At 36.4% G+C, this 132,462-nt stretch overlaps 3 protein-coding genes across 4 annotated transcripts; 1 reads left to right on the plus strand and 2 right to left on the minus strand.

Annotated features, from left to right (window-relative positions):
* Positions 1-1,152: 1,152 nt before the first annotated feature.
* Positions 1,153-88,604, minus strand: SNX29 (sorting nexin 29). Its single transcript, XM_054391275.1, has 21 exons — positions 88,344-88,604; positions 84,323-84,400; positions 83,668-83,720; positions 82,770-82,894; positions 80,823-81,003; positions 79,836-79,906; positions 78,758-79,006; positions 76,379-76,748; positions 75,605-75,723; positions 72,605-72,683; positions 72,042-72,124; positions 64,818-64,881; positions 63,481-63,609; positions 59,481-59,563; positions 55,245-55,351; positions 46,431-46,547; positions 46,153-46,208; positions 45,155-45,236; positions 34,514-34,654; positions 25,029-25,168; positions 1,153-1,320 (listed from the first exon to the last, which is right to left on the minus strand). Exons 1-21 carry the CDS (start codon positions 88,602-88,604, stop codon positions 1,191-1,193), a joined length of 2,718 nt encoding a protein of 905 aa, XP_054247250.1. The 3' UTR covers positions 1,153-1,190.
* Positions 88,605-90,296: 1,692 nt separating this feature from the next.
* TNFRSF17 (TNF receptor superfamily member 17) lies at positions 90,297-91,905 on the minus strand. Its single transcript, XM_054391276.1, has 3 exons — positions 91,791-91,905; positions 91,323-91,454; positions 90,297-90,553 (listed from the first exon to the last, which is right to left on the minus strand). The coding sequence occupies exons 1-3, from the start codon at positions 91,903-91,905 to the stop codon at positions 90,297-90,299; spliced, it is 504 nt and encodes a 167-aa protein (XP_054247251.1).
* A 12,196-nt stretch (positions 91,906-104,101) lies between these two features.
* GSPT1 (G1 to S phase transition 1) lies at positions 104,102-127,687 on the plus strand. Of its 2 annotated transcripts, none has more exons than XM_054390815.1 (15): positions 104,102-104,513; positions 115,134-115,181; positions 115,575-115,616; positions 116,354-116,581; positions 117,516-117,549; positions 119,079-119,156; positions 120,423-120,603; positions 120,964-121,118; positions 122,432-122,572; positions 123,315-123,408; positions 123,738-123,818; positions 125,572-125,745; positions 126,186-126,275; positions 126,627-126,795; positions 127,459-127,687. In XM_054390815.1, exons 1-15 carry the CDS (start codon positions 104,102-104,104, stop codon positions 127,509-127,511), a joined length of 1,980 nt encoding a protein of 659 aa, XP_054246790.1. In that variant the 3' UTR covers positions 127,512-127,687. The 2 variants fall into 2 exon arrangements, with proteins under 2 accessions (XP_054246790.1, XP_054246791.1); XM_054390816.1 differs by having other exon boundaries at positions 104,364-104,402.
* The last annotated feature ends 4,775 nt before the right edge of the window (positions 127,688-132,462 follow it).

Raw genomic sequence — 132,462 nt, forward strand, 5'->3', positions numbered from 1 at the left:
GAGAGATGTTCTTACACAAAGGAAAAACAGAATACAATTGATTGAAAATGCGAATGTACGCTGCTTAAACTTAATGAAGAGAAGAAGATAGCTAACATATAATTAACTGCCTACGGCAGTGCAGCTAATGGGTACTGAACTGGATTCCAGTTAATCCATGTCAGGACTTCCATCACTTGTAATAATTCTTGTCAATTTTTTTAGTTGCTCTTACACTAGTAGTACAATTGCAAACTACTTTTCAATAAGAGGTGATGGGTAACAGGCACTTTCATTACAGGCAATTTTTAAGTATCACCACGTGAAGAGTTTTACAAAATCAGAGGAAGAATTCCACATTGCCCTTTTAACGATGGACTGTTCTGTAATATCAGCAACAAATTAATAACAAAATGTGACCCAAGACTTGAAAACACTATTTTGCACCACGCTAATTTTGTGTATCCTTCTGGTGGTTTGTAGAAATCAATACTATTGCACCCAGTCTTAGAGCAAGACTGAAATGTCACTAAAAAGTTACTACATTCTCTGATTTTTAATAATCACTTCCCACAGATGAAAACTATTAAGAACATCTAACTAGAAATGTACAAAAGATATTTTTCCCACCTGTAATGTTTTTGTCTTGTCATTTACTTCGTCAAGTTTTTTAAAAACCTTTATGAGTGTCGGAGATTTACAATTAAAAAAACCCGGTCTTTCTATTTACAAAAGGTAATAAATTAGTGAGGTTCTTTTAAGCACATCCTTCTGACATATTAAGTAGTGAAAATCTTAACTATTCTTCTAAGGAAAAAAAAAATAATTGTCTTGACATGATACCCACATCTCTCTGAAACAGAAAAATGTACATGTAGAAAGAAACACAGTACAAACACAGAATTCATAGTAACAGAGAAAGTTCAGAATAACAAAAGAGACTATGTGCAATGCAGCTTTACAAAACAAAGAAAATGCCTCTCAGTTTGCTGAGCTCTCATGAAGAGCCCTCGTATTCTTTTGAGAAAGTGATTACTGCCTTCCAAAGTAGTTAATCAGGATATGACCCTTAGTAATAAATGTCTCCTTTCAGGATTTAAGTTGATGCAGCTGTAGTCTCTTCAGGAGCTTAAATTATAAATATAGGCTAGGAAGGAATCACAGAACAACTTAAAGTATGTGGTGCCAGTATTCACAATTCTGAAAGAGGGTCAAAGATCACCACTCTGAGGTTCCAGGTTTCGTGGCTCCCTTTGATGACTGCGAGATAGCCTGGGGAAGCGTGTAGCCACTCTTGAGCGGTTGCTTTTGCTCATTGCTTCTCCAGAAGGTGGAATATCACTAGGAAGACAAAAAATAAATACAGCAGCAGCTAGTTTACATTATACATAAATTATTCTGTAATTATTCCAAACATGAAAAAAGCAGATGTTATGAGAGCCTGGCACATGACTGCAAAGTACAGCACACATCTTCAGCAACACAGAACTTCATTCTTTCTACTGGTGTCTCAAGTGAATCACAAAATGGGCTCTTTCAAAAATGAGAAGTAGTAGAACTTTTGATACTTTCTGGAAGATTGAAGATTACAGGATAAAAGCACATCTCTATGAGTTGCAGTTCAGAAATGGTGGGAAAACCATTTTGAAGTGATAAAAATACAGGCAAAATAGACAAGACCTTGGATGATGGTCTACTCTACTTAACAATCCTCTACTTGTGGATGGATGTATCATTACATGATGACGTACACTGGTAATACATCCCTCTTGGGAATTCTTCAATCTCTTCTGACCCACAACAGTCTAGTCTTATATGAATGAGCCTTTTGGAAAAGACTTTGGAATAAGTACATTAAGTTCAAAAACAAGCAGTAACAAAAAATTCCAGCTTACCTAGGTGATATTCAGAGGCTATAGACTCCTCGGAACACTACAGTATAAAGGGACAGCATTGTACTTGTGCCATTCTTTTAGAGACTCCACATGGGTTTTAATTATACTGCTTACATACAGATCAATTAATAAAACAAAATTCTGCATTTTGCAACTCAGCTAAGCAATATAATTACACAGTGTACACAGACAAGCTTAATTTTAAAAGTTTTTTTAAAACCTGACTTAAAATACCTATCTTTAGAGCGTGTTAACAAGTCCATAAGGGAGGAATTCCTCACCTACACTTCTCAGATATATTTTAAGACAATGGCTGACTTTACGTTGTTCCTGTTTTCATGCAGAACGACCTTCCTCACAGGTCAGTCAGCCCTGCAAAAGCCATAGCACACTCAGGTTTAACTCCAGCGTTTTGAGCAGCCACATGGGAGAGACCTTAGCAAAGCAAAGGCCTTTAACGAGTTCTGGGACTGAGTGGAAAATGCACTTGCAAGAAGTAGAGCACTTGTTATGGCAGCTGCATCACTAGTAGCCATCAGCTTTGCACCTACAATGCACACATTGGCCATTACTCACTATTTTTTTTTTAATGCAGTAGAGAAAAAAATGCATTCAGTTCAGATGCTAAACATTAACAAAATAAATTTATGGGGTTTAATGACAATGTACTGTCTATGTTTCTGCACAGGTCAGTCTGACATAACCCTAGTTAAAACAACGAAGGATTCACCACACTCCTATTATTTTTCTTGTCACTAGAATAAAACCTCTAAAAATTAATTTAGCATACATTATTAATTCTTGGTAGCCAAGGGTAATTGGACTTCCACCTCTGGTCCTGTGATTTCTAATTTTGAAGCACAGCAATGCTATCTAAGTTGCTGTAGAGAATTCTGATCATGTGAATCCAATTTCAGCTGTGCTCATTAGCATGCATTTCTTTTAGCAACATGAATATTATTACTCATTATTTTTACACCATTTATAAAATTGCAGCTAAGCAGTTGATACTCTAATGCTTGTAAAATACAGCAGAGAGGGTTCAGATTTTGTCTTAAAATAGGTATTTTTCAGAGCATGTAAATACAAAAGCATCTAAATATCAAATATACAATGGAATAAATTTTCACCCCACTGGGCTTTTCTCAATCTAAAATAGGATAATTTACCAGCATGATGGCTTCTCCTGATAGTACTTTAGCTTTACCAGACCGACAGACAACTACTTCAGGGCTATGTGGTAGTTTACATTGCAGAAGAAAGCACAGTGTTATGTGCAATTACTGTAATTTGGTGATTGCTTTATTGAAAGTACATTTTAATACACAAGCTCCTCCTGCTGGCATTTCCACAAAATGACATTAGTGTCACCCCAGTGGGAAGTCACTTACTTCTCCCTCCTGGAGGAAAACTGCCACTCAAAGAAAAAAAAGTGGGAAAGGTGCAAAATTAATTCCCGTAAAATGAAGAGATATGAATCAACATCATTCTGCCCTCACAGGCAAGGCTGAAGTAGTAAGATCCTCTTAGGATAATGACATGAACACCAATGTCTGTGAATGAAGGAAAAAGTTGCAAGCAATTCTGTTAAATTAAATGATGGTACTCCAGAACAAGATGTATCAGATAACCTGATGAGACAGAACTTGTCTTAAATAACTTAGTTGATTTTTATAATGACAACTGAAATTCTAAGAAAAATCATTATGCTATGTAAGTTTACAGAAAACAGTTTTTATCTCAGAAATTAGCTCTTCATGCATCCAGTATGGAAAAGAAAACTAGAGCTTAAATTGAATTTATCAACTTCCACACAAACAGATGCTGGATAGCAAAAAAAGCTTAGCATATTTTTTAAGTTATACATTTAATATCCTAAGCCCCTTTCTATCCTCTCTCCTCCAAAACCTGGTAAGAAAACTTACCATCTTCATTGTCTCTTTCAGCTCTCACTTTTTAGTCTACGATTAAAATGCTGACTTTCAAATAACACCCAGAAAGTTTAACTACTAAATCGGGGACTAAAATTACCATCCACCTCCAAATGCATGGTAATCAAATAGGAAGAGAAGATTAATCTTCCATGTCTTCTGTCTCCTTTTACTAGATTGAATAGTTTAGTTCTGGTCTTGAGGTCAAATCATACTTCAGAGTATGTGGCATTAAACAAGACACCTATCGGCAGTTTGACAGGTCAGATATTCCATGAACTCTTGGGCAGAGGCATGAAGACTTAAAAATTACTCTGTCAGTATTTCTGGCAAATGCACATGAAAATGAAATTGAGACACGTGCTCTGAACCTATTTTTTCCAATCTGAGTTTGGGATCAAGGAGGGTGGAATAAGCATACCTACACACAATGCTTGCAAATCCCCACATTCACCTCATTCAGACAGTCTCCAGGCCAGGTTTCTGGGACTGAGTTAGGGTTCTCCTACAGGTGATGGTTTTATTCAGATTAAAACACAAATTTAAAATATGTAAATCTAACCCAGGAAGTAGTTATTCTAGAATTACTTTTACAGAACTATCCCAAGTCCCTGTGGTAAGCACTTACTGTTCAAGTCCACATCTGTCTGAGATACATCTGTTCAGCTTTAATAAAATATTCTTTGTTCATCCTATTACCTTCTTAGCCACTCGAGTCTTAACAGGGTTTAATTTTCTAGGCTGAGTCTGGCAGGCAGCCAGTTGCTTGCCAGGCATTAGCCTGTTCAGCAGTGGAATGTCCAAGTATTAAAAAGCTCAAGCTCTTTTCTACATTCTAGGTTTGTCCCATTTGGAAGAAAATAGCAACCTGGTGAGGCAATCAATTCCTTCTTCCCACCAGGTCATTGTTTAGCTTTTAAGCATTCCTGATTGATCTGCCCAGCATTTGTTTGGATACCAATTCAGTTCCATCGATTTTGTCTTGGTGTCAAGTTCTGCCTGAGGTGCATCTGTAGAAAACAGCTTAAAATAACTGGTCTTTTAAATCAGCTTCTAGTTTATTCATACCTTTCATTTCTTGCTGTGTATCAAAATGCAAACTGCATTTTGTGTGTTTTTCCTTACACACATATGAACTGCAGTATTCTCTTAGCTGATGCTGTGAACATTTACATGAAGATATTTATTTCCCATCTCACTGTCTACCCTTCAGGATAGAATTAGAGAGGGAAATTACTCAGGAAAAAGTGTTAGAAATTGGAAATACTTTCATAACAGCTAGAGATCAGAGAGCTGAAGTAATAAGCACATCTTGGGAGCGTACCAAAGCTCAGGATCAGGTACTTCATATATCATATGTAAATATATCTTTGGAGTTACTCATTATTCTAGTTTTGCTTGAGTTGTATTAAACATAGTTCAAGAAGAATGGCATTAGCTGTCAGATAAATCTGGGGACACTTTTTTTGCCAGTTTCTTCAATTAATATTTTTGTCATGATAATAATCTAATTTATGGATATAACCTCAATATTTAATGTGGCAAACAAACTTCAGGCAGTCAGCTTTCTCAAAAAGTTAGTATTAAACAATGCCTATATTATACTGAGATCCTTATTAGACAAATGAGAACTAATTCTGACTTGCCAATCTGCCAATTACAATAAGCTAAAACACCTCTTCAGTCGCATTACTAAGAAAGGCTCTGACTTCATCAAATCATTTTATATACTCTAGTAACTCCTGCTTTGCTGTGGTCTGGGTAAAATCTTTGTTTCCAGTTGTCAAAGTGTAAAAAGAATTGAAGCCACATTCCTGCCATCACTCCCAATTTTGTAGAAATGAAATATAATTATTAATGAGAAATTGTAACCTCCATATATTAATATAATTTATATAATATAATTAATATAATATAGTTGGGATGTTTAAATCATCAGCTATTAACAGAAGAGATAGAAAGATATGGGAAGATAATCCCTCCCTTTGACACTGAAAATCCTGAAGACACTATTAGAGCAAACTTGTCAGGTTAAAAACTGAGTAATCGTTTCTTATCAAGGTCAGATCTGATTTGATCCAAGAATTGACAAGCATTAATTCTAATATTCTATCCAACTGTTTAATTAATACACAGCTCCTAATTCCACATACATACTCCTGCATCGTAACACAGTAGTCATAATGACGTATTCAATCTCTTCTTGCTGTGAAATAATTACACATAATCATGCTTCCATTTGTTATAATTTGAATGATCCTGACTTGAATATTCTCATGCTACAAAACAGTTCCCATGCCAGCACGAAGATTTTCTCCACAAACTTCATCTGCATTGATATTTGAGTTTTTCTGTAAACTGTGACACTGTACATAATTCAGGATGATCAGGTCTCTTTTTTATTCCATTAACCTTACTTTGAAGTTGGCAGAACAAGATGGTTACTGTACTGTAAACATTTATTAACCATTAAAAATATCCTGTAAAACAAATAATAGCTGTGATAAATTTTGGATGAGATACACTCACCATACCCCGTAAAAATACCTTCCATTAGTTTACATCTGAGCAACAATTATACTTGGAGTCTTGTTCCTTGTATAGTGACACCTGCACTTAGGCACAGTTACTTTCCATCTCTGGTGGTGCCCCAGCTAGGGTAACATCATGCACAAATACTCACATAGTGTACAACAAGTAATCACACAGACGACCCCTTCAGGTCTAGCTAGAAAGCCAGAAACCACTAACCACATATAAGAAAAAGTTCACCATAATACACAATTTCTTTGTAATTGATATAATTGTACTTCAATGATTAGTTGAGAGGCAGTAACTTTGGTTATTCCATCCATTCCCATCTAGAAATCACCAACATTCTATTCTGTTGGTGGTTAGGTGAATTTATCTAAGTAGTACGATCTACCACTTCTCAGTGATAGGTAATTTAACGAACAAATGGTTTAGAAGCAGAACATGTTCCAAGGTTGTTTATATAATAACAAAATGTAGGATTTGCTTTCAGAAGAACAGTGTTGGGTGAATACCTGGATTTATTTTTTCCTGCCAGTACTGTAATTATTATCTTTAAGGAAAGCAAAGACAGATCAAGGATACATTTTTATTGAAAATATTGAGATAACTAAACCCAGAAGATGTGCATCAGGATTCACAAAGCATCATATATGTGAAAATAAAAGGAATAAAACTCCTGTTTGACAAGTAGCAATTCCAATGTGCTGAGACAGCAGTGCATTACAGTGACTAGCCAGGCACCTCCTCCTCCATATTCACAAGCTGTTTGCATGCAACAATGACATGGAATGGAGACAACCTTAATTACCAAATTAGCTTTTAAACACACCATAATCAATAGGACTAGTGGTGGAATTAATAGAAGTAGTTCACAGCAAGCCTGTTCTCAGACACCAGCATATGAGAAGCCAGTGAAAGGAGTTCCGTATTTACACCTGTGGGCTACCCACCTCTAGTTTCCACAAAACAAAACCCGCAAAAAGTCAACTACCTTTTATGCCAAGTGGCACCAAAAAAAAAAAAAAAAAATTACCATCTCATCTAGTTTGCCTAATTTTGTCAACATCACAGGGAAGCAAAATCTGAAATCTTAAAACATTTCTTCCTTCCTGTTCATCTCTATCATTTACCTGACACTGAGCTCACCAAGATACTTACACTAATTTCTGTTAAACGCTTGAATATTCCTGCTTTACTTCACCATGTCTCACTGTTAACCCTCAACACTACATAATTCAGCTTCATGGGTAATGCCACACAATTACCAGTCTCCTATTCCAGACACCTGCTACCCATGTTTCCAGTTGCTCAGGGAGCAAACAGCTGTTGGTGTTTTAGTTCTGAGCTGTGGTAATGGCCTGGGTTTATCTAGTCAGCTGCTGTTTCTCTGTTGAAAAGCTTTGTCTCCTCCATGCTCCCTGACTCGTCTTTGCTCCAAGTTCAGACAGGGAAGAATATTTGCCCACAAGCACTAGCATTTATGCTTCAGTGCAGTTTAAACAGTTTCCATAGGAATAATGCAACTTAGCTGTCTTTGCTTTGAGTTTCACAAGTATGCCCATCATAAAAACCAACCTGCACAAATAATTACCGTTATTAAAGAATAAAACTCTTCTTCTAAAATTACCATAAATGTAAATGGAATGATAAAGAAAAGTTGTGATCAAAATATGTTGTTTTGATCTTCCAAGCAAGTGCTTGAGTTTTAATTGCTCCATCAAGTTAAGAGGTATCAGCTGCTTCTCTCAAGTGTCTTAATTTCTCGTGAAGATTACAGCATAATATTAACATATGCAACAAGGCAGGAGAGAGCTGCCATGACTGTTCTCAGGGACGGATCCTGATCTGAACGGATGTCATGTTAACAGTAACAGCTATGAATGTGAAACATAAAAACTACTCATAGAATCCTACAAAATCATAACTCTTTTCTGGAAAATACGTTGGCAATAATAAAAGTGAAGAACAGTGCTTTATAGCAATCACTCTGGGGTTTGTGGGTTGTTGTTTTTTGTTTGTTTGTTTGTTTTTAAATACCAAGGGTACTTTACTGCACTCCAACCATAACCTAGATACCAAGAGTGATCCATGAAGGAAAACCTCAAAAATACAGGCCTTAATCTCAGTTCGTGGGAATCTGCAGATTGTTCTTAATGTTAAGCTATTATTTTCAGTTTCCCTAAGCTAAAACCAACTCACACAGAAAACAGTGCACCTGGAAACATAATCATAGAGAGTAAGCTGAGGCTTGGCACAGTGGAATTAAACCCGTACTCTCCAAATAAACAGAAGTAATCAAGATGGGAAAATATGTAAATAAAGTACAGAACTGAGTACTGTCAACAAATAACAAGGGAAATATTGACTTTGTTCTTGGTAATGAAGATGAGGACAAATGTTTACATTTAATCCAACACAGAAATTGAAGCTAATCACAGAAGGTATGACACTGCCCAGTAAATGACTACAGGAGCCAGCTTGGGCTGCAACATTCTTGATGGATTAGACAGAACCTAAACAAGCATCAGCCTGTCCAGCAAAAGGAAGATTACAGTAACTGGCAAACAAAATCACATTTTCTGTTTAGTTAGATTTCAATTATTTTCTCTGTAAGAAAGAAAATAACAATGATAAATATAGCCTTATCCTTTTTTTAATTACAATGCCAAACTAGGCAAACAGGAAGCAAAATTTGCTATTGATGCCAACAGGAGTTAAATGCACAGTACACTGCTGGCCATGAGCTCCTGGAGTTCGGGGTCAGTACTCCAGGTACCATCAGATTCAGAATATTTACCATGTTGATTATCTTGGTCCCTCTCTAATGCAGATGCAACTTTGCCAATGAGTTCAAAATAAAAATAAATACAATTTGCAATAAGCTTGCCCCTTGACAGAATATTAACAAAAAGCCAGTCCAGGACAACAGTGATCACCTGTAACTCTCACATTGCTGCCAGCCATTTAAGCGCGACTCCAGCACTGGAGGTGCATGCCTGGCAAATGGACAGTAGCAACTTACGAGCTGCTGAATGTTGTCAGTTCTCAGCTGCATAGAGAAGCTGGTAAACAGCTGCTGGTACACAAAGTATCTGCTTCAGCAGAGTTTTATCCCAGAAGAAGTTATGGGATTACAGGAAAGGCACTTATATCTTTTTCCTATTAATTCTCCACAAAGTTCCCTCTTTCATCATCTTTTAAAGTTTTGTGGCTGTCAGCCACATGAAAATTTTGGTGTGACTAGACAACCTTTGTAGAGGACATTTTATGGCTCTGAATACATTTCAAACTAAATGATAAGTGAAAAAGCGGCTGAACCACCCTCCCTGGTTCAGAGACACATCAATGAAGTATCTGTAGTTAGAGGTCAATATTACACATGAATGTACACAGTACCAGAAAGCAGTAAAGATGATGAGGAATTTTATCCTTGTTAGGGTAGTCCTGCTTTGCAAACAGCAGGAGAAAAGTCTTAGGAGACACTGTATACAGCATGTGCCTACAGTACCTCCTTGCCCAGAAAGCAAAGGACTATGCTGATGCAATGTGAAGACTATTTATGGCCTACATAGGTGTGCAGGTGGTACATATCAACTCGACTGCACTAACAATGGCTCTACAGTCAGACATGACACTCTCTTAATCTTACACATAGAGCTACCCTGTGCTTAGAAAAAGCCGGCCACTGGATTTTGTTATAGTCTTAAGGATTTACATACACTTGACTCAGCTGTAGCACTAACAGTAAAAATATGATAAAATATTCCATCTGCCTGACAATGCAAGCCAGCCCTGTTTTATTTCCCTTTGGTTACAACTAGCAATTCTCAATAGCTAGAGCTTTGGGATTTATCCCTTTCAGTATGTAGGAGTCTTCTACTGAAAGATTTTTAAAGGAGCCAGATATTCAGAGCTGTTCAGTATGATTTACCCAGAAACTGTTTTAAGACTAGCAAACAAAATCTCTTACAAAGAAATAATTTATGAGTTCTTAAAGGTTAGAATAAAATTTCAGATGCAAGATTTCAGAATAAGAGTGGACACAGAATAGTAAGAAACAGATTCTTTGGCTCATTTTGCAGTTGCTGTTTACAAGGCAGATTCCTAACTACAGGGAATGGCAGTCCCTGCAGACCCTCATGTTACTGGTTCTTCTTACTACATATCATCCATTCTGTGAAACCCTTCAGTGTAATTCTGGTATACTTTTAAAATCTTGAAAATAAACCTTCATACTGCTGTTGATATAATAACACTTTGGGGGACTGTGTAGTTCATATATGAAGATTTGAAGAAAAATTACTCTGGTCTGCTCTTGGAGACAGTAACATCAGCCTTTTCAGAACAAATCTTTCCTGCAGTTTGTCTAAATTGCATTGTTTCAGCAAAAGTAAACTGAAGAAACCTGTTCCATTACAAAGCAGCTCTGCTTTAGGAACTCTGCAGCTATTCTGACTACATAATCACAGACAAGAACAGCCCAATGTTAAACCTAGACTGAAGTATAAACATACAAACTACTTCAGTCATGTTGTCCCTGGGTTAGGGTCATACTGAAAACAGTAAGTGTAACAAGTATGGAGAAGGTATCAGTGCAATCTCTGCATGCTGCAGGTGAACTGGAGCTCTGTGATGAAGCTACCTCTATTATTTCCACATAGACCTCAACAGTTTAGGTCGTTTTGCATTTCTGAACCAGCATTTAGCCTAATTTGAACCTACAGAGAATGTATTTGAAGACCTCTGAAACAGTTTAAAGCACATTCCTAAAAAACTAGCAGCAAACACTTTCTTCACTCATTTGTTAATGATGTGAAATGATATGGCAGGGATACACATACATGTAATTAATTTTTGTTATTAATAGATGAATGCCCATAATTACAACAAGTTATTCTAAAATCCTTCAGCTAACTGTTCATAGATTCTGCTATCACCACAGAAGTGCCAAACATATTAAAAATACTCCACAAAAATAGCAGCTGAAATACAAGAGAATTGAACGGACTATGTTTATAGCTGGCAGACTAACAAAAGCAAGGAACAAAGCTTCTGTAGGATGTTTTGAATTTCAGTGATGGTGTGTAGCTAATTCATGCTGTTTTCACATGAAAAAATTGATGGCTGATGAAATATTTTTTCAATACAAGTTCAAATGAGGAAAAGAAATAACCCACCTCCTTTTGAAAAACCATGCAGTTAGGCATAAACAAACTTGTTATAGTCTGGATTAAAGCCAAGAACATGCACAAGTACAGAGATACCTCCCTTATGAAGATTATTTGCTTCCTATATTTGAATGGATGCATCCATTTATCCATTACTGACAATGCTGCACAGAAAGGGGCACAAATAAGCACTGGAAGACTGCAACATAAGATGTAGAAACAGATTTTTCTAAACCACATTTTCATGAGTATTCCTTATTGTTTCACATGATAAAAGAAAAGAATAAAGCTTATATAGCCTTCTCTCAAGCAAAGCCTCTTTTACTCCTCAAAATCTTTTCCGTGGTGGAAAAGCAATTAAACTTATTTTTTGGGTGTATTCCCAGTGAAATAAGCATTACAAAATAGGTTTTCCTTGCAATACTCCAAATCTATTGAATCTATTAAGAGAAAAATGTTGAAGTCATGTTCTTTCATTAGCAAATTAATTTTTTTAAAACTTGCCATTTTTGTAACTATAGCAAATTCACATATGGGAGTCTATTTACACACGTGTTCTCATTTAAAGTACAGTGTTTTTTAACACTTGCTCTCTTTTTTTTCCTCTCCTAACAGATTTCTCAAGGGCAACTGAACTGAGATATTGACATTTCAGGAGATCTGCAGCAAACATCATAAACTCATGTTTGAGAGCTTAGATTACGTATTTTTGATAATGGATTACTTAAATACACTGTGCCAAAACTGCTTCCAAATGCCATCCTGTGCCAAAATTGTTTGCAAATGTCACAGAGAACCACCCAATATGAAAAGGGCCCTTTCCTTAATCTAGAGTGATTACTTCCGCACAAAGGCCTGATCTAAGGGCTACAGAATACAAACACTGCTTGACTGATGCTTGCTGTGCCCCACTGTGACTCTCATCAGTAAGAAATGAAAGCCTGCAGTGACTTACAGGAACTGGTCCTCGGCTTTCTGCATCAGATACCTTGAAAAAAATACCACTTCCAATTTCACAGAATGTCAGAAAGACAATTTGGTGATAAGACAATAGATGTTTGGGAATTGAAAAGAGAACACAAGTCTATTGCCCTGACTAAAAGGAGATACAGCTAACCTGCGAGGTCATGTCACCCAGACTCTGGTTCCTAAACAATAAATCCACTAAATGATGCTCTCTGGAAAGCGTTGCCTTTGTATATCAAATATACACTTACTGCTAGGTGATTTCTTCCATTCTTCCATACTTTAGAAAGTCTTGGAATAAAGCTGATTTTGTAGATCACCTGCACAGTTAGCAAGGATCTTAACCAAGCTGCCCTTTTAATAGGATTCAAGCTGAAAATGGCAAGTCAAAGCCTTTCTCTTGAACATACACTCTCAATTTAAGTCACTGGTGTTTGTACCTGTAGTCACTCATTAAAAGTTGTGTCTATTACTTGCATGCCTTTTGTAAGTAGAAATTTGAACTTCTCATGGATCTCCAGACTGAGGCTTTTCCAGTATTCTGGCATTCAAACAAAAAAAAAAAAATTAAAAAAAAAAATTTGCAGCATTAGTACTATCACTGTATGCAGAGAAATAATAAATACACCATCAAAAGCGGTCTCCTCTAAGGCATTGTTTTGAAGATCTTGAATGGTAACTAAGGCTTATAGATCCCAGCTCTCACATCCATCTGCACTTGCACACAGACTGCTCTGACTGACCAGATGGCTTCTTACAAAACAACATGTTTATATTTTCCAAAACACTTTCTGGTGGTACACTTATTTTCTGTGAGAGACCTGCAGATGGTTCCCTTCCACTATCTATAAATTCTCCAAAATATATCTCCTGAACTAGCTGTTATGCAATCTTCAGCTACATATGCTGATATTTGACTGTGAATATCTGAAGCTGGCAATTTTCTTAAAATAATCTTCATAAAGAGAAACTTAACAAGCAATTATAGATCAGCTAGTTTAAGTGCAGCTGTAGAATAAATATTACAAAATGTTTTTCAAATTTCAGTAGGCCAAAAACTAATCTTTGAAAGCCATAATTTCATTACAAGGAATTCATGTAGATTTGGCCAAGTGTGGTCTTGTTTAACTTGAATTCTTTCACAAAATTACTGCCACAGAAAACAAAGGACTTAACTTCCTTTACATATCATGTATACTTGTTTATGAATACAGAAAGATCTGAAACGTTCATCATTACTGCTATCTAAAAGTAAGGAAGAAAGAAAAGCCTGTAAGATCTCTTAGCTATTCAAGTAGAAATACATTCTGTGTGCTTGTAAGAAAATTTTTGTCTATTCTGTAGAGATGTCAGTCTCTCTTCAAATGTAAAAATGCCAATTTTACAACTGCTAGTAATCAGACACAGACTAGGAGGTTAATGGAAAGCAGCCCTATGTACACTGGTTTGTATTTTACTGTTTTCATTATTATACTTTGCAACTCTTGATTATCGTTTTGTATGAGACCTAAATCACGCATTTGTTTTTATCCCAGATTTAAGTTTAACACTAGCATTCCATCTGACACATTAACCCACCGCAGAGCCTACTGAACTGAGAAGACACCTCTCTCAAGCTCTCAGTGAGACCTGATTTAACAAAGACAGACTGGTAAATTGAGTTGACAGGCAGAATTTGAGGCAAGTCTGGCTGAGCTGTGCAGGGTGCACAGACTGAGCAGCGCACACAATGAAATGACTGACAGAATGCCACAATGAATCAGAGATACAAATATGGTCAGAATCAACCATAATATTGTATCTGGAAGAGCTGCTGGTTAGCTTACCTTGCCAGGTGTTTCCATTTCCTTTTATTTTTCCATTGAGTTCATATCTTAGGCCTAGAGAATGAGCAGAGTAGCCCTACACAGATAGTATCACAGATGTCTGTATTTTAAGCAGTAGTAAAATAGTCACCTAGACTTCATTTTGTGAGGATGCACATATGCTCCACAAATGCACATTTCCTATTTTATATATCACATCCACTTACAGTATATTGATAGCAATAAACAGAGACAATGGAGTTTTAGAACTGTGCAAGGAAAAGGTTTCTTACGGAGGAAATACAGATATGGATTCTAAGGCTTCAGGATGAGTACCATATATATGTATGCACTGGGGTGAGGAAATTATCTCAGAATCTACTGAATGCTTTCCATGAGCAAAAATTGATTTAAAAGTATGCAGCATTCTACTGTTCTACCTTCCAAAATATATTTTGAGAAAACTACCAGTTTAAGGCACTTTGACTACACCTCTCCAAGTTGAAAACCTCACTTGGGAGTCTCACTGCACAAGTCACTCCAGTTAAAAGAATGACTCCAGTGAACAACTGCCTAGTTTTGCAATATGGACTTTTCTGATTTTATGCACTGTTGTTAACTTATTTTACATTAGAACCTACACACTGGACTGTGCGCCCTAACAACATATTCTGTTCCTATGTGCAATTAATTAAATATATTAACCAGTGCTGATAGAAGGCAAAAAGAGGGTAAAGTGAGTATATTGGTACAAAACAACAGTGCTTACAAGAAACATACATTAGTTCAGCATTTGAATGGCAAGTAAAGCTATCATATGTCTAGCTTGACTTGGTTCTTATATTCACTCAGGAAATCATGGCACATTACAAAGAAAAAGTTTCAAGATGTTTGTCAATGTTGCTGAAAGTAAAAAAAGGTAAATTGATTGCTTGATACCTTACTCCATCATAAAATGCTTTGATGCTATTAAGAATGAGGATGGTACTTTGAAGTACTGCACACTTAATTATATTAGCATTTCTAGTACTCCACTTTTCATAGCTAGGATGCAAAAATTTGTTACAGATTCAAAATTGGCATAAGGAGCTTTAAAGACTATTGAATCTACTGTTTATGAATTAGATATGGACAAAACAGAAGCAGGATGTGTGTGTGTGTGTGTGTGTGTTCACAACTAGGAACCAAATTAGCCAACCAAATACACCTTGGCAAATACTTGCCAGTTAGGGGAATAAGCAATAAGTACCCTGAAAGGAATGAGTTTTTGTTGATGGGCAATGGAAAATTAGTTGATTTGCATTTAGACCTTAAGATACAGAACTCTGCAAAGGGTATTATATATTCTTCCAGAGCAATAGCTAGATGTCTAAAACCTTATTAGCTACCTCTTTCTACTGTGATTGCCACACTTACTTTAAATATCTGTCTTGCTCTACTTTATACTGACTTTCTATCTCAGATATATGTGGGAATGGATGGTAGCTGTATCTTTTATTTCACAATTTATACAATTACAATTTACAGCCTTAAGCAGCAGCATTTTCCATTACCAAGCTAATGTTTGCTGTAAAAATCCCAGCAGAGAAAACGGACAGCTAATTCAGATTTTTATAACTGGACTTCAAAAGAGTGGGGCTCTTTTATCACTGCTGCTACTAGAAATGAGAAAAACCCAACAACTTGACCTTCATGGAAGGACTAAACTTTCCAACCGCAGAAAGAGACCTCTTACCCAATAACGATACAGGCCACAGAAGTAAGACTTTTCAAAGTGATGGAGAGTGATGGAAAGTCTTAATGAGTCACAGTCACTTGAAGAAGTGAGACACAAACAACTCATTTCCTATTCCACAACATTTTTCCTAAGTGTGACTACTCATTTCTGGATATCAATAACTGGTGCTCAAATGCATCAATCTTCCAACTAACTTGTTTTTATTCAAGATAATTTACAATCTCAGCTGTTTTGACTTCATTCTGAAACATAATAAAGATTTGACTTTATTGGCGTAAGTTAACCTGTACTTTTGAGTATTCAGCATTACCATTTCTTGTTATATTACTACTTCTTTGACAGCAATGTAAATTGAAAATAAGAAATGTAAGACAGCGAAACAGGGATGGCAGAAATTAAAACTGCATTTCTGCAAGTCTCTTTTAGTTTAATTTTATGTTACATGCAAAGTAAAGAAGAGAATTACAAATAGGTTCTCCCTATTTTACTCATCCTCAAAACTGAAACTTTCTTTACTGGCTCGAGAACCCACTCTTTGCTACCAATCCCATAAACACCTGCTACAGTACAGAATAGATATAAGGAGTTCACTTTGTAACAAGGAGTGCATACAACTTGCTTGTTACCAAGGAAACAAGGATCACTGCTGTAATGATACAAAATTGTGTGTGTTTTTATGAGAAAATCTTAACCTTTTCTTGCACTGATAGAAGTTAAGCATGTTAGAGACACAAACTTTACAGTTTAGAAAAACCATCTCTTGCTAAACACTTGCTGATTTTATTAGCAAGCAGTAAAACAGCAGGACAAAAAGGAAGAAGTAAATGCTACTAAGAAGGACAACTCTTCTCTCAAGACTGGTCTTTCATTCCTAAGTCTCTTGTTAACTGGGAGGGAAAAGACAAAAAGTGATAATACAATTCCTGGGGCCAAATGAAAAAAAAAAAAATCCACAGATATTTTGATCTGCCCAGTTCCTTAGTTAGGCTGACCAGCATTCCAACTCAACCCAAGTTGCCTAAACTAAGAAAAGTGGTTATGCCTTGTGCAAACTGGGAAACAGGCATAATCAAGAGCAATAAAGGGGATTCAAAGTGACATTAAACGATTTCTGCATGTTATAAAGGTATTAAATTTTAAAATATCAGGTAAATGGATAACTTTGCATTTTCATGGAAGGCAACTTCGTATTTTTAGTAACTCTTAGAGCCACTTTTATTATTTGTGAAAGACAGATGGAAACAGACCTATCAGAAAACACATTGCACTGTTGAAAGCTCATTTTGTACAGCACTGAAGTGTGCTGTAGCATTGAACATGGCTTTGTTCAACAATCTCCATTTGTTTCAGAGCTTCATAAATTATGGTTTTATAAAGGAAACCAATATACACCAGTTAGCTAGCAACACATAAAGTCCTTTTTGACTGTTACTGTCAACATTTTTGCCCCATGCCTCTGAACCGTGTAATGGAGAACTCTTCTTGTACATTTCTACACATATAAGGAAAATGGCAAACCATATCCTCTTCCTCATTTGTTTCACCAAGTTTGGTCACAAAATACCAGTATTGCCTGTTTTAACATTCTTCCTTTCTCAGGCAGCACTAAACAAGAATTTATTCTAAGGAAACCGTAAAAGATCACAAGCCTTCAAACACTTCCAATAGTGACTGGAGAGTATTCAATTCTAATACAGTAAACACAGAATTATTCTCCTCATAAGCACTGTAAAAGTCACTGAATACAAAGAAGCATTAAAAAAAAACTACCTGATGGAGACAGGCTCATAAATACCTATTTGTGAGGCCTGTTAAGCAATTGGTAGCAAGTAACTTTGCAGAGCAAGTCTCACTATCCTTATTGAGATGGTAACTGTGTAAGAATCATACTAATTGGAAGTGAAGTTCCTGGGTTTTTCAATGGCAAGACTCAATAATGAAGAAAGAAATACAATACTTAAAACCCTTGAGCATTATGGACATGCCAGTTTTACTGAGCACCACACCAAGGCAAACAAATGACAAATGCCTTTTTATCAAGGTGTCTTAGTCCTAGAACAACACAACACTGAACAACAAGGTGCTTCCTCAAACTGAGATAGGAAGAATGTGTTTCTGTAATATGTTTGCTATTACCCATAATCTGCAGGAGAAAATGTTTTTTATTGTACTTATACTGAATTCTGAAACACTTCTGGCTCAGTACTGTCTTAAAAATGAAAGACTGAGAACATGGAAGTGAGAGCAAGGAGCTGTGGGCAAGAGCAAGAGAACTGGCTGGCAGGAGTCAGAGACATGCGCAGAAAGTTTCTTGCATCTAAATAAAACCAAGTTACATGGGCACTGCTGGCAAATCTCCCTTAATATGACCAACTGCTGGAAAGAGAAATAGAAACTATAGAAATGCAGCTGAGAGGAATAAGAGAACTAAGAAAATCAAACATTTTCTACTCCTTTCTACTTTTGAGAAAAGGATTAACAACTACAAAAATAGTTTTAATAAACATCAAAGCATATATTCTGACTCCAGATTTTGACTTTGCTTAAATTTTGATCCAAAATGCAAAGGATTGCATTTACTTCATACTCCCTTATTATATGCAACCCATCTTCCCTTAAATATTAAGCATTTTGTATGTCTCTCTCCCTACTTATTCTTGCCCTCTTTATCACTGTTTTTCCTCTTTGTATCCTCTGATACATTTTTTTTCCTTCCTTGTTTTCCTCTAACATTCATAGACCCTCTCAACTCCTCACAGCAGGGAAAACAGAATTCATTACATTTGTAGAATGCTATGTAATACAGATCTTCAATGTCGATATCTGCCAAAACCCATAGACAATGTAACATCATAATATGATTCTTGCAGAAAGAAAAGAGATGAAAGTATGAATTCTCATACGCTTCCAGCAAACAATATTTTGTCCTACTTCTTCACATTTCAGTTAGATCAAAACAGGCACGATACTTTTTTAAGTTTGATGTCAAGCCTCATAGGTTATGAGAGACTAAAAACAAAGCTGTCAGTTACAAAGTGAGGAATGCAGAAACCAAGAATAACAGTGAGACAACTATATGATCATTAAAAACAATCCACTTCAAGTAAGATTTTGATTCTATCATGAGCAAAAATTCCACAGAACAGTACATTTCTGCACTGGAACTTCCTGCATTATCTGAACATGCTAATCAAATTCAGATATATAAGATATTTTTACTTCAACAATCATCAGTGCTTGGCAACACATTCTATTGAAAGCTAAATATTGTGTAATGTCTCTACATAGTTTTGTAAGTAGATCAATCAATTAACATAGCAATAAATTAGTTTCATTAGCATGTTTCAGGCATTAGGAGGTGCTTTACTAATTAAAAGTCACATATTTAGGCAAATGCTATTCCCAGTTTGTTAATGTAAATTATATTCCTCTTTATCAGAGTGCTTACTTACTGTTACAGAATACAACTCATATCTGTTAAAGAGATACTGAAGTCATTCAGTACCAAGTTGCTAACACAAGCTACAATTTCAAAGGATGCAGTTAGGTAAAAATCTGGCCACCAGCCACAATATATTAGCTGGATACTGTCATTTATTCTACTATAAAGCACAAATATGTACACTAATAGCTTTAAGAACTGTCATACAATCACCAGCTCCTGGGTTTAGAAATTAGCGTATTAAAAATTCTTTATTTTGCACTGAAATCACTAAGTGGTATTTCAGGGATAGCTTGCTTCTTTGCTTTTAATCTTACTGTTTATCTCATAATGCACAGTAGAATACTGGCACCACATAGACTGCAAACTGAATGAGACCAAAAGCAGATATAGGGCTTTACATGCTGTTCAGTACTAAAGAAATCTTAAAGGAATATTTCAAAGGCAGTATTTCTTTTTGAGTGGCTGGCTGAGTGGTACTGAAATTTGCCTGTCAGTTGGACCTGTATCTCGCTACTGCACTTCTCATAACTTTACCTTCCAGGAAGCAAGAAGCATTTAGAAAAAGAGGTAGAAATGGAGACATTTTTTACTACCTTTTAACTTGGTGATTCAAAGACAACTGACACAAAAATCCTAAGAACACCACTTTTGCTCTCAAATATGTTGCCAGTAATGTTACCCAGTGAAATGAAGACAACATATTTTTTGAACATTACAATCCTCTAATCACCACAGAGAACTGATGACGACTCTGGTGTTCAAACATATCCCACAGACAACAGTTTCTCAGAACCTGCTCTAGCCTTTTTCTTGACAATTTACTGAGCAGATTCTCTGCTTTCTTTGAAACATATGTTTGAGCAGCTACCACAAGAGAACAAATGTCCAGCTCTGCAGCTCAGCAGAACATATAATTAATCATTATCTAGAAACTGTTGTAAAACGTAGCTGGGGCCTGGAAAATGAGATTAAAAAAACCTCAGCACAGTCATCTGTGAAAATATTCACAAAATTCTGTTTGTATCATTCATGCATATATTTTAATCCAAACATTTGCATTGCCAAAGCTAAAGAGTCAGTAAGTGGCAGTACTCTTATTTGAATATCATTGCATTTTGTTCACACATAACATGTGTTTGACCAGCTGTACAGTTAGCTAACACTTCTTTTATGTAAAACACAATTTAAAGTTGGAGGTTGTGATCTTGGGCAATCATAGATTTACAGAATATTTCAAGCTGGAAGGCACCTCTGGAGAATGCTTAGCCAATCCCATTGGCACAAGGTTGCCCAGGATTGTGTCCTGTCAGGTCTTTAAAATCTCCAAAGACAGAGTGTGGCAAACCCATTAGAATGTTCCATCACCCTTACAGTAAAAAAGGTATTTCCTTTTTTTTTTGCATTTCAGTTCACACCTATTATGAGGCCATTTTATACAGAGACAGCAGAGAGAGAAAAATGGAACATCACAACTTTTTAGTGTTTCATTTCATAACCTTTCACAGGTTCTAGCTTTTTACATACATGAATCATATAACCTATTAAAATGATTTATGCTGAATGACACAATTCTATGATCCTAAGAACTGTGATGCTTTTTCTCAAAGATCTCTCTTATTCTTCAATATGTATTTACAAAGAGCTAATATGTGTGATATTTTTCTGATAGATCAGTATGTGATTAAAACATAAGTGTACATGTTATAACATGTTTTATTTATCTGTAATGTACCAACCTGTATGCAAATCAATGGTAATTTAGTAAGAATTACGAGAGGCCTTCACCAGCTAGCAGATGGGAGCAATCCAATTCAGCAGTGCCAATTCTTGATTTAGGTTTTGCACTGCATGCACCAGAAAATTTAACTTGTGATGTCAATTTATTATTACAAAGAATTTGTTATTTGTCACGTACATAGGCAAATGAGCAGAGACAGAATCTCTTTTTCACATTAAGACAGGAAAATGTATTATAAAGGAAGCTATTTGACCAAACCTGTGACTGAGCTAATGCAGCATTAAAATAAAAATAAATTAAAAAATATATACAAATTGAGATTACAAATGATAAAGACTACAACAGAAAGAATGCAACATTAATCACACTTCACAGCGTAAGGTAACAAAACAAATTACATTTCCATGATTAACCACTTGCATTTCATAAAGTAATGAAGATAAATGCTAGCAAACTGATTCACATTATTTTACTGCAAACTGTTAACTGTATCTGAATTTCAAAAGAAAATTCTTTCTTTCTAACAGTGGCAGGCTATTTCATACAGATCATGCTTTGCCTCATCCAGTCTGTGCCTGATTGTATGAAATCACTGCACTTGACAAGGAGAAATCCACAACAGAACAACGTTTTAGGCAATATTCCTTCCAGCATTTAATATACTGTGGGTTCAGTCTTGAAGAGGTTAATCTTATTTTCTGTTCACCATAATCATATTCTAGGATTTAAACCAGATTTTAAAAGTGATTAACTAAAACTGACCCTGTAATTTCTATCTATGGGATGCCTAATCAGACACAACCTTTATGGGATTTTTCATTTTCACACTGAAGTGTGTCCATTTAATTTTGCACTGAGAAGAAATTCTTTAAGACCAGATAATTTTTTTTTTTGCTACGAAGCAATTGCTTCCTAAATCTAATGCCCCAGATACTTTTTACACATATTAAGATTGCAATTCTTTCTCCTAGACTCCTAGGTATCACTACTCTCTGCAGCACAGTCCCGTGACTAAACTCTTAATGTTTTGTAACTGTTAACTCTTTCATTAAGAAAGATGTAATCAGCAACTATTAACATGTTAATGCTAAAAAAAAAAAAAAAAGTTTAGAATTATTATATATCTATTTGCCATGCTTTATATTAAAGTATTATTAAAATATCAGAAGAACTGCAGGTACAGTACAAAGGTTACAACTGAATAATGTAATAAACACTTTAGAGTCCAGCATGTCCAAGACATTTTGATGAAGCTCAAAACCCAGTAAGGAAGAACAATACTGGAGAAGTTGGCAATAGGAAGTAGAACCGAACTGCATTTTTATTTTAGATGCTTTTTCTTACTCACCAACAGGTCCAGGTCATGACACTCAGAAAACAAAGGACATTGAATTCAAGTGATAGCCTAGCAATGATGATACTTTCTACAATGTGCTCCTTTCATCATTGTCTGAAGGTTCTTTATACTAATTTAATACTGCTGCTCTAGCTGCAGAGGAAGAGTTTGATATCTCAGTAGAAAAATGCATTAAAACCCCACTTTGTCTGCTGCAGGTGAGGTATATATTTATTTTGCTCAACAGCCTACCTTTTCCAGAATCCCACTAATATTCCCATGGAGAACTATCTTCTCTTGCTAAGAGAGACTGCTGATACATTTATTATTTGAGAAAAAGCTCCCAGGGAATAATTCAGAGATACATACACAAACAAAAACTTTTTACCATAGTGTCCAGATATCAAAGCATATTCTTGAGTCCACTACAGTGCGCTGCTTCATGCAATGTGTTCAGAAAGATGAAATTGACAAATGCAAAACCCCTCTTAAAATAGTCTTTTTGCAGCTCATTGCATAACTACACCCAAAGAAGGTCAGCATTGATGCAGTGGTGATCATAGTGGTGTTTACAAAGTGCTGACAAACCGTACTGGCAAAAACAAAACCACTTTGGTTAAAACATGTAACACTGCCTTACAGTTCAAGTAACAAACTGCTACTATGAAAGTTTTTCATCAATTAGTATTTCTAACGAGAGCATCCACAGTGTTACCTGAAAAATCTACTAGCTTGTGGTTGAAGCTGTTGCCCATTTTTGTCACAATTTAATATTAACTGCATTGCAATCTTTATGACCACTTGTACTGCTGAGGTAATGATAATTACAAAGTAAGTCAGTGTAAGCTAAAAACCATAATTTATTAAAATATCTTACACCCCACAAAGCCTGAAATTGAATTTCTTTCATAAGCAAACTACTTGAGGAGTAAAAACTCATTAGCCTTGACTTACAGATGTTACTCTGCATTACTGCTTGTTGGTGTGGAACTCTGGATAATCATTTAAACAAGCCAATGAAAAGATGGGACCTTAAATAGCACACTGTTAAGAATTTATTTTCCTACTCTATGTTTAAAGCAGCAAGTTATGAAATGAAATTGACAAGAAATTATTAGTTCACTACTTCACAGAGCTATACTTAACCATCTTAAAATAAAATATAATTGGACAGGAAGAGCAAAAATTATTTTAGTTGAACATTCAATTGCAAGTGTTATTTTGTATTTGTCCCTATATTCTTTAAAAAACAAAATGAAACCAAATGTGAAGACAAGTTCTTCAAAATGACTTAACAAAAAGCCATGTAATGGGCCCCACAACTGGAAGTACTTGAAATCAATTTAAACTTTAGAGCCCTTAGTCAAATTCTACTAAAGACGTTCTTAGGGAGAAAAAGGTTAAGTCTTTTAAGATGTTTGTCCCTGCAAACATAATTTTACCATTTATAACATCATCATCAAGATGGATTTTTACTTTTTCAGTTCCAGAAAAAATAAGAAAACATAACAGCCACAAAATACATCTTGGCATTCTTCCATTTCTCTATTACATATTCTAACAAATATAGCTTTCTTGAAGTAAAGTTTCAGTTTGAAAATGGGAAACTCTGTATAAGGCCATGCAAATAGTACAGCTAAGTATGAATGCTTCTACTGAAGCTTTAAATTGGTCTTGATTGTGCAAATTAATCCGTTCACAGATTCACAGGCATAGATGCACAATCCCTGTGCAGAGGTTTATGGACAGCAAATTTAATACAATGGCTTACTCTAAACGTGTTCAACACATACATAATTTGTACAGGTGCAGTGTAAAACATTACAGTGAAAAAATATCAGTGAAAGAAGTAAATTAACCTTGAAAATAAAATTTTCATTAATAATACTTCTTAAATAGATCTAAATATCATTTACAATTGGCAAAGAACAGTGTGAACATCAAAATGGGAATATTTTGAGATTCTTAACAGAACACTGTTTTATACTGTTTCTGGACAAGAATTCAACATTACTGAATTACTGAAATCAGAACATGTGTCAGATTATAAAATTCAGCTAGAAGGACTTCCACAGCTTGACTTTTTAATTTGATTAATAAGTACCAGAACAGTGGTCTACCCTAAGCCTATAAATAAACTGAAAACCAAAAATGCAAACCGTGAGCAAACAAAAGCAAAACTAAACTGATAAAGACCAAATTAAATTAATCAAGAACACCTGATGCTTGAAAAGTTTGTGTGGATGCAGATATTGAGGTCACTTAGATATTTTTAAAAGCTTCACAAATTATTTTCTTTTCCAAAGTCACCATTGAAATAAGCAAAAATTACTCCACGTCATATATTCATTTAAATATAACAAAAGCACTTGTACTTTGAAGAGGATCCTTCTATCTAAAAACAAACATTTTGCAGATGCTAGCATTATATTTTAAATAAAATTGTGATTAAAAAAAATTAGTATTTTCTTGACTACTTGACAGATACTTACACAAAAAAGGGCATCAGCTGAATAAGAGTTTCTTTTTTGGGATTGGCTGTGAATTCTGGCACGGTCTGAATAATTTTGTTCATTACATTCCTTAGGTAATTTTGTAGCTGCTTGCGTCGCTCTTCTACAAATTTTGCATCCTAAAAACAGAAAGGAAAAATATAAATGCAAAGAGAATATATTTTCCAATTTTATAAAATAATAAAACATTCTTAATAAGCATAAAATAGAAGGTTTTGATGATCTATGTTTACTAAGTCTATAGAAATATGTTGGCAGTATGGAAAAAAGTCTTGACTCTGCCCTTCTTAGAGATAAAGGAAAAATCACACAACCTAATAAAAAAATTGTTTCACAAAAACATCCACTGACAGGATGCTGAACTCTCTTCTTGGCAGAATGTCTAAGGACCAGAATTACTTTCCTAACAGCAGATCTCCATAAAATACTACAGTCTTAGAAAGGCAGTGTATAACCATGGCACAGAGGAAGTGGCTAACAATTTGTGCAATTCTTTTTGAGATTGAGTCACCAGTCTTCACAGGAGAAAACAGAGACTTATTCCCACAAGTTCTTCACAATTGATAATTTTTGGAACGTTAGGTACACTATCTCCAGAATGGATTAACACTTTTTTATTATGTTAACAAAGTATTGTTTTGTGACGGAGTTTTCATATAGTAATTGCTTTCTTCAAGTATCAAAGTTCCTATAGTATTTTAGATCTCAGGATTTTATACTCTACTGACTCCAACAAATAAAATAACTCTACAAATTCCACCACACTCTGTTAGACTTTTAATTTGCAAGTTCCTCAGCAACCAGCACAACTCCAGGCATCCTGTAATTTATATCTAGCTTAAACTTCTCCCTGCAAGAGATCACAATTACAGTGGACTGCAATATAAAGTCTAAACATTTCACATGAACATAAGGCTCTTAACAATGAAATCAGGTGCTGGCTGGTTTGTGCTACAGCCAGTCTGCTGTATCTCAGAAATGCTGTCATTCTGATCACCTGGTTTAAATGTCAAACTATGTTCTTAAGTCATGGAAGCCAAAAGTATTATTAGACAATTACAGCTCTGAAGGGAAGAATATCATCTTCAAGATGTGTCTATCCAACCTGTATTATTTGTGTAAGAAAAGCAGTTGAAACAAGTTCCTGTTTCTTGCCCAAAAAATGACAACCCACTAAAAAAAGCAGCATGAACAAATTAATTGTATTAAAAGGGTTTAAGCCATGCATACTACACATGAAACTGCCCACTGTAATAGTCTGTAAATTTCTACATTTACTGTTCAGTGAAACAAACTGGAATCAAGTGGATAAAATACAGAGAAGGAATCAAGGCACTGTCATGCCTTGAAATGAAATCTTTCTTTAAACAGGAATTTACTATATAATGGGAATTATTGCTGTGTGTTTCTCTACTAAAATGGATGATGCATTTCCATCATTTCAGTGATACCACAAAGTAAGTAATGCTTTTATACAAAGTCATTTAAAACAGGCATTGCTGAAAACCATCCAGCAGAAGACATCCTAAGGGTGAGCTATGGGCTTGTCAATGCCCTCAATCTAGCACGAAACTGTGTGGATAATTACAACATTTTCATTAGCATTTCTAATCTTTTAAGACTTCATGCACTTCATCTCCTGCAGTTCCACATAGAGTTGCTTGGCTGTTCAGTAAGGAAATGGCAGTTCAGCAGCTGTGCCAATCTTTTCAGGTCACCAAAAGAGCTACAAGCTCAGTCTATGGCTCACAAATACAGGTTTTATTCAAATGTTAATTTTTTTTTAAAAGTGTTAACTTTTCTTTTGAGTAAGAGGGTAGTTTATGTATCACAGCATTATAGCCACTAAGGTTTATAGTAATACTAAGGTTTTGTCTGTGCTTTCTTAAGATTACAACATTGTTGTATAGCATCCTCCAAGCAAGTCCAGAGCACAAGCATACTAACACACATAAAAGTGTGTAGCACCCAGGCCGAATCAGAGCAGACAATCTCATTTTGATAAATTCTTCACTTGTGATAAATCTCAAACTGCGTCTTGTACCTCTCTAAATTTGATAAGACATTTACAGAATCCTGGAACCAAGCATATTCCCTAAAACACCTGGCATTTTCAAGATAGCAATATCATCCATTCAAAAGGCTAAACTTTCTCAAACCTCTCTTTGAGAAAAAGTGTTAAAAATTACTAAATATCAACAGTTTCAAAGAAATTCTGAAAATAAAACTAAAACTGACATCTTTTTAGTGTTGGGTTTAATGCCAATGTTAGAGTCAGAACTCAATTTTTAATGTTATGCTAACAAAATCAGAGTGTCATTTAAATAGTTCATAATTTCAAGACATAAATGCCAACCATGTGACAATTTGTCAACTGGTCAGGAATCAACTATTCATCAAAAAAGTATCAGCAGAGAACTGCAGCCTACAGAGAGACCCCCTGGAGCTTGGCTATTGAACAGGGAAATTTTTTTCTCCCCAGACCAAGTATTATCAGTCTACTCCGTTTTTTTCAGGAGATTATGGAAACCATGGCAACAATTCATGAAATTGAGAAGCAATTTTTCAGTAGCCTATATTACAGTAATAACCATCAAAAATATTAGTTAAATTGTGTTTCAGTTCAGTGCTTCCCCCAACACCGCAGTTTTCTTAACTTACAAGGTTTGCAAAATGCCCTAAAGAGCAATAAAAACAGACTGTAAATCTAAACCAACAACAAACTCCAACCTTTACAAACATGACACCCAGTGCTTACAGTATACAACCTCATATATATATATATATATATATATATATGGGTACCTTGATGCCTTCCCTAAAAAATAAAATAAATTTTCAAAAAACAGAAAACACTGAGCCCATAGCAAAGAGCCAAACTCACAAACAGGTTAACAAAGACCTACGATTTCTCTTCTATCCTCTCAGCAAGTGAAAGAAATTGCTGTCAAAATCCCCTGCAAAGTTCAGTAATGACAGTTTCTGTACTACATTTCAGTAAATATTTTCCATTCCCAGGAAAATCCTTCAAGTAGAATTTATGCCACTTCTCTCTTGTTAGATAGTCTCAGCAAGTCAGGAGAGGGGATGCTAAAAGAATACAGATGGGTGCAGACTGCCACAGAAGTGCTGAGAGGATGGTTACAGAGAGACACAAAATAGCCCAGGTACCACTCTCCTGGCTAAGCTCTCTGTGGACAGATCTGGCTAACATTACAGCAGTCTTGCTTAGTCTGCTGATATGCAGCAACATCTAAGACATCTAAAGGAGATACAACAATTCTGTTTTCTAAAATAAAAACTGAATGAATGAGGAATATCAGTATCAAGTGCCTGTTATTTATAGTGCTTTCATGTAAAGGTACTTCACAAAGGACAATGAGGAAGATCAGCTTTTTCATGCAGGAAGTGTCTTCAGTGTTTCACACGATCTCAAGTACTCAATGTTTAGTTCTCACCACGTTTTACACTGGACATGTTGAGTACAATCAATAGCCAAAAAATCCTGGAGAGCAAGTAAGGTTAGAATTTACCAGTATCACTGACACAGACAGTGGGATCAAGGCACCCTCTGCAAGTTTGTAGACGACACCAAGGTGTGTGGTGTGGTGAACAAGGTGGAGAGAAAGCATGCTGGCCAGAGAAACCTGGACAAGAAGTGGGCCCTCGTGAACCTCATTAGCTTCACTGCGGCCAAGTGCATGGTTCTGCACATGGGATGTGGCAAACCCCAGTATCAAGCACAGGCTGAGGGTTGACAGGATGCAGAGCATTCCTGCGGAGAAGGACGTGGTGATAGTGGTGGATGAAAAGTTGGACATGATCTACCTATGTGCACTCACAGCTCAGAATGCCAACCATATTCTGAGCTGCCTCAAAAGAAGCATTGCAGTAGGTGGAGTGAGGCAATTTTGTCCCTCTGCTCTGGTGAGACCTCACCTGCAGCCCTGTGTCCAACTGGAGTCCCTCAGTACATCAAAGATGTGGACCTGTTGGAATGGGTGATGGCTGGAGCAACTCTGCTATGAAATCTTTTTAGCAGGACCTGTTTTGACAGGCCAAAGGGTAATGGGTTTAAACTAAGAGGAAATATTTAGACTAGATCAAGGAAGAATTTGTTTACAATGAGGGTAGTAAAATACTGGCACAGGCTGCCTAGGGAGGTGGGAGATGCCCCATCCAAGGAAATAGATTGGACTGGAATATGAGTGACCTGATCTAGTTAAAGATGTTTCTGCTCACTGCAGGGGGGTTGGATGAGATGATCTTTAAACACCCCTTCCAACAATATGTTGGGGGGGGAGGGGGAAATCAACTATATTGATAGGTATAGGAAAGGCAGAAAAATGTGAATAAAATTTACATTTCAGAGAAAGGAGATTTTAGGTTTACTTCTGTAATCAGGTGTACCTGCTGAGATCTCTCTGAAAGGGAATTTAATCCAAGTAACCTGGCAATTTAGCACCACCATCACAATAAGAAATAAAGTTAGAAGATTATTTTTATATTTTCCTTTTACACTGGGAGGCTACTAGAATACCTAAATGACGCATGAGTTGTTATAAAACTGCAATATTTTTATCTAGCAGTTGTCCAAGCAGCATGTAAATTACATGACTTTCTTTTTTTTCCCCCTTAATGTCATGATGTAAAGCAACACCATCTGAGCTGTTTCTATGGGCTCTAGCTTCAATATTTTTTATGATAAATTCCTGTTCTTAACTGTAGGATTACAAGACAGCAAAAATAAAAACACCTTGACAGGCAAAATTTTGTTTTGTATAGCCTAAATAGTCTGGATTGCTTCTTCCTAAATTTCAACACCAATTAACATCAAATTTTTTGTAACTTGTAAAGAAAAAGACTCAATTCTCTATTTCCACAAAAATAATTACACTTGGGCACCAAATGAACACTTTCATTCAGTGAGACATTCTGAAAGAGATGGAGAAGTAGGAATTGGCAAACAGTTGCCTTTTAAATTAAACCACCAAAAATGTGATACACTGCTCTTTACTGTGCTGGCTTTAACCTTGATGCTGAGTTTCAAGTAACTCAAGACATTTCATACCACAGAACTTGAAGATGAAGTGTTCACTATAAAGTATTTGTCATATAAAAGCCAACCATTTCCTACTGACTTATTTCTCTTCTCTTAGATAGCAGTATGACAAAAAAATGGAAATGAAGAAGTGAATGCTCTTTTTCAAGTGCTGTATACATAAAACATCAACTGCAGTCTTTCCCAACAGAAAACCCAGAGGGATCAGGATTCAAAAATCTGAAATACTCTGTAGTTGCTCTGTTGTGCAGGTGATAGTGTCACAGTGTCAGAAAAGAGGTGTGCTACAACTAGAAATCTTAATAAGTATGCCAAGTGCAAAATTATTTATTATTTTCAATTTATATTTATTCTTTTCTATGTGTGTGGTACTTAAGTGACCTATTTGCAAAATAGTGTATGAAAATAACTCAATATTACTAGTTAAGTAAAGAGTAGAGATTACAGAATTAAAACATCTATAGTGCATCATCCAAAATTACAGAATTGTTTCTGTTGAAAAAGTGTATTTGCAAAACAGTGTATAAAAATAACTCAATATTACTAGTTAAGTAAAGAGCAGAGATTATAGAATTAAAACATCTATATTGCATCATCCAAAACAGAATTGTTTCTGTTGGAAAAGACCTCTAAGATCATTGAGTCCAACTGCCAACCTACGATCACCGTGGCCATTAAACAATGTCCTTAAGTGCCATGTCCACACATTTCTTAACCAAAGCAATACTTAACTTCAAATTTTTAATATAGAGCTTAAGGATTTATATTTCCAAAGCTTTTCTTTTAATAATGTATTGCAATTCTGAAACATCAGGTCATAATTTTCTACTAATTCTACTTGAAGATATTGGTTATCAAAGCTTAGTACTAAGAAATATTATTTAGCCCACTGCCCCAAAGGGATTAGACAGAAAGTTCGCTTTCTTCTCCACTTTCTAAGTCACAGCTCCTTGTAACAGTACCACTTTGACAAACTACTCTGATAAAAGGATAGTTTCTAGGAGCTACTAAACACCATGAGGTACAAAAGCACATATATCTGTACTTCTGACTTCTAAGCCTCCTTGACCTATGCATGATGACAAGCCTTGCAACCTTTTCACTTGCTGCTTTCTCCAGAGCTCAGAAGAGGGTTTCCTTAAAAAAAAAAAAAAACTTATTCCTCTCATGCTCCTTCTCCTTTCATCCTTTTCCAAGGGGAGTTTAGTATCTCCATCTTTTGGTCTGAAAAGAAACTTTAAAAGGGTACTTGCCTCTGAATAGACAAGTCCTGCTGGCCCAAAATGTAAGGAAATACGATATCAATGGCATAATATGAAATCCTTAAGAGCAAAAATATTACAATTCTAATCTGAATTACTTCAATTTACTTCACATATATAAACACAGCCAGACAACTCTTTACTTGATGAATGGTTAAAAAACAAACATTATAATCATAAAACACAATTTGCAATAAAATCTTTACCCTTTGTATCTTTTAATCCTAAGAAAAGATATCCTGTAAACTGCCTTAAACTCCTCACTACTTCAGCAACAGGCAAACAGACCAGACGCTGATAAAAAATGCAGCTAAGCCAGCAGGAAAAAAAAAAATATCATCTTAGTGCAACAGCAGAATTTCTACTGGCATGTATGGGTGAAAGAGAAAGTCACTGGTGAATTGAGCGTGCAGAATTACAAGACACATTCCAGAAGCCACCTTCATATATGTCCTAAATGCTGTCTTTGACACTGTCATATACGTACATGTCTGTACATGTACACACATACACAAAACAGTTTACAACTTAGCTTGGTCACTGATACATGAGAGGGACACATTTACTTTATTGAACTAACATTAGGGCACAAAAGAAGCTATGGCTAGAGAAATGGCTTACAAACTTCAGTTCCATAGGCTAAAAAATGCTGAATCTCCTAAAAGTAAACTTATTTTAGATTTCTGTATTGTTCCTCCTATGCAGTTAAGAGACACCGCAAAGTCGCTCTCTTCTAATCTCAGAAAGTGCCGTGTATTCTTTCCATATAGGGTATCCAATGTTTTAAAGAAAAGCAAAGGCTATCATGCAGTCAAGTCAGCTCTCAGTGAAAAGCTACCTTATTCAATTTCTATACACTTAGAAAATCACTGAATTCAAATCTTCAGTGGAAGCAAAGAACCACTTCTATTTTGACATAGCCTCTATTGGGACAATACCCTTGCAAGAGGATACTTCATCGGATGTTTACTCAGTTACTAAAACCCATTATTTAAGTGTGAATCTGCCCAGCGTGGAAGTAGCAACTGAGATTCTAAGGATATTGCAATATTTAAAAAGTTAGAAGAGTAAGTCCAGTAAATACTCCTGTGCCATTAGTCTGAAAGCAACATTTTTAAGAAGTGAAGTGCCAACACAGCACCAGCAAAGAATCAGAAGCTAACCACAAGGGCTTATCTTAAATTTGAAGAATTAAGGTAGTATTTTTATGCAAAAGCATAGAGGAATCCCTTTACAATCAATATGAAGATCATATGAAGCTTCTCTTCATGAGCTTCACATGAACTTAGCACACTCTAGGTCATAGAACGAAACCAATCCTTTGGACATCAGGAACCTGAGAGGAAGGCAGCACTCACAAAGACTGTGTTAACGAAGTATGAATTCAAAAGATCCAGAGTACATGAAGGCCAGCAAAAAGGCAAAAATCTATTACATTCAAGAAAACCATACTTTGAAATTTTAAGTTTTGGTACATAGATAGATATAGATATATATCTCTCTCTACATATATCCTGATCTCCCTGATTTCTATTGCAGCAGGAAAACTATGTATGAAAATTGATGGTTCTCCATAATTTTTTCTATATTAATCTCTACTAGTCAAGTTCCCCCTTCAGAGCTCCAATATTTTGCATAGTGAAGTAGTGGATAGTATTTTGTGATTGCAGAGTAGAACACAGTGTCCTGTTGTCTTGGCATTTAGTGCTGGTACCAAAAGAGGTATCAATTACAGTAAAACTCTCTTTCAAACTACTAACATTCACAGTATCACCTTCATTGGCCTCACAGTATCAAACACAGTGTACTGAAGATATGTAATTAATAACAACATTCAAGTCTGCAGCTGGGGTACTGTGTCCTGTTCTGGGCTCCTCAATTCAAGAGTGATAAAGAACTAATGCAGACAGTCCAGAAAAGGGCTATGAAGATTCTGAGGGCAGTGGAACATCTCTCTTATAAGGAAATGCTGAGAAACCTGGGGCTGTTTACCTGGAGATGCAAACAATGAGAGGGTATCTTAAGAATGTTTGTCAATATCTAAAAGGTGCTAGACTCCTTTCAGTGGTGCCCACAGATAGGACATGAGGCAATGGGCACAAACTGGAAGACAGGAAGTTCCATCTGAACAGGTGGAAAAACTTACTTACTTTGAGGGTGACAGTGCTTTGGAACAGGCTGTCCACAGAGCTTGTGGAGTCTCCTCCCCTAGCTATATTCAAAACCCATCAGGACACAATTCTGTGCAGCCTGCTCCAGGTGACGCTGCTGTAGCACAGAGGTTACACTAGATCTCTACAGATTCCTCCTAACCCCTACCATTCTGTGACTCTATAATATGCTGTGGAAATAAGCTTGTGTGATAACTGAGGTAAGCTCACGCAAATCTGCTGTGGAAGTACCACTTTGAAAGCTATTTACAGCAGGCAGCCAGAAGTGTAATCACTGGTTGTTTTCAACTACACAACTGGCTCATGTCTCACTATGGGATCCTTCCAGGAGTGCAATTGAAGGTACCCATTTCTTACTGTAAAGAACAGATACTTTTTCTGAGATCTGATACGACAGAAAGTGATTGTAGGTTGATACACGATTAAGGTAGAATTTTAGCCTAAAGCTAAAGCACTGAAAGAATAAGTGATGCAAATTTTTTAATGAGTTTCTCAACTGATAATTTTCTATGCATCAATTGTGCAACCAAAGCTGTAATTCAATTACTATTTAAAGTAATTAAAGATGAAAGACTATTTAAAAAAAAAAGCTTAAAAGAAGGCTTTTGTAATTTATTAAAGTGACTGATACTCCACCACTTCAAAAAAGAACTAGTTATGTAACAAAGAAGAAAATACATTGTTTCTATTACCAAATTTTCCACTAAAAATTAAATTTAAAATGCATGATCTTCTAATATATGAAAAACAAAACCAGAAAAGCTCTCAGAAGTACTTTCATTTACTCAGATAGTAGACAATGAACAACTACATTATGTCTGCACTTCATGCCAAGCAACCAGACCTACAGGTTTTATTGAGAATTTCCACATATATTTTTATCATCACCTGTCGGGCAGGTGTCAAAAGTATTTATGATAGTCACCTCTCTTTTTGTGTGTGTGGACACTGATAATTTGAGTTAAGTACCTTGTTTCCAATGGCCTTTTTTGGTGGAAAGTTAAAAGTCCTCACTTGTTGGTATTTATTCTGCAATTTATGATGCAAGCTTCTGAACTCCGCATATCTTCGATAAACATTCCATTCATCATCCTTTATCCTAATATAAACCTGCAAAACATAAATATGGAAGGAAATTATTTAAAGACAAACCATTTAACTAATATATCTCTTTCACTCTTTAAAGCTTCATGGCTTAACATCTTCACATTCATGACGCAATGGTACCGTAAGTTCCAGGATCACTTATCCATAGATACATCTCTGACTGTCTACTGTTATACAGATCATTAATGTTATTCTCTCTTCTTCCCTCTCCTACTTTTGTATTAATCAGGACAAACACAGTTTACTCATTTTAACATGGCTCTGGGGCAACATTGCTAGCACTTTTTGTTACCATTGATTCCAGCATATTCTACCACCCAGCACCAAAGGAAAAAATAATTTAATACCACTACAAAACTTATTTCTATGTACTGAACTTGGGTTTTTAACTTTGCAAATCAGCTTTATAGCATCAGAAGTGCAAAGCATTATTTCATGCAAAGCATGAAACTTAATTTACTCTCTAAAAAAATTACAGTGAAAAATAAACCAGAAATGTTATTGTTTGGAAAACAGAGTTCATTCTTTCTGCTTGCACAGGACATTAAGTGTAATTTAACACAGCTGTAGTTTTTGTGATTCTGTTTTTGTTTGCCACTTAATTATTTCATTAGCATATTACCAATTACATGCTAAGTACATTCTCTAGGAAAACTTCATGCAGAAGTGAAATACATTTACAGAAAGATAAGATTTCACTCATTCCTAGGGAATAACCCTTCCTCTACAGAAATGAACTCACCGTTTTAAAAGAACTTTGAAATGGTGCAAATCAGAAACTATAAAGCAAGCATCAAACCCCAAAGACACAGAGTGACCTATTCCATAGCTACTTCTGTAGAATTTGTAGCTCATTCATTCTCATGTGTGTGTGTGTTAATAATCTCAGTAATTTTGCATCACAAATTAAGCTGGAAGAGTACTGATGCCACTGCACTGCCTTGCTTTTCCAACAAAAAAATAGTAATTTAGTAAGTTGTAAGGCAATTATCAGAAGAATGCTTATGCAAAAAAGCAGCACCAGCAACCATTCCACAAGAAATGCACAACAACAACTGTATTTTCGTGAGTACTAGTAAAAAATTAAATTTGGGGTTTGATGTGTCCAGGTCCAACACTGAATTGCAGCTTTTCCTGGTCACAGAAACATTAACATGGTCCTTCTCATGGTCTTTATTAAGAAGACCTCTTCTCTCTACAGACACCTAGTTTCTCATTTTTATAAGAGGGTTCTGTCTTGAATCAAAATACAATACATCATGCAGGTACTATGCAACTTCCGACAAACTATAGTATTTCACTGTAGAAAATACTTATATATACTAATAATATCAGATTCTACTGAATAACATTTCTTGTTACTATTGTACTTTATCTTGTTTCACAATGATGACAAAAACCTAATAATATCACTCCAAAATTATCACATCTAAGAATACAAGAGATTCAGGGTATTATGTGAATTACATGTCTGGTTTGAAGAGACCCCCCAAGATCATCCAGTCCAGTCTTCAATCCAGCACTGAGGGGTCAACACTAGACCATGTCCCTAAGGGCCAGGTACAGATGCTGCTTGAACACCCCCAGGGTTGGTGACTCCACCACTGCCATGGGCAGACCATTCCAATGTTTGTAACCCTTTCAGTGAAAAAAAAATATTTCCTGATATCCAGCCTGAACCTCCCCAGGATAGCTCATAACCATCTCCTCTAGACCCATTGCTTGTCGTCAAGTTGAAGAGGCTGGTTCCCAACATGCGTATGTAAACAAAAATTCAAGTAGTTTTGGTATCAAGAATTCAGATAGGATGACAGTAACAGGCTGCATAAAGGATTCACATTTCTTTTGCATTTTGAAAATAAAGGCAGGATAAAGATAATAAACACCTACGAGACCATCTGTTTTAACAATTCAGTATACCTCTGAAGGAAAATTAAGGGAAACGTGTAATGCAAGTATTTTGCATAATTACAATAAAATTGATTTAACGCAGTAAAACTGATATTAAATAGTCTTTATTGACCCAGCTCTAACCTCTCTCCCTGCCTATTCTCACTTCATCCAGCATATTGTTTGAAATTCTGTATATGCTCCCAAGATTCACATTTCAGCCTCCCTATGAGGGACAGGGACGACAAAAAAAGCTTAAATTATTTTTAACCACATTATTTAATATGGAAATCCTAATTTAACTAAGCATTTATCTTTGCATATGTGGTTTAATGAATCATGCAGTACAGTATTACCTGTTAAGCTCTAACCCACAGTTAACTAATTAAGGAATCCAGTACACTGTAATTTAAATTTTTAAGGACTGAAAAAACATAGCATAATTTCTTAGCTAAAACTGCCAAAGAATTTCTTCCTGTTTCTCTATCTACATAGATATTGATTTTTTTAGACAGTAAGAAATTCATATGCAACATTTGGAGCCCTGTGCATTATTGAATTTATTGGCAATCATAATACAGTATGAAAGGCATATTAAGAGTTCATGATGTAGTACCATTTAAAGCTGTATTATCTCGACAGGGAACACTATTCACACGCCAAGGTATTTCAAGACACTTAATGCAAATTCAGTTGGGAAATCAAGCAAAGTAAATCCTGAATATAAAACTGCTAGGATAAACATATTCTAATCTAGACCTCTAAGACATATAGCTCTCCTCATCAATCCAATACAGACCATATAACAGGAATAACAGAGAACAATTGTGTTTGGTATTATTTCAAAATTTTGTCTACAAACCAGGCTGCCTGAGATGCATAGTCGGAAACTGTCTTAAAAGTCATTAGGATTATTCCCATCACTTCCAATTTATCCACAATTTCATTCATGGTCTTTTAAGAGGAAAGGTTCATTCCCTGATCAATTTAAAATATTCACCACATTCTCTTTCAAATACCCATGTTTTTCCCAACCTAATTAAGAAATTGTCAAAGAAATGAAAATATACAGACCAAAGAAAAACAAGTGATAGAGTGATTGTTTGATTATAGACAAAAATTTGTGCTTTAATAAGAAAAAACAGTCATGCCTGATTAGCATGTTCATCATTAATCTTATTTGGTATAATCTAAAATGTTTACTTCTCTGCAAACAAGGCAGATTTGCAAGTAGCCATTTAAACATTTATATCACTTTAAGAATCACACAATCTCGGTTTCATTATCTTAAGTGTCAGCCACTGGTAATTATAGCAACAAAAGGCATGACTAATGGCATTTGCTGCACACTTCACAGGAAAGTGGAATCCATATGTGTGCAGAAAATAAAAAGACAATCTACAGTTAAGAAATGTGATAAAATAATATTATTGCAATAATCATCTTGCCTCACAGGCACTAAAGAAATTGCAACTAACCACCACCACCTAGAGGTAAAATGTAAATGCAGGATTTTTTTTTTTATTCTGATCTGGATCCTCTTTTTATCCCTGTGAGTATACTAGACAACAGAGTGTTTTCTAATGGTAGGCTGACTGAGCAACATCTGCCTCACAAAAAAGTTTCACCAAAAAGATTGGCATCAAACTGCACAGATCATAAATAGCAGCCATCACAAAGCAAGCAGTAAACAAGAGAAGACAGGATGTTTATAAGAGAAGAGCAGACTTTTGCCAGCATGACCCTGATTTCACAAAGCTGCCTAATATTTGAACTGTCTGCTTAAAGGACTAGTCTTTCTTAACTGTTACTTTGGGTAAAATATCTTTATTTCTTCCTATGTGGCTAGGTCCTGTAATGCTTAATAACTAAGCAATTTGCCACTTACTAACAGCCATCACAAACTTGGTAAAAGAGAAAAATCTCTGAAGCTTCAAAGTGGATAGCTGTAATTGTTCTAATGCTCTTGCTACGTTATGCAATCTAGTCTGAGCTCCTCTCACAGCCCAGATAATTTCATTCAGTAACATCTGATTAATCCTTATGATCTGTTGATTCCTAAGAAGGATATCAACTGGCCATCTAATTAATCTTTCCGCTCAGGTGCAAAATTAATTATACTAGTAATCTGTCAGCACGAACGAATAGCAAGACAGTAGTCAAGAGATGTAAACCTGAAGCAAAACAAAGCTGAACAAGTATGAAGAAAGGCGATGAGATTGAGAAGGTTAGAATGCACTTGCTATGCACAACAGATACATAGTAGTGGAAGGAAAGAGATTTCCTCATCATACCTATTATTTCAATTTGAGGACTAGAATAGTCAACCTCAGCATAGCATTACAAACATGGGCAACTCCTCTTAATCCTATGCCACGACCTCTAAGACTCTCCCATTGTACTCTTACTGCAAAGCATATTGACTTTAACGGTTCAGAAAATTCTCTGGTGAATTATGAATGTATCTCAGTAACTACACTTAAATATGAACAAAAACTATAGTGATACTTATCCAGAAAAGTTGTGCATCTTCTGAAACACTGCTATCCAGGGATCTCCTAAGAAAGGAAATCTTTGTGTCTGGATTTATTTTCCTTCAAATTAATTGGCCCAATTATTTTCTACACTCATGTAAACCACGCAATTTAAGTGAATCTGCTTTAGCAGGTCAGGTGGACAAGATGATCTCCAGAGGTGCCTTCCAACCCCAATCATTCTGTGTAACCATTCAATATTCACAAGCTCTGTGGGGAGATGTCCTTTATCCCCATTATGTTGTGGAGAAAACCACCATCACTCACTTGTTTTGAAACTGCATGCTAAGAGTTTCAATAGATGCTCCAATTTGCATTCTGAAACAGTTAAAGATCTCTTCACGTCTTTCATGATTTGAAAGATTGCTATCAGCCTCTCAGCTGTCTTTGTTGCAGGCTGAGAATTTCTAATATGTACTCTGAATGAAAAAAGCTTCATTTTTCACCCACACTCTTTCCCATTCTGATACACTTCTTTGGAGACGACTTGAACTGCACACAGATAGGACAGAGATTATACACGGCATAATAGTTTGCTGTGTTTTTATCCCTTTCCTGATGATTTCTAACAATTTGGGTTTTAGATCTCCTTAAACCCTTTTAAAATTGTCACACAAACTACTTCGAAATCTTCTGGTATCTAAGCCAGAAGCTATTTATCAGGCAGTTTTCAGCCATTTTGCCCTTGAATTCCTGGTGAACTGCATGTGAAGATTTATCCTCTATTAGTTCAGTAAGATCTTCTACTGGTACTTTCTTAAAACAGATAATCTCCTATTTCTCCACAAGGAATAATCCAGAGAGGGAAACCCCCATAACAACTCCATGGTGAACACAGATTTTAAAATACACATTTTTCTGCTACTGTTTTATGTTCTAAGACCTTCCTCTTTAGCTTGAGTATTTCTGTCACTTTAGCAAGTGGCCTCTTCCTGGCATGTACAAAAGAAACCATTAGATTTCATGGTTTCTGGAAGTTCTAAGAGGCCTGTAACACTATTTTTACTTTTTTCCCTCCAGAATGTGCACAGTCCCCCATTTTTCTTTAGAGATACCTTAAATTCTTTCATTTTTTAAAATGTATCTATTTACTTCTAATAACTTTCCTTATTGTACTGTTAAGCCATCCTTCCCTTGGTTTTCCTTTATCTTTTCTTGAAAGGGGTTATGCATTGCCTCTAAGCAACATCCAGGTTTTGAAGTGTCCATTATGCGTGCAAGCCATCTTAGCTACCCCTTTTAGGTGTTTTTTTAACAGTTTTCTCACTTTTTAACTAATTTCCTTTTTATAGGTAAATATTACAGTAGTGAATTTTTGCTTTCACTGTTCCTTTTACAAGACAATTTACATTAATTTTACTGTATTTAAATTCCTATTCCCATCCCAAATATCTGCTCTTCTTTACATGTAAATCTTCCTTTATTTTTCAGTTTATAAATTCTATAATCTTCAAGTGCCAGTAACTGAGTTCTGCATTTAAAATCATCCTTCATGTGAAAAATCCCTTTATTTTAGAAACATATCTAAATTCTAGTGAATCTAAATCCTTTATTTTTCCAACATTTTTTCCTTCATGGAGCAAAATACTAGATCTCTACCTCTCCAAAGCCTCCATACTCTCCTCCTTTATCCTCTATTAATGGAAATCAAATGGAAATTATCTTCCACACCATTACTTAGTAGCTTATGTAGAAATATGAAGTCTTTCCACCTTTATACTTACCAGGCCAAGTCCCATATCACAGGGCATGGCAAAACTGAACTTCCCTATTCTCAGTACAGATCTTTGTGCTCTGAGGACTACTCACAGTGTAGGAGAAAACAAAAACCTAAATGGCTATTTAATTTTAAAACCCCTGCATCATAACATTTATATCTTTATTGTAGTCACCACTTACTTATTGCAGTTATCTTAAAATCTGTCAGTTTTGTAAAATGGTGAGATACCAGAAAAAAGGGGGGAAAAAAATATTATTCAACTTAACGACTGGCATTTTCACTAAAATTTATACACTAATTACTGTAAGATCCACAGTTGAATGATCTGTATTTATGGCTGTGTTAATTTTTAAGGCAGTATTAGCTCGTTCTAGACCATGAAAACTGATTAATCTGCTGCTCGCAACTACCACCTTGAACCCATTCAAATCGAGTATAAAATTTGGCTGTTTCTAGACCTTGCTTTTAAATTCTTAACATTCATAACCAGTAAATTCTGCCAGTTAAACATTACTGCAAGCATGCAGTGTAACTCTACAAATAGAGAGGTCTGACTGAGATTTTTACATCTAATGACATTCATTATAAAATGTTGCTTGCTTTCAGAGTCCACAACCTTATTTCAGAGCTTGTCCAGAATTCTTAATCCTTAAAGGAACTAATGGATGGTTGAAACTATCAGATGGTTGAAACTATCTGACAAGTATGCTGGAGCTGGAAACTTTTCCTTCTGTATTCACTGAAGAATATAACATCTGGGATTTTTTAAGGATGGAAAATGCACTGATTTTGAACATGACATCTGAAACATTTCAAAATATTAAAATGACACAAAAATAAATGCTTTGAAATGCCCTTCAAAACAGCATTACCCATCTGCATTAAATTAAATAAATTAAAAGGTAAACACTATAACACAAGTCTTGCCTGAGTCTATTCATGTTCTGTCCAAGTCAGGTTCTCCTGATAGACTAATTAACGTCTTTCACTTCTTTTCCTGGTTTAAGAAGTACAAAAGCAACATTTGCATTTATTTTTAAGAGGCATAGCTACTCACATTTATGTCTCCTAATTCATATATTCTTAAGAAGCACAAAAAGATGACAGATACTCTGGACCTGATAGATTCATACTTTTCCAAAATATTTTGGGTGTTTTACTATTCTTTCCAACACCTTTTGGTCATTTCCAAGGCATGTGATATGCACGCAGTAGTTTATTTGCTAGAAGTATGTATTTACGAGCAAAAAGGCACAGAAAAGGGACAAGAACTCTGAAGTGCTTCAACAATTAATATGACATAGCAAGTCTCCACTGTCAAACTGTCTTCCTCTCTCCATCAAGTGAAATGTTGCAGAGATAGACAATTTCAAATCAGCAAAAATTAACAAGTTGGTGCGTAACAGTAGGGGCAAGAAGGACAATCTTTCTAGCTCTCTAATAACAGAAAATGCATAAGAAATCAAGCCATGTCAGAAATACATCTACATGAACTGCATTTGGAAAACAATGGTCAAGGTCCATGCCCTTTTGTAATTCTTCATTTGGCAGCAACATCTTACCTTCAAACTATTACTCATACATCAAATTTTCACAAACGATAAGCATCTTAAGGCTAATTTCTTATTACAGTCGTAAGTATTTAGCACAGCTAAAAATGATGGTTACCCAAACCTTCAAACTCTGCCTGTTCCAACTGGCAAACTTGAGCTTTCTCCAAAGTATGCTTGACAACTTTTCTCTCAGTATTGATCAGCACAACCAGGGGGCAGTTTTTACATACCAAGTTACGGTTACTCAAGTACTGGCAGAGAAATCAGAACTCCAAGAGATGCTGGCAATGATCTCACTAATATCAACATTCTGCAATATTGCTACTTTCCTTTACATTGATATACAAGCAGTTTCTCATGTAGCTGATACAAAGAGTTATACATGCCTTCTAATTTTCTGACATTGGAGAAGTAAATGATAAAGCAGCTAAAATAATGTTTATTATGAATAAGAGGACTCTCAGAAATGAGCTCAGTCATCCTAATTGTCACTCCCACTCCTTGTCTGTTCATTAAATACTGGTAGCCTGGTAAATATCCCTCTTCCACAATTTCAGCAGTGAATCAAATTCCCTGTAATCAGGAGCACATGTTTTGGCAGAAATTTAACAAGATAAATGCACAGTGCTGTAATTGAGGCTATTCTGAAGTTTTCAGAAATCAATGCTTTCCTGGTAGCTATAGAATGCAAAATATATATTCAGTAAGCATTTGAAGTCATATTTGATCAGAGATATGGCAATCACTTCAAGTATTTCATCGTAGTGCTATGCTATGAGTTCAAGTGATATTTCTTTTTTCTACAGACACAATGACAAAAAAAATAGTTATTTACTAAACACGTATTCTTGCTAGTCATATTTCTGTTACTGAGATCAAAACTGTCAGGAATGCCACTGATGTACATCTCAGCAGGTACCAAGATCAAAGTTTAATAAGAATTACAGAAGATTTAGTTCCCTTCCAAACGTAATGTTTACTTGCTTTTAAAAAATATTAAAATATAAAGTTGAATTAACATACAACTCTTCACTAGAGGAATTCTATCGATATTATGCTGTCCTATAATTAAACTAGTCTGACCACAGATGTTCTGTCAATTCTAAATAGACACTTCTAACCTTCCATATTACATGTCTCATAAAAATCTTTCTTCCCATTCAACCAAAGAGAACGCATCTGTAAAGGATAACAACAGAATTAAAATCACTGATAAAAATGCAATATTAGAACCACACACAAATTCTCCATGATTGTTTTTCAAACACATATGTGTTTATGTGCTTTCATTTCTTTCTGGCCATTTAATCACTCAGGACCTCCAAACAGTCAGCACTGAGTTTTTTAAAACAAAATATCCTTCCCATGCAGTAATAATGTTACTACTGAACTTAAGAACCTTTAATAATATACAGTTTTCCTCCCATTCCTTCATCTGTCACAACATCTCTTACTAAAGAGCTGCCTAAAGCTCATCCACAAGCAGTTGCAACAAGTGTTTTGTTTCTACTTCTTGCCAACCAACCAAATGTAGAAGAAAATCTGTGTGCAACAGACAACTTGTAAACACACCTGAGAAGGCCACAGTTTAAGTTTAGTTTTTATTCCCAACTTACATGGAAAATTTTGGCCCATTTTCCTTTACAGGAGGTCTCCTACTGCAACAATTCATGGCCATGATTTGACAGTTAGAAATGATGTTAACTCTTCACATGCAACAGCATCAGAGTAACAGAAATGTGTTGAGGTGGGATATTGATGCACCTAGGAAAGTCTGCATTAGCAGACTGGTGTCTGGGTTTGAGAACCTGTTGCCAGTGACAGCAAAGTGGAGGAATATGCAAGAGCCAGGAAGGCAAAAAAACCCTGCACTTGTCAACAAGTTCTGTTTCCACAAATGCTTATGTTCCTGAATTCATTGATTATTCAATGCTTTTGAACAAATTACTACCTGTTTAGTATTGCTAGCTTTTTCTTCCATTAGTTGAAGTCTTATTTTTCATTGTCTTTTAGTGGCCCAAAGGTGAGTGTTTCCTGCATTTTTCAACTACCTGCCAACATTTCATAAATGATTCAAAATTCTACAAAAATCATTCAGACTGAGAGGTTAAAAAGCTTCAGAAATCTTGTTCAGAGCTCAGCACACATGGCTGAAACAAACATGGAAAATTTTTATCACCACTAATAACTGACAAATAAATATAAACAAGCTGGGACAGCGTATTAAAGAGTGTTTAACGATGACAGTGCCATTCTATCTGTAGAGCATATTATGATTCTGAAAGCAATAATCCAGCAATGAAGGAACAGTGTATGATTTCAACACTTCAACTACAAGGCAGACTAGAAGGCAAATCCCTAAATTCCGACCCAGCTGAAGCAGAACACACTATGAACACTTCCAGTGACACACAGTGAAGTCTTACCGCACCACTCAAAATGTCTTTGACTCAGCTAGTACAGTAAACCACAAGAGTCTCTGTTAAGCAGCATTTCTGGTCACTGATATCCCCCAAACTGAAATAGTATATGTACATGCATATTGAAGTAGACATTAGTGATTTATATTGAATTGTTGTACTCCCTGCCCAACACAGCCATCTTACCAGCATGCTTTTAAAGAATTAAAGTATGGAAAGCCAACTCTCAAAATACACTATTTGGATAATCAACACAGTCCTGTGGATGAATGTATACAAAGTTACAGCTGCTGTTTATGAACTGATCTCTACTGAAATTATACTTCAATCTTTAAATTATCCAAACGTGCCATTTTAGTCAGAAATCTTTGCACAGAATCACTTACCTGATAAACATGGAATGCATTAGCAGCTTTTCCACGCAGAAAGACTGAGGGAATCCAAACGTTAATAAGAGCACGGTTTGATCTGAGAAGAGAGAAAAACTTAAAATAGTCAAATATATTTACTTAATAGAACTGCAATTCAACTACCTCCAGCGATCTAATGATCAAAGTGATCGACAAAACATTTCAAATAGAGCAGCAGAAATACTGGAGTTCTGACAAACTTTTATACTCACTGTATCTAAAAGCGTCCCCTAGAATTAACATAACTGAAAAAGAGCACTAAATCAATAGCCTTTGCAGAGTTTTTTTTTCAGGCTTGGGGTTCTTTTACAGTGTAAATTTGACAACATTTGATTATACACATGAAACAAAAGCTATTCATTTCAACAAACTCAACATTTTGGTCCACATAACTGAGTTCATTATATAACAGAAGAGCACCACACAATTATGGAGAAGCCATTTCCATTCACTCTTTGTAATTCATCTCCAAATTGCTATGATTCAAAGAAATCACCCCCTCAAACACAAAACGCTAGATTCATTAGTCTCACCCATAAAGACAAAGCTCCAAATCACAACAGTCTAGGATCATCTGGGATGATCAGCTTGGTTGGTTGTGGTTTTCATAAGCACTATTTTTATGCATTGATAAGGATTTATTATGAAAAAAATATAAAGTCCATGATATTATGAATAACATCTATCAACCCAGAGCAACAGAAAAGCGTGCTTTGTTGAAATACCAACACCAGTTCACTGAAAGAGCATTCCAAGACAATCTCCATATATCTCAACTTATTACATCCATTATTAAAAACTACACCAGGGCACCGACTGTGTGGTCTTCTGTATTTTTTAACAATGGAAGACCACAGCTGAGAATTCAGTTATTGGAAATAATCTAGGAAAAGCAAATCTCTGAACCTGTTTCCTTATTCTTCTTTCCCATAATAAGAGTATGGAGAGAAAAATATGGGTGTTACAAAACTTACATTTCAAAATCTGACAAACTCTGATCTTCAGATGTTTGACTCAAATCTCCAGGGACCTATATGTACAAAACAGGGCTCTGTGTCAGAGAACGGACATGTTTCGATCTTGTCTGAAGATCTATTTTACATTCAATTCTGCTAAACAGAATCAAACACTATCAAAAATATCAAATAAGGTGTTCTTGACAGCTGTTATTTCTTACACACTAATTCATCCGGAGTAATGGTTTAGAGCTTATTCCAGAGTGGTATTACACATTGAACAAACACACACTTACTGGCCCTCTCAGATCAATTAGTTCTTGCCTCATCTGGGACACAAGAGCTTCTTTAGCCATCAGAGCACGGTGCAGCCTCTCATTGAATTCAATCAGTTCCCCATGCATTTCAGCTACCTGAAAAACAAAGTCAAGAGATAACTGCACTCTAAACTGAGGAAAACAAAAACAAAGAAAAGGCAGGGGGGTAAGGCAGCAGTATTTTATTTCTTACATGCACAGCAATTTATACTTTTTATTCTACTATAACACAGGTAAATGTGGCCTCGAGCATGTCCTTTTGGATGTGCACTCTAGCTGTGTCTGCACTGTCCATTTTGAGTCAAAGTGTTAAGAAACCAGCAGTTGACACAGGATGTTTATGAGAGTAAACAGGGCTGAATGAACAACAAGGATGAAAACTATACCAAATTACAGAGCAAACTATGTTTAAATTGGTTCCCTGCCAAGAGAAGCAAGAAACAATAAAACTGAAATCAAGGTTAAAGATAATATTGAGCTCTTGAATTTTTCTTACACAGAAGTGTAAGCCTACAGTATAAAAGGGAATAACTCCAAAAGGAAAAAAGCTCCCAAGTAGCAAAAGTCTAAATTGTAGCAGTAATGTGTTACCGTCAAGAGAACATGATGGGAAAAACCAGCAGAAAGAGGGAGCAAGGTTAAAAGGAATTTCAAATGTGTATTCACCAAGGCTTTTACCTACTTCTACCAGAACCATCATACAATAAAATTGAATAGAAGTTTTGATTATGACAGATGATCCACCAGTACATAACATATGTCATTCAGAGCCTCGAAGAAACTTGAGCCAAAAAGAGTTTACAGAATTATTCACAAGGGAAAAGAAAGACTCTTCAAAAAACCCCTCTGTCAGAAATTTCCAAGTAAATCCTCCCTATATGGTTCCTGTAAAGAAAAGGAATCCTGCTGAGGGCCACTCTGAGGTGAAGCACCAGATCAACAACAGAGCAAAGAAAGAGACAATTTTAACAGTAGTTAGATGAAAACAGGAGCAGAGACTGGTTGGTCTCCTCCAATGGACATCATAGGGCTACCGCGATGTTGTCTGCTGAACATGTCTTCAGGTTACAGCAGCTGTTGAAATGTCTCCTCGCACAGCCACCCAAAGCTAGGAGAGCAGCAGAGGCAATGGTGTAGAATTATGAAAGCACAGTTGAATAAGACGAGTATCAACCTTCAAGGACAGAACAGGAACTTGGACTACTGCCAAATCTCTTAAGAGTTGATAGTTTTCCTTCTGGAGGCAGTTCGCTACTATCTATGAATTCTATATTTTAGTTTTGTTGAATTACCATTCTGCCTTCTTCCTCTTCTCCAACATAAAGCAGTTTAATCCAATTTGTTTATTTTAGGCCCTACTTTTAATTCATTGCTTTGTTCCAGACAACCTGCATCCTTTACACAAAGCAAATGGAAAAAACAGCTTCGATTTGACAAGGCAGAAGCTGATGTCATGGATTAAAACTCAAAAGAACCCACCTAAAAACAATTAAAATTGAGTTGAACTTGAAGTATTTTTTTCCAATTTCTTTTAACATTAGAGGGAGTCCTTAAAAATCCAATCATTCAGTGTGGCATATGCACAGAAAGTTAAACTAAGCCCAGATACAATGTGTCGAGACTGACCTCTCTCATTAACTCTGAATTTGCAAATTAGTCTGAAATATGCAGCAAATTCCAAGCTAAACCCCAATAACAGTAATGGAACTAACACAATTTTCCTTGTAATAGGACTTTAAGGAATTACAAAAGCCAAATATTTCAGAGAGTGAATAAACAAACAAACAAAAAAAATCTTATATTTGGTTTGCCTGACTAGATTCTATGATAAACACTCTTAGATTAATATTGATGCTTTATCTTAAACATCACAATACAAAAATCTTGCAACGCATTGAGTTAACCTTTAGTTACACTCTTCACGCTCTGAAGTGCAAAGGTTATTATTCAGATAGTTTCAACAATCAAAAGCTTTTTTGTTAGTATTTATAGTGTACTAAAGCAGCTTCAATTTATTGCTTTTGATTTTGCCCTTGCCAAGCATTTGCACTTAATGCCATTAGAAAAACTAAATTCCCAGTCTCTTAATTACTCTTTTCCTGAATCCTTCTGATAAAAGCCCAAACATTGGGACTTCAACTCTATCAACTAATGACACTATGTATTCATATCTCAAAAGTTCATTCACCATCAGTCTGATAAAAAAAGGTTCTTTGATATCAAACATTTAATAGTAATTAGTAAGCTCATTTTGAGAAACCAAAGATATCTAAATCCATATAACTAACATAGCAGGTGCCACTTACCAAGCAGGTTTGCTTCATAAACAACAAACACACCAAACAAAACTGCCAACTTTACTAGATAAAGTAGTAATATAATGTCATCTTCTGGATAAATTCTTTTCCATACTACTGATCCCAATTCATAACCTGTCTGATTCAGGTAAATATTAGCAGTTCACTGTTAATTACAAAAAGCCTAAACTGGGAGGCAGAACTTTTCTTATATTTCACATATAAAAAAATGTAGTATGCTACTAGTTGCAAATGCACAGGAAAAAAAACCCAAAACATAGTACTGAGTTGATTGATTGGTTATCAAAAGCAATAAACAAATTTATAAAACCCCAGTAGTTTACATATTTGAAATTGTGTTTGATTTTTTCAGTGCCTGTCCCTATCAAAAGAACAAAATCCAAACTCTCTGATGCAGTGTCTTGACCGTTTTCTCTCCCTCTAATTTGGATATCTCTGAAATAACTTCTTACTTGCAGACTTGATGAACATGTAAATTCAACAGTTCTCTCAAAACACTGGAAGTAATATGAAGTGTCCCCAGCAAAATTAAACAAAATTTAAAAGCAAATAAACCAGCAAATCACTTCTTACATATTATCAAAAGTACAAATTGGCAAACAAAGTACTCATGAAAATCACTTTTATTAGTAACTAAGAGACTTCAGTACTCCTTGTCAAAGAAAAATGCATTACCATCACAGTAAACCAAAAGAGGCAATCTGAATATTAAGTTCCTCTAATTTTTCCTGCATCAAGGTCTGTTAAAAACAATAGAGGTCTCATTATAATTATATCCTTTCAGTTATATTCTATGTCATCATATCTTCCTTTATTCATTCCACACTGAATCTTAATCAGTAATTTTCCCTACTACAACTTCAATATTCTTCATGGCTGTTTTTCTCCATGACAATATGTTTAAAGCAGAAAATTAAAGCTCAAATGTTCCAAGTTTCACTTGGCCAGATAACCATTCAGATTTGGTTCTGTCTGTATCAGAAATCATGCTCAAAGAGCCCAAATTCTTATCAGAAAGGGGTAGTAGTTAGACTGGATGCAAGTGCACTAACAAAGTAGGTGTCCATAAATGACTGACAGAAGAAGAACCAACAAAAAAGATACAAATTGCACTCTTAATTCAACACTATTTTTCAACTCTGTCCTATGAGACAACATTGAATCTAAGCAAATAAGTGTTATTATTTAATAATAGTATTTGTAGGCAATTTAATATCTAGAAGGAAAAAAATGTTCGTCTTTACATAATCCTGTCAAAGAACACAAAACTTCATCAATTTCCAATAAAATGGGTCATGTAAATCAATAAAATAGCACTCAGTTTTCAACCAAGTTATTCAATATCTGAGAGTTTATTTCTTAAATAAAAGTTTCTTTTTATTCTTGTCTTATGAATGTCATTAACAGCTAAGAGCACACAATATTAATACAGTAAAAGGTTCTGTGTTTACCACTAGTATGTGGAATCACTTGGGAATCAAAAGTAATAAAAGAAAAAAACAAAATTATTTTTAGAAGGAAAGCATGAGAAAAAAAAATTACAAGCAAACAATTCTTTGTAGTCAGAGCTGGGGGGTTTTAAGCAGGTAAGTAAATTGCCCAGTGGCTGTCACAGCCTTTCCACATAGCATGAGTAGCCCTTTATGCAGACATTGCCAAGATTGATTTACCATAAGCAAGAAGGCTTAGGGAGAATTTATCTTGACCTTCCAGTATCTTAAGGGGGCCTACAAGAAAGCTGGAGAGGGACTATGTAGGATCTTGGGTAGTGATAGGACTAGGGGGAATGGAGCAAAACTAGAAGTGGGTAGATTCAGATGGGATGTTAGGAAGAAGTTCTTCACCATGAAGGTGGTGAGACACTGGAAGAGGTTGCCCAGGGAGGTGGTACAATCCCCATCCCTGGAAGTTTTTAAGGCCAGGCTGGATGGGGCTCTGGGCAACCTGATCTAGTGTGAAGTGTCCCTGCCCATGGCAGCAGGGTTGGAACTAGATGATCCTTGAGGTCCCTTCCAGCCCTGACAATTCTATGAAACATTTCCCAGTTCAGGACACAGTGAAGATTCTGATTGCAGTATACCTGTTATGATAAATTGAGAGACAACTCTGAGAAGCTACGGAGACTTTTTGGCACAGTTTTTAGTGATTTACAGTACCTTCCCTACCCAGATCACTTATTATGTGAGAAGAGATTTTTGTATCAAAAGAAAACCAAACAAAACGCCTGTATTTCATTATGAACAAAGCCGTATCCCCACATTTGAAAATCCTTTAGAAATTTTCTTTAATTATCTGGTAGCCTGCAACAAAAAAATTCTTACTAAAAACAAATCTGAGTAAAATTAACTTATAGTTTATCTAAGACTGAAAGGCTCTTTTTTTAACTTCCACTCACTAACAATCACAGCAGCACAAATAATCTTAGAGAAAGTGACACAGCTACTTTTCACATGATACTGTACCATTTCCTTATTCTCTTACAAAACACACAGGGAAAAAATAATGAAAAGCTCAAATATTTAAAGGTTTTTTAAAAAGCCACCTACCCAACTACACTGATACATGCCATAATTTCTTCTTTTGTGTAATTCTTGGCTGAAAAAAAACACTCTCAATAGAGCTTAAAGTCATTTGAGCACTTTGAAGTGTTAAACATTCAGAAGGCTGTTAGAGTAAAAATAATCAGTAGCATGCTCTTGAGGCCTCGGGTTGCAACTGGTCAACAAATTATTCAACAAGAAAGAAAAGAAGGCTTTCTGGAATAGTGAAACCTTGGCTCAACATGAGACAGCAGTGTGTTCAGGTGGCCAGGAAGGCCAACAACATCCTAGCCTATATCAGGAACAGTGTGGCCAGCAGGTGTAGAGAAGGGATTGTGCCTCTGTACTGAGCTTTGTGAGGCTGCACCTCAAGTACTATGTTCATTTTTGGGCTCCCGACTACAAGAACAACATCGAGTTGCTGAAGCATGTCTGGAGAAGGGCAACAAAGCTGGTGAAGGCTCTAGAGTACAAGTCTTAAGAAAAGTGGCTGAGGAAACCGGGATTTTTTTTTAGTTTGGAGAAGAGAAGGCTGAGGAGAGACCTCATTGCTTTCTACAACTACCTGAAAGGAGCTTGTAGTGAGTTGGGGGTCAGTCTCTTTGCCCTAGTATCAGGTGATAGAATAAGAGAAAATGGTCTCAGATTGTACTAGAGGAGGTTTAGGTTGCATATTAGGAAAGAATTATTTACATAAAGAGTGGTCAGGCATTGGAATAGTCTGCCCAAGGAGGTGGTGGAATCATCCCTGAAGGTGTTCAAGAAATGTGGGGACATGGCACTGCAGGACATGGTTTAATGACCATGGTGGTCTTAGATTGATGATTGGACTTGACGATCTTAGAAGTTTTTTCCAACCAAACCAATTCTATGATTCTATAACCAAAATTACCTTTTGTAGATATTGTTTCAAATTTTTTAAACACTTCAACTTCTCAAAAGAGCTGCATAATTTGTCAGCAATTTTAAAAACATTAAATGTAACCTTTTTGACAGATGTCAGATCTCATGAATATCTAATACTTAGAAATCAGCTCTCAGCTCCAATCTACTTGGTGCACTTCTTTTGAACAAAGTGAGTTCATGTGATCAGCATATGCACCTTCCCAGCCACACATACCAAATGCTCAGAGATCAATCTGTCAGGCATAAAAATACCGTACTACACCTACCACATAAAAAGTTAAGTCTGTGAGCTTTAGGAAAATGCACAAGAGTATTTTCAAGTTCACTAAAAGGCAAACTGCAGGTTTCTGCAGAACTTTACTTTAAAAACTGCACAATTCCTTGTTAATTTATGTAGAAAAAGTCCAACTCCTATGAAAATGTTTCTTCTACAGGCTTCTCCAAGAAAGAGGTGGTGTTTTGGGTTCTTTTTAGCTGTTTCATTTGACTCCAATATTCCAACAGGAATGAGTGTTTCTGCAGAACAGTAAAGGATTAATAGACTGTGATACAAGCTTCAGTACATCTCAAGCCAGTTATTCCCACAGAGGAGCCAGTCTCCTCACTCCCTAGTCTGACAGGAATAGTCTATGCCAGGTGAAATGAAAATTCGGTGTCATGTATTGAGTCTTTAACATATCTCTCATACCATTTAGCATATGGTGAGCATTTAACTTGGACAGAATGCAGGTTAAATACACCACTAAAATTAATGTTCAAAAGAGTACAAAATTGTCTAAGGCTGAGACTGCAAAGAAAGTTAAAGTATTGTTCTCTCTGATTAGACATGTTTACTTGTTCATTACTAGTCTACAGTCATAAAGAAAGAGAATGGACTAATTCGAAACAGTATCTTAGAGATAATTTATTCCAAAAAAAAAATCACTAACAGTAGAAGTTTCTCTAAGTTTCTTTACTCCTTCAGAAACCACAGAATCGACCAGGTTGGAAAAGACTTCAGAGATCATCAAGTCCAACCTATCACCTAACACCACCTGACAACTAAACCATGGCTCCGAGTGCAACATCCAATCTTTTTTTGAACACCTCCAGGGACAGTGACTCCACCACCTCCCTGGGTAGCACATCCCACTGGCCAGTTACTCTCTGTGAAGAACGTTCTCCTCACCTCCAGCCTAAACCTCCCCTAATCCGGCTTGAGACTACATCCTCTTGTTCTGTCACTGGTTGCCTGGGAGAAGAGACCAACTCCCACCTGTTTACAACCTCCTTCCAGGTAGTTGTAGAGAACAATAATGTCTCCCCTGAGCCTCCTCTTCTCAATGTTAGTTGCAATGTTTCTTTATCCACATGGTTAAATGAACCCATTCATAGATCCTAACATAAGAAATTTAATAAATACCTTTTTTTTTAATATATAAATTTGGTAAGAAATTGAAATTTTCTTAAATATATAATTATGAAGAAAATTATTTCAATAGAGAAAAAGAGGGGAAAAAATCTCCAGTTAGTCAGCAGACCCATTCTTTTCATTTTCTTGACACCTAGTCATTTCTCCGTAGGGAGACCTCAATTTCCTGAACAGCTTCCAAGGAATTCAAGGGAATCTTTGTCTTCAGCTGAAACAGTCTACTAAGCACAAAACAACAGTTACTAAAACTGCTTAAGTGTGAACATTTTCAGACCCAACTCTAGCTGAATGGAACTGCCAGAACAGCATTCAAGAGTGGCTTTTTGTCCTAGTCCTCAATTTGGAACACAATCTTTGGAATTTGGAAATAAGATTTCATATCTTGTATCTGTGGACAGAAAAAGGAACAATATATCTGGATTGTTACAGGGGCTAGATCCTACTTTGAGCATGCTAAGATGCTGTTACAGACTAGCAAGTGAGATTCAGATCCAACCTTCCTTTTCTGGATGTGACTTATAACAAGGTTCTACAGCGGTTGCTTCAATGCTGTGCCCTCAGTGCTACTCCTAACACAAAATCGGACGTGTTAGAAACAAACTCCTGAATGTGCAGCACAAACTTAGCAGAACTAAGGAGGCTGCTTTCAAAGATGAAGAAAATTTGACCTGAATTTTTAATTAACATATTCTTTTGTAGGTACAGAACAAAGAAAAGTACTCAGAAGAACCCAGCCAAGGGAAGGCATTAGGGAGAAAATTAGTTTCACATGGTCCTGTGAGAAAGGGATAACCAAGTATAAATGTTTTAGAAGAACCATATTAATCTCTTTGATGCATGACCTGCATTTTCAGTCATCTTCAACTTAATCAGTTAATATCAGTATCCAATTTCAGAGTATTTTGGGCAAGAGAAAGACATATAGAATTGTTTTACTTTTTATAAAAATGTTCATTTAATATTTAATAGGAGATATGGATATTGGATATTAAATTTCACTACTTTTGTCTGGAAAATAATTCTATTTAAATTTAGGACGAAACTCTCATCTTTCTTTTTTTTTTCTATTAATGAATTTTACATTAGCCTGAAAGTAAATCTTGCATTAAGAACTTTTTCTAACGTGGTCATGTAACAGAACTAGTAGTTTTGTATTACAGTGGCAATCAGAAAACAGTAAGAAAGCACAGAAACAGCTGCAGATTTCAGTATGTCCTCATTTTAAAGCTCTACTGACAAAACAGCAATGTCTCTAAGCATATACTGTAACTTATACAATACCTTAAAGCTGTTGTCTATGACGCTTTCAATTTCACCATCACCAGTTATAACCTTAAGGAACTTGTTTATTTATTAAAACCTTCAATTTCAAAGTCAAAGCGTAAATGTGTACCCTTGTTAGGAAAATTATTTTTAATTATCAAATATGCTTTGAAGCGGAATGAAGAGATTTGTATTTTAACCACAGAAATAAATCTTCCCATTTTTTCAACACATAAATCAGACTTTCTTGTACACTAATGGGTAAAAAACAGCAACTAAGCAAAGAAACTACTTACGGCTTCAAGCATTATGTTACAACTAGAATTCTGTAAAATTCATGTAGTACAAACTTTACCTCTATCAATTTTCTTTCATAAGAGCTGGCCAGTTCCTCAGTGTTTTCTGCTTGCTTTTGCTCTGAGATAGTAAATTCACCATCAGTGCTCCAAATATTTGGCATAACTGAAAAACAAGATATCTCAAATTAAAATGCTAACTTACATAAACATCTAAGACAAGCTGTCCAGAAGTAATAGCTCTGAAAGAAACAGTTATTACAAGTCAAAATAGGATGTAATATCAAACAGTACTATGAGTACTAAAATACAAATGCTCTAGGGAGCTTTCTTCTAAGCAGTGCTAGACAGGGACTCTCAAACAGAACAAAATGCAAACTAAAAGTGTTTTCTGTACTCTGACTCCAGCTATCTAGTATCTGTAGGTAATAACTGCAATTCCTAGCCAAAGTCCTTGAAAATTAAGCCAATTCTTCTCTCTCAAGCCTTTTTTCTACTTCTCTTCCAAAATATCATTTCATAGCACTTGCACAGACTACTTATATAACATAGAAACTGGAGAAAATAGGACTGAGAACGGACACTCCATACTTCATGTAGTATTTCCTGGTTTTGTGTAAAGCAGAAATAGCTGTAGTTATTTCATCCCTGACAGTTAATTGTCTAATTTATTCCTAGAAACCTCCAATAATGGAGATTTTATGCTTCCCTGCACAATCTATTTAAATTTAAACATTCTTCTCAGAAAGGTTTTCTTGATAGCTAATCAAACTTCCTTCACCTGCCATTTAAGCCCATTACTTCTTTTCTTATCCACAATGAATTAAAACTGCAGTTTATTCTATTCCTGCTCCTAGCTATCATTTATGTATTTGATGATCACTTTAAGGCCTACTCTAAGTCTTCTCCAAGTTCTAATTCAACTTTTCCTCACAGATCATAAATTTCTAAAAACACAGCTTAAGAAATATAAACTAAACAAGCCCTAATAAAAAAGAAGTTTAACAAATACTTTCACCATTTTTCAAAATCTAAATTATATATAGAAGCACTATATGGTAGAGAGAAGACATCATAATTCATCTGACTAAATACTCTTGAGCCTGAGAACTGATTTTTGCTTTGAGGAAAAATATATACATTCAGAAGATTATTATCAAGTGAAGTTTGAAAGCTATTTTAAGAGCTATTTCTCATAAATCTTGCTTGAATACTTCAGCCAAAAACTTCTATGATCAGCATTTTCCTATACATAATAATATTGTACCTAAGCAGGTTTGAAAAACGGTACACATTCAACTCCTGCTGATGGCTGAGAAATCAGGATGCTCATTTATTAAATATTTAAAATACCAATATCAAACTGCTCAGTCCACAGAGTGATCATTCATTTTGAAAGCTGGGATGATATTCTGAACTTGACATGGTTCTGACTACTCACATTTGCTGAGTGGAGTTGTTGTTAGTTTATGTCACTGAGAGGCAAGTATGCTGAGTACCATTTATTAATTTAGGAAACTATTTAAAAGCCATACTCAATAGCATCTGATCTGATTACTGTAACAAACATGTAGGTTCTTCTCTATTTATAGTCATAAAAATAATAGCAGAACTTCAATCTATTTCGACTCTTTCAAAATAGTTTCACAGAAAGTATAAACACATAGTCTTCTAAAGTCTACAATACATTGCAGCCTTTTGATACCATTTGGAAGAAGATTAATCATCACTGAAATTATTCATTATGATAACATAGAGTAGTACCAAAATTAGGTTTGTGCAAGAGTTTATTCTCCCTGTAGAAGACGATTTCCTAACATTACAACAAAAGAGGAGAGCTTGGAGATGTCTAAGTTTAAACAGATCAGAGTTCTGTGTCCCTGTCTATGTGGCAAGGCTAGTTAGAAGCTTTAACCTAGGAGCGTGTAAGCTAATATCTAAGCAACCAACAAGAATTTTGACTTATAATGACAAAAGCAAAGAAAACAGCAGTTTCTTCATCCTGTTTTCTTCACAAAATTGTCACAAACTCAGACCACAGTAATAAATCAAGTCTTGCAAATATACCCTGTAATCCCTTCAAGCTTGTGAGCTAATTAAGAACAAAATCACTTAAGACCAATTATTACGGTCACTTATTAAGTTATACCACAACTGGAATTCAATAATTTGCCTTAAAGTTACACAGTGATATATATATTGAGAAGTACAAATAGCTCTTTCTAATAATGCGTTCATTATGAAGGCTCACATCTGAAAAATATGAATGTTTACAACGAGATACTGCAAGTTATATATATATACACACCATGAGGAATATTGTTTCTATAAATCTGATGAAAGAAAAAAAATTATTTCACTCTCTTTATATGAAGTGTATCTAAACATATTAGCTCTCAGTGATTATTTACATGCTGAGGTACTTTTTTGAGTCAGAGGCTCCAGTACTACTACAAATTTCACATAAATCTCCAGTGGCAAATAAGGAAAAATAAACATTGGTTTTATTAAAAAGACAATGCATGAAGTCAGAATATAAGAAAAATTAACTACGAATAATGCATACAGCTGAAACATTCTGGTCATTCATGATAAACATTACAGAAGATTATAGTGGATTGATTAAATATCCTCTGAGGATAAAGCATGCATGCATTCATTTTTAGAATTGTTGGTACTGTTCCAACACCCTTTTTCATGTATAAAATCTGACCATCCTACTCAGTTTCTATTCTTATCACTCACTAATTTGCATAATTTTAACATGGCAGAATATAGCTAGCCTAGAAATATTTTTTTTTCTTTTCCTATAATTACACTCATCATGGAAACTGTCAGTATCTAATGAAGGATAATTTCTGCTATTATAAGAAGCTTAAGCAATGGTTTTCGTGAATAATTCTTAATATGAATCAGTACACTCCAGCAAAGTCGGAAGTAAAAACATGTGGTCTCACAAAAATCCTTTTAAGGATGAATGAAGTTTTTGAACTACAGATAAGTAGAGTAACTAGCCTTTAAGAGCAGAATTAATGTAGCGTTCGTTCATACAGCCACTTATACAGCCACAATATTGACAATGAAAAAAAAAAGAAAGGCAGACAGATGGTGCCTCCTTGTCTCTCCAAACACCATTTCTAGTCAGTGGAAATACAGGTCCCACTAGAAGATGATTCAGAATCAAGATGCCAATTTATCCTGCCAAGGACACTTCTATCGCCACTGACCACTGAAGAAAAATGGGTAGCACTGGTGATAACGTAACTCATTACCTCTCACTTAAAACATCAGCTCTTCAGAGTCAGAGCAACTCAGAAAAGAAAGTGATATGTCTGGTCTTCAGACAGATACTATTCCAAACTGCCTGCAAACACTGATCTCCAAAACCCTAATGGTATCATGAAGAGATAAGACATTTTCTCTCCTCAAAATAATTATTCTTATGATCCAGTATCACATTAATTCACCTATTATTTTTTTAATTACATATTCATCTGCTATTTTTCTGGAAAGTTCCTTATTGAAGAAAAAAAAAAAAAAAGTCAGACCCACTTCATCTACCAAAAAACACCCTTTAAAGTTAAATGCAAAATCTATATCAGTATTTTTTCCAAAAGGAAAAGATATCAAATATGTTATTTTCACTACTAGGAGAAATTATTCTATCATGGTTAGAAGAGGTGAATAATTGCAATTCTCTCCTACTAACCCCACTTATACAAAAATTATTTCATTTGTTTTGGTGATGACTCAGTAAATAAAGCAAAGACTTCTTGATTGTTACTGCTCAGCAGCAGTTTGACAGTATGCCATCACAAAACGTTCTTTTCGCTTGATATCAATCTGCACCACAAAACTGTTCACACAACAGCAACCATCCCAGTCAGAGATGCATCAGGGACAGTTCTCACAGAAACAGAATTGCCATCTTTTCCGATGGTGGTAATTTTTCAACAAGGGGAAGGCTGATGTCATTCTGGGTAGCAGCATGTGGGAGCACAAACCATGTCCCCAAGAGCACTAGGGTTGTTTTGTGTGGCTGAAGTGCTAGCTATGGACCATAGCTTGCACAGAATTGGGTGGTTGGATATCTACAGGGATCCACTCCAGGATTCCTGTAAACATGTCTGTTCACTGGTTATTGTTTCATTGTCAATTTTCATACAAGTCCAGAAGTTACTTCCACCATGTGGTTACTATATCTATCCCCCCAATAAATTCTGTCTCAGTGGCAGCATACAGCAAAAAAATCCCTGCGCATTGATTTTTTTTCCTTCCCTTCATTTTATCCTTACCTTCCACTGTTTGACCTTCTCTTCTGAGCATCTGAACAGCTCCTACATACTTCTTAAGTTGCACTTTTAGCACCTCATTTTCTCTGTTGATAAAAAGAACAGAATAAATAAATATTACTGCTCCCTCAAAATAGATGAAAGCCCCTTTCAATGGAAATAATATACTATCTGTAGTAAGCTATATCTATATTATGTCATCAAAATTAAAATAAATAAATAAATCACTTGGACATTAAATAACACATCAACAGCAGAGTACCAGGAAAACTAGTTTTCCAGGACCATATAAACACATCAGTGAAACAGCTTGTCTCATAATCAGGAACTTTTCATTAATTGTGCAATTTAGATTTTCTATACCAGGCTACATTGATGACAGAAAAATTATACAGTCTACCTAAATAAACCGGTGATTAATAAAGATGGAATACTAAACAAGGAAATTCAGAATAGCCAGTAAAAAATTAGATAATTAGTTTATAGTTGGGAAGGACTCTATCAAATTGAATTTTAATCAACGTTGACAAGCACAAAAAAAGAGAGGAACCTGCTGGATTGGGTCCAGAGAAAGGTTTACAAAATGGTCAGAGGTCTGTTACACCTCTCCTATGAAGGCAGACTGAGAGAATTTGAGTTTTTCAGCCTGGAGAAGGCTCCAAGGGGCCCTTATTGTGCCCTTTCAGTATTTAAGAAGATGGGGATGGACTTCATTGCAGTACAAGGGATGATGGTTTTAAATTAAAAGAGGGAAGACTTAGACTAGATGTAAGGAAGAAATTTTTTAAAGTGAGAGTGTTGAAACACTAGCCAAGACTGCCCAGAGAGGTGGCAGATGCTCCATGCATAGAAACATTCGAGATCAGGTTGGATGGTCCTGTGAGCAATCTCATCTAGTTAAAGATTTTCGTGATGACTGAAGGGGGTTCGACTAGCTGACCCTTAAAGGTTCCTTCCAACCCAAAACTATACTATGATTCTATGAAATCATATCTGATTATCAGACATGATTTCATGTTAACAGATTACAGCTGTTGAACAGCTTATACACAAAAAGGTAGGCATTTTATTTATGCACACTCCCCATTATATATATACATACACACAAAAATAAATTGCTGTTGTGAGCAATGCCACAATTATATATAAAAGCCCTAAGCATGTTCCTATCTTCATATTTCTATGGGTATCAAATCAGCTTTCTGAATTATTAAGCCTTTACTCTCTCCTTTTGTAGGAAGCTGCTAAATAATTGAGAATTAACTATTGATTACCAATCAAATTTTAACAGTCCTTGATGTTTTCATACATTTTTATAATATTTTTAATTTCCTAAACTACAAAAAAACAAGTCCCTTTTTCCAGAAATGGATGCTGATATTGAGGAAAACAAATAATCAGAAAAACACAGTTTAATTCCATATACTACATTAAACATAAATAATTCATTCATGAAAAAAAACCCAGCAGCTAGACAAAAAGGTTTCTCACCAGAAGTCCAAATGTGTCTGCAAGGAATACAATATCATAACCATTAAAAAAAAAGCCATTCTAATACTTCACAAGGAAGAAAGAGATTGCCACTACTTGAAACTAAAATGACCCACGAATTATTCAAAGAAAACTTAAGTAAGCTAGAATTCTGTCCATGAAGCTAAAGACTCTTTGGAGAGTCTAGAGAACCATCTGAATAAATCAGTTTTGCCGATATCCAAAAGTAATCATTTCAACAATTAAAAAAAAAATTACTGCTCTTACTATTGCAGCAGCAGCACCTACAGTGTACAAAGTGAACCAAGGAAGGAATTCAGAATAAAAATCTAAATTTCAAAATAACTATATGTGAAGTTTCTGTGCTAGAAAATGAGCTGAAATGAATCATTCAAGAGATGCATCCAATGTCCAAAATAACATGATACAAGAATTTGCTGTACCTAAGCAGTTTCCAACACTTTATTCACCATGTGACAAGGTAAACTGACTTTCAGAAGAACAATCAACACAACATATCCAGTCTCCATAGTAATAAATTAAGTAAACTTGTTTAAAATTAACAAGTTAGTCTAAGTGAGCATCTCTTCAGATCTTGTTATTAAAGCTCCTTATCTATTCTTTGAAAAGGTTTATGCATGACAAATATCTGATTCACCCACATGTCACCGCAAATTCTAAAACTGTGGGGGGAGTGAGTCAAAGAAATATGAATACAATTCCTATAACCTGAAATGTGAATATTAAATGATGAAGTATTTGCATTGTCTCAATTGCCCCACATCACACGAATGCCAAACCCACTTATGCTTCTCTCCCTCTCTCCAAATGAGTAGTTCAGTTTGATGTGTCATCAAAAGCAGCGTTAGTAACATTCTGAATACTTTTTTGTTGTTCTTAATTAAGAATGCTTTATATTTATAATTTTCAGATACTAGTTCTGTTATGCAACAAAAAGCTTATAGGAAGCTTGGCTGTGGTAGTCTACAACTGGCACATACAGACAGAAAGCAAACACCTCTCTCTGTGATAAGGCACGGATTACTAATTTTATTTAACACGTGAGACAGGTTTGTTGTTTACTACATGTGTGAATCACCCCTAAGATCTTAGGCAGCATAGGTTACTCTAGAACTCTAGAACTGTTAGAAGAAAAATCACTATAGCAGCAGCATTTACTGTCAAGTCTTTGTTAAGCTAAATCACATTTATACAAATTATTTTCTTTCAGAACAGCTGTAGCATGAAGTCAAGCTAGAGACAAATCACTACTAGGACCAATACCATTTAACACCTTCATTAATGACCTAAATGTGAGACAGAGTGCACCCTCAGCAAGTTCGAGGGCAATACAAAACTGGGGAGCAGCTGATACACCAAATGGGTTTGCTGCCATTCAGAGTGATCTGGACAGGCTGGAGAACTGGACTCAAATGAATTCCCTGAAGTTCAACAAGGGAAAATGCAAAAATCCCATACCTATGGAAGATTAGTGGTTAGCATCATACATACTAGGGGCTGGAAAAGAGCTCTGCAGAGCAGGATTTGGGAATCCTGGTGGATAAGCCGCTGATCAGAAGCCAGCAATGCACTCTCTGCAGCAAAGAAAGGCAAAGCATCTTCCAGCCAGTTAGGAAGTGCACTGCCAATGGGTCACTGCTAGCAACACTGTTCAGAGAGACTGTGGAGCTTCCGTTTACAGAGATATTCAAAATCTGACTGGAAATGGTCCTGAGCAACCTGTTCCATCTGACATGCCTAGAGCTATCGGGAAAGAGTTGTACCACCTCAGAAAATGGTACTGCTGATATTGTTTGGCAACAACTGTTACTTAGGATAAAGCAATTGGTAAAGTAGTCAGCCATGAAAATCTGAAAACAAGACACAAAAAAATACATCAGCTCAAGCAAAACAAAGTCATGATTAAATAATCAGACCAAAGGAAGATATATTGGATAGAAATGTCACTGAAGAAGAAAGATAATCCATTTTTTACTGCTTACTTACATGAGGGTACATATGGAAGAGTACCTGTGTCAGCAGCAGCTGACGCTGACATTACACATAACTGAAAGCGATAAATAAAATATATAAATATTCCTACTCAATTTAACTGACACCAAGACCACTCAGAACAATTTCCATTGAAGTAAGAAATAGCTGGGAGCAGAGGGGTCCTCATACTAATCTCAGTGTGTAACTATGTAAGACATGTACCAGAGGAAATACTGTGGGGTAAAACACACAGACACCAAATTTTACATGTGCACCAAAGCACCCACTACCATCCACTCCAATACAAAAACAACAAATTGACTACATTTGTCAGAAAATCTTTCACTGTTTTTTTCTCATCTGAAATTCAACTGAAGTCCATAGGATTTTCAGTCCTAGATCAATTATGTTTTTATAAAAATTATACTACTTGAAAGTATTTTTCACTTGTATGCAGAACCTTTTATTTCTTTGTTCCCCTGCAGTCACTTTTTATGACACATTCAGCCTTTCTTACCGTGCCAAGGCTTGGACTTTCGTTGCATGTCGCTCTTCCTGTTCTGCTACTTTCCTTCTCCAGTTGTCCACTTCCTGTCTTAGGGCTGCAGAATGCTCCATTTCTCCATCAAGCAGATTTCTCAGAGATCTGGAAGAAGGCATCAGCCTCCATTAGAACACTGCAAACACTACCTGGTAATTAGAGGACACTGTACACATCACAGAGTAGGTTGCCTAAATTATACCATTAATGTTATCCTAAAATTTCATTACTTAACGTAATAAATCGACCTGATTGGATTATACAAAGTTATGAAAAGACACAAGGAAAAATGATCAAACAGAAACAGTTCTAAGTGCTTACTCTTAATCTCTATTACAATACCATCAACATGCCCAAAAGACAATGTATTATGGTATGTACTGTACCACCAAGTAGAATAAATGCAGTGCTTCAGTGCAAATTCATACATCTCAGGAATAACCTATTGCCAATACATTTACTAGCAAGAAGGAAAATGGAAGGAGTCTTGACTCTACTGAGCACTGCCATAAACCTCTGCATAAAACGTTTACTGAGACAGCAAAAGTCAGTACGATACATAATGGTAAAATAGAAAACATCCTGGTCCTTCGGCCAAGTTGAATGGGGCAATAACTTGCAATTATGGGAGCGGGGAGGATAAGAGGCAGAAAAATGGGAGCTGTTGGTGGTCTCAACATTCAAAAAAATAAACCAAATACAACTATTAGAAAAACATAAATTACCAAAATATCCTTACTACAGTATAACAACAGTATGTCTTGAATACATTTGTGTTGTTATTCAACTAAAAATGTACTGCAGGAGACTAATTAAAAAGTAGGCTTGATAGCATTTTACACAAGTGACATCATTTTTACATTGTCATTTTCCCCCAAGTGGGTATAAAGACACTGCCTGACAACAACCACTTTCAGAGTAACATTGTTAGCCAATCCTACATCACTTATGCACTGGAAGGGGAAAAAAGGAAATTTTTTGAATGTTTGTGTAAGGACAAACTTTTGCTCATTTGGAAAGCTATCTTAATAGACCTTAACAATCTTTTATCTATAAGCTCTGATTCTGAAAAAAAATGACAACTAGCAAAAGCTCCCAACACACAGAGTTACAGGTGATTCCAATTCAAAGGAAAAAGTTGACCTGCAAACACTACTTTTCAGTATCGACCATTGAATATTGAAGTATTAAGCTTACCTTTCATAGAAAAATAATATACACACAAGTATAGAAAGATCACACAAAAATTATGCATAGCTTTATACAAGAACAGGTATTTTTATAGTGCCTCTTGACTAGAAAAACAAAACTACCTATTCTGTTCTTCCAGTTCATCTTTTCTATTCATCATGGCCACAATAGCTTGACGAAGTTCATCTAAAGAGAAGGGACAAAAAAGATTAACTCTCTGTGTGTTTTTGCTCATTTCAAATCTAGAAGCCATGTACATAATATCACTTATTCAGCAGACGATGCCAACTCGTCATCAATAAGCCAACTTATCATCAATAAGCCAGTTCTGTTCCACAAATACTCAAACCAGATGTCAGCAAATATTTTGTGCTTTTCCTGAAATCATACAAACAGAACTGGCATAAATTTCTTGAAGGAAGCAAAGACATTGGATGATTTTTTTCTCCTTTACTTTCAGTTCACTGATGTACCCATATCTTTCTTAACATTTTCTAGTAGTTACAGAATTTCTTGCCAGATAAAAAATACTTAACATTGTCCTGTGGACCAGATCAAATCTCTCCAACCCCAGTAATGACCAAAATGTCAAAGCTTACACTGTGTCCACCACAACTCCCTTCTGGCATTAGTAATCTGCTGGTAAACACCCCTGTCAGCAAGGTTCTCCTATTACTTGAAATCTGTCAATCCAATTCCTTCAGACTAGATGTGTTTTTTTGAAAAATTATTCTTCTTTGGCCATGGACAAAGTAGGCAATTATTTTCCTACCCATTCCACATTATAGCTTGTGAATTAATTGACATTAAAAAGAAACATTTCAGTAGATCATTAGAGGGATTTTGCACTCCATTAATTCAGCACAGAAAAAATAACTATTTTTTTCCAGTAACATAGTGTCTTTATTTGAGTTTTCTATACAGCCATCAGGGAAAAAAAAAAAAAAAATCCAAATCTTGTAGAAAAGCCAAAAAGGCAATTCGTGACTATTAAATAATAAAACACTTTAAAAAAAAATGCATATTATCGAGACTTCGGCGTTCTCCCTTGATAATATTAGTCACATTCAAATCCAAAGCTGTGATTACACGGCTACTTTAACCACTCTTCCTAAGGCTGTGCTTTCAGCAAGCTTTCAGCTTTCAGCAAACATTCCAGTTTGCCTTACCCATCACTGCTACCACCTCCCTTATTCTGGCACTGGTGTTTATACACACACACTGTCCTAGCAGCAACTGATCCAGCTCAAAATTGAGTTTGTTTAGGTTTTTCCTTTCTGATGGGCTACTTTTTAGATAAGCAGTTACCAAGTGATCTTACTGTTGAGCTTAATATTGGTGGCACTAGGCACATACCAGAAAGCTGTCAGGGCAGAATAGAACCCCTTCTTGATCAATATGTATGAGGAATAAAAGATGGAATACCATTTTTGGCAAGAGTGACGTTCACACAGCAGTGAAGTTACCAGGTAACCATTAGAATTGATACAGCAACTGTAGAAAAACTTAAGACTGGAAACATTATACATGACAAAATATGCCATGTTCCATGATTTTCATGACCATGTTTCCAGAGATGGTCTACAATAGCTTCTTTGAGTAGTATTTATTTTGGTAAGGAGAAAAAACCCAAACAAGCAAATACCAAACCCTAGAGTATGAGTTTTAAGTATTACATCTAGCTATAAAATATCAAACTTGGTTATCAGGGAACTCAACACAGTATTCTTTTGGTTGTGATGAGACACTGCCACTTCCAATCCCCCAGACTGGAAAGGTGGGGGAATTTGAGGGGTTTTTGTCTGGGTCATTTTGGGGTTTGTTGCTGGGTTTTACAATGGAAAATTAAGGGACTACAAAGACCCTGAAATATAATATGCAGTCTTGTGCAAATGGATCACAATCCAGCAGCCTATTTGTGATGTGAAAAATTATTCTAAGGATGAGGAAAACAAAATAACTCACTAAGTGTTCAAGCCTTACACAAGCGTACAATACAATAAAAAAAAATTCATAGTAAGCTATCAGTGTAACAATGCTCTCTAACAAAATAAACATCTTTAACTATAAAGCCGAATTCAGAATCCTCCTCAAGAAAGCACCAAGCCAATGGCATTTTAAACATTTCAAGAGTGCCATTAAAATTGTAATGTACATTCCGACTCAGTTGCTATTATTTCTTGGCCTCTCAAGAAATTAAAACCATTGCTACTCAGACAAGTTACTGTGCTGCTGGCTCTGACCTTTACGCTGCGGTGACTACCCTACAATAACTGCCTGTATGCACACTCAGGCTGTTTAAACGTCTACTGGTAACTATTAACATTTAAACAGTGCACCTATTATAAATTGTATCAATCTTTCAAATTTTACCAGTCTATTCAAACTGCAACCTTAACTTGCCTAACAGCTTGAATTTTCTTTCCCTTATTCCACCCAGAATCTTCTGCCTGAGTGCTGAAATCCCATCTCCTCTTTCTCCATTCTCCAAAACATAAGCAGAGCATGAAAGCAAGATTCTGTTAAAGACTATGGTTTGCATAAAAAGGAGAAGAAAAAAGCCTTTTGAAAGAAAAGACATTAAAAAGCTTTTTATTTCCACTTGCCTCATTTTTTTTCTGAGAATTAAGCAGAAATTCTAAATTTCATTATGACATACAGGACAAAAGCCAATGCTTAATTTAGGATCACAGAGGCAAACACACTTCATACTCAGTATTTCTTGGTAATTTAGGTCAACTACAGATGGCAGTGGAGATGTGGAAGAAAGCATCAATCCTAGCTAAGAGCCTAGGATTCCAAGAAGGCTTGTATGGCCTGTGCTTACCCTAGCAGCAGTATTGCTTCCCTGCTATGCCTGTTATTTCTTCTTGAAGAGTACTAGTGAGATGTATTTTCTGTCAACTACTCAAACTCTATGAGTTATTATTAACACTTCTTTAACGTCTTCATCCACACTAAATATAAGGAAGTTAAACAGTCACTAGTGTAATTAAATAAACAAGTCACCCAGAAAAATCAGAAAATTTAACTTTGTGATCTTTTGATGTAAGCAACTGAACAGAATTAAAATGCCACCATCCTATTTAATTCAGCTGTAAAAAATTTTAAAAACTACTGATTTCTTACTCTCACTTATGCTTCTTGAAATACGTTAGCAGCATGTCAGGTCAGCTGAACATAAACAAAGTAAATCCAGTATCATCAACTGTAGTAGGTTAACGTCAATCTGCCAGAACTTCTGCAGTTCATGAGCTTTTGTCTGCGTGTTCTGGTTGCCTCTGAGTTCACTATATGATGATAACCTATGTATTAATGCAGACTTGTGCCTCATTCATTTTGTGGGTTAGAAAAAGGAATAAATTTTATTTAAAAAAAAATGATCAGGTGGTAGCAGTAATCATAAATTTGGCATTTTCTGACTTCTGGACTTCACAACCTCAATCTTTCCCCATCTCTTTTTTTCTCTTCTTTTCCTTTTTAAATAAAACAGTGGGAGGATGGCCAAGTATATCCATACCAGAAAACTGTCTGAGACTTTATGTCCTACTTCTGAACTGCTTTGTGCATTCTGTTAAGTAACATTAATGGAAAACGATACACTACTGTTTTTAAGGATCATCATCAAACACCAACATATCTAAAATTGAAGTGATAAATCAGTTTCATAAATGCAGATATCATAAGTTAACTAGTGAAGTCTTTCAAAATATGCAATTTTAAGAGATACTTTTGCAACTAAAACAAAAAAATTAGATTTCCGTTGCAAACCAACAATTCCAAACCAAGTCTGCCTTTATCAGTAAAAAATATAACATAACAATCAAGGAAAGTGCTAATTAGTTTTTTTTTCCATATTAAACCTCACTTCTTAAAAGATCAAAAATTATCTTTGACTGTTGAAATTAATCTGTAGTGCCTAAATACTGATAGAGCAAATATTTGTCTTAAAACATTTTGCATACTACATGCAAAAATCTAGCTTCTATAAAGTTTTTATAAGGTCATATTCAGCGCATGAAATATATAAAGAAGCGCCATGCTTTCAGAAACACCTGTCAATTTTCCAGCAACCTCCAGAAAAGTCATAAGTTTCACAACTCTTCTGCTGTTCAGCCAAAGATTGGCTAAGTATGATTTGCTATCACCTGTTATGTAGAATGAGCTCTAAGTGAAACCATCTCTCAGTACACAAGGTCATGCAGCACTCCTCTGCAATCCTGCAGATAGAATATCAGGGTGGGCTGGGAGCAGTCTACAGGAATGGGTTTTCTATTTTTCCAAGTGCAAATTTACACAGATATTTTCAGAAACAAATAAAACTTCCAGCAGACTAGTTACATCTTAAATCAGAAGTCTGACCTTTAAAGACATGCTCCCTATGCTGCCTGCATGAACATTGGCTATTAAGGCTTTATTTAGTGCTCCATAGCTTGTAAATACTATCCAGTTATGTCACTGCTAATAAGGTAAATTTCAGTAGGGGACAAATTAGACAGTACAGTGTTAGCCTTCTACTGTATAGAAGGGTGTTCACCAAAAAAATGTCCATAAAATACACCGTGTCTTTTCTCTCAGTGAAAACTTCATACACCCTCTTTCCACAGCTGTGCTTTCAGAGAAATCAAGAATATAGTACAAGGCAGTGACCAGTGGCAACCAAGGTCAGAAACTCGAAGACAGAGAAAGTACAAAAACACTTACACAGCTAGCATAAAGTTCTTCAGTCATCACAAAAACTGGGGGCTTTCTCAAGAATATGTGAAAAAAATATGGAATCATGTACAATGCTACAACCCTTGCTAACCTTTGTGGTTAAGCCCAACTTTAAAAACTGAAGAAAATGATAGTGGGAAAACTAAGTTCCGAATTATTTACCACAAGTAGTACTATAATCAAAGAACCTTGTAAAGAAGAAGAAAAGTAGCATGAAAGTTCTAAAGCTTCCTTTTTTCTTCTTTTCCACAGCAAAAATAAAAGGAGGAGACTTGTGCTGGTAGGACAAATTTTTCTGCAGTAAAACTGGAGCAGACATAAAGCTAATGTTGAGTCAGACATGGTAAGATAAATACAACTTTTTTTAAATGGAAAATACCAAAATGGAATAGGCACACAAATATAAAACTTCTGACAAACTTAGATCTTTATAAAACTGGTTATAAGACAACAATCTGTAAAGTAGGGCAATTTTTCAAATTATGTCTAACATACACAGTGAAACTAAGGATTAGGATTTCTCTTCAGTGGCCTTAGTATTTTTTTAAGCTGTATCAGCTGGGACATAAATTCAGGAAAATAATTCAAAAGGGCAGAAATACTATTTTACATCTTCCAACAACAGCTTTCTAGCCTGCATATCAAAAGACCTAAAAATATATTTGAACTATACTAATAAGTATAGTTCAATAGGAAAGCAGGAAAATAATAGATTTAAAACAAAAAAAAAAAATCAAAAATTCAGATCAAGCTTTGTCTTCAGAAATAAGAAGCACAAAAATCCAGTCACTGGAGACCTCACAGCTTTTCTCACTGCACTACTGCATTCCATTTTTCCTGTCTGATGTGTTAGAATTAGTTGCTATGCAACCAAGCTATAAGCCTTACCATTTAATAATTCTTCTGCTAATTGCAATAGAGAAAAAGAGCTTCAGTGTGCGGCTTTGTCATAGCACTGAATTCTTCCTGTATGGAGAATCTATAACCAGTAGCAACAAACCTGACAAAACCATTTTTATTTAATGTATTCAGGACTAGCTATTATAAAGGTATTAACTTATATGTATAGTCAGCTGAATTTTTATTACAATGACAACAAGATTATTTACTAAGCGTTCTACTGGCTTTATAGATGTTTTGACATGCTTCCCCCCACTCCTTCCACCAAAACCTTCTCTGTAGTAGGAAACTAACAATAGCATGTATGCTTCTGTTGATCCTGTGGTTCATTTCATTTACAAATTGTTAGTATCAAGAATTGAAAATCACAAGATTTTCTTTCTCTTGTATAGCTGTCTGCACAGAGGAACTACATGAGCAACTGCAGGAGACCAATTGCGGCCCCTGCTGGTACCTACTACACCTACCAAACGATAAAATCTAGAGTGCAATAAAACCAGAATTATTCCCATTTAAAACACTGTTGCTGAAATATAAAATTAGAGTGTAAGAACAAAAGGATACTATAGTAATAACATGAGCAGAGAATTCCACTGACTAAAGTATCACAATAACTAACAACAGAAAACTCTATCTACACCTTCAATTATGTCACTTAAAAGTCTCAAATTAGTTTCCCACTTCCTAAACTACTTAGTAAGAAAGGGTTTTTCAGCTTTGTAAATCTCAGTCAGCAGGCCCCTGGCAGAGCCTGAAACATTACCCAGGCCTACCTCCTTTAACCTACATTGACACAAATACTGTTTGAACATCACAGTAGAGCATGAGATTAGAATACTTCAAGGGTTCATTCATTTTGATGATTCCATAAATAAATCTTAGAATCTTGGCTGCATGACTTCTAACTTCCCAAAAGGTATAACTTAAATCTGTATATATTTAAATGTATTAAAAGAAAAAAAGACAAACACACACCCCAGACTTTTAGGAACCAGTTCAGTTACAAAACTCTCTGTACAGTGAGAAAAACAAAACCATACTGGTTTATGTGTTTAGACAGCTAGTTGGTTTAAGAATTAAGTCTGTTTTATAAATTTAAGTGAGGTAAAAATATCAAAGATGAATTAAACAAACTGCCTGTGCTTCTGTTAATCTCTTTCCACAGCAAAGACTACTTTATCCTGTGTAATTTAACTCTTAATACCACCGGAAATAAGGCTGTCCTTCACCTTAATCTTAACTGAAGTTTCTGGTTATGAAAGCCCATATTTATATTTGGGGCAGATATCCATATCAAATCCACAGACTGAGTGTATATATAAAGAGATCCAGGCTATACTATACAATAGTATTTTTTCCAGCTAGGCATTATTTAAAGAAAGCAAAAAAAAGTAAGATCACATCAGAACCAACCACCAGTATTTTCAGAGCTTGCAGAGATTTCAAATGAATTCATTATTGTTCATTTTACTACTCAATCCACATCTTGTATAAGGCTGACATTAGTTTCTCTGTAGAAAGACAAGCTCATATCATACCAGCTGCATCAAACCATAACCTGGGATCTGCCAATTTTTGAAATCATTTTAGAGCAGTCATTTCTAATGTGGCCAGCATACTACAAATGAAGTGCTGTATGCCTCTCTAAACAGATCTCACTGCAATAAAAATAGAAATGAAGATTTTCAAAGTTAATTCCATCAATCTAGATATATCAAGGAAGTACTTACTAATTGTCATGGATTCTGGCACAGTGGCTGAAGGCAACATACTGCTTAATGTATTCACTTGAGCTGGAGTACTGACTTCCACTCTAATCATAAAAGTAAAATATCATCAATAAATAGAAAAAAAAAAAAGAACTCAAAATTTAAGAAAAAAAAAAAGCATTCCAGACCAGTATTGTCATCATATTCACCCATATTCAATCAACGTACATTTAATTATGCTTTAATATATTGGTTGTGAATCTCATTTAAGAATATACACAAAAAGATCCAAATCAACAGGCCATGGAAAATACAGAAAGAGGAACATAAAAACCAACATAAAACCTATTTTCAAAAGCAGAAAACTAAGTCTGTTATCCAACATGGCTACAAGACTCCTTCAAGATAATTAGAAATGTTCAATGTAAGAAACTATGCAAAGCACAGACTTTTACATTTCTTTCCAAACATTTACAAAAGTACCCTGACGAGTCTGTTTTCCAGCAGTGAGTAGCTTGTATTGGGTAATAAATTGGCAGCTATAGGGTGAAGCCTTTTTTCTTTTAAGAAAAACGGACACATACCTGTAAGGAAGATCAGATCTTCTTGGAACCAGTTCTACCACATGAACATGCTCATTCACCTCTCCATTCTCCAAGTTATCTAAAGTAGAATGCACAAGCATTAGCTTTCTTCAGTTAACAATACTTTAAAAATAAAATTAAACCATACAAGTTAATTACATTTTTAACTAGAAATACTCATCTTTATTAAAGCTTTTAAACATTTTGTTTCTCCAAGGTTGGCTTCTGCACATTCACCCTGAATGTCAACAGGATTGTCAAGGCCTTTAGGAACACAGACATCAGTTCATAAAAAAAGTAGTACTGCACAATTCCAAAATTATAAATTAGATGTACATTTTACATTGATAACAATGTTGCAAAGCTATGAAGAGACTTCTTACTGAAGTTGGTTTTGCAAGCTCCAGGAGCTGAACCACCACAAAGCAACTGATACTTGTTACAAATCCATTTGTAAACTGCAGGAAAAGACTTTGTGGTCAGTCCCCAGTACATGAAACCTTGGAAAGACTTTTATGCACTCCCAACACAGCACCACAGCTTTCCTCTGGCACCTTAAGCGTATTTACCAAACATCAGGAATCAGACAGATGAGATTTTTTTTTTTTTTTAAAGCATGGATAATGTGGCATCTGTCCACAGATGCGTAACTCTCATGATCGAAATATACACATCACTGTGCCTATCATTAAAGTGGAAAGAAACAAAAATCTCATTTTATGGATATTTTCTGCATTTCATGATGTAAGGATTACAACAAAACAATCCTAAAATCATGAGCTAAAACAGCACAGAATTTAAATTCTAGGAAAAAAAGTCCATAAGAATTAGAGTTATATCAGAAGGACTATGGAGGAGAAAGTTTATTTTTTAAGATGTAGTTTACTGAAGTTCAGTTCCTAAAATGCACACTTCATTTTTGTTTCAAGCAACTGAATTTTGACTCAGGCTTTCTCATCTCTTGGTACACGGAGATATGGTATGCCCTGACACATCCCTGAAGCACTGCAACAGACTAAAACTGAAAACACAGATATTAACATACAATGCTAAAGATTATGCTGCAATCCATTTCAAATACACATCTTGCTAGTCAGCTGTATTAAGACCTATAAACTGAAATATTGGGTTAAACCACATATTTTACAAGAGCTCATTAAACATGTTTTAGCAAAAATACTGTCATAATAATAATGAGCTTTCTAGTTACTGGACTGAACTGCCCTCAGGAAAAGCTAACCCATGTTAACTCTGGTATCATTCATAAAGCAAAAGTGTGACTTCCAAAGTCAAGCAAACAACTGCCTAAGGCAGCTTTCAATCTCATCAAATTATCATTCTGGATGGGGAGATGCTGACCATACCCATGTGTATCACTCTCCCTAACTGACTGACAATTGGGTTGCAATGATGGGCCTTTTAGTGAAGACTGCCTGCACATTCTCGGTTCTGGACTGTTCAGAAGGGCCCCGTGACAGTACGGAAAGCTGAAATCAGACAGCAGAATCTGTGTGGCTGTTTCCTGTAACTGATGAAGACCCTTTCACTTAGCCTAGTGCTGTCCCATTGTGGTTGCATGCTGAACCATAGGGTTTACCAGAAAAAGGGGCAGAAGAACTGAAAATATCCACAAGCTGTGCCAGAAGGGATGTGTGTGGGCCTGTCAATGATCATCTCTAGTAGTCCAAGCACTGTCTTCAAAACAGTGGTGAGAGGAAGCAGAATTAAACAAGGGTGGTTTTTATCTCCTTGATAATAGTAAGCCTCTGTTAAGTTTACTGTTATCATCTCTAGTCCTGTCTCCAGTGCTAAATCTTGTCTTGCTCTCCTGATTTTTGAGTTCAGTTACAAAGCTCCTGATGCCTTGTAACATCCACCTCCCATTATCAGGAGCATTTACTTGCACTCCAATTTTCAATCTGTTGCAGTCAGCAAACACTCAAAAATCTTTGGACTTTTTTCTAAAGGTTGTTGTATCAAGTATTTTATTAAGTCACTCCTTCATAAGCTGAAGAATGTGGAAACATTAGAAAAAAAAACATTTGGAAAAAAAAAACAAAAGAAAGTACATTTTAACTATTGGCATTTCTTAAGAGGTACACATCTTAAAACACAGCAGAGGGCAGTACAGTGTTATCTTATGATTCACATTATTATTATCACCAAACTTACAGAACTGAATTGCATTTTTTCACAATGGCCTTCAATTAACAGTTAATTGTTATTAAGAGATAACACTTAACTCTTGGCACATACAATGTATATGCAAATGTATGACATATTTTGTAATTAAAACATTATTTGAATGTCACTGAGAAGTTTTTAAGTGGTCACTTAATTGAGAATATTTACGCTACTCTATCTACTCATTGCTTATGAAAGCAATGTTTTATAAACAACTAGCAAAATATTAACTCAGGAAGGCTGGATGGAGCTTTGAGAAACCTGACCATGGCAGGTGTCCCTGACCACAGCAGAAGGGTTGGACTACATGATCTTTGAAGATCCCTTCCCACTCAAATCATTCTATGATTTTATAACTCTATACTACCTGTATCCTTTTCTGAAGAAATATTTCTTAGCCAATCATTCCTCATCCTGTATATAAAAAAACAACAGCTTCTATTCAACTGTATCCAGTACTGTATACTTTCTCTAATCTTTTGGAGATTCACTTGAATTCAAATTGTCACACATACTTCCAGCTTAGTCATATCCAGAAAACAAAAGAGGATAATTTTATTTAATCACTAATCACTAATAAAATACCATGCAAGACCATAGCTTAATCCCAATAACTTTTTTTTTTCTGACATGGATAAATCCTCTTAAACTAAGTATTTACTCAAATGGAGAACTGATTCAGATCTAGAATAAATTTTAATTGAACTTCTCATCTCGGTTGCTTACTATCTCCTATATCCATTATTTCCTATAATCACCCCATGTTACAAATTCTGTTCTGAAGTTTGCTGTAATTCAGTAAATTAAACTACCTACCTGTTTGGGAGTAAGAGCCAATGGCACTGACAGGAAATAGAACATCCGAATCATCATTCAGGACTTGCAGAGGAGTCCAGCTGCATATTTGAGAACTGCATGTGCCTACTGCATGAGGCCTAGATTGAAACCAAACAAACAACACAACCTATTTATACAGTTAATAGTCAAGTTCACAATACTTGTACTTCTTTCAGAGATATCACTGGAAAAAAAAAAAAAAAAAAAAGTCTTCATTTTAATCTGCCTGACAATTTTTTGGTTCAGAAATATGTAAATTCATTAAAGGTTAGACTATTCCAAAGCAGATGAGAGTTCTGTGTCAGAAATTAAGAGGGCATATTGGTATCTAAGATGATTCTTTTTCTCTCAGTTTCTCTCAGTTTTGTCTTGTTTAACTAGCTACTCTGATGATAACAGGCTTACTCTGCTTAAACATGCGAGTTTACCATTAAGTCAAAATAGAGTTCATATCATACTAAGGAAACCAAACATACCAGAATTATGGTCTGGCAATACCATACAACAATTTCAACTGAGAACTTCAAGGAGAGTAAGTACTGAAATACTGAAACACTGGCTATCAGTGGAGCTTATGAACAAAATATCACCACAGTGACCCAAATGGTTTAAACAAATTAAAAAAAGAAAAAGCAAAATAAAGGAGAAAAAAAAAAAATTATTTCAGTTAGTTACATAAATTGGCCAGTACTCATGAAGGAACAGGGGTAGAAGCATGGAAAATTTCCAGCTGGCTTCTGCAACATTACTTACTTTTCAGAAGCTTCAGTTTCACCTTCTGTGCTTTTATTTCTTAATGTTTTTCCATATAGCTCATCCTCATCTGCATCTTCATCATCAATGCTCTTCACATCCAGTTTCTGGTAGTCGTACTCGCCATTCATGAACACTGAATTGCTCTTCCATGAATGGTTACTCTCACTTCCATTCAAATTTTTTCCAAGAGTGCTTTCAGATGAAGGTAACACAAAAACTGAAGATCTGTCTACACTCTCCTCTGAGCTTTCTCCTGTAATCAGGGCCTTTGTGGCATCCCCCAAATTTTGCTCATCATCTTCTTCATCAAATGAGATAATATTTGTCACTCTCTTCTTCTTTTTTCGATCTTTTTTGTATTTCAAATCTAGTAGAAACATAAAGTTTAGAGAAGAGAAGAAACAAAGTTTACAGAAGAGAAATAATATAATAAACTTAGGTTTTTTTTCTTAAGAGTAATCATGTACTAAACAAGACACTTAGATCTACAAGGCATTTCATTATCTTTTCACACACATGAACTTTAAAATCTCTAACTACCATCTTTATTTTATATTCATAAAATTCATAGTCATTCATAATTCAGATTTTGAAAGATATTTTGGAGGTACATTCATAAGAGTATTCAACCAGAACTGAAAAAAAGTTCAACAAACTTATAAAATATAATTTAAAATAAAAGTCAGCCTTCCCATCACTTTCTTCCAGTGTGTATGACTAGTGTACACTGCAGAGGACGTTTACAAAACAGAGCAAACATGAAATGTTTCTGGGGATTAAAAATTTAAAAGAAAAAACTCAGAGAACATACAAAATCCACAACTTGCAATTAAAAAGTGTTTGTTTTGTCCATATTCCAGAAATTGAGCAGTCAGTTTTCAGACAAGAGAAGTTAAAACTTGCTCCCTCCCTCAGCTAGTTAGCTCTTGGTCTGGAAATACACTGAAATCATCTCTGACTACATGGCATCTATGCTATAAATAATTTTAAATTATTATCTATTCTCACTGACTCTGATGTGCACATGAGGCTAAATAATCTTGCAAAGTTGAAGCACTCTAAGAGACAACAAAAATTTACCACAACAACTTACATTGGGATTAAACTACCCTATTTTAATTCAAATCCAGCTGTAAGATATCCATACAAAACATTAACATTTTTTAACAGAAAGAGGATGTTAAAACCTATTCTGGATGCAAATAGAATTTCAGCAAAGAACATAGATTTTAATGAAAACATCTGACATGCTTTAACATTCAATTTATAATGGCATTTGAGCAACCACATTTTTTTGAAGTGGTATTTTATTGTAAGTTGTTCATTACATGTACTGTATATGCATGTACTGAACACATAATGTACATTATGTTGTACTCGTGCAGCATATGGTCAATTATCCTGTTATTTCACCTTGCAAGTCTATTCCACATTAACAAAATTATCCTAAATTCAGTATCACCTACTATTTTAATTTCATTTAGAGTGCTAAACAACAAAAGCTTTACCACGAGATTGTTTTGCAAACCATGTTTTGAGACAAAGTCTATTTTAAATGCCAATAAAAAATAGACTTTACCTCAGCTTCTACTCCTACCTGGTAGCATTCACATGTGGGTTTTTTTTCCTTTTTCTTGTGACCAAAACAATATAAAGCCTGAACTGAAAACTTGCTTCTTAATTGAAAAATACAGAAATCCCAGAATCTTCCTTGAGTTTTGTACCTTTACAAAGCAAAACTCTCAGCTCAGCTTCTGGAAGTGAAGACGATAACATACTCCTTTGCTATTTTTGGAACTGAAAATGTACAATGAACATCACACTTTGCTCAATTAGTTCCAAATTGTAAGAGATTTAAGACTTCTAATCTTTGTTAATAACTAACATCCTACAGACTGGTTGCAACACTAACACATGTAAAAGTAAAAAGAAACATGAAGTAAATTTTCATTTGTGCCTGTTACCTACTTCATGTAAGAATTCAGACTGTAAACACGAGAGTTGCTTGAAGAAGACTATCAGCTAAGATTTTTATCTTACATATAATAGCAGATGTATGGCAGTGTATTCCTGATAAAGTGCCAAAGCACATTAAAAATGAAAAATTATGACAAGGCATAATCTTACGAGACACTGAAATTCAGGTTGCAAACAAAGCACTCTACCAGTAAGATACTTCAGCTTCCCTCTCACAGTGATGCAAGAAAACTAAAATACACATTTGTCAGTCAGTATTCACAACAGTATTTCTAAAAATTTCACACTCGAGGCTTTTTGTTCTGTAATAGTGCATTAAATTTAATTGGAAAAGTTATTCAAATACTCTTGAATATTGTATAAGTTTCTGAATGACAACAACAGCACAAGACTGCTTACCAGCATTTACATTCTTTGAAAGAACAGGAAGCGGGTCAGCATCTTGATCGGGTTTCATTAGAATCGAGACAGGAGATGATGCAGTTATCTCTCTAAGAAGGCTGCTAACACCCTGAGTGGATTCTTTCAACAATGAGGTTACATTTTGCGTCGATTCCTTTAACAAATCAGACACGGTGGGTGTGCATTTGCTCTGTCCATTTAAATCCTTATTATCAATGTTGATGGCAAAAAGAATGGAGTTCAGACCTTCAGATAAAAGAAAGGAGGAAAAAAGACCAAGTATCCACTATATACCTCATAAAAATATTAGAGACAGAAGGATTAACAAAGCTATGACATGTAAGACTTTTCCCAAAAAAATTCCCACAGTTCTTTCTGTAGAAATTCTTATTCTTTCATGTACCATTCATTTTTCAGATGCTATTCAAGCTGATGCAAACAGTTCTGAATTTATCTTGGTGGCTGTGGAGCTATAAGTACTGTGAACTAGTTTATTTATTACCTTTTATTTAAAACCATTTCACACAAGTGAAATATTTGTTGGTTCCTATATTCTCTTAAAAATCCTCCCATAACCCTAGCTTGTAAGAGGAGGCATTTAACTATGTAGCTGAGAAAAGGTAAAGGTAGTGACACAGAACTTCTGCGTTCAAACTCTAGCAAAGCAGATTAGCTGTTATTATTCCTTGCTCTTACTCTCCTTACATGTACTTACTTATACTTTGGGTCTTACTATAAACATCTATCATTGCTGTTTTCTAGTCAGAAATAACCCATTTTGTTTCCTCTGAATTATGCTACTTTTTACAAAAAAAGTTAGCCTTGACTAATAAAGAGTTAGAAAATTTATGTGAAAGATTTCTGATCTGCAGGAAGGCCATAGCCAATGTTGTAACAGTTCATCAATTTATAGCATAAATTGGCATATCTTGAATACTGCACCCTCAATGTGCATCTGACACACATCCCCCACATCAGCAAAGAGTGTTAGAGAAGCTTTCCACAAACAGAAACAGATATGACATTTCAAAATAAAATAGCTTGCCAAGAACAGCATTTAAGAGAAAAGTCTTACCAGCTGCCATTGTAGGGATCATACTAGAGCGTTCTTCGTCCATCATAAAAGACCAGTCTTCATAGAAGACACTATAATTGGAAAGGGAAAAAAAAAAAAAAAAAAAAAAGAGAATACTGATAATCCTGATACTGTGCAAGTACTGCAACAAGTATGAGCATAATTACTGACACACCAATCCAATGATTTTTCAGATTACGTTTTTCCTTCGTTGCTTCATTAATTTGATTTTATATCAAAATGTATCTTCTTGCAAGAACGCTACAGGACTGAAACAGACTAAAAATGAAAAGGAGGCACCAAGAAGCTAATTTCTGGCAACAATTTTATCCAGTGATAAAAAAAAAAAGAAGCCTTTCTGAGGTAGGACTCAGTTAAGTAGGAACTGAGATGCATTTTGCACATCCAAAGTACCTTAGGATTTCACAATGCATAGTCAGTTATTCTCAGTAACTCTGTAACAAGAAGGTTGACAAAGTGTAACAAAAACATTTTCAAGTGATTTTCAGTGGTAGCTACCTATGGTTTGACTGATGGGAACTTTTTCAAATACAGTGTGGGCACCTCCAAAAGGTAACAGGCAATTACCATGGATGAACTGGTAAGATCAATGCTGCAATTCTGTATTTTAATGGAATGAGAGTGGCACCTCAAAATACACTGTCAGAGACTCGGTGTGGAAAACTTGAAAGAATAAGAGAGTGAGTTAAAAAAGAGGAGGGAAATGAAGATGAGGAAACGAAGAAGCACATTTGCTCATGTGCTACAATGAAACCAGTTTCAAGGTCACATGTTGATACAGGCACAAGCCGCTATATCCTAACAGCTGCCAAATTTCCAAAGGGAACAAAATCAAACTATGAGGTTAAGTGGCTTCACTAGCATAGCAACTCATAGGGTGTATTATTATTGCACAAGTTTTAGTTAGGCTTTTTTTATCTCAGTATTTTGTTTGTCAATGCATTACAAAGATATCAGATACAGTACCTGAGTCGAGTCTTATCTGCAAGCAGCATATGAACATATCTTTCCAGGGAATGCTCATTTAATGCACAGCGCAACCAAGCCCGGCCTCTACCAATATCTGTAGTAATTGTCTTCAGAGAGTAAAAGCGCTGCAGTTCATGCTTATTCAGGACTTCTTTCACATAATACCAAAACACAGGCTCTGGAATAATAATCATCATCATCACCATCCCACCTAAAAAGGCTAGACTCATATCTGAATGCATTTATATGTCATTCTATAAAAGAAGTAGATAATTATGTATAACTTTGAACCAAGGTGAATCGTTTACCATCTTCGTATAATTCCCCAGTTAAATGAGTTATTTATTTCCCCAGGACTTTGGCTGTTTAAGCATTGAGAACTTCTCACTTCATTGAAAAAGCCAAGCACACACCTTAAAGGATTCTATTTTACGTTTTTTAATTGAATTCACATTTGTAAGCACATTTAAGATGGCATTTCCTCGAATAGGTTCCTATGTTCAGCTGGGAATATATTATGCAAAGAAAAAAAATTCTTTAGGACTCTGTCTTACTGCTGATTCTGAAATGTTAGAAGCTAGGTCCAAAGGACTTTCAGACATACAAATGACAAATTTATCTTACTATAAAAACCAAAAGTGTCACATTTAAAAGTCAACAAGATCACTTTCCACTAAAATACTTTTCTTGCCCTGTCCCCAAATATTGATAAAGGTTTTTTAGCAGTTCACTCCAATTACTCATTTGGGAGATCGAAAAAATCTACATCAGTAATTGTAAAGGGACAATAAAACACCCAGTATTTTACACATTCCTGTTTCTTGCTGAATAAAGGCATATTTATTACAATTAACCTCTTAGCATTTGCTCAGGCTGAAAAAACAACCAAATACCACATAATTCAGCTGTAAGACTTGAATCAGTGCTCTGTGGCATACTTTGACAATCATTAGTTATTGATGTTGCAGCAAATACATATTGCTTGGAAGTACTTTAATATATAACATTAATAATAATGTCCCTGTGGCTTTGATTTGTTATAAATGGAATTGCTTGAATAACTAGAATGGTTTGAAAACTGTCCATCCAGACAGTCAATAAGATATTAAGAGATTGGGTTTAAGTCAAATGAGGTATTTTTTAGTGAATTCTGAGAAACACAAGGATTACAAAAAAAAAGAAAACTTAACACATCAATCCCTCAAGGAAGACATGCAGGTACACCTGACAGTTTAATGAATGACTGCGCTCAACATTTTTTTTACATTAACAAAAAAGGGAAAATAATTCTATTGTACATGCGACCAGTGCACTATCACCTCAAATATTATGCTGGTGTTTGATCATAATCTCACTGTAGGTAGCATAAAGCAGATGTTAAAAAATGGATAAAAGATTTTCTCAAACACACAGAAAAGAAATACATGAGAGAGAAGACAAATTGATCCTGCCCCTCCTTGCTTATCATTTTTCTAAATCCTTTTTAATGTAGTTAGAATTATTCAGTTGTTAAAGTTTGAGTTTGTAGCCTGAACAGCAGTATTGCAGTGTGGTAAGGAAAAAGATGATACCTGTGATTACATTAGACAGGAAAGAATATCAATCATATCAGACTCATTTGTCTGAAAGTGATAAAAACAAAGGTATTTTGCAACTGCTTTCAGAAAAAAAAAAAAAAAAACAACAGAATTCAGAAGAAAATTACCAGTAATACTATTCATGACAGAACTGTAGGAAGTGCAGATTTCCAAACACCAACATTTCAAGAGAAATTTTGTATGAAAGTTAAACTATATTAAGAAAACAATAACCATTTTCCAGGTATTAAGTATGCTACCAAGAGTCTGCAGCTCAGTGCATTGCTTAACGTTTCTATCAGAAACTCTCTCACTTGCTCACACTGATCAACTGTTCAAAATAGAATAGTTACAATTAATGAATTACCCGTCTCAGTTTTACTGGAGAAACCTGCTGCCTGTTTGATCGCTGCTGCTGTTAATGCCAACCCCCTACTCCTCCTCAGACCATGCTGTAACACAGCTTCAAACTGAGCACACAAACAAGTGACTCTGCAACAGAATTTGAAAAGAAATCATGTGAAAAAACCAATTAACTATGTTTCTATAGAGCAGGTCTATACCAAATCTCTGAGTAGAGAATGTAAAGGTGAACCATTACCTTTTATATAGTGAAACACTCCTTGTATACACTAATCTCATTATTTACAAACAGTATAATCAACAGAATTGGCAATCAATTTGGGCAATCATCTCACCTGCTACAGTGGTTGTTCACTGTGCTTCAGCTCTAGCTTACCTACTTTTCACATCTAATGCAATTACATTTTCATAAATAAAGTTTGTACTACACAAGCAATGAATAGTTTTCTGAAAATATGCTATTATTTCCTAAAGAGGAAGAGCTATTAATACACAACGCTCTCCAGCACACCTATGCTAGGAAATACGTACTTTGTTGGAAAACTTTACTAATAAAGCAGAATATAATTCAAACAATACTCAAGATGATTGTGGAGCATCTGTAATTTTTGTGAAAAAGGCTGATGCTGTTAAAAACAGAAATTACAGCAAAAACATGACCTCCCAGACAAAAAAAAAAGTTATTAGACTTTTCCAATTCATAAAAGGCAAAACAGATGCACAGGAACTGCATTACAAGCTGCTCCTTAAAGGAGATGGGTTTCCCCTTTCTTCCCTTGTTGCTGCTTCTTCCTCTTCTGCACTTCCTGTAGCTTACAGCTGCATGATCTTCCCCTCCTCTCATCAACTCTAGCACTCATCAGATAATCTAAGCATGTTGGAAGTTTCTTAGACTCTCTTACCTGCTATCAGAGTCTGAAGCAATTTCTTTTCTTCCTCCAAATCGTATCTGACACTGCAATAAACAGATTTTAGTATCAATATTCTGAAACACTTAAGTTAGAAAAAAAAATGGAAGCAGCACAAAATAAAGCACTGGCAAACACAACCTGCAATTGAAAAGTGCTTTACAGCATCATGTTCCACTAAAGGACTACTCCTGCAGTTCAAATATATTCTTGCTAGCCAGAACAGTACACCCCAGGTCCTTCAATTAATTCAAAACTCAGTAAAAATTACCATTTTTGAGTTTTAAATATATATGCACAAACACAAACATTGCTGCTATTCAGCTTAGTGCTACAATTACAAAAGAATAATTCATTATAAAACATACCATTGGCTTACTTTTGAGTCATTCTTTTGTTCCCCAAGCTCTCCTAAACTGAATTCAGTCTATGAAATTCTACTCACTGAACCTCATGGTGATGCAAGATAAACACATACATAAATAAATCCTAATAGTTGTTTCCTAGCAGACACAAAAATTCAGGTGATACTGTGTCAAAGACAAAATTTCTTCTTCAGCTGGTAAAGAAGAGAAAAAAGGGCAAAGACTGTACCTGCAATTACTGACAACTCAGAGTGTACCATAGAAATATGTGCCGGATTTCTCACCTGTTTAACTGCATCCAATAGCCGTTCTAGAAGAAACTGCCTCTTAGTGTCATTGCTCTGTGAACCTGAAATTCGAAAAAATTGTATAGTTTTAAAATAAATGTTTTTTTACATTCAGGCCAACATCAGGGCCCTGAAAACTTTCTTTCCATGCCAAACATTCCGATAAAATCTATTAATGTCTCTTCTCTAAGTAAAATGATGCCGTCTGGGCTCTGAGGTTAAGTAGCCTTTCTCTAATATACAGGAATACTGTTTGAAATATCTAGAATGTTATTTTAGTAAGGCTTTGGGTTCATAATATCAAGTATATTGCAGTAATACCAAATATCGTATAATCATAGAATAGCAGGGGTTGGAAGGGACCTCTGAAGATCATTGAGTCCAACCGCTCTGCCAAATTGTGCAGTCAGCACAGTTTGCCCCTAACTCCTTAGCAGAACCACCTGTAAGGCCAAACCTGTAGATTTGCTCTATTATTTCAATACCTATTACTTTTACAGTCTTAAGCTATCCATATACTTGTGAGAATAGGCATAATGCAACATTTCTCTTTGTATTAACGGTTTGAGGCTACTTCAGAACAAATGTCTGTATTTAATCATTTTGCAATCTGAAAAACATCTGTCAAATGAAAATACTAAGTACATGGGTTACATCTTGCCTTTCAAACATGTTAGTTTTTAAATTCACATCTTTTTGGCATCTTTGTTTCTATTTGGTAACATAGAAAGAGTTTGCAAATGGATGCTACTCCATGAACAATATCAAAATTGTGTAACATACAGAAACCTACAGGTGATCATTATGTTGATGTTCTAGAAGACATGTGATACCAAGCAGCCTTATATTTACATGGACGCAGTGCAGTGTAATGTGTATTTTGCCTTTATTTTACTTGTAAATTTGTGCTAATAGAAATTATGACTACAAACAATAATTCCCCTAAGTAGTTCAGATCACTTTCACTATCAACAGGGCTATGAGGCCACATAATGCCTACACCGAGGGCTGGCCAAGGTTTCTGCTCAATGCAGAATTCTTCTGTTGCTGTTTAACACAGAAATTTTGCAGGTAGAAGAAAAAGAATATTCACAAGTCTAAGATTCTTTTAAAAATTAAAAATTAAGTTGTGTGGTTTTCGCAAGCACAGATTACATTTTCCTTTGAAACAAGCCTAGAAAACATAGCACATAGCCATGTTTTTGTTTCCAGTAGCTGCAAGGTAAAATGAATCTCTACCAACTCTGTTTAAGATTTTGCTCTTTTATAGTCTTCATTTTCCAACCTAAGTCTTTACAACAAGAACAAAAAAGCAGCATGTTTTTCAGACAAGCATCAATTCAGTGTAATCAGCTCTAGTTGACTTAAAGACTAACAGTGTACTACCAACTGACAAAAATACTCTTCTACTGATTCACAAGAGTGGTCAAAACTGCAGTTACACATACACAAACACAAACTTAGAATGCATAAAACCAACATTACTCAGAAGAAAAAAAAAAAGGCTATATTTAGATTATTGTCATAAAAACGGAAGTTCATACATGAGTCTAAAAATAATTGTGAAAACACAAGCATAAAGTTGCAAAACCTAAGAAACTTAAGAGACTTCTCCCATCAACATCTACTCAGTTAAAAATTTAAAATAAGCTTACATCCTGCACCTGTCTCTGTGACCCCTGCCAATTTTTGTTGTTCACAGTCATACTTTCCTATTTTTAAAACAAAGTTCTCTTCACACCCTGCCAGAAGTATCTACACCTACAGCAGAAGAAAACTGACTGTGTAAGTAAAGAAAAACAGGATTTTCATCCAGTTCTTTAGAGGTAGAGCTCTCCTCAGGACCACATGTAGAAAACCAAAATTAAATCTCAAGATTTTGAAATCTTGTATGCCAAATTTCAGACTGCAGTTCCTTGTGCTTGCTCTAGCATAGGTTCTGAGTGTACAAGTTCAAGATAAACCAAATACAGATCTAATTTAAATATTACTTTGTACTACACTGTTACGATTCTACTGCCTCATCCTCAATTAGCTGCTTTTTTATATGCTTTTTGAAACAGCTATTAAACAAGTGACAGCACCCCTAATTCTTGACAATCACATAAATCTAGTATTCTTGTAACTTTAAAGTTTAGCCTATTCAACACTGTCCAATAAAATAAGAGTAACTAGTAAGAAGCATTAGTAATAGTAATGCTCAAATCAACAGGATGTTACCTTCACATTCACTAGAATACACTGTAGCTACAAAAACATACATTATAATTATGTAATTACAGCTGTTAGAGAAAGAGGTCCTCCTATCTATATTTTAGGTAAAACCCTTTTAAGTTCTAAAATTAGGCAGTGAAATAAATGTGGATAGTGCTGTTCCAACTGCTACAAAAGTACACGGCTGTATTTCATTATATTAATGTTATGTATCTCCTTTATCTGAAACAAGCATAATGATACACATTCCTCTGACCTTTTCTGTTCCACTCACATTATTCTGGAAAAATACTGTACAATATTGTGTTGTAGTAATGTTTGGAAAGGTGCAAAACTAGTGTGATATTGCTGTCTAATTGAAATGTTTGGAAAATTCATACAGGTCTTGGCAAGGGCTACACATGGGTAGGTTAAGAGGTCGGCCATGCAACTGACTACTAGCCTTAACGCACCCTAGGCATTATTTTCTTCTAAGTAGCTACACATTTATGAGGAGAGACAACATTTATCTCTTCATTGGTTAAAATAAATAAATAAAGGTATTAAAAATAAATACATGATGAGGTTTTATGCCACAAGAGGTGGCACCTTGCCTTTTGAGTTTACAGAAGGAAAAGAGCTGTAAAGATGAGTCTCCCAGCACAAATCTGCACAAGGCTAGTGCCAGCCTGCATTCATCACTGAAAGGCTAATGTTTTCCATATGAAAATGCTGACACTTAAAAACTTCAGAATAGAGATTTTAGTCTATATCGTGTAAAGATCTGAAACATTAGAGAAACATACTTTTTCCATCATCCAAAAGATTTGACTGTTACTTGCATTTTTCACAATGCTAACTAGCAAGGTCCCCCACAACAGTTTCCTCTTCTCATCATCCATAAAAATGTTTTGTTTTCTTCTTACCACAATGGCAAGAACAAAACAGAAAAATACAACTGAAGTGCTTTCATTTTCTGTTTCATTTTCAGAAGTGACTGCTATCCATAAAGCATGCAGCATTTAGTTAGTCAACTCTTCTTTTTTTTTTTCCTACTATCTCTGGCAACAGATCTCACTTGGTACTAAATCAGAGTGGGAGAAAAACACACTATCTAATTTTCAGCGCAGAGCGCTGTCTACAACTTCCATTACTGAAGTTATGTAAGTAGGCCCATAAAAGCATTCACTAAAGCACCTCTTTTTAAAAGAACCCAAATTAATCTCTTTCCAACGTGTTTTAAGACCTAATACATACACTTACACATGGCACAATCTATAAAATTTCTCCCTCCATCCTACCCAATAAATCTCCATGCTGGCCCATTCAACAGGCTAAGTTCCCTGCAGCCCTAAGGTTTATGGGTCCCAATTCTCATGCAAATCTTTTAAATATTTCCCCTCACAAACACCTCGAAACACTCAGTAGTTTGCACACTCACACACGTGAGGGCCAGAAATGAACTCATCCACAAGTGACACATCCTGGACAAGACTGAATTAGCGAAACACTCTAGATACTAGAACGAACCACTCTGTCCATTTGTCATGCTTCTCACCTCTCTCACCAACTATGTGTTAATAAGTTTGTATTTTTTTTTTAATTAGTTTCCCTTGGTCGTTTATTTTCTCGGGAATATTTCCTGTGATTTTGCACAGCTGAGGCAAGGGAGATCCCCTAGACCAGCATGGCTTGTGCTTTGAGCCAGTGTCACGCTCAAGGGAAGTCTTCAGGATTGTAAATAAGGCAAAATCCACTTATGGGGGCCTTTAGGGGCCAAAATGAGGAGCGGGGTGTGGTGATACAGGCAAGGGCTAAGCGCTACCACACACCGCAGGGCAAGAGAGGCCAAAGTATCCTCTGCCACGCCACGACCCCAGCCCAGCCGGGGAGAAGAGGGAGAAAGCCACCTCGGCCCGCGGGGGACGGAGCCACGGCTGGCTAAGCAGGCAGCGGAGCGGCGGGGTCCCCTCGGGCAAGCTTTAGCCCATGCCAGCCCCGACAGTGCCCCAGAGCCCCGGCGGCCCCACCGAGCGCGCTCTGGGAGCGGAAAAGGCCCCGCTCGAGCCCTCCACTCACCACTCATGGCGGCCTCGGGGCTCACACCCTTCGTCCGCCGGACCCGATCCCTCCTCCCGCACAGCCCAAAGCGGAGCCGGCCAGCGACCAGTCTCCGCCCCGGAACTCCACCCCGCCGCCCCGGAAGGTAAACACCGCTCCGTGCCGAGGTGGTGGCAGAGAGCGCTTTTGGTCTGTAGTTGTGTTCAGAGAGAGGCTACGGGACGCTGCCACCTCTCTTCATAGGCACCTGAGGAAAAGGCGCGAAACCGACTATTCCCTCAGGCAGCGCAGCTCCCCGGGCAGGGGGCGCTGTAAGGTGTCGGCCTCAGCCCCGGCTGGAGGTCCTGTGGCAATCCCTGCGCTTCACAGAAAGCCGAACAGTCTGACTCGTGCGAATGGGCAAAAGAACGATGAGAAAATAGAGAGGAAACGGTCTGTACTGTCACCTGCCAAACCTCCTGAAAGGTTCATGCTTCAAAAAAAGGCAGAAAAGTTTTGAAACCTCAAGTATATATTAAAATAAAATAATGAAGTAATTTTCTTAGATTTTGTAGATACTTTTCAAGGCATCATCTTGCTGGTTTATATTTGCACACTATCACTACAGCCCTGCGTAATTGTCACACTGCTGCACGTTGTGTGGAGCAACAGAGCATTGCTTTTATTAAAGAGTTCCTAGATAAAGTAATAATAATAAAATTCAATAGCTCTATAGGCCTGTTTCAGAGGTTTTGGCTATGTGTGGCCAGACCTACACAACTAATTCCTAACTGGCCCAAACTCTGTGGTCAGCCTCCTAAAGCTGCTGTAATAATGATCGTTCATAGATTTTGTGCAATATTTTACTAGTCTCAAAACATTTTCATTCATCATTCATGCAAGAACATGAAATACATTGTTATCTGAAATAAAAATAATTAAAAAAAAAAAAAGTTGTTGCTTTTGTTGCTGCAGCTTTCCAGGAAAGAATAAACTGACCTCTTATTAGGAAAATCCCATTAGTGCTTCCAAAACGTGACAAACATATATTCCTAATTTTAGGCCACGAAGTAGCCTAGCATGACTATATCTAATCAGTAGTCCTTGTACATATAACAAAAGTAGGTTAAAAAAAAAATCAGTAAAACAGAAATAAATTTTTATGGAATACAGTCCTGAAAACCACTTGACACTTAAAGGAAAGTCCGCAGGTATGATGCTCCACATCATCACAACCTCCCTAAGATACTACCTGAACTGGGGGAACTCCATATTCTACAATGGTATTCTTTATTAAAACATTCCTATTCCAAGCATCACAGGGGCTCTTTAAAATTATTTTTTACAAGACTGGAGATACAGTATGGGTCTTTATTTCTGTTTCTTGGAACATTCTATCTGTGCCGTCAAGCACTTTTTTTTAGCACAAGTTTAACATGAAATATTTACTTGCAAATTTGTTTATTGATAGATTCATACATATCTGGCATAAGTAAATACAGTCACTAAATGCAGAAAAATTAGGGACTTCAGAAATTAAAAATTCAAAAAACTAGCTTAAGTACATGAGAATACTGTATAAATACTTGACAAAAGACAGATATAATAAGACAATATTAATGAAAGTTCAATGGAAGACCTGTAAGGATTATGTACTAGCCTTCTCCACTGACTGCAAGTATTAATAGCTATACTACAATAACTATTATTATTCAGTAAAAATACACCTCTCTTATAGTCACCCAGCACCCAGAATATAGTTGAAACTGTCAAAAGATTTTGTAGTAACTAAGACAGTAGATCCTTCTTCCGTAGCTGGCAATGGAAGTGAAGTTTCACAGCCAGTTTGAGGTTTTACCAAGCCACAGTCACTACAAGTGCATTCTTCCACTGAATACATTAATGTTTCACTTCGAAGTGAGTGTCTAATTCCTTCTATAGTCACACTGCTTTCAGTATTAACCTTGAGAATATTATTCAGCTCCACAGAAGAGTCTGTAAATAGACAGAAGTTAATTTAGTACGTGCATCATCCTGTACCAGATATAAAGTTATCAAAGATCCAAATTTCATTATGTTCCAACTATGTTTCTCCCTTTAGTGAAAGTCTTAATATATTGTGAAAGTTTTAAGATGTAGCTACATATGAGAATCTTTTGTCTATGATAATGTATCCCCTATTCTTCAGGATAAGTATTTAAGTTATCTAGTATATATTTTCTAATCATGATTTATTGGGTGAACATTCCACAGATATGTGTATTTGCAAAATGTAAAAATAACCTTTTTCTTTTCACCTTCCCAAAATACATCACATACTTAATATTCTACCTTGTAAGAAGTGTAACTTTATTTAATATTTTATAAGATGGAAAGCTAATATTGAATGTGTATTCTCTACCTGGGTAGAATCCCTTTTGCATTCAGTGAGAAGGTGGTGAAACTTTTATAAGGCTCTTTTGCTATTGAAGGTTCATAAATTACTTCTCAAGCACTAGCAAGTAAGCCAGGTATGAATATGCAACAGAACAATCCTGACATGTTCCAGTACCAACAAAAAGAGATTGCTGCTTCTACAAGTTATCACCTGGATATTTTATTCCCTACTAACTTCAATAACTTCACTGAGACTATTTGAGGAATGAAAAACAATCCAATAAATCAATATCTAGAATATAAATTACATGCAAAATATATACATTTTAAGAGTAGCTAAAATATACAATGATCTAAAATTATTTGATAAAGAATATTACTTATTCACCTGTGTTTTTCAGTTTTTCTTTTAGACGCTTTAGGTGCTTCCACTTAAACAAAACCATTAAGGTGAACAGAGTGAGCATTAAAATTCCTCCTAAGCCCAAGCAAATCCAAAGAACTCCACTTGAACCAGTACCTTACGAAATAAAAGAGATGCATTAAATAAATTGTAAATAATAGCCAATGAAACAGTAAAGATATCCAACACATAAAACTTCTATATCAAAGAAGCAAGTTCTGTTTCTGTTGAGTAACAGCTCAAGTAAAGCTTGAGAGCTTTAAAATTTCACTCTTCCTAACGATCCTACAGGACACACTGCATAGGTCATTAATATTTTTGAGTCCATACATTATTCTGATAAACTCTTTACAAGCTTTAGATTTCTTTAAGTTTCTACATTTACAATTCCATGTAAAATACAACACGAAAATGCCCTACCTAGCCACGAAGTATTGCAGAAATATTACTTACTCTTACCACAGTAGTTTTCACATGAAGGCGGTGGTGTACTAGAACATCGAAGATGACAAGGCTTACAAGAGATCAGCAAATTATCAAAGTATTCATTTTTGGGGCAGTGTGCCATCAGGGTCAGTAATTATGGAACTGGAAAGCCACAGAAATTGTAAAAGAGTGAAGATCATCTGCAAAAGGCTTTTCAGTTCTCAGTTTTAGCAACTCTAAGAAGAGCGACCAATAATGGGTAGACTTCAATCACAGCTCTGCCACATAGTACTATGATAAGTAAAAAGAATTTAACTCTGTCCCTCCCAAAGAATTACGGTTCCTTTTTTGGCAATTCACAATTGTAGAAAAACTGAACAGCTGCACCAAGATATTTTTCAATGTAAATTTTGCCTGAAACAGAAAATAGATATTTATAGAAGATGTTTCTTGAACAGGTGCTGAACGTTACAAACTGTAAAAAAAACAAGAATCTCTCCAAACAGGAGTTCATCATAATTGTTCTTGTCCTTAGAATTTTTTTGTTCATGGTGATGGGCCAGAGTAATTACATTTTCCTGTAATAAGCAAACTATGCAATGCTTACATTTTATTCTTCTTGCCCAGTCCGTGGAGCGTAAGATGAAGAAAATTTAGAGGCAGGAGGTACAATAATAAGAAGATACAACCAGTTTAGTTTTTAGGTTTGACACTTAATCGCTCCTCAACTTCAGACAATTTCCTCATGCCCGTTTCCCAGGATGGACAATAATATTTACAACACACAGAAGATGAAAGAATTACCTTTTTTAATGAATGCTTTTCTGGTTTAAAATGTGGTACTCTTAAAGTACATGTTCACCAATTACTTCATAATTTTATTGTACAAAATACATTCAAGACCTTCAGTTACAATGGAAAGATAAAATCTAGAGACTCAGTCACTGCAATATTACTCCTCAGTTCCAAATTAGCTTTATCTAATCTATTAGGTTTTGATTGGCTTTTTCACTTGGTCCATTTTTTTATTTTTAGCTGCTGTGGTTTTTTTTTTTAAATATCATAATCATAGTAGTAGAAGAAATTAGGAAGATTACATTCCTATGGTGAAAGAAGAGCGATCTGAATATTTTACAATTTTAATTCAAAACATTATGTGCACTTTTCCCCTTATTTTTTGATAATGCAGAGCTATCACTGTACTAAAACTGCAGTACCCAAAATGGAAGAATAGGTGGGCCATAGATTTCATTCTTGTGGTAGAACGTAAATGACACCTCAGCCAGGTGATGGGGCACACTGAGCTGACATAGATTTGTGTGTATACAATGCAGACCAAATGCCAGGGGAAAAAAGCTCCAATAACAGACTGGCACAATGAAAATAACTTACACATCTTAGTTTTATCTTGCCTTTTTCATCTACTAGAATTTAAGTATAAAATTCACCAGTAATATCTAGCAAGCTGCAATAACTGCCTCTACCCAGTATCACCACCGCATATAGATTGGAATTACAGGCTTATTGACAGCTAAATTTCCCCTTGACATAATTAAGTTAATTGTGCCTTTCTGCCTACAGAAAGAGAAAAGAAAAATATTGTATAAGGAATTGTAAATTCCTACCACATTACTATGTATGAGACTTATTTTCCCATGAAATGCACCATGTGGTTATGCACAAACTGTTTTTAGTGGAGCAATCTGTGTTCTAGACTCTAGGAGATGGAACTGTTTGTCATGGCTTCTGCACTGGTTTCTATAGGCCAGGTGCACAGCTGTCAGCTTCCTGTTCTCCTTATTCAAGATTAGTGGATAAACAGGAGTTGACAAAGTCTGATTTAAACGTGACAAAAGGAAATACAAATACAGACTGGGGTGATGCCAGAAATGTCATCAGGAAGTCCGTGCTGGTGCTCAAGTCATAAAACTGGTTCTGACTTGTTTCATACATTCATTCACTAGAGGAAGAAACCTAAGTTATCACTACAATATAATTCCTGTTTCTGATGAAGCACCATGTGGTAGCCTATGTATAGAGTGATTTGAGGTTTTGCTTTTAAGATGTTGTTTAACCTTTACAATCATGGAGAGAACAATCACATTCTCAACTGTGATCTAGAGAAGGCAAGTACCTTCATGGTATCCACAGGTATAAGTGAATTTCAGGACCAACAAGCTTGGTCCAATGCTTTATTTTTTTATTAGTATAATTTCATTGACTTCAGTGAAATGCTGTCTAATTTTACTCAAACAGAATGTTTTCCTGTGCCACAATTTCCCAGGGACAACAAAGAGCAGGATGAAATATACTTCTTTGCTCTCCTAATGTGATTATTAACCACTGACAACTCCTCTCTGAACCTTGTCTGTATCTGGAAGTAATAAAACATCTACTTGTTATTTAGAAGAATAATGTTAACATACTGTCAATTTCTCTAGGATATTGAACTGCTGACTAGGACTTCCAGAAATCAAATAATTTTCACTGATGAAGGCAGTACAGGTGGGTAACCACATAGCACAGACCAGGAGGTGGTACTTCGAAGCTGTACACACACACAAACTCCAGATTTACAAGCTTCTATCATGTCAGCAGAAGACCTACAGTTACCTACCACTTTAGCAGAGCACAGGCACTAAGCATCCTGCCAGAGCGTTTCCTGCCCTGAACCCAAATTTTGACTATTGTTTTTTCTTAAACATATGGAAAAGCCCAAGACTTGCAGAAATCCTTTTCAGTGCCAATTTTAAACATATGTTAAATTGGTATTACCTATGTGACAGAAATTACTCACCTGAAAAAGATAAGGATAATTTCTCTTTCACCATTTATTTTTTTAAAGCTGTTGTGAGTTTCAACACTGAAATAATAAAATGAAAACTCTGAAGAAAGTAATACTGTTATGTCAATTATTAAATACAAAGATTGAAATTCACCTCTCACGAAACAGTAGGTCAAGTTCTATTTACTGCACGTAACTTCAACAACAAAGCTTTGTTCTGACACTGCTGGGGTTTGGGGTTTCTCTGTTCATGCCTGTGCCAGCTTTTTTGCCTGACTGTACTTCAGAAATTCTGCTGGCATAATTGCATAGCACTTATCAAAGGAAAGAGTTTTCTGCTAGGACTATTACATCCCTTCACAAACAATGTCAGCTAGGCAGACAAAAGAATTCTTCTGACTGTGCAGTGGCTTTTACATTGGTCATTCTCTGCTGGCACAGCTCTTTTGGATAACGTATATTTTTTTCTGCCTACTAAAGTAACTGACCTACGCTGTCAGATCTTACAGTACAGGCTTGGCCTGAGTCCTCTCCAATTCTCTAAAGCTATTTAGAGAAAAAATCCAAATAAAAAAGTCCCTTTTAAGTCACATCACAAAAATCCTAAAAACCTGAGAGATCAATATATATGCAACAAATCCACCATTTTTTCTTCCCAAAAGTTACTGCACTTTGAGGAACAGCAGTTGCCCACACAGTTATCTCCTAAAAAAGCATTTAAACTTTCTGAAACGGTTACTTTCAGAAATCTATATTTTGTTAAGTGTATGCTTTAGCTGTATGGCTGGGAGGAGATAAGCTGTTCTAGGAATGGGGTACACACTACTAATAAACAAACAGGAAGGGGTTATTAAAGGATTCGTTGTCTTCATTAACGTTTACCAGCTGCGCAGAACAACGCTCTTTTACACGCTCTTTTAATGTCATTTGGGCACAGTGCAAACTTAAGAACAGTGTGGATTTTGCCTATTTGGTTCAGCACATTTTAATTACACCACTGCTTTGAAAAGAGTGATGCTGCTGTTGCTACATCTGGTGTTTCCCGAAAAGATTAAAGAACAAAACAACCGAAGAGAAAAATGTTCCTTAAAAAACAGTGATTAAAATAACAATAGTATAAACACTGTCAGCTAAATCTCAGACAACTTCTGTATCCCTTACTAAGTTCGAAGTTTACCTAGCTAGCAATCAAGTTATGGAAAAGATTAGGTGCATAACAGAAAAGCAGTGTTAATAGACTATAAGCCCTTTGGGGAAAGAAGATACCTTTTCATTTGTCTGTCATTCCACATACACCAACATAAGTAGTTATGTAACTACCAAGGACAATGCATAAAACAGTTATTGTGCAAGCAAGTTTGGATTAAGCTAATACTGGCTAGAATGCCATTTTTACATTAATGCAATAGTTTTTACAGAACATAAACTTAATTTTTTTCTTCATTTCTTAAGGTAAGCACTTTCATTTTGTGTTGGAAAAATTATCTCTCACGTACCACTATTTTAGTCAAAGTAAACCAAAACTAGTCAGTGGTATAATGCCAACAGGAGAAATGGTTACAACAAAAATAAATGTGCATGAACATCCAAGAATGACAAGAATTGCTCAGCATACACTAAAGCCCAACAAGAATTTTTCATCTGATAGCTTTATCCAAACTTCCTAAACATTCAGTGTTTGTGGCAAGTTTAAGCAACACACAATTACTTTATTTCAAATTCCCAAGAAAAGCATCACAGTGCAAATACATGTTCACTCTCAAGACAGAAGAGAAACCGTAATAGATTTAGCCATACCCGTTCCAGAATAATTCCCCATGCAAATTGCCCTCTTTGGAATAAAAATACTGGCACTGAGTAATTCTGGAGTCATTAGTCCTATTTAGAAATAAGCTCACTACTTCATTCTCGCCATTTTATAAGGAAGTCTTTTCTGCAACATTAGCTACAGAAGAGCAGCTTTAGGAATCCCATGACACTGTTATTCTTCCTTCATAACAATAATGTCATTTTGTTTTAGTCATTACTGAAACCAAAATCTTAAGGGATCTCTAATACAAAACACTCCCTTAACTGGAATTCTGGAGAATTAAAGGGAGAAGAAAACACATGAAAATCCCACATGAAACAGACAGCATGTAAAACTTTTAACATGAAATGTAAGTGTTCTGAAACTCCTCCCACATGTGCAAGGCAGGAGATCTGGCCTAGAGATGTTAGGGAACCCAACAGTCAACATAGCAATTCTGAGCTTCTCCATGTCAGAGTCACTGCAAGAAAGGGTGTGAACAAACAGAATGTTACACAGCATGCAATAACACTCTGTATTGATATTTTCAGTGCCAAATTCAACATTTTCATTATCTCACAAAAACATTCTTTATTGACACAGTCCAGAAAAGTTGTATGATGTACAGCTGAATTGTTTGTTAGTAAAGACTCACCTTGCACATTTATAAGCCTCACTTTAAATGCTAGCCACCTTTTCTGCATTTTTTGACCTCTGTATCAAACTACAAGAAGAACAATGTGATGGCATCCTGAATTCCAAATTCTCTGTTTCTCTTCTTCTAGAACAATACTAGCTTACAGCCAATGGAACAATCTCTCTTGAGAATCTGGCACTTGAAAGTTACCATTGTTGCTCAGTTAACTCAGCATCTCAGCCCCTGAGATTCTCAAATTTGTCACAGGCAGCAAAAATATTCTGTTTTCATTTATCACTTCCAGAGAATCTGCGTACCCTAGGCTTGTAATATTTACTCTCCACATTCAACAGATTTACAGGTGGAACTAAATTTAACAAAAGAGAGGGTTAATTTTCTAATTGAATTAAAATGTTGCTAATCAAGATGAAAGCATAAGAACAGAAGTCTGAAAGAACTGTATGTATCCTTAAAGTGATCCTATTTTTCCTTTCCTTGGATACATGTGCTTTGCTCAGGGCATTCCTTCCACATTAAGCAATCCTGCTATTTAGAATATTTTTAAACTGCCAGAAGGTTTATGAACTATGTACAGATTTTTCACGATATGCACACCTAAACTGCTACATATATTTGTTTTGAATTTTGATAGCAAAATCCCCATACACATAAACCCAGTTTTGATAGCAAAACCACTTCCCTAAACCACCCTCCCCCTGCTATTTATCAGTCTGGAGGCTCATGGTATTAACACTACAGAAGAAATTGTAAGGAGTAAGCTGCAGTGACTGCATTCAGAGAGAGGCACCTTGAACAAAGAACTAGCTAGCACCCAACTTACTTTCTTTCAAACGTGAACAACAGGCCAACAAAGCAATGGATCACACAGCTGAGAAGTCTGAACTTCCAGTAAGAGTCACCTGAAAAAAAGGGATGACACCTGAAAAAAAGGGATGACACCTGAAAAAAAGAGATGACACCTGTAAAAAATAAAACCTCTCAGTATTTATTTCTAAATGAAGCAAGAGAAAGAAAGGTTGTGTATATATACAGAAGTGAGAGACACTTAACTAATAAAATAATGAGCTGAGCACATGAAGTATTTGAGAGGTAAGGAGATGGACACAGAGAATTATAAACTGGACCCATGTACTATTTTGCTATCTAAAGTAAAACCCACTACATTTTATGTCCTTGAGGCCTGCAGTCTGTGCTTTAACTGTTCCAAAATAAAGGCTTTAACTCTAGATTTGAGACCTCAAAAGGAAGTACTTATCACCAACCCACAATGAAACGTATCAGAGTTAAGTTGCTAAACTCCTTTGAGGTTGCCGCTTTGCAAGCTTGGAGTAATTCTACAACTGTGGAGGAGAGCTAATGCTATGGTGTTACATTTGATAAACCAAAGGTGGCTTTTATTTGATTCTCTTCCAATCAAACAACATAGAATACATTCATGTAAGAACACAAATACAGCAATTAATATGAGTGTCCAGCAGAGGGAGAGTAATAGGTCAAAACCAGCATTTGTTAAATAACAGAGCTGGAACAAGCAAATCAATAAGAAGATGTTTCCAGGTCAAGATAACTTAGCTCAGATGATACATGGTCCTGTGCAAATATAGAAGCCTCTTTATAGCTCACTTAAGCTTCCAGGAACATCAGTGAAGCTTAGGACAGACAGCTCTTCAAAAAGCTATCGCGCTAAAACTCTGGTTTTTAGTTCCCTACTACATCTCCACAGACTATCCAGAAAGAAAATTTACCAGTGTTTAAGAATAATAATTTCTAATCTCCTGGCACCTAATCAAACTTAAACTAGTTCAGCATTTTCAGTTCTGTGTCAGGCCTCATTAACATTATGAAAGGTACTTAGAAACGCTTCATAGCCTACCTTCAAAGGAGGTCTATCACTTGTACTTGGGAATGGCCTTAATCATGTTTTCCACAAAAACTTTCTGGACTCATTTAACTCCACCTGTTTCTTCTAAGTAATGCTAAACTTAATTTCTAAAATGTCTTTTGAGATTGTTGTTTCACATAAACCTCAGATAAAAGCCTCGTGCTTCTAGAATGGCACTTTCATAGCTAAGCATAATTTCATGTATTTTTTCTTCTAATAATTTATCTTGTAACTCTCATCTTTTCTTCCTCTTAAGTAAATAACTTGTTCTTTTGGCTTTGTTTTTAAAGGCTCACTCTGACTTCAAAGCCATTGTAAATATCAGACTACTCATTTAAGTGCATAACTAATGTACATATTTGAATACCTTTAAATTTCAGGGCATGGCTCACAGTGCGTCAGTTTAATTTCAGCTTGCTGCCACACCAGAAAGAGAAGTCTTATTCCTTTCCTGCTCCTCCCAATCTCAGCCAAATGTTTTCTTTGCCATTTTGCAGCAGCTCAGGAACTTACCTGATCTCAGGGTAAACTGAGTCGATTAATTCATAACTCAGCACTCTAAATCCACTTCCCTTCCCCCTTAGACTGCTGCTATTTTATAGAGTTAAATAAATTACCCATTGGTGGTGAGCTGTTAACTGCTTAAAGCTCTTAACCTGTTTGAAGCCTTCTAGTGAAATATACCTTTATTTACTGTATCTGTTCACAGAACCAAAACATTGGTATTTCATAGGTATATCAGCTAAGGTGTAAAGTGTTTGTCAGAACCTTGGATAAAAGTACTGAAGTACAGAATACTATTGCTAATACCATATGAATGAAGACCTCCATTTCACTGCTATAGGACTGACTTATCACAGGCTGCAAACTAGTGATGAAGCTACTACCTTGACAGTTTCATACGTGAATAACTTCCTCTCTCTGAAAAAGTCCTGTTCCATTCTTACTTGATATAAGCTCTGGCATTTGTCAAACACCTCTTCAGAGCTGATCCATGTCAGTAACCCAGAACAAAAAAAAAAAAAAAAGTGGATTGTTCTGTAGCTAAATTTAATGAGATAGACTGACTCAGCAAAGGGTCTGACAAGAACTAGAAGGCAGTGCAAGGACAGGTAGAACTGTGACTGTCACAGCCTCCACGTGTTAACCGTGAGGTGGTCCAGCCTCTTCTTTTCTGAGCAGTGTTTTGATAATTCAAGTCATTCATGATGTGATGATGGGTTTATATGGGTGATTCTCAGTAAGAAAAGCTTTTTAGTATCTATTAAATGAAGAGCTAGTATATTTATTCTAAACATTTTGATGAAAAAGAGATTTAAACAATAAAAGATCAAGAGAAATGACAATTTGCATTTCAGTAGATAGTTTGACATTAAATTATCATGATTCCACTTAGGTTTTGTTTTGAGTACCAGCTGTTCATAAGTGGAAAAGCAAACTACTAGCCCTGTTAAAAATGTTGTGTTTGAGTTTACACAATTCCTAGGTGCTAGACAGCCTGCAAAACAGGTTTGTACACTCTGAAAGACATCTGGCATCTTCTGAAATTCCGTGTACTAATTGTTTATATTCTAGCAAGTACCTAGGGAGTAAGTACATGTCAAGGAAGGCAGGAATATTGCATAACAAATAATTCTTTTCCCCTGAAATCAGTGGCAGTATACGCTTCCATACCTTTGATCAAACACATGGCTGGTCCCACTCCCTGCACATGCCACCCCCACCCTGCCCCCCCAAAAAACCCAAAAAATCACAACCCAATACTTTAGGAGCTGGCAAAATGAAGTTCCATTCCAAAACTCTTCAAGAAGTCTTCACAGGAGTGTCAAAGTGTATGTAAGAACTACTGCCTACATGTTCTGTGTACTGGTAACCTTAAGTAAGTCTTAATTGCCCTGAAAATACAGTACCTGGCTCCAGTTAAGCCCTTCCTGACTTGTAGGCTGTGTCAACACTCAAACAAAAAACAAGCTTGCCATGCAGCATTGCAGTAATTATAAACCTGAGCTATTAAATGCTCATAATGACAGTAAAAAATGTGCAATAACAAGCTACTGTGTCAGCAGAATTTGTGAAGCTTGGTTTCCACTGGATTTTTATCATTCAGGAGTAGTAGGAGCCATGAGCTCATTTGTCCCAAATGCTATTACTTTGTTTTCATACTAAATTAAACATATCAATACCTACTGGTTAATAAGTGTCAAGCAAAGGTTAGTATTTAAATTTAAAAATCCAAACAAACAAAAACCCAAACCCAAACAAACCTTTAGGAAGTTCTGTGTACTATATTGAAGTGTTCCTTATGATGCTATCTGTACTAGCTGCTAAGGAAACTTATTTCTTAATCCCATAGCTTTACTTCTAAATGCTTCCCCCATTCCCCTGATGAATAAAGGATCATATCCTATTCCTGCTTCTATCCCAGGTCTCAACAGGACTGTGTATGTCTTTTTTTCCTTCTTAACAGAAGCATGATTGCCACAGACACCTGAGCAACTTGTAGTTTAATCAAATTCTAAATAGTACAACAGTAACACATATGAGAATCTTAATTAATCTCAACTTTGAAAAATAGAGGCCCTGACAATGTGTGTCTGAAAACTGGCAAAGAACTCTGTACTAGAGAACAACCAGAGAGTGACTTTCATGAGGTCTTTAAAACATCAGTCTCTCATGAGGGGAAGCTCTCAGTGGTCTTTCATTGTGAACTACGACTTTTTTTCCAAAATCAGTTATCAGTGGTGTTACTTTTGTAAGTACTACCCACTAGTTTTCCCTGAACGTGATTGGATGGAAACACTTTTTTCCATTAACACATGTGCATTACCTGCAATTTAGAATTTCTTGCTTGTCATGGTGCTGCTGGCGTGCAGCCAGAAATTAGATGCTTCTTGTGCTAGGATTATGTTACATAACTGCCACTTCAGGAATTTGTCTAATTCTCCCACCAAAAATGCACTGGATTTTGTACTGAATTGAGTTCTTTACATTTTCAGCATTCTGCTCAAGAACCTTGTGGCCCATGGCATAGCCAGGTGGACTCTGGTGTATCAAAAAATGGCAGGACAGCTAGGTCCAAAAAGTTGTGATAAAGGGAATTAAATCCTGGGATTGGTACTGGGTTCAGTTCTGTTTAATGTCTTTATTAATTATTTGGATGAGGAAATTGAGGGCACCATCAGCAAGTTTGCAGATGACACTGAACTTAGTGGGAATGTTGATCTGCTCGAGGGTAGGACAGTTCTACAGAGAGAGCTGGACAGGTTAGATTGATGAACTCAGGTCAGCGGAATGAGGTTTAACAAGTCCATGTGCTGGGTCCAGCACTTTGGTCACAACAATCCCAAGCAATGCGACAGGCTTGGGGAGGAGGATCTGAAAAGCAGCCCAGTGGAAAAGGATCTGGGAGTACCAGTGGACAGCTGGTGGAACATGAGCTAGCAGTTTGCCCAGGTGGTCAAGGCCAACAGCATCCTGGCCTCTATCAAAAACAGTGTGTCCAGCAGGAGAAGTCATTGTGCCCCTGTAGTTAACCTTGGTGAGGCCACAGCTTGAGTACTGTGTTCAGTTCTGGATGCCACAGTACAGGAAAGACATCAAGGTCCCGGAGCATGTCCAGAGAAGAGCAATGAGGCTTGTGAGGGGTTTGAAGGATGGGTCATAAAGGAGCAGCTGAGGGAGCTGCAGTTGTTTAGTCTGGTGAAGAGAAGGCTAAGGGGAGATCTTACTGCTCTCTACAACTACCTGAAAGGAGGCTGCAGTGAGACTGGTGTTGGTCTCTTCTCCCAAGTAACTAGTGATAGGATGAGAGGAAATGTGCCAAGGGTGATTTATATTGGACATTAAGAAAAACTTCTTTACTGAGAGAATGGTGAGATGTTGGAAAAGGCTGCACAGGGAGGTAGTGGAATCATCATCCCTGGAGGTGTTCAAAGAAGCCTGTGGATGTAGCAACTTGGATCTAGTTTGGTGGTCATGGTAGCTGGGTTATGGTTGGACATGATGATCTTAAAGGTCTTTTCCAACCTTAATGATTCTATTTGAAGCCCATGTGCTTTCAAAACAACTTCATAACCTGTTCTCCAGTGTTCTAATATAAACAATGCTGCAGATGACTCAGTCCTCGTATGTAAGCAAACTCCCATCTCTCAAGCACTTGTTTTTTCTAGCACTTAACACTGAACAGTCCAAGATTAAATGCTGCCACAGACTAACCCAGTCAAAGCATACTGTAGAATTACCAAAACTGGAACTTTTAAAACATCTTGTAAACTTACAGTGTGGCATGTACAGAAATCGTATCACTCAGGCGAGTGCCCGTGTGCTCACAAATCTTCACTGGGGAGGTTACTGACCTCACGCAGGTGCTGTCACTGTACTGTCACTCAGCATCTACGCTTTCTAGAACTATGTAGGTGCAATTTTGCATAGGTAAAAGCTGAAACGAGCACGTCTTCAACCGCTCCCATATACTGAGTCCTCAAGGGAGGCGGGAAATCCAGCGAAGTGACACCCCGCGTCGGGTCCGCTCTCCTCAGGCCCCGCCGCTCACCCCCGCGGGACGGGGTAGCTTTCCGGCGGCGAGGGGCATAGCCGGCCCCCTTGGAGCAGCCGAGACGCCCGCAACCCGCTTGTGGAACGACGGAGTGGAGACCAGCCACCCGGCGATGACGCCTTTGCAAACTGCACTTCCCAGAGCCCTGCGGGGCAAGACACCAGTGTCGCCTGAGGGAACACTAGACCCTGGCCTGCTGGGACGGGTAGTTCTTGTCCCGCCTGAGGCACTCGCGCCAACTACATGTCCCGTCTCCACCCGGAATCGAAGGCGGAGACGGAAAAAACGGAAGACGAACGCGAAGGCTGTCAGGAATTGTAGTTCCTCAGCGTGCAGAGAGCGCAGGCAACTACACTGCCCAGCTCTCCCGGGGAGGAGGGCCAACGGGGTCGCGCAAGTCATGATGGTCCTGGTAGTTCTGACTCCTGGCCCCGGCCGTGTTGTGGGATGAGGTCCCCGGGATCTAAAAACTACTAAAATGGCGTCAGGGGAAGCTGTGGGGAGGAGGTACGGGAACTTCAGGAGGCCATACTGCGCTCGCGTCGGGGCGGTGGAGTACACGCGGAATCGCCGGAGCGAGTGCTGAGTCGGTGCCGCCGCCGGCTTCCCCCTTACCCCGGACGCTGGGAGACGTTTCGGGACCGCAGAGGCTTGTGGGGCAGCCACAAAATGGAGGCGAACGGGAGCGGCAGCGGGAGCAGCAGCGACTCGGCTCCCGACTGCTGGGATCAGGCAGACATCGAGCCGGGCAGCGGCGCTGGCTCGGGGTCCGCCCCGCCGGCCGCGGAGGCCGAGGCCCAGCAGGAGCTGCTCGGGGCGGCCTTCAGCCGGCAGCTGAACGTCAACGCCAAGCCCTTCGTGCCCAATGTCCACGCCGCCGAGTTCGTGCCGTCCTTCCTGAGGGGGGGCCCGGCGCCCGGCCTGCCGCCACCCTCACCCCCGCCAGGCCTGCCGCCGCCACCACCCCCCGGTAATTGCCGTGCCGGGACAGGGCTAGCCGGCGGGTGGGCGCAGAGGGCGGAGGGATGGGGGCCATGTTGGAAGGGCTCGGGGCTGTGCTGCGGAGGGGCCCAGGAAGAGGGTTGTTGGGCCACCGTGGGGGAGGAAGGGCCGGGCCACGCGGGGCTGGAGCGCAGCGCGGAGAGCCTCCGGCGGGCGGGCGACGGAGCCGGGTGGGCTGGACCGGGAAGCGGCTGGCAGCCCGGGGACCGAATGGGTCAGGCTGATGGGGTGCGGACCGCGCGCTTGGGCGGCAGCGTCTGGGTCAGGGTGGTCCAAGAGTCGACCTGCCCCGGGGGGTGGGAGAGTGACCTGGCCTGGGGCCCTGGGACCTAACGGCAGGAGGGTCTCGTCAGCGTGAGGTGAAGGTAGGCGCATATGGAGGTGCCGCTGAGGGGAAGCCTTGCGCAGGAGACGGATCTGGGGGAAGGGGCGCAAGGTAGCAGAGTCTGGCCGGCGGGGGGAGCGTGGGGCGTTGTAGCGGAGCTGATTGCGGCGTCTGATGCATCCCGGAGAGTTCGTGGGGACTATGGGAGGGGGTCTGCAGGCCGCTGTTGTACACCTGGGCTGGTGGGGGCTCTGCGGGGTGTGCTGTGGGAGGCCAAGCCGCGATACCGGTTTTGTGTGCAAGCAGCATCAGTGTATGGTGTTGTCTGGCTCTGTGTGGGTCTTGTGTACATCTCCCTGGTAGCTTTACTCGCAAAGGGTCGCCCATGACGAGAGGAAACCACGTACCTCTGTTTCCTGAACCAGAAGAGAAGGTGTCGAAGGTTTTGGTGGTAATAAATGTAGTGTTGCTGGGGAGAGCAGCAATGATTCAGTCACCAGTGGTTTGGATGTATCTTAACTGTCTTTTTGAAGATTATCTAGTAGTATGTTTGGGGTTTTTGTTTTTTTTTTTTTTTTCTAATACAACGCTGATAAGTGATTAGTAGGAAAGGGAGGTTTGTCTAGCTGGCTCGGTCAGTGGAATAGCTTGAAATTTACCCTGCTTTTAATTTCAAAGGATCTTTGCGTAAGCAGCCAGTGTTTATACTAGATTAATTTGCATATGGGAAATTAAAGGAGAGCTACTTTAATTTACAGCTCCTAACTGAGGGTCCTTCCAAATGTCAGACATGCTAGCTAACTTTGTGGCAGTATTTTAATGTCAGTCCTACAGCTAAGTTTGAGGCCTGCCTGAATATGATAGTTTTAACACCTTATTCTATAATTCTTTATATCCCTATTACTACAGTATGAAACAGACTAGTATTTCAGATACTGATTCTTGTAATTAAATTTCACTGAAGTGGCTACTTGTAATTGTTTGTCACAATTTCCTGTTGATTGTGGCTTATTATGTATTGCATTATGATTTAATAAATTAATTAGTCCTCTTCTCCGTAGTATCTAAAGTCACCAGATGTTAACAACTAAACCCTGTAACTTTCATATATGAATTTTTACAATTTTCATATCAGAATATTAACTCAGGTTTTTTTGTGTGTTGGAGCAAATATCAGGTATCTTTCTGTACAGCTGTTCGGCACTCTAGATTTTTTTATAAGAAAATGTTGCTCACGTGCTATGCAGGCAGGCAATACATAAGTGCATGAAAATATAATTCCAAGCATCCATGAGCAAACTTGCATTCCATTTAGGATAAATGTATATGTTAAGGTTCACAGGTGTAAAGGTAGAATAGATAGCTTGAGGCTGTGCTGAACATGCAATGCACCTTTGAAAATTCAGTCTAGTGTGTTTTTTTGGTCACTACAATGTGAGTTTTAGGTGTTTGTTGTTGGGTTTTTTTTAACTATATAATCAATACTATAACTGAAAACTTTCTTGGGGATTTTTATGTTACCTTTGGGTTTTCTCCCCAGCTGCTTTTGTAAGGTTTCTTTTAAGACTTCCTGTATTTAATTTTTACATTTTTTTGGTAAGGATTTCAACTAAATTTCTTCACCTGCTCATTATATTTGTTTATTCATGCTCTCCTTTTGCTAATTCTGAGGCCTATGATGAGCTTTGCCTTTCCAGAGACATCTTTATTGGTCATCTGGAATGATCAGGATACCTTTTCTTTCCATTTTAGCTGCTGAGTACATTTCCTACATAGTACTATAATCTGCCCGGCATAACTTTACCTTCCTTGTATGTCATCTTTAAGGTTGAGAATTTTGAGTTTCTGTAATTAACTTGGATGTCTCTAAGATTAAGCAGACAAAAATCTGCAGTTTACAATAAAGCAAACAAAAACCCTAGTTTCTTTTTGAACTGAAATACCATACTCATTACTTACTTTCCCAGGTCTGATGTACTGGGTTACGGAAAGTAATTAACAGTCTTGTCCTTGCAGATGTTCGAGTAAGGTGACAAATACTCTCCTGGCTAGAACAACTAGGTGGAGTTTACTCAGGAAATAAGTCAGAACATGTGATTAGGCAGTGGTGCTGAATAGGTTACTTTTCAGCAACCCAGTTTGCTTTTGCTCCCATATGGAGTTAAGTGTTCATGCCACTCATTTTTCATGACGTTAGTAGAAAAAAAATTCTTACTGTCTCTATTGAGGGCTGTACAAATACTGGTTTGTATTGGGAAGTATCTACATTCATAATTGTGATTCTTAGGAAGAGTCTATAAAGCTGTGTGTCAGTTTGACGACATAAGTGGCCTGAAGTCCTTAGTAATGCTTTTCTTCACAATTCCGTATTAATCAAAGGGCTGTTGTAGGTCAAGAATTATCTCCACTGTATGGCCACATTGTGTGATAATGTTCCATTGTATGCACAATAACTGTGAGGTTAGTAATTTGTATAAAAATCCTATCACTTATGTTTAGAGGACTGAAATAATGCTCACAGAAGCCATTTAGGGAACAAGATGTTAACTTTCTAAAATTAGGAAGTTCCTGAAGCTCCCAAGACCTGCATTCCAAGCAGTTTACTCTAAAACTTCTGATTTATGTATGCTTTCTTTTGATTGTAAATTGTATATTAGGGAGAATATCTGACTAATGTTTGCCACTAAAATAATTTTTATTTGCAGATAGTTTCAGAATTAGCTTGGAATTAAATTATCATTTTTTTCTATGCAAAAAGCATATGTTATTTAAATTTTTGAACCTAAAGAACAGATTAAAACCAGTATGTTCCAAATGTAGCTGCAAGGACTTGCTTTTATCAGATTGTCGATCAAACTCATTTGCATAAAATCTTTTCTTGTTGGATTTTGTTGAAAATGTGAAATAGAGATGACTTGAGTCTGTCTGCAGCAGACATTGCTGTACCACAGTTCCTTCCAGTGAGCATGTCAAGTATGTAATGAACAAGTTGTGCTTCTGAGGAAACTTACTGTAGATAGCAGTTGCTGAACTAGTGAAATTAACTAAATTAAGGCAAGGTGTGATAGTCAGTAAAATAAATTTGTCAGTATATTTGTGTTAGGGCCTCTAAACATTCTTAACCACACCTTAACCTTGCAGCTTCACTGTTCTGTAGCATCTATGACTTACAGTATGGTTTATTAATTCTGGAAGCTTATATAAAATGTAATTGCATTTGGAGGGCTTTTTGTTTGTTCCATATCAAGACATGGTATGGAGATACTAGGGAATACTTAAAACCTTTCCTCCTGTCATGGGTTGATTAATAAGATTTTTTTCTACCTAAGTTTTGTTTGGCTCTCAGGTATGAAAAGTTAAGTTTTTGCTAATGCAGCATTAACTTGCAATCTTGTGGTTCATTTTTTGCATAGTTCTCAAATATTCAAAGGATTCTCAGTAAAATTCATCACAGTTTTCTGTGTGGTCCTTACTATATTTTATGTTAGTTTGTCTTCATTTTAGAAGTACTTTTTAAGTATTTGCTGTTGACTGCTTGGAGCAGGAGACAAAACTTCCTGGGGTCCCTTTCAGCCTAAATAGTTCAATGCTTTGCAGTGAGTGTACTTGGGGAAGAGGGGGGGGATAAGTGTCATTAATACAAAGTAGCAAGAACAAGAAGTGTGTTGTGACACATAGCAGCTAGTGTAAGGAAAGATAACCTTTATGCTTTTGGTGGTATTAGTGCTGTGGCTTCACTTAATAGCTCTTTTGACCATTTCACATACATTGCTGAGCAAATTTGTTAACTACAGCATAGACCTGCACCTTACATTATTATTGAGCCAAGTGACATCTGGCTTAATCAGTGCCCTTTGGATCGCTTCACTCCCTAAATATCTTCACTTGTCTGCAGTAGTCACTTCAATTAGTTACATTCAAGCAGCTGGACATCCTCTGCTTTCAGATGCTGTAAATAAATGGTTACAGCATCTATCTTTGTGGTTTTCCCTGTCCTCATTTTTCTTGACCTTGTAGCTAGTTGGGACATCCAAACACTTCACACACACACACACCCTACCACCCCGATCAGAAACAAAAGGAGTTTCAATGCCTTCTTCAGTTCTGAAGCCTACAATTTCCAGAAACTGAGTTATCTGTATCATTATGTTCCCCAAAGCTGATTTTACACCATTCTCTATGGACTGTATTTTAAGACTCCTCAACAGTTCAGATCTTGAGACTTCACTTTGCATACGAACTTGCTAAGTGTGGTTTGTCTAAAACTAGTAGTACACAATTCAAGAAGCTATTATATGAAAGGATTATATCATTTATTCTTGTCAACATTTGAATAGCCATATGCTGATGATTTTCTCACAAGTGGGGTGGTGGTAATGCTAATACTTCTCAACTGGTAAAGTTAAGACAATACTTGGTAATGTTAATACTTCATAGTGGTGATCTTGCATGGTTACATGACAGCAAATCAGTGTCATTTTGTGAATGCCAGTATATGGTATAAATCCTTATAAAAAAGAAAATCTTGATTTGAGTCATCACTTGGCTATCTAGAGCAGTGTTCTTCTGTATCAGCTTCTCTAGACAGCTGAGCTGCACAACCCCTTTTAAAGCAGTCAGTGCAGAAAAAGGCTATGTATCTTGGCACTGACTCGCCAGATGATCAGATATTATATATCTGTGTGATGCAGTCAAGGTGCCAATGTATTACACAGATGTCCTTTGTCTGCATCTGAACTGTCCCCAGGAAGGTAGCCAGGATCGTGTTGCTCCTGTTAGAATAATTCATCAGGCTTGTGGCCTTTGCATGACTCTGGTAAAAGACAGACTGCTGGGAGCTGGCTGTGGACTAGAAGAACTGTCCTGGAGTCTACATGCGGTCTGCTGACCATGTGTTCAGCACTCTGGCTTGAACTGCTGATTTAACGTATTTGAAGGCATGATGTTAGCTTAAAGCTCGATTACTCTATCAAAATGAACACAAAAAACTATTTGGTATAATTCTTGGTTTCTATTGGCAGTCTGATTTTTACAATTCCACTTTTAGAATTTTGGAGTTCTCTCCTGTTTTGTGAGGAGTGACACCCAAGCAAGAGAAGTAGGAAAAAGTTGAATCAGTGTGTTTTGAAAGGTCTGTGTGAAAATGACACTGACTGAATTCCAGTCGAGAAGTTAGTTTAGGGTAGGTAATACAATATTATTTCTTCTTTATAATAGTCTGAGAATTTGTGTAAAGTTTGTTCTTTCATGTGTAAACGTTACCATCCCGAGCTTTAACCTAATGAGGTATCCATGGGGTGCTTAGGTTTGTTTTTGTGGGTTTGTTTTAATTTGTTTCTAGTAGGTTGTAAGAGATCTTTCTTAGAGTGTGGAATGCTTACCTGTTCTAATATAGAGCTTGTTTTCTTATCTCTCTCTCAAAAATCAAGTTATCAACTGAGTACAAATACTTGGCCTTAAGGAAAAGGGCTTTCGTTATATTCCTTGAAAGTCCCTGTAAGCTTTCTTAGTCTTAGATGTGAAGAAGCATGCTGGGTTTAGATAAGATAAAGTTAAGGTGTGTTCCCACTGTGGAAGGAAAAAGGTTGCTCTTTTACTAAGTTAGCAAGTCGTAAAATCTTATACATAAACAGCAAGTGTTCATTTTTTTGGTAAATTTTACAGGCTCACAGAATGTTATGGGTTGAAAAGGACCTCAGGAGATCAAGTCCAAGTCCCCTGCCAGAGCAGGACCGTAGAATCTATCACAGGTTGCATGGGAATGCATCCAGATGGGTCTTGAAAGTCTCCAGAGAAGACTTTTAAAGTCATCTTAAAAACTTTTACAAAGCCATCTTAAAACTATTAAAGCTGCTCTTACATTGGTGCATTTCAAAAACTGGGCATGCATCTCTGTGTCTATTGGTGAAGCTATGGCATAGACTATGAAGTGGGGTAGAGACAAGAAGATAATTTTGCATCTAAGCTAACTTTGAAACCAACTGCTTTACACTGATCTCCTGAAAACCTTTTATTTATGTGTATTTTAAAATACTGAATATGAAATGCTTTTTCTCTATGCTGAAAGTTATTTTTTGTGGGTTTGGTTAATTAAGAATGTTAATTTTTTTAAAATTATTTCTTAATTCTCATGCTCTGTTTGACTCAGACCCTTATTTTTTGCTCTGATATAATTCCCTTTGTGCCTTTTTTTTTTTTTTTTTTAAAGGATGGGGGCAAACATCTGCTGTGTAATTCATGAAAACTGTTGAAACTATTTGATTATTGTGTAAATGTGTGCTGAACTTATGTGTTCAGATCACACATAGAGAAAGGTGTCATGCATTTCTTTACTGTTCAGCCTTCCAGGAATTGCTGTGAAGGAACTTGGTGTCTGTATTGGAGGAGCAGCAACAAACTTTTTGTACAGACCAACCGAGTTTTGTAGATAAAACACTTCTTTCAAACTGAATGTACCTTTTTTTTTTTTCTTCCTACTTTACTGTGTTGTGCACACAGTTCTGCTAACCTCATAGTCTACCTCAATTGTGAGGTAGCAGTACTGTCTTTTCACTCCAGTAGTGGAGCAGGCTGAGAGCTGTGAGTGCTGCTGTGCATTGCAACAAATTATGCCCTCTGACCAGTTCTGTGAAGGCACTCATGGTGTGGCTCAGGTAACTGCTGCTGAGGAGTGACCTGTTAACCACTGAAATGTTGTCTGCTTGTTTGGAGACATGCCTCAACTTCTTTTTTAAAATTCATTCTACCTGTGCAGCTTTGGTCGTATTGTACAACAAAAACGCAAGTATGAAATTTAGTGTAATATACAACAAACTCATCAGCTATAGTAGAAAGCCATGTGAATGAGATAGACAGAGTGGATGCTTGTGGCATTGTTTTCAGACATTAGGTGTGTTTTAGAGACCCATTACCACGTTTTAAAAGTTGTGCAGTTTTGGACTTTTTAGTGGGAGTGTGAATACTCCTCCAGTGAATTTTGTAGTTTAAAAAAAAAAAAAATCCCTTGTTTCAGACAAGCATCTGAATTACATAATGTCCTTGTCTGATGATCTGCCAGTAGATAAATGTAGCTTGTGTATCCATTCTTGCCTTTGGCATTGACAAGAGATATTCCAAAATAATGTTCAAGGGCCGTGATGTTCAAAAGGGCTAAAGATAAGCTCCTCACCTTATGCAATACAATGAATAAGGTTGCAACAACAGTTCCTGACTTCCAGTGCGATGAGAGATGGAGTGTGGAGGATGGTGTGTAAAATCAAATTGTCCATCACATGTGAGTGAATCTTAAAGATTTGACATAATTTAAGATATGTTCTGGCTTTAAAACCAAATTTCATCAGAACTACTGGTTTTGAATCCCTCTCATATGACAAGATTCTTATCTGAATGATTTTTACAGATGAGGATCTAGAATTTTCAAGCTGAACAGTTTTTTCTGATTTGTGTTTAATTTGCTGTATATGATGTTTTTACACTGACAGTAAATGTTACCACTTTCCTGACTTCCAGAAAACACACAAGGAAAAACTGCTTATCTGCTTCTGTGTTTTGGAGAGATCAGGTTAAGTTGCAAGGACTATTAGAACCTTTCTTGGTTTCCCTCATCTTTGAAGGTATTTTGTTACGACTGTCTTCACCTCATGGACAAAATTAAGGTTACTTCAGTTCATGGGATTTGCCCAAACAGACAGTGTGGAGTTTGGACTTCTTCTCATGTCCTAATCCAGTATTGAGCCCTAGGTAGTAAGTTTATGTCAACAAGATTCAGAATTGTCATCTTGGGGTTTTTTTGTGATCCAAAGGTTCCCTAGATATTTCAGAACTGAAAGGTGAAGTGATTTTCCTGGAACTGTTGAGAATGCCTTCCTTCCCTCTTTGCCATGGCACTAGTAGTGCTCTTGTACCCAGCTGATAAATTGCTTCAGACTGCTGATCCACCCAAAAGCTGTTAGATTCAGTTTTCAATCAGGCCATCTCTCTTCCTGGAGCTTCAATAGTTACATGTGCACTAGGGCTAAAGGAAGAAGAGATGACAAAGAGCGAAATGCAGCAACCCAGTGATCCAAGAATCAGGAGTCATCCATCCTTCTTTTTCACTTGGTTATCTTAAAGGCATACTTCAGGCAATCTGTTCACTTCCATACAGAGCAAAATCTCACCCTTCAAAGTGAAACTTTTCTCTTGGATATTCATTTGCAGTGCACCAGTACCTGAAATATCTTGACATAACCTGAAATTGTATATTAGAAGTAAACAATTGCTAAGGGAGTGTTTACTTTTATCACTTAAACTGTGTTCTTTTGGAAATTAAGATTCTTTGGGGATTTTTACTTTGTTTCTTTACAGTGAACTTTTTTTAGAGAGCAGCTCATCTTCCTTTTCTGCTTTGAAGGAACACTGTGTGTTTCTTGTAATTCAATGTCCACTTTCAAACAGGTTTGCCACTTGTGTACCAAAGTGACCAGAACATAGTAAGTGGCTGTGCTCGTAACTGGGTTATCTGTTGCCCATTGATTGTGTGGCATTAGTACTGTTTAGGATCCATACACAAACTTTGACGTTGATTCTCTTGTGTGCTAGACTCATACAAAATTTAACAGGTGGACCTTTTTAGGTTAAGAGTTTCCTACCTCCTCTCTGTTATTTGTGAAGAAACTTCTTTTTTCCAGTCTGTATGCCTGGTGTATTACAGACCAGAAAGTAGAGCTAAGTTTATTATGAATGCTTTTGGTTGACTTAACTGCTGTTCAATCACTTGCAGAACCTCTGTTTCAAGGCAGGTGCATTTAATAATATTTCATTATGGACAGGAGTGAAATCAAAAGCTTGTATCTTGTAATGAATATATTTATACATCCCAACCATACTATGTGTGAAATAGCCAACAGTCTTCTGATATGTCACAAAATGGAGGCTGTTGGTTCTGTGCCACTACTTACCATGCTCATAAACAGGATTTGAGTCTTTTCCAGCTCTCAAATGGCAGTAATATATCATTCCTTAGAAGGAATCTGAAGGTATTCTATCCTTATGCATTTACTTACTGTATTAAATCATTCTCTTAAGTTTTGTTCCTGTGGTTTTGAGACCCTAGAGTGTAGGTCATGTAGGACATAACACGGGAGCACAGGAAACCTGGCTCAGAACAGTTTCCTCTTCTCTGTTTCTGTGCCCCTCCACTGCTGGTCATTGGGTGTTGTGCTGTGACCCACATTCACCCTGCCTGCAAGCTTTGTCCTCTGGCCCTCTTCCAGTTTTTGCTGCACTGCTCCACTTTATAGAAGTCTGCAGCAAATACGCAAACAGCACGAAAGCAAAGAGGCTTAGAGTCAGGTCCTTCTCTATGTTTTTGTTCTTTTGAAGGGATTTGTTTCATCTTTAGGTCCCATCATGCATATAGAGCAAGTAATGCTGTAAGATCTGTTTTTGTAATAGGGATTGAAGGAGAGCTGGAGTACAGCTAAACATAGGGTATGATTTTGGTATGTGGCTGAAAAAAAATAAGGTGATGGGCTTGTTTCAAAGAAATGTGAAACTGAATTTATACTAAGAAAAAACAAATATGTTAAAGTTTTTGGGATAATTATAGAAGGCCTCTTGGTCATGTGGAATAACATTCTGAAACATCATGTGTTTTAACTGTTAACCAGGTTTCATAATTAGTTATAGCTCGGCATATAGGTTAGTGTCATGGTTTAGTGCATGAGAAGCTTGACTGATCTATTCAAAACACATAGTTGTGGCTTTGATATGCACATGACTGCTAAGATTGCCTCCCTAGTAATGCAACTCTATCATGGTGTTTAAGAACTGGCAAACTTACCAGGCATATGAATGAGTTAATCATCTCTTGATACCAGTAAGTACAGAATATCTTAAGAATTTATTCCTAATAGCTTGTTTTAATTTTCTGCTCAATGTTTATGTGCAATTGAAGTACAATAGCATTGTAGGTATGCCTGTAAGATGTACAGTTGTGGCACCACACACACATTGTTTCTTTGGGTACAGTGGAACAGATTTGACATTTTTAAATAGCAGTTACATGCTAACACTTAAAATAGCCACCATAGCAAAGAGGGTAGGCAGGTAAAATACAGTGTATATAAAAATTACTTAATACTTAAAGTTTTAAAGGATCTTTACATGTGGGGAAGAAAAATACACTTTTTACAACAGGTGTATTCACAACTTTTAGATAGTGTCCTTTACAAGTATTTGTACTTGAAGGCTATACTTAGTACAGTTTTTGGAGGGGAGTTTTTTTAAATATACTTATTGCAATAGAATTGGGAGATTTAAATTTTTTTTTATGACTAATTGTGGAACTTGGTTACCTTACTGTATTTTAAAAGTTAAATTTCTTCCCCACAGGTGCACCTATAGAGACTTCTCCAGAGGAGCAGACAACCTCTTGTGAAGGTAATTTTCTTGTGTTCTGACTGAGTGCAACACAGCTCCATAAAACATGATTTCAAAATTATTGCGAAGAATCTCCTTATTAAAAATCCCTATGAATATTTTCCAACCTCCATTCTCTTTATCCTCATACTTTTGTTGTAAGGCAGTGTTGTTATTTGTTGTCATTTACAATTTTATAGCCAGTCAAGCAAGGCACATAAAGACCACAGGGTCATAAAGCTTGCATGAAGCAGAATCTTAAAAATTGAGTCTGTATATTAAGCAGCTTTGTCAAGTGCCCAAACATCTGAACTAGCTTTTTACTAATTTAGTAATTCAGATTTTCTTTGCTCTTCATATTGTCATGGTAAGTATGTCCTTAATAGTTTTCTTTTCTTTTTTCCCCACCCCCAGGTTCAAATGCTGCTGTTAACATGGAAATTTCAGAATCTGTTGGTAAGATGAGAATTGTTCCATATCAGTGTGATAGTACTGTAAAATACTATTGTAATGCTTTTGCTGAATCATTGCAAAACAAAATTGAAGAATACCTTATTGAGCCTTTGCAATTTTGGTTCTTACTAGTTTTCATTGTGTTTTTACTTAGATTAGGAAAGAAATAATTGACAGGTACAGTTGGATTACTTGGACACTGAAAAAGCATCAGTGCCTTATTTGAAAATAATTTCCTATTACAAAATAGTCCCATTCATATCCATGAAATTGTGGTTACTGATCACTTCTATGTATTTAGTTAATATGAACAATCAGAACATGGAAGTTGTGTCTCTCCTTGTTTGTGTGGTGGTGGAGAGAACTTCAAGCACTATCCCTCTCCTTTTCTTTCTAATCAAATGGTAGTGTGTATCTGTGGATTTAGGCTGGCATCATGGTCTGAGTGGATCTTCACATTTGTTTTTTTTCCCTTGTAAAGTTGTTGCCCTGTTCAAACAGAAGTCTCTTCATCCTTGTGAATCATAGTTTTCTGATGACAGCACACAAGTCAGTTTGAAAGCTTCCAGTAATAGGCATTTCAAAACCAAGTAGCAATTGCCCACTTCTATGTAGGAGGACATAAACCGACTGGATAGTTGAAGTCTTTTGATTGCATCTTTGGAGCAGGAGCTTTTCTCCATAGTCGCTGCTTTTAATTTCATTATCTATTTGAATATATCTAACTGCTTAATTTTTAGTGGAAAATGGAGAGACAGAGATGTCCCCAGAAGAGTCATGGGACCACAAAGAAGAAACAAGTGAAGCAGAGCTAGGAGGTGGTCCCACAGGGGATGCAGGGCCTTCTGAAGAAAGCGCTCAGGAAATGATGGAAGAGGAAGAGGAAATACCAAAACCGAAATCTGTTGTAGCACCACCAGGTGCTCCTAAAAAGGAGCATGTAAATGTAGTATTCATCGGGCATGTAGGTAAGCTGTACATGAATGGGAAGCAACTGGGTCCTTGTGTGGTGTATTATCTAGAACTAGGAAGAGTTAAAAATTAATCCCTCTCTTTGTAGGGATGTATTGTATTTGCCATGTCTATAGACTAGTAGAAGTATTCATTCTAATCAAGCTGCTCTGGAGGAATCAAAAGACTTAAAGTCTTTCAGGGCTGGAGTGTTAAGGATAGAGTGCCCATGTTCTCTTGCATGCAGCAGTGTCTGTATTCATGAGTTCTTGGGTACCTGCTCTAATGAGTGTTTAGATGACACATCTGTCTTTATGATCCAAAGAACAAAAATGGGAAAGCAGTGTTTTTCTGCTTGTTTTTAATAATATTTTTAGAGGGTTCTTATTACATTCAAAATACAGGATTCAAATATTAAAACTTGTAGAGCTATAAACAATAGATAAGCATAACTGACGGTTAAAAGAAGTCATTATAGCAAAAAATGTCCCAATTTGAATAGTTTCAACGAGCTTAAGTGGTATAAAAAGTACAGAAGAATTGTGAGTTTTACAGTAAATTTCATTTGTAGTGCTCTTAAGGCAGTGGGTAGAAATACATCCTGATATTGAAGAGCAGCCCACAGATGTTAGGGACAGGGGAGAAAGGAAGCAGAGAGAGGGCTTTCAGAAGAGCTTCCCACACTTAATCCACACTTGTTCTGGGTCCTGCTTGAGGGGTTTTTTTTGTGGATGATGAGCAGTTTATGTGTATGAAAACAGACTTCAAAACTCAGTGTAATCGACTTGACAGTGAATTCTTACGGAGACAAGGGAAGCTGAGAGATGCTTCAAAAACAATTAAAATATATATATTTGCAAATAGATTAATTTTTTCATAATTGTTTTCTTTTTGTAAGATTTTCTTTTAAATTGTGAATCACAATTTTTTTATTTTTGTTTTGTTTGTTAGATGCTGGCAAATCAACTATTGGAGGACAAATAATGTAAGGAAACAATTTTTATACTTGCTGGTTTTCTTGAGAATTAAAAATATTAAGTAACATTAGATGAATATTAGATGAACATTAGATGAATATTTTTTAAATAGAATGTTACTCTCCTCAATTTAGTTACCTAACTGTCTTTGGAATTCCATAATTCCAGCAAATTTGATCTTACTGCTATAGGAGTTTCACTTAATGGAAACAACTCTGCAAGAGCTTACATTATTAAATTAAAAAACCTAATCCGTTTCTTAGAACATGACTGTTTGACATTTTAAAATGCTACGTGAAACTGCTTATACCTTTGTAAAGCTTCATGGTTTTGGTGAAGGCTAAAAAAACCCAAACATTGAATATCCTTATTTTCTGGTGCTATCATTATCAGGCATAATTTGATTTCAAAATTTGAAATGATAATAATGAATCTTCTAAGTCGATTTTATAAACAGTATCTAGAGGCTGCAATATTGTAATGAGCATTTTTTAAAATAAATGCAGCTAGGTCTTAGAGTTTGTGAAACCAAGGAATGGAAAGCAAGCAGCACATGAAAAAATAAGTGCTATCCTGCTGGTGCAAAATATTTCTGTGATTTTAAAATAATATTCTCAGCAAAAGTGGGAGGTCTTTGTCTTGGCATTTTGATCTTGTTTTGTTTTGAGCAAACTGGAATGCTGGAATTGTCATGCTACATTTAACCTTGTACTTCCTACTACAGCAAATTAGCATTTCATTATCTGATGTGTCTGAGTATTCTCCTTGTACAAGGAGACGGTTATTCTTAACGCTCCTACCCATGTGTTGTGTTCCTAAAGGCTTCTGTTGTCTTTCATTTTTCCAGAATATCCCTTGTTGTAAGAATAACCCCTTTGTTGTAAGGGGGGAAAAAAATAGAGTGCTTGTACCAACTTTGACATTAACCCTTTTTTTTTTTTTTTTTACTCTTATTATTAGTTTTCTGTATAAAGTAAGTAGATTACTGTTATTAGAAGATAAAGCAGAAATATCTGAGGGAAAATCTGTAAGTTCTAATATAATAACTGTACACTACTTGATGTTTTTTGTAACTAAAAGATTTCTCTTAAAGTATCAGTTTACTTGTTATATCTAAAAAATCAAAAATACCACCACCTCCTTTTATGAAATGTAAAGGAAAGTGGTGAAAATTTCACCCATCAGAATTTTTAATTAATTTTGAAACACTGGATTAGTCTCAGAAATGGACTTAACAGGATGTCATTCCTTTTCTAAACTTCCTTCTGTAGAGCATTTTATAATTAGGCTTTAAAAAAACCCAGTCCTTATACTTCTGCTGAAGTGGTACTGGTGTACTTTTACATATCAGATAATGGTGTGGCTTTTTGTGGAGAAAAAATTACAACTGCTGCTCACATCAGGCTATTACAGTTTTTTTTTTTAATAGTTTGCAGAGGTTGTATAAGTATTTATATATTTGGAGCTGTGTTTTTGCTTATGTAAAACTGCACTTTGTTTTCTCTTCCCCCCCCTTCCCTGTTCCCCACCTTCTTAGGTATTTGACAGGAATGGTTGACAAAAGAACACTTGAAAAATATGAAAGAGAAGCTAAAGAAAAAAACAGAGAAACATGGTATGAACTTAGTAAAGATTAATAACCTGCTTTTTCTCTTTGTGCAGTGATGAAAATGGGAAACTGGTTTTTAGCTCATCTCATTTGTTGAGAGTCTTGAAATTTGAGCAGATTTACTCTGCAATTCAAAATTCTGTGCTGTATTGCAGAGTACACATTTCAGAAATGCTCCTTTCCCTAAAAAATATTCTGCAGAAAGACCTTCCCATCCAGCTACCACACATAAATTCCTTCTTGAATCTTGTTAGCTGATTAAAACCTGATGCTTGGATTGGCTAAAATCTTCCAGAAACACAGGCCAGAGGAGCATGCATACTGGTACAAACCAAATGCCATCTACCGTGCTATCTAGACCAGAATCGGTGACAAATAGCTACTGCTTGTAGAAGACTCTGATTATGTATCTGTAATTCCCAATGTTTACTGCTTTCTCTGACTTGGGAACCTCTTGAGCTGGAAAAGACATCTTTGTGTTTAATAGCCCTTGATGCCCCCTCCCTGATCACTAGCAGCTGAGCTAGCAGTGTCTCTTCAGATATTATCAGACAAGCTAAATATCTTTATTAGCTGCTGGTAATGGTGGGAAAACATTGACATGTTATGCCAGTTAGTTACCACTACTTTTCTTCTTGGTGAGTGTATTTTTTTCTCTCCCCTTTCTATTCACCAATTTTCACAACCTGAAAGAGCTAGATAATTTTCTTTAAAAATGCAGTTCATCTTTCTAACTTAGAGCTAGGTTTGTCAGTGGCCAATAGGATAAAATATGATTAGGATGGGACAACAGTAGATTTGATCAAATTATCAAAGACAGGGTGAATAAAGGTGGTGTCTATTTCATAGCCAACCTCTGGTTTGTTATGTGCAAATAGCCAAGAACTAATAATAGCAGTTCTCATAATACAAATGTGCAAATCAGAACTAATTTTTAGTTAATTGTGTTGAGAGAGGGGAATTGTTTTATATTTGATCCAGAGGTGCTTTTCAAACTGAGACAATGCTCAAAGTACTTGAGGTTACCTTGTATGTGGAGAATATATTAACTAAAAATTGGGTTTTAGTGAGGGAGAGTCAGCTCTGGGCACTGCAGCTCACAGGACATTCAATAAAACATCGTGGTCCTGGAAATGCCTGAGTTCAGTAATGCTGGCATGGTTAGAACAGCTGAGCAGAAAAAAAAAGAACATTTTATGAGTGAATCATAATACATCAATTTAGTAAAATTTAATACAAAAATAGAATATTTGGTTTGTTGGGTTTTTTTAGGTACCTTTCATGGGCCTTAGACACAAACCAAGAAGAACGAGACAAAGGTAAAACAGTAGAAGTGGGTCGTGCCTATTTTGAAACTGAGAAGAAACACTTCACTATTCTAGATGCTCCTGGACATAAGAGCTTTGTTCCAAATATGATTGGTGGGGCTTCTCAAGCTGATCTTGCTGTGCTGGTAAGACCAAATCAGATTCTTTTATTTTGGATATACTGTGGAATTATGCTTTTTGGGATTTGTTTGCTTGTTTAGCCTTTTAGTTAATTACAGTGAGTGAGCAAAATGTTCAGATCTTAAGCCTACCAAGTTGAGTAGGGTTTGGAGTAAATTAACAGCTTCACAAAATGGTCCACAAGTCTCATGCTGTTTTTGTCAGTGCAGAAACTAGCGGGTAATATTGAGGACATGCCAGAGCATTTTGAAAGCTTTTAGTGGTTTTGACTACCCAAAGTTATTTTTGCATGAAGCAGTATTACCCATTGATTGTTCTGTTGTGAGCATTGTAGAACTCTTATTAAAACGTGTGTTTCTAATTAGGTGATTTCTGCAAGAAAAGGAGAGTTTGAAACTGGATTTGAGAAAGGTGGACAAACAAGAGAACATGCCATGTTAGCAAAAACAGCAGGTGTAAAGCATCTAATAGTTCTTATTAATAAAATGGATGATCCAACTGTAAATTGGAGTAATGAAAGGTGAGTTTAATACTGAAAAAAAATCATTTTCTTTAGAAGATACTGATTAAAAAAAAGTAATTTTTAAGTTTTGAAGTGATTTTGAAGGAAAAAAGATTTGCACCCTATTTTTGTTGAAAGAATGGTAGACTGGTAGACAGAGGTTTTCAAAATTACAGGAAAAACAGAGGCACAGTGCCTAGGACAGTGCCTCTCAACTAAGACTGAATTTCTACACTTTAAAACATTCACTTTCAACTGCTAGGACCTGTGCAGCCATACTGAACAGATCCATGCATTCTAACATAGTTTAACTGTTGAGTTGGAAACTTTATATTGAACCTACAAGGAAGTGACTTTGTTTTCAGTAGTTCAGCTTGCCAGATTCTTGATTGCTTGGCCATATTTCTGCAGAACTCCTGGCTTGGATTTGGTGAGAACAGTTGTTATCCTGTCCATTTTGTGTCCGCCCTGTATTATTTGGAGTTTCTCTTAAATAATAAGCTGAATTAAATAAGCAAATAACATATTCAAGTGGGTTGTGATCACAGTTGTGAGAAGAAAGGAGGTAATCTTGCAGTGATAAGAGGCTGGATAAAAATAACTAGAAAGTCTGTGTAATATTTAAGTAACTAATAAAAAGATTTAGTTATTCTTTTCTGCCATAATGCTCAAATGATACTAAAAGATTTTAATTTATGGCTTCTGTCACAGCTTTCTTCTCACCTCTTCAAGCAGGATGATAAAAAGTATAACTTAGTCCTTCCCTAGAGATACTTGCGTGATGATGAGATGGAGTTTTCTCCCACAGTATGACAAGAGTTGTCAGAGAACTTGCTGTGCTGTCAAGGATCATGAAAGTTTTTGTGGAAAGCCCCAAAATTCTGACATACGGAATTCAGCTGAAACTGACTGAGAGGAAGAAGTGCAATAGAACTAGGTAGCATTAAGTCTTAGGAAATTATGTAGGAGATTGAGGGAGACCAAGACACAACTGAATTGAAAGCCTGCACGTTTTCAGTAGCTGTCTCCTTGATCTGTCCTGCTATCTTGACCTGGATCTATGTCTTAAAAGCAGATACAGGTACATGCTGCTGCTTACCCAGACCAGTAATTGAGGTTTACGGAGCAAACACGATCTTGGGGAGCAGAGGAATGGGGGGAGTAGACAATACCAAGTAGTGCTGGAAGACTGGGGTGAAGATGTGAATAAGCCACTGCTTTATTAGGTTTGCTTGCTGCTCACAGGATAACTTGATGAAAATTAAATGTCTGTGGGGTTTGTCATGCTAGAATAATTGGAAGTTAACTTTATCTGCTTGTCATTTTAACAGATATGAAGAATGTAAAGAGAAACTGGTGCCATTTTTGAAGAAAGTTGGCTTCAATCCCAAAAAGGATATCCATTTCATGCCATGCTCAGGACTGACTGGTGCAAACCTTAAAGAACAGTCAGAGTTCTGTCCTTGGTATATGTATGTATCTTAAATTGAACAGCTTGAATATTTGCTGTATTGCAATGACAGTGAATTTTAGAGTGTAGCTAGGAAGAAGTAGAGTCATGGGTATGTGGTAGCTGTGCTTTATAAAGTGTTTGAAATGCAGTCAGGGCAACAAGAACACAGCCATGCAATAAGCCAAATAAAAGCATTTGCTAACTGCAGAAGATTAGCAGACTCTGTAATAGTATTAGCAGTGTTCTTAGGCTTTGTGAGTTTGAGTGCTGTACTAGCCCTTGATTTTTTTTTTCCCAGTGATGCTGCAGTTGACATGCTGCAAAGAATGAGTAATTGTTTAATGTGAGCAGTTTGCTTGAAGCTGTATTATAATTAGTGACAAGCTGTGTCTCTCACTGGATGTCATGTTCATGGCAGTTAAAACATACTAATGCAAATGAGATTTGGACTTTGCTTATGGTTTTGTATTTCCAAAGCATGTTATGCATCTAGCAAGAGTCTTGCAGGAATAATTTATGTGCCTGAAATATGTCTGTAATGTAACTTGAGATACCTGTGCTTCCTGGGCATTAACATGTCAGGGTGAAGTAGACGCTAATGATGGGATGTTATGATAGATTTAACTGTCTTAGAGGTCACTGTTTTTAATGGTGACAGAACAAAAATCATGCCTTTTGTTGGACTGCATTTAGCCATTCTGAGTAATTTTCAAATAGAAGGGTGCTCTCAAATTTGAAACAAATGCCTTCTGTTCTTTTAGTGGATTACCATTTATTCCATACCTGGATAATTTGCCAAACTTCAACCGCTCAGTTGATGGACCAATCAGGCTGCCAATAGTGGATAAATATAAGGTACAAATTAAAATAATAGCTTTGAAAGTATAAATGGACTGTTTTCTAAAAGCATCAAATGGACAACAGCTATATTTTTAGAGGCTATTTTTTTTTCTTTGATATGTCTGCATTGCCAACTGTAGAACTGAGGTGGAAAGTAAATAATTTTTGTACTATATGTGACTCTCAATCTGTAATCTCTCATGAAAACTGTTTCCAAAACATTAAGTATAGCAGTGCTGAGTAACTAAGGGTGAAGTAATCATACTTAGAATTGTATCATAAATAGAGCAGACCCTTTTAGAGAAATGTTTCCAACTTTTATGTAATAATTCCTTTTTGTGAAGGATATGGGCACTGTGGTCCTTGGGAAGCTGGAGTCGGGCTCTATTTGCAAAGGACAGCAACTTGTGATGATGCCAAACAAGGTATAGTAAGGTTTAGATACTTAATGTTATTACTCTGGTTTTTAGAGCTTGATTCTTAAAGATTCTCATCACTTTAAGTCAGGGAAGTTTCTGTTTCTCAGTTGAACACAACTAAGCTTTCATGTTTTACATGAGTGATGTTCCCAGGTGTGTGTATAGTTTACTTCCTTAGCATTCAGAACTCCAGTTGTCTCCTTAGTAAACTCAATTGCAGGGCTAGAAATCATTGAAGCATATTTGAACTGTTTTACTTTGGATTTCTATGGTTGGCCCACAAAACTTTTTTCCTGCTGTGGGTTAAAGCTACTCAAAACTTCCTTTCTTTTTTTCCTTTTTTTTATTGTGGATTTGTTGGATATTTTTTTTCCCTTCCCTAAATAAACAGAGAAAAAGGAAAAATTAAAGGACACGAACAGTACACAGTATGTTTCAGTTAAAGACCTAAAGTTTGCCTTCATTAAGAATAGGCTGGTTTTGCAGGTAGGTAGCTGTTCCATACTGGAAGGTCACTATTTGGAATTGTCATGTTCTCCTGAAGAATGTGATGATACAAAAACAAAGGATGTAAAAACACAGTTGGGGAAAAGCAGTGGATGAGAATAGTGTACTTGGCTAATGGTAGTGTTTGTTTCCACTGCTTTCTTATGAAAAGGGCCTGGAAATTTTGTCCTTACACCTATTCAAGTCATCTTGCTTTAAGCTGACACACTTTTTACAGTTCTGTAGGCTGAGGTAGTTTCCTAGAAAGTATTTCAATAATCAAATGTACAATAAAGGTACAGCTTATTGAAAGCTGATATTTTCTAATCATAATACATTAATTAGATTGACTTCTATGTCACCGTTTACAAGAACTGCTAAAATTGAGACTAAAACAGTTTCAGATCTTCTTTTCATAAGGTAATTTAGCAGACAATGGCTTGTTATAGAACAGCTTGAGCTGCATGTGACACCCAGACGTGATTAGGAGAAATTAATACAGTGTAAGTGGTTTTAACTAAATCTACAGAATTTATAATCAGTATATAGATGCTGCTTTTGATGACATACTTTTTTATTATTATTACTTTGGCAGTTAATGAGGATTGTACTAAAACTTCAGGAAGTCAGAACAATGGAGTTGTTTCTGAAACAATTTAACTTCTCAGTCCTTCCAATATTTATTTTCTGTTGGTATCTAGAACTGTGTGAAGATGCAAAAATCCAAAGAGAGGTTAAAACATATAGGAACATTAGGAAATACATTTTGCTGTTTGCTTGGATAGAGTTCATTAATATACATTTGGTATTTTTATCATTTTCTCTAGGAATCTTGAAAGACTTCAGGATTCTAGGATTTCCTGGATTGTGTTAATATTCTGAATGTTCCGTTTTGAATGCAACATATCCATATGACAATGTGGCTTTTGCTTTCTTCTTAGATAATATGCATCCATTGTATCTCAGCTCTGCAATTTTTAAACTCATTTCACTTTGAGAAATATATTGAGTGGATATTTTTAAAATTTGCTTTCCATTGAATATATACCATAGAATTACATTAAAACATTTTATTAAATATGATGTTTTAGTTATCAGTAGCTGGTATCTTGAACTTGCATTCAAGTATTTCAAATGCTCATAAGCTTGCAAAACCAAAAATAATGAATTTAAACTGTAATGGAGTTACTTATTAAAATTCTGTTGTATTACAATTGTTTTGTACCAGACTAAAATATTCACAATAGAAAACTGCATTTTTGCTTTCTTTAAGCACAATGTGGAGGTTCTTGGAATCCTTTCCGATGATGTAGAAACTGATTCAGTAGCCCCAGGTGAAAATCTAAAGATCAGACTGAAGGGAATTGAAGAGGAAGAGATCCTTCCAGGATTTATTCTCTGTGATCCCAACAACCTGTGTCATTCCGGACGCACGTTTGATGCCCAGGTAGAATAACTAGCATTTGACTGCTGTGAGGTGGGGAAAATGTAGCACAATGTTTTGCTTCTGTTTCATGAAATCTAAACTTCAGTAGTTTGACATTTCAGTTCAGATTTCATATTCGCTATCATATCTTTAAATTGACAATAGCATGTATGTCAAATACTCTGACATCACTGAGATTTTAAAATAGCATTTGTTTTAAAGGAAATTCTCAGTGAAGGTTTTAGGTACCTGTAATCATGAAAGCAAAATCTTGTAAGGCAAATCCTTACATTATTTTACGTTCATATCATAAACAACTAAGGGGTTTGGGTTTTTTTCTTTCACAAAAATTTGTTGTGTGTGTATTGTTCGATATGTTTTAATATAGTTCTGCACTTGGTTATTCTCTGCTCTTCTATAACGAAAATAGGAAAAAACACTTCTTTTTAATTGTTTTGCAGATAGTGATAATTGAGCACAAATCCATTATCTGCCCAGGTTATAATGCAGTGCTGCACATCCACACCTGTATTGAAGAAGTTGAGATAACAGTAAGCATCCTTTTAAGTTGCAACACAAACATAGACAATCTCCTTGTTGGAGTGAGGAGTTCTGTCATGACACACATCTGTAGAGCAATTAACGCATCAGTGCTCCAGTCTTGAGCACTGGAATCTTTGGTGGGTACTATAACACAACCAAAAATAACTTCAACTATTAGCATAAACCTTCTGAAAAGTGTGGTAAGTCATGATTGACTCCTGTGCAGTAAATCTTACAAGGGTTGGCTTGTTTGTTTCTAAGATCACATCAGTTTTGTTCACCAAGAAAAAATAATCCTTATTTTAGCAATCACAGCTGCCTTTTTTGTTTTTTGTTTTGTTTTGTTTTTTCTAATACAGGCCTTAATCTGCTTGGTAGACAAAAAAACAGGAGAAAAAAGTAAGACACGGCCCCGTTTTGTGAAACAAGATCAAGTATGCATTGCCCGTTTAAGGACAGCAGGAACTATCTGCCTTGAGACATTCAAAGATTTCCCTCAGATGGGTCGCTTTACCTTAAGAGATGAGGGTAAGACTGTTTGACAGCTGCTAACTGCTAAAAAAATACAGTTGTTTGGAGTAGGAGAGCATGCACAGTCTGGGTAACAATGGAAAAGTAAATCTAAGCAAATAGTTACTATGCAGAGTTCTCACTAGTAACAAAAAGTGTGGTTATTCCCTCAGATGCACTGGGAAACAATAGGTTGAATTTGAGAAATTCCCAGCGCTATTTTCTTAGTGCATCCTGCAATGTCCAACTGCAATATGAAAACCATACTTTCTCTCTTTAGAGCTAGAAAAGAGGGTTTGTGTGGTGGGCTTTAACTCGTGCTTGCCCTGGTAAAATTTGTAGATTTGTGGAATATATTTTAAAAATTCTCTTTTTAAAAGCAGTAAACAGATCTGGTAAAAAGTATTCTGCCTTGCTTTTTCCTTAGATGAATGTAGAGCAGGCTTCCCACAATTCACAATGTATTCTTTACTGTGAGAATAGCAATTTTACTCTTTTTAAGGTTTTATTATGCTTTTAAAATACATCAGTGCTTTCATTCTGCAATGCAACAATTTATTCACTGTATAATTTCTAATACTCTCAAGAGCCTGTATTTTGGGAGAGAGTTTTCATCTGCTTAGAGGCTTACATGTTCTTTACACAACAAGTGTAACTTTTCTGTTTGTCTCCTTGGTTTAGGTAAGACCATTGCAATTGGAAAAGTTCTGAAACTGGTTCCAGAGAAGGACTAAGCATTTTTCTCAATGACCCCCGCACAATACTGTGAGGAAAATCGACTCTGCAAAAGCCTACTTCACACCGCCTTCTTATTTTCTGCCCATTGATAAACTTTTCCCCATATTTTGCAAAGGCAAATTTCACAGCAAAGGTCCACATTATGTCAGCTTTCTCATATTGAGAGCTCTGCTATGCCACTGTTGAATTTTCCAAAAAAAAAAAAAAAAAAGAAATTTTTTTTTTTCCTCCCAAATTCTGCTTCCTTGGAAAGATTCGGCAATAGCTTTGTAAGTGATGTGGACATAATTGCCTATAATTATGAAAAATCTAAAGGATTTTTAATGTTTAATTTCCCCCTCCCCACCCCCCAGCATATATATTAAGACCTCATTTTTCCAGGCAGATCATTCAGAGTGTGCGAGTGTGTGTGCACATGTTACAAAGATGACTACCATGTTAATAAACTATTCAATTTGAAATCTTTTTCGGTATTGGAATTGCTTTTGAATAATGTTTTTTATCCAGATGTAACGCAGTTGCATTCGCTTTTTAACTTCCCAGTAACCAGGAGATTGGTTACTTGGACTTTTCTAAACTCCTCGGCCTCCCCGCACACACAGTTTTAATGAGGCAATTGGGCTCTCAACCAAGTTTGTAATAAAACAATTAGGTTTGCCCCTTCCCTTTTTTTAATGCATTCTTAAAATTTAAAAAAAAAAAATAAAAAAAGAACCAACAAACATTCATGCAAATGTGGCACCTTCATTAGCTTTACATTTGTTAATATCTTCAGCAAATTTAGGTTGATTTAACATCATTACTAGACAGTAAGTCAATTTGGAAGGCTAGGACTGCATATTGTGTCTTCATAAAAATTCAGCATTATTGAATTCTTAACCAAGGAAAAATGCTAACAACGAGTGAATCAGTGAAACTCGCAAAAATTAAGAGAATTTGTGGCAATAGTGCCTATTAGTATTTATATGAGCTGCGTTTTGTGGGAGAACTGGGCCAATTAAAAAGTGCCAGTTACATAAGTTACTCAGTTCACCCTGTCTTTAATTTAGAGGGCCAGATAATCCTTGCTGTTTTAAAGATCAGTCTGAACTGAGAGGGAGAAAGACTATTTAAATCCCTAAGAGTTTGCACATACTGAATGAAATAGGGGAGGGTCAGAATCAAGCACAGTCTGTCAATTTTTGCATATCAAAAGCAATGTAGGCGTATGAGGACCAGCGAAGTTTTTCTTGAGAAATTAAAGCAAAACTGGTTCAAAATAAAGTTTACTCAGTACAACTTGAAGGAGCTGTATAATAAAACCCTATTTAGCTGCACTTTGAAAATGAACAGTCTACAACTGCTATCCTGATTCTAACAATTAGGATGAAGGCTACTGGATTTCCCCCCACCCCCATTTCCAGGAGTATTAGTAGTCAAAAGGTGTCTTCAGAGCTTCTTCAGAATGTCTTAAACTAAACGTTTTCAGTGGTACAATTGTGGCGAGCCCACTTCTTCCCTCCAAATTTTACAGATACAGGCTAGTGACTGTATCTGAAGTCACAAATAAACAAACAGATTTACCTCTTTGGGATTTTTTTGTTTTGGTTTGGTTTGTTTGTTTCTTTGTAACTGTGGAACTCCCATTCATTTCACTTACAGCTACATTGTATGGACAGAAGAAGTTTATTGTCCTTCAGTTTCATATGACTACACTTGTAGCTACCTTAATGCATGGAATTTAAATAAATTTTATTATGTCTGCAAATCTCTGGGCTTTTATTTTTTTGGGGAGAGCAAAAGTTTAGAAGTATTTTTTTTTCCCTACTAAGAGAATCCTGTCGGTCCTTGCATCTTAAACTAATGAAGAAATTAAAAGCCAAGGAAGTTTACTGTCTTGTTCAGATTCTGGACCGACGTAAGATTTCCACATCTTACTGATTTCTTCAGCTAAGCTTGGACTTGAAATTTGCAAAGATCGTGATTAGAGAAGACTTAATTTCCTAAATTGTTAGAACTTTAAAAGCCTTTTTAGAAAACACTGAAATTCACTTAAGAATACATGATGCTTCAGCAGACATTTTCCACTTTTGAGCAAACTGAATGAGGGTTCTAAAACTTCATTATTTTGAGGCTGGACAGAGTATTACTGAAGTGTTCAAACTTATCTGGTGGGTCAAGATACCAGTACATAGAAAGTCTGAGCATTTCCATTACTCACCAAGTGCATTTGATTACCATTTTCATAAATCCAGTTAGCATCACCTTTTCTGTGAAGGGAAACTAAATTACTTTAGGTTCATTAACAATTTTGTTACAAGATTAAAGATACTGCAAACTGTAAATTTTTAATTGAGTATAAAATATTTGCATTCTTGTAGCAAACAGTGATACGAAAATGTAAGGCATAAGTCTACACCAATAGGCTGCATTTTGGGTAGAAAAGCTTAAAGTGCATTATATTGGAATAGTCCTCAAAGTACATCTCAACTTCATTTCATCTCCATCCTACATTTTTAGGCCCATTTTTTTACTACTGTTGAGTGCAGCTAAAGCTAGGTGAAATAAGAAAAGATAATGTGACATTGTTTGAAATAAATTCTATTTGCTGATTCACTGATGTAATAAACTTCTTTAAATGACTGTTCTCAATACTTCCTTTTTGAAAACATGGTGTGCTGTTGGGAAGATAGAAGGAGGAAAAAAAAAAAAAGGAGCTGTTCAACTGCAACAGTTAAAAGGAAAACAGAAGTTGGATTGAAGCAACAGGAAGCCTAGGAACACTGCTGGTGTATCTGTGCTAGCATTATGATACTGGCAGAGTATTCCTGAGCCCTAGTGTGGATATAACTCATACTAGCAAGACTCTGAGCATCTTTCTTCTGAAAGGAGGGATTTGTTTGGGTTTTTCTTCCACCAGTATAATGGCACTTAGAGCAGTCTGTATGTGTAGTGTGGTACTGATTGTCACACCTATTCTCCCTGATGGTTGGCCAAAGTTTGTGTAGTGTAGAGGTGGCTTAAGTGTATATCCACAGTGTAACTTACAAAATCATCAATTACAATTCTATCAATTAAGACCTTGTATGTTGTTGAACTGAAACCTTGGTATATGTAATAATATATGGTAAAAATATATCTGAATGTGCAGCAGTAAAAGTTATTTTGCAACAGGAAAATTCTGCAGGTGACAAATGAAGCACACTAAATGGAGGAAGGGCTGCACCAGTTGGTTGACAAAAGTTGGGTTATATACTGTCAAGTCTGTTTGAAGTTCTTGCTCAGATTTGATAGTACAGAAATGTGTAATCATCTTGATACAGATTTTTGTCAGAGATCTGGATTTCATCCTCACTAATTCTGAAAATGCTGGCACAAACTGAAATGAAGCTGTAAGGAGTAATGTGTTTAGCACTAATTAATCAGTATAGGATGTGTCAGTTGCTGATTCTCAGAAAACGGTGAAAGAATAAAATTTGTTTCTTTTAATCTTTTCCTTCTGAACAAAAATTGAAAAGGACAAGGAATGCATAAGAACAAAAGGTGCCATTTAACAGGAACCATGAAATGCTGTTTGAATTGGTGACTCTACCCCATTGTTACTAAAAGGCAAGTAACTCCAGCAAATGTTGTTAAATGATATATGCTGAGATCTGATAGGCTCTGAATATGTCTCAGCTTATTTTCTAGTTCTCTAGTCTTTATATCTTTATAACTTTAAAAATAAAAGCCTTCTCAACAGTTATTTGAGAGGCTGAGTTCAGGATATCAGTTTGCAGTCACACCAGTTTTTAAAGGATAATATATGTCATGTTTAGCTGTTGAAAGACTCACTAAATAAATACGAGAAACAGGTTTATAGAAGAGAGAAGCATTTCTGCTCCACTGCAGCAGAAATTTGCTGTGGTATTTTCTTGTAACCCTACAGGAGTTAATTCTACTTAAGTTTGTAGCTCTAATTGCCACAAAAAGTTCTGTCCTGAGGCTTTGTAAAACCTTCCTTTTACAAGCACCTTTGCACATCCCAGTGTTTGCTTAGCCCTGCACAGGAGACCTGCAGGAAGCTGCTCAGAGACCCAGCTGCCTTTAAAGCTAATCTACGGACACAGAACCATGAACTGCTAGAGCAGCAGTGCCCTGGAAAATGAAAACAAGACACTGAGCAGGTAACCACCCACCTACAGACACTGAGATTCAGAGGGTACTTCCCTACTGGCCAAGAACCAAGGCTGGTGGAGCAAAACCCAGTGGTAAAAGTGCTTACAATAAACTGCGCTGCCTGAAACAGGACAAGCACTTCTGGTGATGTACAGCTGCCTCCCACCTCCTCTCCTCTAGTGAAGCTCTGCAACAGGCAAGCGAGTGACCTTTGGTGACTCCTACAAGCCTTGTCTGGGAGAAAGCAGCTGGTAGGCATCACAGGTGTCCTGTGGGCTCCTCCTAAGCCAATTGCTCAGCTTCTCTGAATCTGCCATTAATTCCCCTCTGGACTATACCACTGGCCTACAGCCTCCTCCTGATCCTCCAGCCTGGAGGACAGACTCCCAGTTGAGTTCTTAGGGCAGGGCATGGTTCTTGCTGTATAAAACACTGCAAAGGGCACCTCAGCTCGCATGGGCAGGATGTAGTGCTGTGGAAGCTCTCTGTCACAGCCAAAATGCTACTGTAGCCCTGTAGCCCAGCAGCACCGCAGCTTTCACAGAGCCTGCAATACCCCAAGCTCCCACACCTCCTTGCATCCCAAGGCACTGAACCATGTTTCCCTGGCATCCTCACAAATACATCCCTGTATTCATTCCAGCACTGACAAACCTGATTTTCTGGCTGCCCCTGCCTGCATGGTGCAAACAAGCCACACAAGTGACAGACTGCAGCAGGAAGGTGGATCTGAAGGACATACATTGATGGCAGGGATTGTCATCGTGTTGGAGCCACACACTTGAAGCCACATCTCCTGCACTCCAGAAC

Source organism: Indicator indicator, chromosome 22 (genome assembly GCF_027791375.1).
Source record: "Indicator indicator isolate 239-I01 chromosome 22, UM_Iind_1.1, whole genome shotgun sequence".
Lineage (NCBI taxonomy): Eukaryota > Metazoa > Chordata > Aves > Piciformes > Indicatoridae > Indicator > Indicator indicator.

What these genes read in the sequence shown, in the direction of transcription:
- SNX29 (XM_054391275.1), bottom strand. Translation starts at nt 88,604, where the DNA reads ATGAGTGGTGAGTGGAGGGCTCGAGCGGGGCCTTTTCCGCTCCCAGAG. An exon ending in GCCAGAATCCATGACAATTA is followed by an intron (nt 64,882 to 72,041) that starts GTAAGTACTTCC and finishes CCTTCTCTTTAG; the next exon opens with ATGAACTTCGTCAAGCTATT. An exon ending in CAGCTGATGCCCTTTTTTGT is followed by an intron (nt 1,321 to 25,028) that starts GTAAGTATCTGT and finishes TTGTCTTCCTAG; the next exon opens with TGATATTCCACCTTCTGGAG.
- GSPT1 (XM_054390815.1), top strand. Translation starts at nt 104,102, where the DNA reads ATGGAGGCGAACGGGAGCGGCAGCGGGAGCAGCAGCGACTCGGCTCCC. An exon ending in AGTATTCATCGGGCATGTAG is followed by an intron (nt 116,582 to 117,515) that starts GTAAGCTGTACA and finishes TTTGTTTGTTAG; the next exon opens with ATGCTGGCAAATCAACTATT. An exon ending in CTTTACCTTAAGAGATGAGG is followed by an intron (nt 126,796 to 127,458) that starts GTAAGACTGTTT and finishes TCCTTGGTTTAG; the next exon opens with GTAAGACCATTGCAATTGGA.
- TNFRSF17 (XM_054391276.1), bottom strand. Translation starts at nt 91,905, where the DNA reads ATGGCACACTGCCCCAAAAATGAATACTTTGATAATTTGCTGATCTCT. An exon ending in TGAAAACTACTGTGGTAAGA is followed by an intron (nt 91,455 to 91,790) that starts GTAAGTAATATT and finishes TTATTTCGTAAG; the next exon opens with GTACTGGTTCAAGTGGAGTT. An exon ending in AGAAAAACTGAAAAACACAG is followed by an intron (nt 90,554 to 91,322) that starts GTGAATAAGTAA and finishes GTCTATTTACAG; the next exon opens with ACTCTTCTGTGGAGCTGAAT.